Source organism: Salmo trutta, unplaced genomic scaffold (assembly GCF_901001165.1).
Source record: "Salmo trutta unplaced genomic scaffold, fSalTru1.1, whole genome shotgun sequence".
Classification (NCBI taxonomy): Eukaryota; Metazoa; Chordata; class Actinopteri; order Salmoniformes; family Salmonidae; genus Salmo; species Salmo trutta.
In genome coordinates this window covers 261,033-398,682 of record NW_021822543.1, presented here as the reverse complement: position 1 = coordinate 398,682, position 137,650 = coordinate 261,033, and the positions used below count along the sequence as shown (strand labels likewise).

The following is a 137,650-nucleotide window of genomic DNA, read 5'->3' as shown; positions in this document are numbered from 1 at the left end:
CTCCCTCCTCTCCTTCCCCCCTCCCCTCCTCCCTCCTCTCCCCTCCCGTCAAGACGCACTGAGGTGGAAACATAGCCCATGTCCCAGATGGCATTCTATTCCCTACTTGCAAAACTAGTGCACTATAGAGGGAATAGGGTCACAAGTAGTGCACTATATAGGGAATAGGGTCTAAAGTAGTGCACTATATAGGGAATAGGGTCTAAAGTAGTGCACTATATAGGGAATAGTGTCTAAAGTAGTGCACTATATAGGGAATATGGTGTAAAGTAGTGCACTATATAGGGAATAGGGTCTAAAGTAGTGCACTATATAGGGAATAGGGTCTAAAGTAGTGCACTATATAGGGAATATGGTCTAAAGTAGTGCACTATATAGGGAATATGGTGTAAAGTAGTGCACTATATAGGGAACATGGTGCTCTTTGGGAGACAGCCTAATGGGGGAAGGGAGGGTCTACATTACACAGCTGAATGGAATACTAGTGTGGTTGTTGTTGAGGCCTGTCCAGTCCCACACCGTCTAAAACCAATGAGGGTCCCCAACATTATTTCACAATCACACCACAAAGGACCCTAAACCATCCTCTGACTCTGACACCAAAACGCCCAATAAAAACCAAAATCAGAGACATTTTTACTGCAAGCCAGGAATCTAGATGAAACAAACGAATGAATGAATTAAACTGACTTGTTGTTGATGTGAAGCCTAGACAGGTCAAACCCACAACCAGAAAGCCAAGGCATATTTTCCCAGAATTATTCTCCTGACCACAAAGATCTCAAACATCTTCAATTAAAACTGAAGGGGGGGGGGGGGTTTTAGACAGAGGGTAAGAGACCCACCCGCCTATACAGAGCTAAGGGAAACACTGGGTCAAAAGGTCAAAGCCCTCACCAGCTCGCGGTAATTTCCTAGTTCCCGGTAGTTTGGTTGTTCCCGGTAACTCCCGAGCTCTCTGTAGTTTCCTTCTGGTCGGCTGGACTCCTCCGTCCTCTCCGTCCTCTCCTCTCGTCTCTGCCGGTACGAGTCCCTGTCTCCTCGATCTCCTCGTCGGTAGCTGTCTCGGCTGCCTGTATTAACCAGGTTTCCCCCAGCATTTCCTCCGCCGCCAAACGTCCGAGTTCCCTTCAGAAGAGGTCGAGAGGTTGGTTTCCCCGACAGACAGACAAAGTCTCTTCCTGGACTAAACAACTGTTTGAAATGGAGAATGTAGACCTAATCTGTGTCTGGGAAACTGGCCCTTAATATACAACAAGCCAGTAGGAACAGGACCAACTCACACAGTGGGACACGGACAGAGCCTAACAGACACGGGTGATCCAGTTACTATAGCGACGACAACAGGGGTAAAACCACACACACACACACACACACACACACACACACACACACACACACACACACACACACACACACACACACACACCTCTTTGTTCTTGGCGACCTCAGCGATGGCTGCTAACCTCTGCTTCTCAAACTCTTCGTTCTCGTCAGCTGTTTTCACCACACTGGTGCTGACCAGGGTTTTCCTGGTGTCCAGCTCTCTAGAGTCCACCTCTTCATTCCTCACACACTTCTGAGGAGCACAGAGAGAACAGAATTTCATCACTGATTGGTTAGTCAACGGAGAGAGAATCAGTCTGATTGGTTAGTCAACAGAGAGAGAATCAGTCTGATTGGTTAGTCAACAGAGAGAGAGAATCAGTCTGATTGGTTAGTCAACAGAGAGAGAATCAGTCTGATTGGTTAGTCAACAGAGAGAGAATCAGTCTGATTGGTTAGTCAACAGAGAGAGAATCAGTCTGATTGGTTAGTCAACAGAGAGAGAATCAGTCTGATTGGTTAGTCAACAGAGAGAGAGAATCAGTCTGATTGGTTAGTCAACAGAGAGAGAGAATCAGTCTGATTGGTTAGTCAACAGAGAGAGAATCAGTCTGATTGGTTAGTCAACAGAGAGAATCAGTCTGATTGGTTAGTCAACAGAGAGAGAATCAGTCTGATTGGTTAGTCAACAGAGAGAATCAGTCTGATTGGTTAGTCAACAGAGAGAATCAGTCTGATTGGTTAGTCAACAGAGAGAATCAGTCTGATTGGTTAGTCAACAGAGAGAATCAGTCTGATTGGTTAGTCAACAGAGAGAATCAGTCTGATTGGTTAGTCAACAGAGAGAATCAGTCTGATTGGTTAGTCAACAGAGAGAATCAGTCTGATTGGTTAGTCAACAAAGAGAATCAGTCTGATTGGTTAGTCAACAGAGAGAATCAGTCTGATTGGTTAGTCAACAGAGAGAGAATCAGTCTGGTTGGTTAGTCAACGGAGAGAGAATCAGTCTGATTGGTTAGTCAACAGAGAGAGAATCAGTCTGATTGGTTAGTCAACAGAGAGAGAATCAGTCTGATTGGTTAATCAACAGAGAGAGAATCAGTCTGATTGGCTGTGTGTGGAACTAGTTAAATATTGGCAGGTCATACCTGTCCGAAGGGCACAAAGGGAGGGGCTCCACCTTCCCTTCCGATGTTACTCCTGCTGTGTTTGGCCAAGCTCTGGAGGTCAAAGGTGAGAAGAGGAGGGGAATTTAGAAAGCCCTTTAGTACATATATCTATACATTCTTAATTCCATTCCTTTATTTAGATTTGTGTGTATTGGGTATATGTTGTGAATTTAGATTTGTGTGTATTGTGTATATGTTGTGAATTTAGATTTGTGTGTATTGGGTATATGTTGTGAATTTAGATTTGTGTGTATTGGGTATATGTTGTGAATTTAGATTTGTGTGTATTGGGTATATGTTGTGAATTTAGATTTGTGTGTATTGGGTAGTTGTGAATTTGTTAGATATTACTGCACTGTTGGAGCTAGAAACACAAGCATTTCACTACACTCACATTAACATCTGCTAACCATGTGTATGTGACCAATAACATCTGCTAAACACGTGTATGTGACCAATAACATCTGCTAATCACGTGTATGTGACCAATAACATCTGCTAAACACGTGTATGTGACCAATAACATCTGCTAAACACGTGTATGTGACCAATAACATCTGCTAATCACGTGTATGTGACCAATAACATCTGCTAAACCACGTTGTATGTGACCATAACATCTGCTATCACGTGTATGTGACCAATAACATTGCTAATCACGTGTATGTGACCAATAACATCTGCTAACACGTGTATGTGACCAATAACATCTGCTAATCACGTGTATGTGACCAATAACATCTGCTAATCACGTGTATTTGGACCAATAACATCTGCTAACACGTGTATGTGACCAATAACATCTGCTAATCACGTGTATGTGACCAATAACATCTGCTAAACACGTGTATGTGACCAATAACATCTGCTAATCACGTGTATGTGACCAATAACATCTGCTAAACACGTGTATGTGACCAATAACATCTGCTAAACACGTGTATGTGACCAATAACATCTGCTAATCACATGTATGTGACCAATAACATCTGCTAATCACGTGTATGTGACCAATAACATCTGCTAAACACGTGTATGTGACCAATAACATCTGCTAAACACGTGTATGTGACCAATAACATCTGCTAAACACGTGTATGTGACCAATAACATCTGCTAATCACGTGTATGTGACCAATAACATCTGCTAAACACGTGTGTGACCAATAACATCTGCTAAACACGTGTATGTGACCAATAACATCTGCTAAACACGTGTATGTGACCAATAACATCTGCTAAACACGTGTATGTGACCAATAACATCTGCTAAACACGTGTATGTGACCAATAACATCTGCTAAACACGTGTATGTGACCAATAACATCTGCTAAACACGTGTATGTGACCAATAACATCTGCTAAACACGTGTATGTGACCCAATAACATCTGCTAAACACGTGTATGTGACCAATAACATCTGCTAAACACGTGTATGTGACCAATAACATCTGCTAAACACGTGTATGTGACCAATAACATCTGCTAAACACGTGTATGTGACCAATAACATCTGCTAACACGTGTATGTGACCAATAACATCTGCTAATCACGTGTATGTGACCAATAACATCTGCTAAACACGTGTATGTGACCAATAACATCTGCTAAACACGTGTATGTGACCAATAACATCTGTTAATCACATGTATGTGACCAATAACATCTGCTAAACACATGTATGTGACCAATAACATCTGCTAAACACGTGTATGTGACCAATAACATCTGTTAATCACGTGTATGTGACCAATAACATCTGCTAAACACGTGTATGTGACCAATAACATCTGTTAATCACATGTATGTGACCAATAACATCTGCTAAACACATGTATGTGACCAATAACATCTGTTAATCACGTGTATGTGACCAATAACATCTGTTAATCACGTGTATGTGACCAATAACATCTGCTAAACACGTGTATGTGACCAATAACATCTGTTAATCACGTGTATGTGACCAATAACATCTGCTAAACACGTGTATGTGACCAATAACATCTGCTAAACACGTGTATGTGACCAATAACATCTGCTAAACACGTGTATGTGACCAATAACATCTGCTAAACACGTGTATGTGACCAATAACATCTGCTAAACACGTGTATGTGACCAATAACATCTGCTAATCACGTGTATGTGACCAATAACATCTGCTAAACACGTGTATGTGACCAATAACATTTGCTAAACACGTGTATGTGACCAATAACATCTGCTAAACACGTGTATGTGACCAATAACATCTGCTAACCACGTGTATGTGACCAATACAATAAGATTAGATTTTTTTGTTTTAACCTTTTATTTTAGTAACAAAATATTTAAGAGTACAGATCATTGTATGGGACAATATACAAACGTTTTTGAGAAAGATAATATATATATTTTTTTAAATGTAATTGAATAAATGTGTTTATTGGTCTCTTTTCATTTTGATAACAGATAAAATGTAATGAATTGAAGGTTATTTGCTGACGTAAAAATCTAAAAACGCCCTTTAGAACGCCCTGTAGAGCGCCCTGTAGAACGCCCTGTAGAACGCCCTGTAGAACGCCCTGTAGAACGCCCTGTAGAGCGCCCTGTAGAACGCCCTGTAGAACGCCCTGTAGAACGCCCTGTAGAACGCCCTGTAGAGCGCCCTGTAGAACGCCCTGTAGAACGCCCTGTAGAACGCCCTTTAGAACGCCCTTTAGAGCGCCCTTTAGAGCGCCCTGTAGAACGCCCTGTAGTACGCCCTTTAGTACGCCCTTTAGAGCGCCCTTTAGAACGCCCTTTAGAACGCCCTTTAGAGCGCCCTTTAGAGCGCCCTTTAGTACGCCCTTTAGAACGCCCTTTAGAGCGCCCTTTAGTGCGCCCTTTAGAGCGCCCTTTAGTGCGCCCTTTAGAGCGCCCTGTAGAGCGCCCTGTAGAACGCCCTTTAGAGCGCCCTTTAGAGCGCCCTTTAGAGCGCCCTTTAGAGCGCCCTTTAGAGCGCCCTTTAGAACGCCCTTTAGAGCGCCCTGTAGAGCGCCCTGTAGAACGCCCTGTAGAACGCCCTTTAGAACGCCCTTTAGAACGCCCTTTAGTACGCCCTTTAGTGCGCCCTTTAGTACGCCCTTTAGTGCGCCCTTTAGTACGCCCTTTAGAACGCCCTTTAGTACGCCCTTTAGTACGCCCTTTAGTGCGCCCTTTAGTACGCCCTTTAGTACGCCCTTTAGTACGCCCTTTAGTGCGCCCTTTAGTACGCCCTTTAGAACGCCCTTTAGTACGCCCTTTAGAACACCCTTTAGTACGCCCTTTAGTACGCCCTTTAGAACACCCTTTAGTACGCCCTTTAGTACGCCCTTTAGAACACCCTTTAGTACGCCCTTTAGAACACCCTTTAGTACACCCTTTAGAACACCCTTTAGTACGCCCTTTAGAACGCCCTTTAGAGCGCCCTTTAGAACGCCCTTCAGTACGCCCTTCAGTACGCCCTTTAAAGCGCCCTTTAGAACGCCCTTTAGTACGCCCTTTAGTACGCCCTTTAGTGCGCCCTTTAGAACGCCCTTTAGAACGCCCTTTAGAACGCCCTTTAGAACGCCCTTTAGTGCGCCCTTTAGTGCGCCCTTCAGTACGCCCTTCAGTACGCCCTTTAAAGCGCCCTTTAGAACGCCCTTCAGTACGCCCTTTAGTACGCCCTTTAGAACGCCCTTTAGAACGCCCTTTAGAGCGCCCTTTAGTGCGCCCTTTAGAACGCCCTTTAGTGCGCCCTTTAGAGCGCCCTTTAGTGCGCCCTTTAGAACGCCCTTTAGTACGCCCTTCAGTACGCCCTTCAGTACGCCCTTTAGAGCGCCCTTTAGAACGCCCTTTAGAACGCCCTTTAGTACGCCCTTTAGAACGCCCTTTAGAACGCCCTTCAGTACGCCCTTTAGAGCGCCCTTTAGAACGCCCTTTAGAACGCCCTTCAGTACGCCCTTTAGAACGCCCTTTAGAACGCCCTTCAGTACGCCCTTCAGTACGCCCTTCAGTACGCCCTTTAGAACGCCCTTCAGTACGCCCTTCAGTACGCCCTTTAGAACGCCCTTTAGAACGCCCTTTAGTGCGCCCTTTAGTGCGCCCTTTAGTGCGCCCTTCAGTACGCCCTTCAGTACGCCCTTCAGTACGCCCTTTAGAACGCCCTTTAGAACGCCCTTTAAAGCGCCCTTTAAAGCGCCCTTTAGAACGCCCTTCAGTACGCCCTTTAGTACGCCCTTTAGAACGCCCTTTAGAACGCCCTTTAGAGCGCCCTTTAGAACGCCCTTTAGAACGCCCTTCAGTACGCCCTTCAGTACGCCCTTCAGTACGCCCTTTAGAACGCCCTTTAGAACGCCCTTCAGTACGCCCTTCAGTACGCCCTTCAGTACGCCCTTTAGAACGCCCTTCAGTACGCCCTTCAGTACGCCCTTCAGTACGCCCTTTAGAACGCCCTTCAGTACGCCCTTTAGTGCGCCCTTCAGTACGCCCTTTAGTACGCCCTTTAGAACGCCCTTCAGTACGCCCTTCAGTACGCCCTTCAGTACGCCCTTTAGAACGCCCTTCAGTACGCCCTTCAGTACGCCCTTTAGAACGCCCTTTAGAACGCCCTTTAGAACGCCCTTTAGAACGCCCTTTAGAACACCCTTTAGAACGCCCTTTAGAACGCCCTTTAGAACGCCCTTTAGAACGCCCTTTAGAACGCCCTTCAGAACGCCCTTTAGAACGCCCTTCAGAACACCCTTTAGAACGCCCTTCAGGACAGCCTTTTTCATGGTCCTTTGAACCAGATAGGATGAACAGCTGTCCAGTAACAGCGTAATAAATACTATCATTTGAGGCGCAGGCTCTCTATTTCCCCGTATACTATAAAGAGTCTAGTGCACTACTTTTGAAGTGCATGCCCTATGTAGGGAATAAGGAACTGTTTGGAACACAGCCACAGAGACGGTCTGCTGTAAAACGAAGGGTAAAACTCCTCCTCACCCTTTGCAGTTCCCATTTCTCCATCATGTGGTCGACCTCCCCTCCGAGGACGGATATCTTGGAGTCGTCCAGAAGCAGAATGCCATTCTTCACCTGGACCGTACCAAGGATCTTCACCTTGGTTCCTGGAGGGGTGTCCAGGCTAAAAAAACACAATACAGGGGGTGAATTAGGGAGGCCAGAGGACAGCTCCACAGAGAACCCATTTTGTATTATATGGAGAGCTCTAAGTAGATCAAATCAATTCAGAGCTTAAGGAAGCTTAAACCAATGCCAAAACAAACAAACAAACAAACAAACAAGGAGATTATAATAAACATGGAACATGTTTACAGTTACATTTAATACAGATTGGCTACAGCGAAGGAATGGAAGCACAGATCATATGTTAACCTAATATTGGACAGGACAACAACAACAGGGAGATTGATAAACAATAGATTTCTACCTCTGTAACGACGACATAAACAACAGACAGAACAAACAGTGTATTGATATGAAAGCAGTTTTGGCCCAGCTTTAATTAGAAAAGAAAATCACAAATCATCCCGATTCATTTTCCCTCCTAAAACACTTCATCCAGCCGGCTATGCCTGTGGTGGCTACTGTCCAACAGGGCTAGCCATGCCAAAAGAACAGCTTAGCTTACGTTACCCACAAACCTCTGCCCTCCGTCCTGTCCGACCATGCCCTATCCAGACCACTCACTAAATGACACGCTGCGTTGCAGCAGGGTGGTGAGACTAGCGAGACTAGGGATTGTGTCCTAAAATAGCACAGTTGTGTCATTTAGTGGTCTGGATAGGGCATGGCCTGTGGTCAAAAGTAGTGCACTATATAGAGAATAGGGAGCCAAATTGGGACATACCCTAGGAATAATCCCGTCCCCGGTCCAGGCCGATTCTCATTTTAAATTAACAGCCCTGTTCTGATCACCACCAGCTCTGAGCCCCCGGTCCGCGTCCCAAACGGGATCCTATTCCCTATGTAGTGCACTACTTTTGCCCAGGGCCCTATAGGGAATAAGGTACCATTTGGAATTCAGCCCCTAGTTCTCTCATTAAAAAGCACAGGGACTTAGAGGGATGTCCAGCTGCTGATGCAGCAATTAGGGATTTCACTTCCAGCCCAATGACCCTGTAGGTCTCAAACGGCAGCCTTTCCCCCTATATAGGACATCATGTTTGACACGAGACCCCCCCCCCCCCCCCCAATAGGGCAAGTAGTAGTGCACTACACAGGCAATAGGAAGCCATTTGGGACAGCATGGCGCTAGCTGGGGCTGGAGCAGGGTCCTCTCTCAGGGTACTGCTTCATAACGACACTGTGGAACGGAGCTGTACGCAGTTACAAACTAACCTCTTTCTGTTTCCTTCTATCCATCCTCTCATCCATCTCCTTCTGTTTCCTTTTCTCCCTCCCTCTCCCTCCCTCCCTCCCCCCCTCTCCCTCCCTCCCTCCCTCCCTCCCTCCCCTCCCCTCCCTCCCTCCCTCCCTCCCTCCCTCCCCCCCTCTCCCTCCCTCCCTCCCTCCCTCTCCACTCTCCCTCCCTCCCTCCCTCTCCCTCCACCCCCCTCTCCCTCCCTCCCTCCCTCCCTCTCCACTCTCCCTCCCTCCCTCCCCCTCCCTCCCCCCCCTCTCCCTCCCTCTCCCTCCCTCCCTCCCTCCCTCCCCTCCCTCCCTCCCTCCCTCCCTCCCTCCCTCCACTATCAGAGCTAGCTGATGTCAACAGAACAGACACTAGTTAGTGTTGTCATTATAAAAGGGTTGTACTGTTCTCTCCTCATGGATAGATTCTGGGCAAGCTCTCCTCTCCGTCCCAAATGGGACCCTATTCCCTTTGTAGTGCACTGCTTTTTGTTGTTGACCAGAGTCCATAGATAATAGGGAAGCATGTGGGACTCAGCGCTCCTCTCCGGCCACTCCACCTGTAGGGGCTGGCTGGTAGCCACGGCAGCCGTCGCCGCGGACGCTGCTTGGATGGAGTTGTAATTAAGGAAACGGATTGGTAGCGGATCAGCCACCGACCAGTGGAAATTGCGAGGGAGGAGAAGAAAGCGAGAGATGGAGACCGGGGGAGGGAGGGAGGGAAGGGGAGGGAGGGAGTTCAGAAAGTCACCAACATCTCTCTGTGCTTCCATTCCAAAAGTAAGATGAGTATTTTGGTTGAATATTAGGATCCAGCTACGATACTGGCTGATTGGTAGACAGGACTGAAGCAGCATCAGTCTACAGGTCTATATAGTCAACAGGAAGTGATTGGTAGACAGGACTGAAGCAGCATCAGTCTACAGGTCTATATAGTAAACAGGAAGTGATTTGTAGACAGGAGTGAAGCAGCATCAGTCTACAGGTCTATATAGTCAACAGGAAGTGACTTGTAGACAGGACTGAAGCAGCATCAGTCTACAGGTCTATATAGTCAACAGGAAGTGATTTGTAGACAGGAGTGAAGCAGCATCAGTCTACAGGTCTATATAGTCAACAGGAGGTGATTGGTAGACAGGAGTGAAGCAGCATCAGTCTACAGGTCTATATAGTCAACAGGAGGTGATTTGAACTGTATCCACTTCTAAATGATAATTCATAATGGATAACAACAATGTGTCACCAAGTCCATACGAATGACTGACAGTTGCTTTCTTCAGTCATTTTTATACTTTTACATGAGGTACACATTCAGAGTACTAACATATTTTGGGGGAAATCAACTGAAAGGTCATAAAATGGCATTTCCTTACAAAATAAATATAAAACAGCCCTGTCTAACAAGGTGGGGGGGGAGGAATCTACTAAGCTATATGGAATTGTTTTATAAAGGTCATAAAATGGCATTTCTTTACTAAGCTACATGGAATTATTTTAAAAGGTCATACCAAGGATCATTTAGCTATTTGATTTAGAATTTTAAGACCCCCCTTGAAGTATAAAAAAGATATGTTTTTGATGAAAAATTGTATTTGGCCTTACGGCTATTAGACAATAGAAAGGCATTGAATAACAGATTCACGACATGGAACAGATAAACCCCCCCAAAAAATCATAAGGAAGTTTGTCCTATATCTGAGAGATATAAGAAAGATCAGGAAACTATTTATATTTTCTGGGACATGTATTTTACCTCTTATTGTTGGCACTAAACTATCTCCATATATCTTCCCATTCATTTTTTAAACTCGTTTCCCGGGGTCCTTCAAACGAGTCGTGAGGCTTGTTGGTGTCCGAGAGCAAAACAACCCACAAGTACATGTTCCTGAGAGTCTCACCTTTCCACAGGGGGGTCATATTAATGTGTAGCCCAAACTGTTCGGACAGAAGTTGGCAGATCGGCGGAACCGACTTCAGAAAAGTCCCGAGTGGCTTGTGGGGGTCGTAGAGCAAAAAACGGAGAAAACCACGGTGTTCCTGAGAGTCTCATCTGTAGGCCAAACCATCTCATCTGTACGCCAAACCATCTCATCTGTACGCCAAACCATCTCATCTGTACGCCAAACCATCTCATCTGTACGCCAAACCATCTCATCTGTAGGCCAAACCATCTCATCTGTACGCCAAACCATCTCATCTGTACGCCAAACCATCTCATCTGTACGCCAAACCATCTCATCTGTACGCCAAACCATCTCATCTGTAGGCCAAACCATCTCATCTGTAGGCCAAACCATCTCATCTGTAGGCCAAACCATCTCATCTGTACGCCAAACCATCTCATCTGTACGCCAAACCATCTCATCTGTACGCCAAACCATCTCATCTGTACGCCAAACCATCTCATCTGTAGGCCAAACCATCTCATCTGTACGCCAAACCATCTCATCTGTACGCCAAACCATCTCATCTGTACGCCAAACCATCTCATCTGTACGCCAAACCATCTCATCTGTAGGCCAAACCATCTCATCTGTAGGCCAAACCATCTCATCTGTAGGCCAAACCATCTCATCTGTACGCCAAACCATCTCATCTGTACGCCAAACCATCTCATCTGTACGCCAAACCATCTCATCTGTACGCCAAACCATCTCATCTGTACGCCAAACCATCTCATCTGTACGCCAAACCATCTCATCTGTACGCCAAACCATCTCATCTGTACGCCAAACCATTCGGACGCTACAGACGTGTTTCGTGACAAGACTGATTTTCGGGATGTCTCTCATAGTCTGACAAACACCGCTCTAGCTCTGCCACCCGCAGACGTGCGACATCATCGACTGATACGATGGATTGAGACGCATCCAAAAAGCAACAAAAAAAACATCTCCAGCATAAACTGACAGATTTTGATTGGGGGAGTTTTATATAGGGGGTTATAGGGGGGTTAAAGAGGACGGATTCGCTGTGATATTGTATGCAGTGATGGGGGAGTTTTATATAGGGGGTTATAGGGGGGTTAAAGAGGAAGGATTCGCTGTGATATTGTATGCAGTGATGGGGTAGTTTTATATAGGGGGTTATAGGGGGGTTAAAGAGGAAGGATTCGCTGTGATATTGTATGTAGTGATGGGGGAGTTTTATATAGGGGGTTATAGGGGGGTTAAAGAGGAAGGATTCACTGTGATATTGTATGCAGTGATGGGGGAGTTTTATATAGGGGGTTATAGGGGGTTAAAGAGGAAGGATTCGCTGTGATATTGTATGCAGTGATGGGGGAGTTTTATATAGGGGGTTATAGGGGGGTTAAAGAGGACGGATTCGCTGTGATATTGTATGCAGTGATGGGGGAGTTTTATATAGGGGGTTATAGGGGGGTTAAAGAGGACGGATTCGCTGTGATATTGTATGCAGTGATGGGGGAGTTTTATATAGGGGGTTATAGGGGGGTTAAAGAGGACGGATTCGCTGTGATATTGTATGCAGTGATGGGGGAGTTTTATATAGGGGGTTATAGGGGGGTTAAAGAGGACGGATTCGCTGTGATATTGTATGCAGTGATGGGGGAGTTTTATATAGGGGGTTATAGGGGGGTTAAAGAGGAAGGATTCACTGTGATATTGTATGCAGTGATGGGGGAGTTTTATATAGGGGGTTATAGGGGGGTTAAAGAGGACGGATTCGCTGTGATATTGTATGCAGTGATGGGGGAGTTTTATATAGGGGGTTATAGGGGGTTAAAGGAGAAGGATTCACTGTGATATTGTATGCAGTGTTCATACCTTCATACCACATACACACCTGAATAACCACGCAGCTAAGAAACACAGAGAAGGGCCTCCTCCTGCTCTGATACATCCCTTCTCTCAACCAATTAACACGGTTGGAAGAAACCATTGTTTATTTGTTTTTTTAAAGAAGAAGTGAACGCCAATCAAGTGGCTGGCTTCATTCTAAAGCCTCCGTGATCTGAAGCCTCCTTTGTACTTCTGAAAAAGGAAGACGTGTTATTTCATCAGCCTGTTAGATCGAGGCTTGCATCCCAAATGGCCTTCTATTCCTTCCATAGGGCACTACTTTAGACAAGGACCCGTAGGGAGACACATAGGGAGACCCATAGGGAGGACCCATAGGGAGACCCATAGGGAGACCCATAGGGAGACCCATAGGGAGGACCCATAGGGAGACCCATAGGGAGGACCCATAGGGAGGACCCATAGGGAGGACCCATAGGGAGACCCATAGGGAGGACCCATAGGGAGGACCCATAGGGAGACCCATAGGGAGGACCCATAGGGAGACCCATAGGGAGGCCCATAGGGAGGCCCATAGGGAGACCCATAGGGAGGCCCATAGGGAGACCCATAGGGAGACCCATAGGGAGACCCATAGGGAGGACCCATAGGGAGGACCCATAGGGAGGACCCATAGGGAGACCCATAGGGAGGACCCATAGGGAGGACCCATAGGGAGACCCACAGGGAGGACCCATAGGGAGACCCACAGGGAGACCCACAGGGAGACCCATAGGGAGGACCCATAGGGAGGACCCACAGGGAGACCCATAGGGAGACCCATAGGGAGGACCCATAGGGAGACCCATAGAGACCCATAGGGAGACCCATAGGGAGACCCATAGGGAGGACCCATAGGGAGACCCATAGGGAGGACCCATAGGGAGGACCCATAGGGAGACCCATAGGGAGACCACAACCCTGACGTTGCAAGCTCCATGCTCTACCAACTGAGCCACACGGGACTGCCAGGCCAATTATTCCAATCTAGGAGTAATTCATTGATAACCAGATATTCCATGATGGAAGGCCCTATCTAGGAGTAATTAATTGATGACCAGATATTCCATGATGGAAGGCCCCATCTAGGAGTAATTAATTGATGACCAGATATTCAGATGGAAGGCCCTATCTAGGAGTAATTAATTGATGACCAGATATTCCATGATGGAAGGCCCTATCTAGGAGTAATTCATTGATGACCAGATATTCCATGATGGAAGGCCCTATCTAGGAGTAATTCATTGATGACCAGATATTCAGATGAAGGCCCTATCTAGGAGTAATGTTGTCTAAAAACCAATTTTTGCTTAGTCATTATGGGGTAATGCGTGTCGATTGATCAGGGGAAAAATGTTTTTTTAATCCATTTTAGAATAAGGCTGTAACGTAACAAAATGTGGAAAAAGTCAAGAGGTCTGAATACTTTCTGATTGCACTGTACATATATTTGTTTGTTTTCCTCCGTTCCTGGCACCGTACTGTACTTTTTCTTGGCGGTAAATTCCTCGTACGCTGGAATGCAGGAGTTTTCAGCAGTCCAGAAAACCAAATGATTTACTAGGTGTTGGCTCTGTGCCTTTTGGAGAAGAAGCGGGTAGCCTTTTGATGCTAACGCGCTACTATGTTCCAACTGGAGTGATGGTGATGACCCGAGAGAGAGTTTCAGTAGCTCATCTTGTTCCTATGGCCGTACGCATCAAATATCTCAGAGTAGCAGTGCTGATCTAGGGTCAGGTCACCCCTGTCTATTTACTCTTATTCATGGTGATTTAAAAGACAAAACTCATCTGAACTCAGCACCCCTACTCTAAGAAGACTGATACAAAATTACCTCTGAGCTTAGCCTGGTCTTTAAAAAGTAGCTGATCTCCACCTGATCAATCAAACAGATTCGCCTGGTGTTTAAAAAGTAGTTGTTCTCTACCTGATCTGGGACAGGTTTTTGAACCAGTAGTTGTTCTCTACCTGATCTGGGACAGGTGTTTGAACCAGTAGTTGTTCTCTACCTGATCTGGGACAGGTGTTTGAACCAGTAGTTGTTCTCTACCTGATCTGGGACAGGTGTTTGAACCAGTAGTTGTTCTCTACCTGATCTGGGACAGGTGTTTGAACCAGTAGTTGTTCTCTACCTGATCTGGGACAGGTGTTTGAACCAATAGTTGTTCTCTACCTGATCTGGGACAGGTGTTTGAACCAATAGTTGTTCTCTACCTGATCTGGGACAGGTGTTTGAACCAGTAGTTGTTCTCTACCTGATCTGGGACAGGTTATTGAACCAGTAGTTGTTCTCTACCTGATCTGAGACAGGTGTTTGAACCAGTAGTTGTTCTCTACCTGATCTGGGACAGGTGTTTGAACCAGTAGTTGTTCTCTACCTGATCTGGGACAGGTTATTGAACCAGTAGTTGTTCTCTACCTGATCTGGGACAGGTGTTTGAACCAGTAGTTGTTCTCTACCTGATCTGAGACAGGTGTTTGAACCAGTAGTTGTTCTCTACCTGATCTGGGACAGGTGTTTGAACCAGTAGTTGTTCTCTACCTGATCTGGGACAGGTGTTTGAACTCGAGGCCCACAGCGTTGGTGTGTCCGTCTGTCATCTGCAGCCGCAGCATCCTGGGGGCTCCCTGAGACTCCTCATTGTCCTTGGGAGCCGACGCGTTCCTCACCTTCTGAACCTGCAGCACACACGGACCCTCCAACTGATGGTGGGAATGGGTAGGGCAAGACGAAAGACAACGGTCCTGTTAATTAGGGCACACTGTTAGCAAAAAATATTTTACAGCCAGAGAGTGAGTTAAAGGTCCGTATTCATTAGGCACCAAACGGATCAAAACAGACAAAGCGAGAGGGGACCTGAACTTGTCCAATAAGAAATGTAATCTTTTTGTTTTTACGGTGCAAAACATTTGTTTTGCTACGGTGTGTCCTAACGCCAGGGTTTGTTGCAGTAAAGATATCAGCCTTGTAAGCACTAACTGACAAACAACCTCACCAGATGGTCCCAGCTTCAATAACTGCTCCTCTGGGATGAATAAAGTGTATTGAATTGAGCTACCCTCGCCATCTCCTCGCTCAAATTGACCTTACTGCTTTTACAGTTGAAGTGGGAAGTTTACATACACTGAGGTTGGAGTCATTAAAACTCATTATTTCAACCACTCCACACATTTCTTGTTAACAAACTATAGTTTTGGCAAGTCGGTTAGGACATCTACTTTGTGCATGACACAAGTCATTTTACAACAATTGTTTACAGGCAGATTATTTCAATTATAATTCACTGTATCACAATTCCAGTGGGTCAGAAGTTCACATACACTAAGTTGACTGTGCCTTTAAACAGCTTGGAAAATGCTGTCATATTTTTGAAGCTTCTGATAGGCTAATTGACATCATTTGACTCAATTGGAGGTGAACCTGTGGATGTATTTCAAGGCCTACCTTCAAACTCAGTGCCTCTTTGCTTGACATCATGGGAAAATCAAAAGATAGCCAAGACCTCGGAAAAATAATTGTAGACCTGCACAAGTCTGGTTCATCCTTGGGAGCAATTTCCAAAACGCCTAAAGATACCACGTTAATCTGTACAAACAATAGTACGCAAGTATAAACACCATGGGACCACGCAGCCATCATACCGCTCAGGAAGGAGACGCGTTCTGTCTCCTAGAGATGAACGTACTTTGGTGCGAAAAGTGCAAACCAATCCCAGAACAACAACAAAGGACCTTGTGAAAATTCTGGAGCAAACAGGTACAAAAGTATCTATATCCACAGTAAAACGAGTCCTATATCGACATAACCTGAAAGGCCGCTCAGCAAGGAAGAAGCCACTGCTCCAAAACCGCCATAAAAAAGCCAGACTACGGTTTGCAACTGCACATAGGGACAAAGATTGTACTTTTTGGAGAAATGACCTCTGGTCTGATGAAATCAAAAATAGAGCAGTTTGGCCATAATGACCATCCTTTTGTTTGGAGGAAAAAGGGGGAGGCTTGCAAGCCGAAGAACACCATCCCAACCGTGAAGCACGGGGGTGGCAGCATCATGTTGTGGGGGTGCTTTGCTGCAGGAGGGACTGGTGCACTTCACAAAATAGATGGCATCATGAGGTAGGAAAATGATGTGGATATATTGAAGCAACATCTCAAGACATCAGTCAGGAAGTTAAAGCTTGATCGCAAAGGGGTCTTCCAAATGGACAATGACCCCAAGCATATTTCCAAAGTTGTGGCAAAATGGCTTAAGGACAGCAAAGTAAAGGTATTGGAGTGGCTATCACAAAGTCCTGACCTCAATCATATAGAAAATCTGTGAGCAGAACTGACAAAGCATGTGGGAGCAAGGAGGCCTACAAACCTGACTCAGTTACACCAGCTCTGTCAGGAGGAATGGGCCAAAATTCACCCAACTTATTGTGGGAAGCTTGCGGAAGGCTACCCGAAACGTTTGACCCAAGTTAAACAATTTAAATGCAATGCTACCAAATACTAATTGAGTGTATGTACACTTCTGACCCACTGGGAATGTGATGAAAGAAATAAAAGCTGAAATAAATCATTCTCTCTACTATTATTCATTTCACATTCTTAAAATAAAGTGGTGATCCTAACTGACCTAGACAGGGAATTTTTGCTAGGATTAAATGTCAGGAATTGTGAAAAACGGAGTTTGCAATGTATTTGGCTAAGGTGTATGTGAACTTCCGACTTCAACTGTAAGTACCTGCCCTTCCTTAATGCTTAAGTACTGGACCTTCCTTAATGCTTAAGTAACAGACCTTCCTTAATAATGCTTAAGTAACAGACCTTCCTTAATAATGCTTATGTACCGGGTCTTCCTTAATGCTTATGTACCGGGTCTTCCTTAATGCTTATGTACCCGACCTTCCTTAATGCTTATGTACCTGACCTTCCTTAACTTCTTTGGGATAGGGGGCAGTATTTTCACGGACGGATAAAAAACGTACCTGATTTAATCTGGTTACTACTCCTGCCCAGAAACTAGAATATGCATATAATTAGTTGATTTGGATAGAAAACACTCTAAAGTTTCTAAAACTGTTTGAATGGTTTTTGTGAGTATAACAGAACTCATATGGCAGGCCAAAACCTGAGAAGATTACAAACAGGAAGTGCCCTGTCTGACAATTTGTTGTCCTTCTGTTGCATCTCTATCAACATTACAGCATCTGTGCTGTAACGTGACACTTTCTAAGGCTTCCATTGGCTCTCTAAAGCCGCCAGAAAGTGGAATGGGGTGTCTGCTGTCTCTGGGCAAAGTACAGCAGCTCTGTTTGTGAGTGGTCAGCCTGGGGACAGTGAGACTGGAGATGTGCGTTCACAAGACTTCTCAATTTTTCTCTTTCAGCCTTTGAATGAATACAACGTTGCCCGGTTGGAATATTATCGTTATTTTATGAGAAAAATAGCATAAAAATGTATTTTAAACAGCGTTTGACATGCTTCTAAGTACAGTAATGGAATATTTTGACATTTTTTGTCACGAAATGCGCTCGCGCGTCACCCTTCGGATAGTGACCTGAACGCACGAACAAAACAGCAGTATTTGGATATAACTATGGATTATTTGGAACCAAAACAACATGTTGTTGTTGTTGAAGTAGAAGTCCTGGGAGTGCATTCTGACGAAGAACAGCAAAGGTAATCCAATTTTTCTAATAGTAATTCTGAGTTTAGTGAGCCCCAAACTTGGTGGGTGTCAAATTAGCTAGCCTGTGATGGCCGAGCTATGTACTCAGAATATTGCAAAATGTGCTTTCGCCGAAAAGCTATTTTAAAATCGGACATAGCGATTGCATAAAGGAGTTCTGTAATTATCATGAGTAATTTAGTAAATTCACCGGAAGTTTTCGGTGGGTATGCTAGTTCTGAACATCACATGCTAATGTAAAAAGCTGGTTTTTGATATAAATATGAACTTGATTGAACAAAACATGCATGTATTGTATAACATAATGTCCTAGGAGTGTCATCTGATGAAGATCATCAAAGGTTAGTGCTGCATTTAGCTGTGGTTTGGGTTTATGTGACATATATGCTTGCTTGGAAAATGGCTGTGTGATTATTTGTGTCTATGTACTCTCCAAACATAATCTAATGTTTTGCTTTCGCTGTAAAGCCTTTTTGAAATCGGACGTGGTTAGATTAACGAGAGTCTTATCTTTAAAATGGTGTAAAATAGTTGATTGTTTGAGAAAATCTAATTGCGGTATTTTAGTTGGTTTTTGTATTTGGCGCCGTGCGATGCCATTGGCTGTTGGCTAGGGGTTCCGCAGGCGGAACGTCTGTCCTCAACAGGTCAATGCTTATGTACCGTTAAACAGTGTGTTTGTTCTTCAGTTCCATGCTGTAAACAGAGAAGCGGCAACTAAAGGACCATAAAGAAATACAACTAGTCAGATGGGTCTTCTTTTAACGAACGGCTCTGGTTCTGGTTCCCTCCTTTACATTCAACTGGAGGTTTACACGTTCCAATTAAAATAGTTTCTCTCCAAGAGCTGGCATTCTACGCCATATTCAATCACCTCTTTGTAAATGCAGTACATATTAATTGCAGTCTAGTGATAACCTACTCTGGGAAAAGAGCCAGGCAAAAAAAAATGTTATAACTTAATGCAGACAGACTGAGAAATTCTGAATTACCAGTATTGATGGCGCTTCCCCTGTTAGACTAATGCAGAGTGAGAGTTGTACTTACCTGAAAGGAGTGCAATATCTTATACAGAGCTTTAGGAGGACCGTGGGTTATTAGCTCTCTGAGCTTTAGGAGGACCGTGGGTTATTAGCTCTCTGAGCTTTAGGAGGACCGTGGGTTATTAGCTCTCTGAGCTTTAGGAGGACCGTGGGTTATTAGCTCTCTGAGCTTTAGGAGGACCGTGGGTTATTAGCTCTCTGAGCTTTAGGACGACCGTGGGTTATTAGCTCTCTGAGCTTTAGGAGGACCGTGGGTTATTAGCTCTCTGAGCTGTAGGAGGACCGTGGGTTATTAGCTCTCTGAGCTGTAGGAGGACCGTGGGTTATTAGCTCTCTGAGCTGTAGGAGGACCGTGGGTTATTAGCTCTGAGCTTTAGGAGGACCGTGGGTTATTAGCTCTCTGAGCTTTAGGAGGACCGTGGGTTATTAGCTCTCTGAGCTATAGGAGGTCCGTGGGTTATTAGCTCTCTGAGCTGTAGGAGGACCGTGGGTTATTAGCTCTCTGAGCTTTAGGAGGACCGTGGGTTATTCGCTCTCTGAGCTTTAGGAGGACCGTGAGTTATTAGCTCTCTGAGCTTTAGGAGGACCGTGGGTTATTAGCTCTCTGAGCTTTAGGAGGACCGTGGGTTATTCGCTCTCTGAGCTTTAGGAGGACCGTGGGTTATTAGCTCTCTGAGCTGTAGGAGGACCGTGGGTTATTAGCTCTCTGAGCTTTAGGAGGACCGTGGGTTATTAGCTCTCTGAGCTGTAGGAGGACCGTGGGTTATTAGCTCTCTGAGCTGTAGGAGGACCGTGGGTTATTAGCTCTCTGAGCTGTAGGAGGACCGTGGGTTATTAGCTCTCTGAGCTTTAGGAGGACTGTGGGTTATTTGCAAACATACAAATTAATTAATTAATTATCTCCTTCGTCATCATCTGTGGCATTTTCTCAGTTGAACTCAATGCATCTCCCCATGGCTGAAGGAAGGAATGAAGGCATTTTAAAGCTGGTGTGACAGAGACATCTAGTGGCCCTTGGAAGTAGTGCAGTTCTGTATTTCTGAAATGTGCACAGGACAGTGTAACCAACAGGGTATCAAACCCGGGTCAGGTGCATGTTGTTTTCAAGGCTGAGATAAATAGCCCACTGAGCTAAGGCCTCGGAATTAGCTTCCTAAGTTGCCATGTGTCTTCAGCATGGTTACTCACCATAGCAGTCTAGCTTGACTAACCTCCATCCACCGAATATTACAGTCGTGTTTGTTCTAACTTTGTTTTTGTTCTGTATTGAATCATTATGATAGAAACTGTCAAAGATCCTCTGACCCTTTGGCGTACACACATCTGTGCTAATACACACACAACGCCTCACCTTCTCCACCCGGCCACTGTTGATGTCTGCAGGGAGAAACTTCCTGCCAATAGGCCTCAGGTCACTCTGTAGAGATAGTCACAGAGACAGGGGGGGGGATAAGCAATACTTTCCCAACCAACATATTAGGCTGACAATGAGATTACCTGTAAACCTCGAGAAACATCATTGAAAGCAATGTAGAGAAACCTGTTTTGAAAGCACTGGCAAATATTGCCTGCATCCTGATTCTCCACACGTCTCCCAAAGTAGGCATGATCACACTCCCAGTCATGGACTTCAACAACTATTGGATTGGTGTTGGTCTGATTAATCAGGTTGTAATATACAATGAATTGGTATAGACGGCCAGACGTGTGCAAATGTTCCTTACAAGCCAGAATGTTTAATACAATTACATTTGAACTTCCTCTCCCCGTTTGTCCCTTCCTCTGCTCGAAACTTTAGACAAAATATACACAGGAAGGTCTTGTTTACCTGACATTGTAGAGAGCCGGTAGGTATGTGGTTTGGTACTGAGGTAAAGTGAGTTTTATATTGGATATTTGGATTTCAATCTTCAAAAAAAAGATTCAGAATGTACCATTTTCATTGTCATGGCATGCTTGGTTCAATAGCTATTGACGAGAGACTCTGGGCTTTGAGCACACTAAAAAGTCACTTAAACAATACTTTCCTGTGGATATTTTGTCTCAAATTTAGAGCAGCGGAAGGACAAACCACACAAACAACCGGTAGAGTAAGTTAACATGCAATTTTAATCAACATTCTGGCTTGTAAAGGAACATTTACAAACATTGTGCACACAAATGTCTCAGGCTGTATATACCAATTAAATGTGTATTACAGCCCGATTATTCAGACTAGATTGTCGTAAGTATTTGGCCGGAGGGACAGGGGAGTGTTCAACTACAAACAAGGGTGGAGAATTGGAATGCAGCCATATTAGGTTGACTTTGATTTACTGACATACCGGCAAAACATTCAATAAGCAATATTCAAAGCAATGTAGAGGAATCCGTTTTGTGGGTCTGACACAAACCTGTTTTTGTAAAGCTTGATTGATTTTGAAATGAGGTGGACTGTAAGCACTTGACAAACAGTCTCTTTTTTCTACTCCAGGGGTCAGTTAAATGTACATCTACACAGGTGATGGGAAAACGGTTTTTTTCTGTATACTAGAAGAGAGATGTGAGAATACTAGCTACTTACATTAAGTGCAATGCGAATAATGTAATTAGCTGTGGGTTTCTCAGAAGTGCGTTTCAACTCCTCTATTCCTTCGTCTGTAAGGTACCTGTGTAGGAGGTAAACCAAAAGAAAGGGCGTAACCTGTGTACTGTGGTTAAACAACAACACTCCACATAGCTACAGTGGACAAACACATTGACATTTAAAAAGCTAGCCAGCCAACTCGCATATCACTCCAGTGTACTGAACTAACGTAGCTAACAACTGACTAGCAGATCAACTTTGAAGATATATTAATAGCTAGCTAGCTACAGCACAGTAATGTAGAGCTAGCTACACCTGTGGTCACGGAGTTGTTTACTAAGCTAGCTAGCTACAGTACAGAATGTAGAGCTAGCTAGCTACAGTAGTTATGTAGAGCTAGCTAGCTACAGTACAGTTATGTAGAGCTAGCTACACCTGTGGTCACGGAGTTGTTTACTAAGCTAGCTAGCTACAGTACAGTAATGTAGAGCTAGCTAGCTACAATAGTTATGTAGAGCTAGCTAGCTACAGTAGTTATGTAAAGCTAGCTAGCTACAGTTATGTAGAGCTAGCTACACCTGTGGTCACGGAGTTGTTTACTAAGCTAGCTAGCTACAGTAGTTATGTAGAGCTAGCTAGCTACAGTAGTTATGTAGAGCTAGCTAGCTACAGTACAGTTATGTAGAGCTAGCTAGCTACAGTACAGTTATGTAGAGCTAGCTAGCTACTGTACAGTTATGTAGAGCTAGCTAGCTACAGTAGTTATGTAGAGCTAGCTAGCTACAGTACAGTAATGTAGAGCTAGCTAGCTACAGTACAGTTATGTAGAGCTAGCTACAGTACAGTTATGTAGAGCTAGCTAGCTACAGTACAGTTATGTAGAGCTAGCTACAGTACAGTTATGTAGAGCTAGCTAGCTACAGTAGTTATGTAGAGCTAGCTAGCTACAGTACAGTAATGTAGAGCTAGCTAGCTACAGTACAGTTATGTAGAGCTAGCTAGCTACAGTACAGTAATGTAGCGCTAGCTAGCTACAGTACAGTTATGTAGAGCTAGCTAGCTACAGTACAGTTATGTAGAGCTAGCTAGCTACAGTAATGTAGAGCTAGCTAGCTACACCGGTGGTCACTGAGTTGTTTACTAAGCTAGCTAGCTACAGTAGTTATGTAGAGTTAGCTAGCTACAGTACAGTTATGTAGAGCTAGCTAGCTACAGTAATGTAGAGCTAGCTACACCTGTGGTCACGGAGTTGTTTACTAAGCTAGCTAGCTACAGTAGTTATGTAGAGCTAGCTAGCTACAGTACAGTCATGTAGAGCTAGCTAGCTACAGTACAGTCATGTAGAGCCAGCTAGCTACAGTACAGTTATGTAGAGCTAGCTAGCTACAGTACAGTTATGTAGAGCTAGCTAGCTACAGTACAGTTATGTAGAGCTAGCTAACTACAGTAATGTAGAGCTAGCTAGCTACAGTACAGTTATGTAGAGCTAGCTAGCTACAGTATAGTTATGTAGAGCTAGCTAGCTACAGTATAGTTATGTAGAGCTAGCTAGCTACAGTAATGTAGAGCTAGCTAGCTACACGGGTGGTCACGGAGTTGTTTACTAAGCTAGCTAGCTACAGTACAGTAATGTAGAGCTAGCTAGCTACAGTAATGTAGAGCTAGCTAGCTACACCGGTGGTCACGGAGTTGTTTACTAAGCTAGGTAGCTACTTAGCTTCAAATGAGCATACATGGCCTTGTTAGTTAGCGTACCAAAGCTATACATGCTAAAAATAATTGACAGCAATTTGCTAGACCAAATGACACACTTCGCAACATCAACTGCCAAAATAATCATTACTAGCTACTGTTACCAGTTCGTACGCCAGGTATGTAATACCATAGCTAGTTACACATATCTGGCGTACAAACATTTCAGCTACATTAGCACAGGCATCATAGTATGTGAGATCCTAAATCTAACATTAGGTGTTAATTTAGCTAACGTTAACTAGAAAAGCCAAAGCTATGCTAGCAAAGTGAACGTGTAATGTAGCTAGCTAGCTAACACATTAGCCACAAGCTACCCACCAGCCTTCTTTGGTGAGGGCTAAGTTGATTTCAGCCATTTTCTTTAAAATGAAGTATCAAATGCAAATATAGTCGATGAACTATTACATTTGTGGATTATCCATTGTTTTTATCTTTAATAATTAATCCGATAATCAATGGGTTTAGCCGGGATATTTTAGCGTGTGCCGACTAAAACAAATGACCTCGCGTTGGGAGAGACGTCCAAGTTCAATCTGGTAGTTGGCGGCAGAGAGGACGGAAGAAAAACAGCAGCCTCAGTGGCAAAGACGAGCACTACATGTACGGTGCTTCTACCAACCCAATGATCTACTCCACTCAGTGGCAAAGACAAGCACTACATGTACGGTGCTTCTACCAACCCAATGATCTACTACACTCAGTGGCAAAGACAAGCACTACATGTACGGTGCTTCTACCAACCCAATGATCTACTACACTCAGTGGCAAAGACAAGCACTACATGTACGGTGCTTCTACCAACCCAATGATCTACTACACTCAGTGGCAAAGACAAGCACTACATGTACGGTGCTTCTACCAACCCAATGATCTACTACACTCAGTGGCAAAGACAAGCACTACATGTACGGTGCTTCTACCAACCCAATGATCTACTACACTCAGTGAAATTGGATAATATTAGTTTCAATGTTTCAATTTCAAAATTGTTTTCCCCCTTGCAACTGCAGACCAGGCATACACTCTTAGAACGGTTATGAGCGCAAGCAAATGAAGAAACTGTCTTGGCACTGTCAGCGACTGGTTTTAATGTCTGTGCTCACTGACAGCGAAGAGGTCTGGGGTTGAGTCCCGGTCAGTCTGTACCCAGAATTAGCTACAACGTTCTTCTGCATCATTTAGGTGAACACCTTGCATAGCCTAGTTTAGGAAGTCTAACAGCTGGGCCTATATAACGAAAGAGAAGTTCAGAATAGGGGGTAAAAATGCAGTAGAATGCAAATCACTGGGGAAGCCAAGCCAGAAAAAAGACAGATTACAACCTATGTGTTGTGATAATTTCGTTGTTTGCTCTATAACCTGTTAGTTCATATGCCTTTATAACCTGTTAGTTCATATGCCTTACCTCTATAACCTGTTAATCCATATGCCTTACCTCTATAACCTGTTAGTTCATATGCCTTGCCTCTATAACCTGTTAGTTCATATGCCTTGCCTCTATAACCTGTTAGTTCATATGCCTTACCTCTATAACCTGTTAGTTCATATGCCTTGCCTCTATAACCTGTTAGTTCATATGCCTTGCCTTTATAACATGTTAGTTCATATGCCTTACCTCTATAATGTGTTAGTTCATATGCCTTGCCCTTATAACCTGTTAGTTCATATGCCTTGCCTCTATAACCTGTTAGTCCATATGCCTTGCCTCTATAACCTGTTAGTTCATATGCCTTGCCTCTATAACCTGTTAGTTCATATGCCTCTATAACCTGTTAGTGCATATGCCTTGCCTTTATAACCTGTTAGTTCATATGCCTTGCCTCTATAACCTGTTAGTTATAGATTATTTCGATATATAAAAAATGGGGGGTGTTTAGGGATGGGAGTAATGAATGATGCATAGGGGCTTCTTCTCATTTATAGGCTAAGCATTTGTGTCTGATAGGCTACCACTACAAAAATGGTGGCTCTTTGACCAGTCAATTTTGTAAAAATATCAAATATAAAAATATAAAAATATATGAAATTACCAAATTAGTCGTCAAATTGCTTAACATATGACGAAAGTGAAGACTCACGATGTGCTTTTCAAAACAGCCCGCCTAAAATATATAAAAATAATAATTTACAATATAACTGTCTTACACATATGTTTTTATAAACAATAAAACACTTAAATTAAAACAAAAACATGTATTGTGTCATTATTTTACATTTCCAAGTGTTTTTCCTGGTAGTTAAGGTGGGGGACAGGAAAGACACAATTTTTGTATAATGACTCATCATATATAGACTGAGGCTTGTGGTTAGACCTGTAATAGGTTACTATAATGGACTATAAAATTGCTGTCTCAGACAGGGCTTTACCCGAACACATGCTCCCTGCCCTGTGGCTATGCAAGGTGTCAATCACAGGGGTTCGGGGGCAGCCGGTGAGCCAGACAGCCTTCTCAACTCAATCCTTGCATTAGGCTACATTCACAAAGTAGGAAGTGTAGGAAGTGTATGGAAGTGTATGGAAGTGTATGGAAGTGTAGGAAGTGTAGGAAGTGTATGGAAGTGTAGGAAGTGTATGGAAGTGTATGGAAGTGTAGGAAGTGTAGGAAGTGTATGGAAGTGTATGGAAGTGTAGGAAGTGTATGGAAGTGTATGGAAGTGTATGGAAGTGTAGGAAGTGTAGGAAGTGTATGGAAGTGTATGGAAGTGTAGGAAGTGTATGGAAGTGTATGGAAGTGTAGGAAGTGTATGGAAGTGTAGGAAGTGTATGGAAGTGTAGGAAGTGTATGGAAGTGTAGGAAGTGTATGGAAGTGTATGGAAGTGTATGGAAGTGTAGGAAGTGTATGGAAGTGTAGGAAGTGTATGGAAGTGTAGGAAGTGTATGGAAGTGTAGGAAGTGTAGGAAGTGTAGGCCTACATAAAACACCATGCCACTACGCACAGATTTGTGAATGAACCTTCCGTTTGGACATAGAGGCTAGGCCTAGCTGTGGACTCTCTATAACATGCAAGGTGTTGGCATACGCAGGGAACTGAGGATATAACATCTTAGCGCATTTGAAGGGCAGCCTGACAGGGATTGATGTATGCAACACCATGTCTTCACATTCAGCGACAGTACCAAGAGGATAAACTCCATGTGTTCACATTCAGCGACAGTACCAAGAGGATAAACTCCATGTGTTCACATTCAGCGACAGTACCAAGAGGATAAACTCCATGTGTTCACATTCAGCGACAGTACCAAGAGGATAAACTCCATGTGTTCACATTCAGCGACAGTACCAAGAGGATAAACTCCATGTGTTCACATTGAGCGACAGTACCAAGAGGATAAACTCCATGTGTTCACATTCAGCGACAGTACCAAGAGGATAAACTCCATGTGTTCACATTCAGCGACAGTACCAAGAGGATAAACTCAATGTCTTCACATTCAGCGACAGTACCAAGAGGATAAACTCCATGTGTTCACATTCAGCGACAGTACCAAGAGGATAAACTCCATGTGTTCACATTCAGCGACAGTACCAAGAGGATAAACTCAATGTCTTCACATTCAGCGACAGTACCAAGAGGATAAACTCCATGTGTTCACATTCAGCGACAGTACCAAGAGGATAAACTCCATGTGTTCACATTCAGCGACAGTACCAAGAGGATAAACTCCATGTGTTCACATTCAGCGACAGTACCAAGAGGATAAACTCCATGTGTTCACATTCAGCGACAGTACCAAGAGGATAAACTCAATGTGTTCACATTCAGCGACAGTACCAAGAGGATAAACTCCATGTGTTCACATTCAGCGACAGTACCAAGAGGATAAACTCCATGTGTTCACATTCATTCAAAATATTCACAAAAATGTAACCTTTAATTAAAGTAAAACAATTGAAAGAAAAAATAAAATCTTATCATAAAACAAATATTTTTCTCAAATGTATGTGTGCCACAATTATTGGCACCCCTTCATTCAATACTTAGTGCAACCTCCCTTTGCCAAGATAACAGAGTCTCTGAGTCTTCTCCTATAATACATAATGAGGTTGGAGAACACAAGGATCTGAGACCATTCCTCCATACAGAATCTCTCCAGATCCTTCAGATTCCCAGGTCCAAGCTTGTGGACTCTCCTCTTCAGCTCATCCCACAGGTTTTCTATGGGGTTTAGGTCAAGGGGTCTGGGATGGCCATGGCAAAACCTTGATTCTGAGGTGTTGATTTTGAGGTGTTCTTTGGATCATTGTCCTGCTGGAAGATCCAACCACGGCCCAGTTTAAGCTTCCTAGCAGAGGCAGTCAGGTTTTGATTGAATATCTGCTGGTACTTGATGGAGTCCATGATACCATGTATCCTAACAAGTTGTCCAGGATACAAAATACATTTTCAACAAACATCATAATCCAAGTGCTTAACATTGGTAATAAACAGTGTCCCGTTTCACACCTTTCAACATATTCACACCTGTTTTTGTGATGTGCCTCTGGCATTCAGAAGATAGCAACAGTGTTTTAAAGTTTTAAGTTCCTCGGCGTACATATCACTGACAATCTGAAATGTTCCACACACACAGACAGTGCGGTGAAGAAGGTGCAACAGCGCCTCTTCAACCTCAGGAGGCTGAAGTAAAAACCCTTACAAGCTTTTACAGATGCACCAGCGAGAGCATCCTGTCAGGCTGCATCGCCGCCTGGTACGGCAACTGCACTGCCCTCAACCGCAAGGCTCTCCAGAGGGTGGTGCGGTCTGCCCTACGCATTACCGGGGGCAAACTACCTGCCCTCCAAGACACCTACAGCACCCGATGTCACAGGAAGGCCAAAAAGATCATCAAGGACAACAACCACCCGAGCCACTGCCTGTTCACCCCGCTATCGTCCAGAAGCGAGGTCAGTACAGGTGCATCAAAGCTGGGACCGAGAGACTGGAAAACAGCTTCTATCTCAAGGCCATCAGACTGTTAAACAGCCATCACTAGCACAGAGGCTGCTGCTCTATATACACAGAGTAGAAATCACTGGCCACTTTAATAAATGGATCACTAGTCACTTTATATAATGTTTACATATCTTACATTACTCATCTCATATGTTTATAGTGTATTCTATACTATCTAGTGTATCTCAGTCTATGCTGCTCTGACATCACTCATCCATATATTTATATATTCTTGTTCCATTCTTTACTTAGATTTGTGTGTATTGGGTAGTTGTGAATTTGTTAGATATTACTGCACTAGAAGCACAAGCATTTCTCTACACCCGCAATAACATCTGCTCACCACGTGTATGTGACCAATAACATTTGATTTGATTTGATTTGGAACAGTATACAAATAGTTTTGCCTTTGCAACATCACAGTTTATTGCAGACAGACTTTCTACAAGGGGTCTTCACACCGCACTGTCTAAAACACAAAGCAGAGGGCCAGCATGATGGCTCTTTAACCAGGTCCTGGTATAGTTTCAGGGGTCTAAAGCAGAGGGCCAGCACGGTGGCTCTTTAACCAGGTCCTGGTATAGTTTCAGGGGTCTAAAGCAGAGGGCCAGCATGATGGCTCTTTAACCAGGTCCTGGTACACTTTCAGGGGTCTAAAGCAGAGGGCCAGCACGGTGGCTCTTTAACCAGGTCCTGGTATAGTTTCAGGGGTCTAAAGCAGAGGGCCAGCATGATGGCTCTTTAACCAGGTCCTGGTACACTTTCAGGGGTCTAAAGCAGAGGGCCAGCACGGTGGCTCTTTAACCAGGTCCTGGTATAGTTTCAGGGGTCAAACCCAGGAAATATGGGGAGGAGGGACATTGATGTTACTCATCATGAAGTTTAATATGTTTGTGGGCACTAGGGTAGCCCTTTATGTCTGTGCTGATAATGTTCATAAGGCTATAGTTCCTCCCACACTCCTCTGCGCTGACAGGGAATGTTTTCACACTGTTCATAAGCGGATTTAGGTTCTTGGGCTCACTGTTAGGGCCCAATCCCGTTCAGTGATTGGTCTGGGAACAAGTTTAAAAGCCTTTACACAGAAGTCTTACTTCTGCTTCACCATGGCAGATGTTGGGGTTTGATGGCCCTTTAGTCTGATCCAGAATGCTGAAGTCTTTGATTTTATTTCATCCTCCAAAAGGCAAGCGTTTCTCCAAGTTGTTAATGAGTCTTGGTAGAAACTGACCCGCATTGATTGACTTGAGCTTTGCTTTTGGTTTTAAGGTTATTGACCGATACTCGCCACTCTTTTTTGCGCTTCTAAAGCCTTAGCATACTTCTCTCCTGAACTTTCCTTGAAGGAACTTATCACTCTGTGTGATTTAGAAGGTATCGGTCTGTGTGATTTAGAACATATCGGTCTGTGTGATTTAGAAGGTATCGGTCTGTGTGATTTAGAAGGTATCGGTCTGTGTGATTTAGAACGTATCGGTCTGTGTGATTTAGAACCGATCGGTCTGTGTGATTTAGAACGTATCGGTCTGTGTGATTTAGAACCGATCGGTCTGTGTGATTTAGAACGTATCGTCTGTGTGATTTAGAACCCATCGGTCTGTGTGATTTAGAACGTATCGGTCTGTGTGATTTAGAACGTATCGGTCTGTGTGATTTAGAACGTATCGGTCTGTGTGATTTAGAAGGTATCGGTCTGTGTGATTTAGAAGGTATCGGTCTGTGTGATTTAGAACGTATCGGTCTGTGTGATTTAGAACGTATCGGTCTGTGTGATTTAGAACGGATCAGTCTGTGTGATTTAGAAGGTATCGGTCTGTGTGATTTAGAAGGTATCGGTCTGTGTGATTTAGAAGGTATCGGTCTGTGTGATTTAGAAGGTATCGGTCTGTGTGATTTAGAAGGTATCGGTCTGTGTGATTTAGAAGGTATCGGTCTGTGTGATTTAGAAGGTATCAGTCTGTGTGATTTAGAAGGTCTGTGTGATTTAGAAGGTATCGGTCTGTGTGATTTAGAAGGTATCGGTCTGTGTGATTTAGAACCCATCGCTCTGTGTGATTTAGAAGGTATCGGTCTGTGTGATTTAGAAGGTATCAGTCTGTGTGATTTAGAAGGTATCGGTCTGTGTGATTTAGAACCTATCGGTCTGTGTGATTTAGAAGGTATCGGTCTGTGTGATTTAGAAGGTATCGGTCTGTGTGATTTAGAACGTATCGGTCTGTGTGATTTAGAACGTATCGGTCTGTGTGATTTAGAACGTATCGGTCTGTGTGATTTAGAACCTATCGGTCTGTGTGATTTAGAAGGTATCGGTCTGTGTGATTTAGAAGGTATCGGTCTGTGTGATTTAGAACGTATCGGTCTGTGTGATTTAGAAGGTATCGGTCTGTGTGATTTAGAAGGTATCGGTCTGTGTGATTTAGAACGTATCGGTCTGTGTGATTTAGAAGGTATCGGTCTGTGTGATTTAGAAGGTATCGGTCTGTGTGATTTAGAAGGTATCAGTCTGTGTGATTTAGAAGGTCTGTGTGATTTAGAAGGTATCGGTCTGTGTGATTTAGAAGGTATCGGTCTGTGTGATTTAGAACCCATCGCTCTGTGTGATTTAGAAGGTATCGGTCTGTGTGATTTAGAAGGTATCAGTCTGTGTGATTTAGAAGGTATCGGTCTGTGTGATTTAGAAGGTATCGGTCTGTGTGATTTAGAAGGTATCGGTCTGTGTGATGTAGCAGCTCTGCTCTGAGGAGAGTTCTAGAGTGATTGTGATGCTTAGATCAAGCAGTGTATCATGCATAAGGCTGCGGTCTAATCACCCTCTGTAGGTTTGTATCTCTTTGTTGGTTCTCCTCTCATCTGCACAGGCATTTTAGAAGAGCTGCACAAGTGCACCCGGCGACGTACAGACAGAACAAAAAACGACTGGCGACCCAGCGCACATCCAACACCCTGACGGTTTCGGAAGAAGTTGTGAGCCTACTTGGGCTGCTGCGTCCCTGAGTTCAACGTTCATTTTTTGTTTGACGTACTATGTAGACAGTGTAGCTTCTTCATAAAACGCTTTGGAATGGTTGACAGCGTTGACCTCATCAACTGTATCTGATACAGCCCTAGTTCAAGTCTGTGGTTAATACAACTACCGTGTAAAACAAGTCTGTGGTTTATACATTACCATGTAAAACAAGTCTATGGTTCATACATTACCATGTAAAACAAGTCTGTGGTTTATACATTACCATGTAAAACAAGTCTGTGGTTCATACATTACCACGTAAAACAAGTCTATGGTTCATACAACTACCGTGTAAAACAAGTCTATGGTTTATACATTACCATGTAAAACAAGTCTGTGGTTCCATACATTACCATGTAAAACAAGTTTGTGGTTTATACATTACCATGTAAAACAAGTCTGTGGTTCCATACATTACCATGTAAAACAAGTCTGTGGTTCATACATTACCACGTAAAACAAGTCTATGGTTCATACAACTACCGTGTAAAACAAGTCTATGGTTTATACATTACCATGTAAAACAAGTCTGTGGTTCCATACATTACCATGTAAAACAAGTTTGTGGTTTATACATTACCATGTAAAACAAGTCTGTGGTTCCATACATTACCATGTAAAACAAGTCTGTGGTTCATACATTACCACGTAAAACAAGTCTATGGTTCATACAACTACCGTGTAAAACAAGTCTATGGTTTATACATTACCATGTAAAACAAGTCTGTGGTTCCATACATTACCATGTAAAACAAGTTTGTGGTTTATACATTACCATGTAAAACAAGTCTGTGGTTCCATACATTACCATGTAAAACAAGTCTGTGGTTTATACATTACCATGTAAAACAAGTCTATGGTTCCATACATTACCATGTAAAACAAGTCTATGGTTTATACATTACCACGTAAAACAAGTCTATGGTTTATACATTACCATGTAAAACAAGTCTATGGTTTATACATTACCATGTAAAACAAGTCTATGGTTTATACATTACCATGTAAAACAGTCTGTGGTTCCATACATTACCATGTAAAACAAGTTTGTGGTTTATACATTACCATGTAAAACAAGTCTGTGGTTCCATACATTATGGAGAACTTGAGAAATGTAAAATAATATTATATTATTCAGTTTGAAGGAGTGTAGGCATATTAGATCATTGGATTGATAAGCATTGCAACTTGGTCTAAGAGCATTTCGTATTATTCTGTACGTATATCCGAGACACTCCATTTAGTTTGATATGTTACATTTGGTATGGTTACATAAGACAGAGAGTTACAAAAACTAAAGGAAGGTGGTTGTTCAGGGTAGATGGGTGGGCGTATAACGTGAACAACTAGCAACTCAAAGGTAGTGAGTTCGAATCTCATCATGGACAACTTTAGCTAATTAGCAACTTTACAACTTCTTACTACATTTGAGCTACTTTGCATCTACTAACCCCTTTAGCTAACCCTTCCCCCCTCACAGAACTAGAATGAGATTCACTTATCATGATCTCTCTCTCTCTCTCTCTCTCTCTCTCTCTCTCTCTCTCTCTCTCTCTCTCTCTCTCTCTCTTTCTCTCTTTCTCTCTCTCTCTCCTCTGATAGACATGAACTTGCAACCCTAACCTTTTAACCTAACTCCAAAATGTATCCCTAACCCCTAGCCTAGCTAGCGAGCTAGCTAATGTTAGCCACCTAGCCACCTAGCTAGAATTCATAACATATAATATGAATTGTAGTTCGTAACATATATGAAATGGGTGATGGACATCCACAAATTAATACATACCTTACAAAACGTAACATATCATACTAAATAGAATGTCTCGGATTTACGTACAGAATAATACGAAATTCTCTGAGACCAGGTTGATGCACCATGTACATTTACCATATGAATATTTTGGATAAAAAAATGTCACATAAAACAGTACTCTTTGGGTCTGTCTGGTTACAACTTTTAGAGGGGATCAGTGCCTAATTTAAGCCTGATCCTGCCAGAACAGGATCCGGCACCTCTCCGTTTTGGACTATTTCTTTCCGGAACTTATTTGGCCTGATACGGTACTTATAGTGGCATAAAAAAAAAATCTAACTTTTTGCAATGTAAAAATTTGAATAAAAGAAATCAAATTTCATTCAAGTTGTGTATTCTTTCATTCTTCTGCACCCCCGTAATGTGAAAAAGTAGATTTTTTCACCCCGGCCTGATATTCTAACAGTTGATTCGGGTTGGGCCGCCCCGTGTTTATGGCTTCAGCAACAGGGTTGGGTAGGTTACTTCTTAAATGTAATCCGTTACAGTTACAAGTGTCATGACGTTGGCCTCTGAGTACAGGGAGGACAGTTGACCCCCTCCCCTTTGTACCATCCCCCAACCTTGCACCCCCACCCAGGCCCTGTGTGAAAGGGTTGTAAAAATTCTAAGAGGAGAATCTCCTACCACATGTTTCATAGAGAGACAAAGGAAATTCTTCCAACTCATAGAATTGGAGAACCAAACGACATGTGTGTTCTGGAGAAGATATGGAAGATTGGTGAAGACTCCAGCTACGAACTGGTCCGCTTGGTACAATTTTGTGGTACTCAGAAGAGACAATATAGCCATATTACCATAAAACTGTTTATATAATAGCCTCAGCGATGAGACTTGCATCATAATGGTTGTATAAAATGTATTAATAAGGATAAAGCTATTTGTAATATATTGAGATGCTATGTACTGATGTTAATGTGATAGAATTGTATTTCTTTACCAAGCTTCACTCAGCCATCGGCACGCCCCCCAAGGGACACAGACAGGACCAGGCGTCATTTGACAAGCCTGTTCTAGGGTCATCTATAAAAAACCCCACCCTGATTTACTTTCTTAAGACCAGGCCTCCACTCCATGGCGAGTTGGCCAATAGGTTTGACCATCCAAGTACTCTACTGAAAGTGAACTATACCACGTGGTTAACTTTTACTATCGAGACCGACAGAATAAGAACAAGTCTTTGATATTAATTATTAGTCTGCAGCTAAGTAAATTATATCATCGAACGCGAAGACCAACGAAACATCCATTCTATGACGACATTAATGAATGTCGCTCTGAAAGATCCATTCTAACTGAGAGAGAGAGAGAGAGAGAGAGAACGCGGACAGAACTCCCCAACCTTAACAGAACTCTCCAACAAGAATCCCGACAACACATGAGCGTAAATATATATTGATTGCAATTGTTCCCGAATGAGTGAGCCTTCAATTGTCAATTGTTAATATTAATGAACTCTGTGTAACTTCTCAGCTGACCGTTTATGACCCATTGTCTAACAGACCAGCCATGCTTGTTAGCCATTAGGGCACATTACTATACCAATCCTTTGTGACGATAATTACTGTTTGTATGTTTAGTAAATAAATGATTTTAAGACAATTGATGTATGGATGATTTTAGTAAAGACTGGGTTCGTGCAGATACAACAATTAACGACGTTTGGAATGAGACTGGACGAGAGGTAAAATACGCCATTCAAACCAGAAGATAATCGGCCTATATTATAATATAGGTTAAGTTATATTAGGAAAATTATAACTTTGTAATCTGAATATTTTTCTTGGTGCCCCGATCTCCTAGTTAATTACAATTAAATGATTAATCAGTTTAATCGCGTGATAATAATTACAGGGAGTTAATTGATAAACCTATCTTCAGTTTAATGGTACCCAAAGACACGACACAAGTTACCTGTCCAAAATTTTAATCAGTAAAGTAACTGTTTGGATTACCCAAACTCGGTAATGTAATCTGATTACATTCAGTTACTTTTAAAAGATTACTTTCCCCTTAAGAGACATCAGAAGAAGACAGAATGTATGTTACCAATTGAACGACATCTATTGCAGGATAAACCCATGTTAAAGTTTACATAGCTGGCCATACATGGATGTTCATTTTTACTTTATGGGTTAGTTATGTAGGCTTCTTCTAACCCTTTGCTTTCTACTACATATAATAATATGATTAAATTATATCTTTACATTAATATATATAATGGATGTAGCAACTACAGATTGTCCCTTTAAGTCTATCAGACGTGTGCGAGTTTGAGCGTGTCTGTCCATTAGGCCTTTGGATGTATTTTATCAGCCTGAATTAGATTGAGCAATAAAAGCCCCACTTTTATTCCATAGGCTGGGGATCGGCACTGTGCATCTGTTGCAAGAGCGCATTTTTTCACTGGCTGTCCACTGGTTTCAAAAACAATGATTGATAGTGATAAGGGAATTATATGTTTAAAAGGTAATGATTAAAGAATTCCACCCTGAAACGTAACTAATTAGTAATTAGTAGTTTATGTAGCATGTTTAATGAATAATTAAAGTACTAAACATAAGTCCAATAAGGTTCAGAAGAGACCTGTGAGGGATAGAAATGTGTTTGTGTGTGTGTGTGTGTGTGTGTGTGTGTGTGTGTGTGTGTGTGTGTGTGAGAAAATACGGAGAGCAATTCAACTGTGTTTGACCCGACCTGGCTAGAACTCTGAGAAACCTATGATAGGACAGGGAGTTCTAGAACTCTGAGAAACCTATGATAGGACAGGGAGTTCTAGAACTCTGAGAAACCTATGATAGGACAGGGAGTTCTAGAACTCTGAGAAACCTATGATAGGACAGGGAGTTCTTCTCAAGGTTCCTCTAATCTCGGGGGAAAGGAAGTGACAGCGCTGGGTAGAGATAAACAGTGGTGAGAACTCTGGGGAAGGATACATCCCACCTACTGTTCGTGTGTATGTATGTGCGTAGGATACCTACTGTTTGTGAGGATGTATGTGCGTAAGTAAGGAGTGAACTATAAAATGGATGTCTTTGTATTATGGACTTCAGAACGTTCTCTGAATAAACTGTACGAACCTTTTGCAGAAGCTGAGTTTTTGACTAATTATTATTAACCCAGTGTCTTACAAACCTTGGGGATTAGTCGAAGCTTATTGATTGTTAGTTATTATCATTGGGATTGTACATTCTCATGACAGATAGGCAGCTTAAACTTCTTGAATTCAACCTTTAATTGGGTTCAAATATACATTTAGATTTGTGAACAGCCGTCCACAACAACCACAATCCGTAAGGCACAAATAGCTAATTGAGAGAGCAGCAGTGTGATTCACATCAATGCTCTATGTAGATATCAATAATAAGTGATATCCGTATCGCCGTAGAATACACCACTGCTGTCATCCTTACCTCCAAGCGTTTATTCAAGTTGGATCATCTTTAGATGCCGACAGCAGTCGCACCTTTGGAAGACATAGTTTGGACCGTAGCCTATAAAAGCCCATTCCTGCTCTTTTCCCCGCGATCCATCAAACACATTTGGTGTGTCATTATAGTGGTCTCTGATTGGTGGTCGTCATTTGGTGTGTCATCACAGTGGTCTCTGATTGGTGGTCGTCATTTGGTGTGTCATCATAGTGGTGGTCTCTGATTGGTGGTCATCATTTGGTGTGTCATCACAGTGGTCTCTGATTGGTGGTCGTCATTTGGTGTGTCATCATAGTGGTGGTCTCTGATTGGTGGTCGTCATTTGGTGTGTCATCATAGTGGTGATCTCTGATTGGTGGTCGTCATTTGGTGTGTCATCATAGTGGTGGTCTCTGATTGGTGGTCGTCATTTGGTGTGTCATCATAGTGGTGGTCTCTGATTGGTGGTCAGACTCGCTCAGGTGGAACAAACTTAAAGTTGCGTTTTTTTTCAATGCTGATTTGAACGTCATTGAGAAAACATTTACATTTACGTCATTTAGCAGACGCTCTTATCCAGAGCGACTTACAAATTGGTGCATTAACCTTATGATATCCAGTGGAACAACCACTTTACAATAGTAAAACATCCTTTCTGAATTTAAAAGTAATCCTCTAAGTAATCATCTCGTTTTTCAAAAGTAATCTGTAATCTGATTACAATATTTTTTGCTCCCCTACCATGGTAACTAACCTGTTTGAGACCAACGCCTGGCGGTGGTTGTGTGAGAAGCACGCCTGTATCTCTCACAGAACTATAATGAGATTCACTTATCATGATCTCTCTCCCGCTCTCTTCTCTGATAGACATGAACCTGCAACTCTCATTTCTCCAGCGTTGCACTTAATACTTTGTTTACTTATAGAATCATAGCCGTGCGACGGGTTCTGGAGGAGCCGCAGCACCCCTGATAAAGTGAAAGAATTACTGCTGTCTGTTCAGAAAGAAATGAAATAATTCAGAATAGCCTAATACACCAAGATAAGGCCTATAATTTAGATCAATGGCTTCTTCTTATTTTTTTAAACAGCCTAGCTGTGTATGTAGCCCAATAACAAAGCATAGCCTACAGTCCAGCACATTCTCACACTCAATTTACAGTCGGGAACGCGCCGCAAATCTGTCGGCGAACAAACAGCATGTAGACAAAACAGGCCTTTTTGCAATATTTCAAATATATTCGCTGGAAAACACAGGTTGGAAAGAAAATGACTCCTGCTGAAAAGACACAACTCGTATCTATCTGCTGTAGGCTACCAACATATTTAATCAACTTCCAAATATATTTTTACAAAGTTAAACAAGAGAGAGAACGTTTTTTGGCACCAAGGCATCGGCCATCACCAGCTAGTGAGCAGCGCGTCATTGGGTCAGTCAGGGAAACTGGAAAGCATTTTCAGGACTATAATTTCCTCCTCATATTGTAGCCTACAATATGTACACTCTAAAAAGAAAATGTTCCTGGAGTTTCCTTTAGGGGCCCTTCAAATTGAAACTATGAGGGAACCTCTGTCATAATCTTCGTCTTCTGAGGAGTAAGAAATATCGGACCAATACGCAGCGCGGTAAGTGTCCATACTTAAACTTTTGTTTTTTAAACGTGAACACTAAACAAAACAAGAAAACGAACGACAGTCCTGTAAAGCTACACAGCTACACAAAGAAACAACTACCCAGAAAACCCATGGAAAAACACCCCTACTAAATAGGACCTTCAATTAGAGGCAACGAGAAACAGTTGCCTCCAATTGAAGGTCAACCCAATAAACTAAACATAGAAATAGAAGAACTAGAACAAACATAGAAATATATTAACATAGAACATAACCCCCAAAAAAAACGAAACACACAAAACAAACACACGTCCTGCCACATCCTGACCAACGACAATAACAAAATGACCCCTTTGCTGGTCAGGACGTGACAACCTCTATAAATTCTTCGAAGAACCCTTTAAAAGTAGACCGTCATTGTAAATCAGAATTTGTTCTTAACTGATTTGCCAAGTTAAATAAATGTTAAATAAAATAAATATGAAAAGAGTTATTCAAAGAACCCGTTTTAATGGATCCTTGAAGGACCTTTTGGGGTTAATATTTGAACTATTCTTTTATTAATAATAATAATATGCATAACAATAACACAATATTTTAGTTATCGGTGTTTATGATTTTAATATGAGGTAAACTCCCAGCAGAGCCCTAAGTCCATTGGGTATATCCTCTGGCCTGTTGATGTTAATGTGGTGATGTTCTCTGTATCCATAGGCAGAATAATTTTGACACAGACAGACACCGACACAGAGACAGACACAGACACAAAAGTGAGCAGTTCAGTCATCTGCACCCAATACAGCTAGCCTTCAACATATTCTCATAGCCGACATATTCTGACCTCTTTATTGATTGATTGATATCCATTGAATTGTGTCCATTTTCTGTTTTTAGAAAGATTTGCACCAATATAAACAGATAGATGGTATGATTATTACGTTCTCCCCTCGGGTGTAGCTCGTCTGAGGAGGAGACGTAAATGCCTGGGCCTAAACACACCAGGTAACACGGATGAAAGGGGAAGAAATGTGGGGTGCAATGGGCGATAAATAAATCAGACCACAACCAGAACTCAATGTTAACCCTCAGGGGATGTTTAGTAAATTATTTAAATAAAACAATATAACACACCCATAAATAAATCAGTAAGAAACAAAACAACAACAAGGGAAGGTAAGAGAAGGGAATGTTTGGGATCGGGGTCCAAGTAATAAAAATAAACAAAAAGTCCCTCCTCTTCTACACACCTAAACCTTCCTAACACATTCTAAACCCTAACCCACTGTCCTACCTGGTTCCAAGAAAAATACAAGGGTGACACCCGCCCGGCTAACCTAGTGTATAAAACAATGGGTTATCTACGTGAGAATGTACACCCATGGGCAGATCTACCTTTTCTCTTCTCCAGGACCTAGGTAGGGTGGAGCGCCTCAGAAGGACAGGCTGAAACACAAACAAAGAAATTAACACAAATAATCAAACAAAAAACAAGTGTCCTCTCTCTCTCTCTCTCTCTCTCTCTCTCTCTCTCTCTCTCTCTCTCTCTCTCTCTCTCTCTCTCTCTCTCTCTCTCTCTCTCTCTCTCTCTCTCTCTCTCTCTCTCTCTCTCTCTCTCTCTCTCTCTCTCTCTCTCTCTCTCTCTCTCTCTCTCTCTCTCTCTCTCTCTCTCTCTCTCTCTCTCTCTCTCTCTCTCTCTCTCTCTCTCTCTCTCTCTCTCTCTCTCTCTCTCTCTCTCTCTCTCTCTCTCTCTCTCTCTCTCTCTCTCTCTCTCTCTCTCTCTCTTCTCACACGGCAAACAGATATCCTCTCTGTAATCAGCTACAGCCACGCCCACCATCGTTAGCCGCAACTCGGTACACCTGTAATGCTCAGGACAAACACACTAACAGGGGAAAATGGGGAACAAGAAAAACGTAACACGTAACAATGATCATAAAACCAAATCAATGTAGATGATATATAAGGGACCAACCTTTCCTTAAACTGAGGAGATCTTTACATTTTTTCAGTTAAATGCCTTCACCTGCTGTCCTTTCAAATTCAAATCCAAATGTTTCAGTTGGGCAGTTAGGTTCCTGCAAGAACCCCCACGATCTAAGGAGGTTCCACGATGAACCCCACCTCCTATGGGGGGGGTTCTTGGAGGAACCTTTTGGGGGCCAATTTTCAGTGCCAAGAACCCTAAGGTTCTTTGAAGAACTTTGAGGATCTTAGAGGTAACCCTTGTTGAACCCCAAATGTTTAGAGTGTATCCACACACTTAGGCTATTGATGGATTCAAGACACAGGTCGTTTTTATTGATCTCAGATTGTCAGTTTGTCAGTGTCAAAGTAGCCTGACATTTCGATCATTTGTTTAGTATTAAAAAAAGATTGTGACAAAGTCTCCAGTCATGTAAAATGATATAGAATTGCATGAAATGCTTTTATAAAAGGCCTATTTTTTTCTCGGGACCATAGGCTACAATTTCTTTTTTGCCATGTTTGCAACTTCTATAAGTGCCTCTACTCTACTGCTCTAGGCCACTACGCAAATGCAATTATATACCTTTACTGCTTTATTATAATTTATTATAATGTATTTGTTTTACCTCAGAGTTCCCCGTTTTGTTCCGGCACTTCCCGGAACACTGGAGGAGAAGAATCATTCACTCATGAATTCTGAACTATCGCCTACCCCCAAAAAACGAATGTCCTGTTCTTTGACAAAAGATTACTGATACACAAATCACTGATTCTTGATATCCTTGTATGGTTTGGTGGTGAAGTGTTTGATTTGGGGTTTAGCCTCCGGTCCAGTGGTTTGAGTGACTGATGGTTTTAGGCTGGATTAACCGGTCTCTGTGAATCCCGCACGGCTGCACTAGACAGACACGGTGAACATATCTGGCTACAACAGCAAACTAGTTCTGTTACACTCTAATTTACATTAACATTTTAGTCATTTAGCAGAAGCGCTTATATCATAGGAAGAACTGTTCAACACAATCTCACATTGAATTCATGCATAAATGTACATAATGTATTTCAACAAATTTCGTGCGTTTTTGTGCGGTTTAATTTGTGAGAAAATACACGAATTTATGTGCTACTTAATTCGTGTGAAAAGACACATTTTACCAGTAGGCTACACACAATACTTTCTGAAGAGAATTTGCGAGAAAAGACACACATTTACGTGCGATTTAATTTGTGGGAAAATGTGTTTTAATTATAGCAATGCTGTTTTCTATGCTTGATTTCGCTTAATACTTAAGGATAGTGGTGAACTTGCCGTCAGAAAGGCCTTTTTGTCGTGAGATTGTGTCGAACTGTTTTATCCTATATCCAGTCATTTCATATCCACGAGGAATTCAGTTAGTTATGGCCTATAGGTTTGAGAGTGAGTAAGCAGATTTGAATGAGACCTAATGCTGTGCCGTTATAATGCGTTATAATAGTGTCATTTCAATTGGCACCACAGGGTAGCGACAAGCAACTAACTAGTGGTCTGCCCGGGGACTGATTTCTTAATCCCGCTCCCACCCGCACCCACAGCTTTTCATAGCGCACCCGCTGGTTTTATGTCCCGACTCCAACCCGCTACCGCCAGAACTGGTCCCGAACCCAACCGCAGTCCCGCAATGTTATTTTAGACGTGTGTGACGAAGCTCACTTGCCAGCCATGGTCCCAGCATTTTTGCGCCCTGTATAGGCAATATCAAATGCGCAAAAAATAACTTAAGAAATAGGTTAAAATACGAGAGTTTTTCACGTGGCACATTAATTTAGGCTATCTGTATTACTGGACTATATCAGCCACTATGGTAGATTATTATAGTAGGCTATCTGTATTATTTATTTATTTTACCGTTATTTTACCAGGTAAGTTGACTGAAAACACATTCTCATTTACAGCAACGACCTGGGGAATAGTTTCAGGGGAGAGGAGGGGGGATGAATGAGCCTGTAAACTGGTGATGATTAGGTGGCCATGATGGTATGAGGGCCAGATTGGGAATTTAACCAGGACACCAGGGTTAACACCCCTACTGTTATGATAAGTACCATGGAATCTTTAATGACCTCAGAGAGTCAGGACACCCGTTTAACATCCCATCTGAAAGACTGCACCCTACACAGGGCAGTGTCCCCAATCACTGCCTTGGGGTATTGGGATATTTTTTAGACCAGAGGAAAGAGTGCCTCCTACTGGCCCTCCAATACCACTTCCAGCAGCATCTGGTCTCCCATCCAGGGACTGACCAGGACCAACCCTGCTTAGCATCAGAAGCAAGCCAGCAGTTGGATGCAGGGTGGTATGCTGCTGGTGACTGGACTATATCAGCCACTATGGTAGATTATTATAGTAGGCTATCTGTATTACTGGACTATATCAGCCACTATGGTAGATTATTATAGTAGGCTATCTGTATTACTGGACTATATCAGACACTATGGTAGATTATTATAGTAGACTATCTGTATTACTGGACTATATCAGCCACTATGGTAGATTATTATAGTAGGCTATCTGTATTACTGGACTATATCAGCCACTATGGTAGATTATTATAGTAGACTATCTGTATTACTGGACTATATCAGCCACTATGGTAGATTATTATAGTAGACAATCTGTATTACTGGACTATATCAGCCACTATGGTAGATTATTATAGTAGGCTATCTGTATTACTGGACTATATCAGCCACTATGGTAGATTATTATAGTAGACTATCTGTATTACTGGACTATATCAGCCACTATGGTAGATGATTATAGTAGGCTATCTGTATTACTGGACTATATCAGCCACTATGGTAGATTATTATAGTAGACTATCTGTATTACTGGACTATATCAGCCACTATGATAGATGATTATAGTAGGCTATCTGTATTACTGGACTATATCAGCCACTATGGTAGATTATTATAGTAGACTATCTGTATTACTGGACTATATCAGCCACTATGGTAGATGATTATAGTAGACTATCTGTATTACTGGACTCTGTCAGCCACTATGGTAGATTATTATAGTAGGCTATCTGTATTATTGGACTATATCAGCCACTATGGTAGATTATTATAGTAGGCTATCTGTATTACTGGACTATATCAGCCACTATGGTAGATTATTATAGTAGGCTATCTGTATTACTGGACTATATCATCCACTATGATAAATATTATATAAGGCTATCTGTATTACTGTCAGCCACTATGGTAGATGATTATACTAGGCTATCTGTATTACTGGACTCTGTCAGCCAATATGATAGATGTAGTTTGAAGAGATCAGAGTTGGAGAGATGGAGAACTTGTCTTGAGCTATTTTTATATCCTACCTTTTAGGAATGGGAGGATACTCAGACGGAGAAATATAGGCGGCCAATATTTATTTATAGGCAATTTTGTAAACTATAGCCTAATCATAGGCCTATTTAGGAAGTATATTTCCTTAGAAAGGTAACTGCCCCTTGCTTCTCCATCCATCCATAGGCTATAGCCTACTCTATTCAATTGAGACCACACGTGCACCTGATCTCGCAGCCAGTGGTGATTTTAGCATGTAAATAAATCTTGGTGTGGCAAACTCTAAAACATTTTTTTAGATGCATGCCAGCAAAGCCACAACACAACACTAAACAATACATTAATTGGACTATAACGGTGACAAACGGTGCCCACAAACTGTTAGGGCCTAGATAAAGCTGTCCCAACAGCAGAGCTTTCTTTGCAGCACCATGGAGCGAATCCTTACCACGGCTACACCTGGCTATCAGCAGAGCCTTGTCTGGCAGCGAAACAATTAATTCAGCCTAGTTTTTCTGCCTTTTAAAAACATAGCTGATATGGCTGACTTGCTTAAACAAATGTGGTTTCTACTGACAAGTGAGATGTATGGCATAAGGGAACGATGAGCAGATAAGAGGCAATCCGTAATTTCGATTAAGACATTAATGAGCGAGCTACAGTAAGACTGACATAGTCAATATAACTACTGTGTTTAGCACTTCTGAAAAGTACTGTGACAGAATGCAGAACATGGGCTGCTCTTACAGTATTTTCCCTTTACACCAAGTCAGAACCGTAGGATAAATAAAGGGGGCATATAAGCAGACAATGAAAGCTCTTACAATATTAGATGATGACATTTCTCAAAAACAGGTTATAGGCTACATGTGCAGCACTACCAAGTCAGAACAGTAATGTTAGGCGAAATTAAGAGGGGAAAATAGACCAAATTATTAGGGTGAGGCACATGGGCTACTAACAGTTTACAACACAACATACACTTAGTATTAATTTCTTAGCTACAGTATATATATCTTCCTGGCATATTACATAATTTATGCAGCAGCATTCAATACATTTTTGGACTCACCTTGGCTTGTGATGTGCTCACTTGAACAGGAAGGTGGCGCGGCAGTCCCTTCTGAGCAAATTTTGTCATCGAACTTTGTCATCAAAGTCTGGCATTCTCTGGATTTAAAACAAACAGCCACTCCATTGAATAGCAGGCTACTGGTTTCTTTGCAATGCTTGCAGTTAGCCACTGATTCCTTCCAAACGACTCATTGTTGAATTTGCGATTTCCAACTTGTTGTGTAATTTTTAAGTCCAATGGCCGATGAACACCGATACGTTTTATTTATAATTTCTCTTCATTATTTATTTTCATATGACAAGGACTAAAAAGGATTTGCCAGTAGATTGTCGACTTGATTCATGATGATGACTGCTAGCTAAGACTTTGAAAGTAAGATGTTGACATGATCAGTCCAATCAAAACTACTGTACATATAACGTGATTTGACGTCATTTTATCTGTGGCCAATGACCTTCAGCCTTCTTGGAAGGCCACTAGTAATATAACTCTGTGGCAGGACCCAAAGGGCTGACATTTTGGATGTCTACCCTTTATTAAAGGACACAAACTTGGCGATGACGTAATGTTCCCATGAGTGACAGAACACTGAGCCAATCACTGCGCAATGCTCCTATTTTTTGCTGGCTCCTCCCACCACCACAGAAAGCACTGAGCTAGGCTGAAACACCTGCATTTTGGAGCTCAAGAAAACAAAAGAGAGAACGTGTGTATGTGACTTTATTAACTCAATGATATATTTACTTGTTTACATTGTTTGCAAACTGATATGTGACACATATTAATGCCAAAATAACATGCAAAACAGGCAAGCCCCCGCCCCCCCCCCCCAAAAAAAATATATTTTGCTAAAAATGTGGGGCTCAGCCCCACCTGCCCTGAATGACAGATCGCCACTGCTTGCAGGTATGGCTACTGAACTTGAAGCATGAAGGACGATGACAGCTACTCTTGCTATACGTTTTGCATATAGGATATACCTTTTTAGGAGGACGGTTTGCAGGCAGAGACAAATAAATGCATAATCAAATAGCCTTTTCCTTTTCCCTTTTCAATTATGATTGAATCTTTTGATTAAATTTCATCTCACGTTGGTTGAGCACCAATCCATTTCTTTCCATTATCAATATGTATTTTACAGACACTGTAGTAAACTACAGTCTAATCATATTTAAGTTAATTTCATATTTAAATGAACTGCCATGTTATTGTCCGCCATGTAGGCAGCCTACTCCATTCCAATGAGACCAGACATACATGTACAACATACATGTAAGGGGCACTTGAACTCGCAAGCTCAACTAGGAGAGGAGAGGTAAACTACTGACGTTGAATTCTGAGTGTGTGAATAATGCGAAAAGAGTCAAAGATGTGATTTGAATAGAATAGGTAAAATTAGGCTAACGCATACAAAGCAGAAAGACGACCGTTTCCAAATAATCTCAGGGACAACAAAAATATTTTCAGCCCAAAATTGTGTGTCTGTCCGACCGCGCCTCAGTGATCTCTGTCGGTACCGGCTACAGGCAATACAGCCCTCTACAAGCAACCACTAAATAACTGTACTAAATAACTGTACTAAATAACTGAACTAAATAACTGTACAATATCCAAAGAGAAGTTTGAAGATTCCCACAGACTACACACAGTAAGATTTGGCCAAGTGTCTGTGTATCTTAGACACATGAAAGAGTTGGATTCAGGGAAAATGTTTTAGTCTACAAGGTCATTTTAAAACTGTCAACATTTTTGTTAAAAGAGTCTTTGTAGATTAATAATCAACATGATTTTTTTTCTTCTCCCGCGTCGTTTTTATCACGTCGCTCATCTCTTGAATGGAATTGAGTGACATGACGAACGGCCAATCGTCTGTCTCAAAATTAAAGGCGTTTCATTTGTCGGCAACAACAATTGGCTAGAATGTAACCACGTCACACTGACAGCTTCCGGTGGCGCGGTTTTCGGACTGAAAAAAAAAATTACAGTCAGAAGTTTCAACTGTAAAAATATCAACTCGCTTTAACGTTGTCTGATAGCTTAACTAACGTTGTCAACATCGTTTTGCAAATATTTCAACAATTTTATTCAAGAAAAACTACAGTTACCAACACGTTTTCTTTTCTATACGTCTTGGAAGGCAAACTACCTGAAAAGCCACAAATTGGATTAAGGAAATCCGACCGTGACAGTTAGCCATCTCGTTAGCATCTCTGAGGGGTCTCTTGTCACATTGGCTGTTTGCACCCGATATCAGGTTTATTAAGTAACTTTTCCCCAATAATCGCTTTTTGTTAACTAACCGTATTGCATGTTTCGCCGTTTTTTGGTCGGGTACAGTAGTGACAGTGAGTAGCCCAGCTAGCTAGCTAAACTACCGTAGTTATCATGGAGAACCATTGGAATAATCTTCCATCCAGTGGACGAGACAAACAGCGAAAGAAGGGATTCACCGCCGGACAAGGGGGGTCGTCTGGATGCGAGGATGGAGAACGTAAACCGAAGTTTGTAAGTAGGCTCCTTTTCTAAAACTCCGTCACTGAAAGTGTCACTGACTCGACACAGTTTACCTCAAGTGACACAACTCGCCCTGGATTGTAATGTAGCTCTCAGGGCTAGTTAAGGTAACGTTTGACAGTGCATTTTGCCCACCCTCCACTATGCGATGATTCAGGCTAGGTAGTTAAATACTTGTTCCCGTAAACCTGCTAATTGACATTCCAGTACAATGCCATGTACTGATTGTTTTGAGAGGCAATATGTCTTGTCTGCACTCACATTGTGCTAAATCCCAGTTTTATTTCCACTGATGATGGTAACGTTGACATGAATCATTTTACATGGATTTGCTCTGTGCCAAATGCTGCAAAGCCCACTCTCTCTCTTCAAAAAGAAAGGGCCATTTGTCTTTCCTTTTCTAATGGTCGTCTGTAATATATCATACAGTCAACATAGCTACAGATTGTATACCTGAGATTTGTGGTATACATTACTGGACGTTACAGGTTACCTATACAACACGTTGTTTGTATTTCAGCAAACTAAGACAGGCATGCAACGCTAGAGGACAAACATAACTACACGTAAAGAATGTAAAAAATGTTAAGTGTCGATGCACAGCCAATCAGAGGTTCGTTTCAAAACTCTAGTCTGTGGAGGAGTTGAGGTACTAGACTAAGGGTGTGGTATCTGACTAATGTTAAAATAACAATGTAGCATAAAAGTCAGTACAGGACGTAGAAGTATTGTTGATATCCCAGATAGAGGCCTTACAGTCCAGCATTACATTATGGTGGTTGTATTTGCTTTGCCTCAGACAAGCTGGGCTGTATGAACAGGTAAAATTAGCCAGGGGATAAGTAGCTAGGTGTAATTCCACTGCCTCTGTACTCTACTGACTGATAATGTCTGCTCTGGTCTGTCTTTCTCCACACCACGTGGACAAACAAGGTTTGACCTCTCCTTGGGCTGACCGGTCTAAAGTAGTGTTCTGTATAGGGAATAGGAGGCCATTTGAGACTCTGTATTGTAGGTCTGTTCCTGCCACCAGGCATCAGTCTACTCTTTCAGATGTTCCACTTCTAGAATTAGAGTCTAATGATGATTCTAATTCAATGGTTCCGACTTCCACGCTCTCCTTTTCCATTGCTACAGCTTTATTTGTTATTTTCAGCAAACAACGTTTCAGTTTATTCTGCAGACAGGTTTTAATTTTTATTATTATAATTTTTTTTTTTAAAACACTTTCATTTATTTGCATTGTCACCTGTGCCAGTATTGAAGAGAAGCATTGATGCTTGTCTGAGGAACTTCTTTCGCGTTAGATAAATGGTTCTTTCCTCTTTAGGCGGCAGATCACGGCCGACCAAATGTTAATGACATTTTATGAGTGACATAAAACTAATGGAGAAACTCCTCTCTGTCTCTCTCTCTCTTCTCTGACTTTTTAATTCTAATTCAATGCAAATACGCAGGCTTGAGCAACCGACTGCAGAAGTTGGAAATAAGGCCTTTGTTCCAAACGGCACCCTATTCCCTATGTAGTGCACTACTTTAGACCAGAGCCCTATAGAACCCTATTCACTATATAGTGCACTACTTTAGACCAGAGCCTTATGGAAATAGGGGTCCATTTGGATGTATATTCTGAGCTCCCTCCGTCAGCCAGAGGTTATGTTACCTTTTCAAATGGAATTGCTGCCTGTCTATTACACTGCTGCCCTAGATGAACGTTTTATTCATTATGAGTGTCTTCTCCTGAGGTCCCTAGGTCCTCTTCCAATCTGTTAAGTACCGTGGTAATGTGACACTCACACAAACACACTCGTTTAGCTCAATCTGGGCCGTAAAATGTATTTTTTTTTTTTCAAGGTTTCAGAGGTTTGGAGGGAGGGATTGACACAGGGAGTGTGGAACAGGAAATCAGCTCAACAGATGGAGGGAATAAAACATACAATAATAATACCCAGGGAATGTCAACTGTGGTGTTGCCGTGGTTATGTCATGCTGGAGGAATCTGTAGTGTGGACTTCCTCGTTGGCAGTAGCCTCTCTCTCTTTCTATTTCCTGGTTCTCTGTCTTTCCATCAGAATGTTCCAGAGACAGTATAGTGAGTCAGAACATATTTGCACTGTAGCAGTGAACTGTGGGTACTGAATTCTAATTGTAGTTCTGCACCACCGACATGTTTATTCTCAGCAACGCTTTGACCTAGTTACCTCCTGCAGTAGACTAGTGTCTGGTTGTTTAAACAGCACTTTGACCTAGTTACCTCCTGCCGTAGACTAGTGTCTGGTTGTTTAAACAGCACCTTGACCTAGTTACCTCCTGCCGTAGACTAGTGTCTGGTTGTTTAAACAGCACCTTGACCTAGTTACCTCCTGCCGTAGACTAGTGTCTGGTTGTTTAAACAGCACCTTGACCTAGTTACCTCCTGCCGTAGACTAGTGTCTGGTTGTTTAAACAGCACTTTGACCTAGTTACCTCCTGCCGTAGACTAGTGTCTGGTTGTTTAAACAGCACTTTGACCTAGTTACCTCCTGCCGTAGACTAGTGTCTGGTTGTTTAAACAGCACTTTGACCTAGTTACCTCCTGCCGTAGACTAGTGTCTGGTTGTTTAAACAGCACCTTGACCTCGTTACCTCCTGCCGTAGACTAGTGTCTGGTTGTTTAAACAGCACTTTGACCTAGTTACCTCCTGCCGTAGACTAGTGTCTGGTTGTTTAAACAGCACTTTGACCTAGTTACCTCCTGCCGTAGACTAGTGTCTGGTTGTTTAAACAGCACCTTGACCTCGTTACCTCCTGCCGTAGACTAGTGTCTGGTAGTTTAAACAGCACCTTGACCTAGTTACCTCCTGCCGTAGACTAGTGTCTGGTTGTTTAAACAGTACTCTGACCTCGTTACCTCCTGCCGTAGACTAGTGTCTGGTTGTTTAAACAGCACTTTGACCTAGTTACCTCCTGCCGTAGACTAGTGTCTGGTTGTTTAAACAGCACTTTGACCTAGTTACCTCCTGCCGTAGACTAGTGTCTGGTTGTTTAAACAGCACCTTGACCTCGTTACCTCCTGCCGTAGACTAGTGTCTGGTTGTTTAAACAGCACCCTGACCTAGTTACCTCCTGCCGTAGACTAGTGTCTGGTCCAGAGGGTGAACATCAAGATGCCTCACACTACAGGACGTAGGCTCCTGCCCTGTGGGCCGCTCTGACTCAGACAACAATACTTACTTCCTAGCTACTGCCGTCCCTCCTTGTGTGGTTCTGTCTGTCTGTCTGTCTCTGTGTGTGGTTCTGTTGTCTGTGTCTGTTTGTGTGTGGTTCTGTCTGTCTGTGTGTGGTTCTGTTGTCTGTGTGTGTGGTTCTGTTGTCTGTGTGTGTGGTTCTGTTGTCTGTGTGTGTGGTTCTGTTGTCTGTGTGTGTGGTTCTGTGTGTGTGGTTCTCTGTGTCCCACTAGGTGTTTTGCAGTCCCCCCCTGTAGTGTAGCTGCTGGCTGTGACTGACTGACCGTGGTAATGTCATTAGTCGGATTGGTCCCACATTTAGCCTGCTGAACCTGAGCCAGGACTCCAGGTCCCTGGCTGTCTGTTGGTAACAGTGTGGGGTCTGACTCTCTCTCTCTCTCTGTCTGTTGGTAACAGTGTGGGGTCTGAGTCTCTCTCTCTCTCTCTGTCTGTTGGTAACAGTGTGGGGTCTGAGTCTCTCTCTCTCTGTCTGTTGGTAACAGTGTGGGGTCTGAGTCTCTCTCTCTGTCTGTTGGTAACAGTGTGGGGTCTGAGTCTCTCTCTCTGTCTGTTGGTAACAGTGTGGGGTCTGAGTCTCTCTCTCTCTGTCTGTTGGTAACAGTGTGGGGTCTGAGTGTCTCTCTCTCTCTCTGTCTGTTGGTAACAGTGTGGGGTCTGAGTGTCTCTCTCTCTCTCTCTCTCTGTCTGTTGGTAACAGTGTGGGGTCTGAGTCTCTCTCTCTCTCTGTCTGTTGGTAACAGTGTGGGGTCTGAGTGTCTCTCTCTCTGTCTGTTGGTAACAGTGTGGGGTCTGAGTCTCTCTCTCTCTGTCTGTTGGTAACAGTGTGGGGTCTGAGTCTCTCTCTCTCTCTCTGTTGGTAACAGTGTGGGGTCTGAGTCTCTCTCTCTCTGTCTGTTGGTAACAGTGTGGGGTCTGAGTCTCTCTCTCTCTGTCTGTTGGTAACAGTGTGGGGTCTGAGTCTCTCTCTCTCTCTGTCTGTTGGTAACAGTGTGGGGTCTGAGTCTCTCTCTCTCTCTGTCTGTTGGTAACAGTGTGGGGTCTGAGTCTCTCTCTCTCTGTCTGTTGGTAACAGTGTGGGGTCTGAGTCTCTCTCTCTGTCTGTTGGTAACAGTGTGGGGTGTGTGTGTCTCTCTCTCTGTCTGTTGGTAACAGTGTGGGGTCTGAGTCTCTCTCTCTCTCTGTCTGTTGGTAACAGTGTGGGGTCTGAGTCTCTCTCTCTCTCTGTCTGTTGGTAACAGTGTGGGGTCTGAGTGTCTCTCTCTCTGTCTGTTGGTAACAGTGTGGGGTCTGAGTCTCTCTCTCTCTGTCTGTGGTAACAGTGTGGGGTCTGAGTCTCTCTCTCTCTGTCTGTTGGTAACAGTGTGGGGTCTGAGTCTCTCTCTCTCTCTGTCTGTTGGTAACAGTGTGGGGTCTGAGTCTCTCTCTCTCTGTCTGTTGGTAACAGTGTGGGGTCTGAGTCTCTCTCTCTCTGTCTGTTGGTAACAGTGTGGGGTCTGAGTCTCTCTCTCTCTGTCTGTTGGTAACAGTGTGGGGTCTGAGTCTCTCTCTCTCTCTCTCTGTCTGTTGGTAACAGTGTGGGGTCTGAGTCTCTCTCTCTCTCTCTCTCTCTCTGTCTGTTGGTAACAGTGTGGGGTCTGAGTCTCGATGACCATTAGATGTTTTGACTGTTCCAGTTCTCTTGTTTGTTATTTTGACTACTCAAATGAGATGTTTTTATTCAAGCACAAGGCCCTCACTGGAAAAATACATTTTATCTAAATACCGAAAGATTGCAACAATGCCTCGTTTCTCATAACCATTACACATAACCAATCCTAATTCCTAAATTTCCTCAAATATATTCAGTCAAGAGAAAAAAAGCAAGTGCCATTTAAGATTCATTTATTGAAACTGTAAAATCAGCTGGTTAGGTCATGGGAACACAATAATCTGTAATATCAGCTGGTTATATTATATCATGGAACACAATAATCTGTAATATCAGCTGGTTATATTATATCATGTAACACAATAATCTGTAATATCAGCTGGTTATATTATATCATGGAACACAATAATCTGTAATATCAGCTGGTTATATTATATCATGGAACACAATAATCTGTAATATCAGCTGGTTATATTATATCATGGAACACAATTATCTATAATATCAGCTGGTTATATTATGTCATGGAACACAATAATCTGTAATATCAGCTGGTTATATTATATCATGGAACACAATCTGTGGCAGTGGCTTGTAGAGGCCTGTGGCTGTGCAATGGCAGTGGCTTGTTTAAATTAGGTAAGAGAATATCACGTTACCATTGGTGTATTAAAATGGCAGTTAGGCTGATGTCATCCTATCCCCATAATAATCCCGCCTCTTGAATCCAAGTGTTTGACACGGGGGGCGGGGACCAGGAACTTCCTGATTTAACTTTATCGATGTAGAATCAACAGTCCTTTTTTTCAAACTTTGGTCGTCGTACTTTGATCTGGTTTTATCCAATTTCATGAACGAAGTGATTTTGACTGTTGGTAACTTTCTCTAAATTCCTGTGTAATTTCCCAGAGGCTGAGATCGATACACAGCCTCTCTGTGGGATGTGAGAGAACCGCTCGGTCAATTAACCACTAGTTCACCCTGAAATCAGAACAAGATTTAATCAAGCTGAATGAGGGATAGTAAACAGCTATGATTTAACAGAGAATAGGTCCTAGATGGAGCCCTGTTCCCTATATAGGGCACTACTTTCATAGCGCCCTGTTCCCTATATAGGGCACTGCTTTCATAGCGCCCTGTTCCCTATATAGGGCACTGCTTTTATACCGCCCTGTTCCCTCTATAGGGCACTGCTTTTATACCGCCCTGTTCCCTATATAGGGCACTGCTTTTATACCGCCCTGTTCCCTATATAGGGCACTGCTCTTATACCGCCCTGTTCCCTATATAGGGCACATTTTTTATTTTATTTAATTTTTTAAATTAAAACCAGTTAAAAATATGTACATATTTAATTATTTACAGGAGCTCTCTGCTACTGGGGCGCCATGGTAACTACAGATACGACTGAGAATGTGTGATTTGACATTACGGTCAGGTGATGAACACTAACAACCACACTGATACGAGTGAAACTTAACAAGAGTAAACAAAACAGTCTTCAAAGCTGCCATCAATGAGTCACCATCGTCACATTGCTTCGTCCTGTGCATCTCAGTCTGTAATGCCTCAGGCAGACACTCATTTTGTGTCCCAAATGGCTCCCTTTTCCCTTTTCCCTTTTTTTATTTTTTATAGCGCACTACTTTCGACCGCACCCCTACACACCCTGGTCAAAAGTAGCGCACTATGTAAGGAGTAGGGTGCCATTTGGAACACCGACTCCGTCAATTTGAGGAGTCAACTGACGTTCGAGAGGAATGGGAGGGATGCAGGGGAGAGGCGGCGGCGGAGGGATGCAGGGGAGAGGCGGCGGCGGAGGGATGTAGGGGAGAGGCGGAGGGATGCAGGGGAGAGGCGGCGGCGGAGGGATGCAGGGGAGAGGCGGCGGCGGAGGGATGCAGGGGAGAGGCGGCGGCGGAGGGATGCAGGGGAGAGGAGGCGGAGGGATGCAGGGGAGAGGCGGCGGCGGCGTCAGAGTGATGCAGGGGAGAGGCGGCGGCGGAGGGATGCAGGGGAGAGGCGGCGTCGGAGGGATGCAGAGGAGAGGCGGCGGCGGCGGAGGGATGCAGAGGAGAGGCGGCGGCGGAGGGATGCAGGGGAGAGGTGGCGGCGGAGGGATGTAGGGGAGAGGCGGCGGAGGGCTCCTAGTGAGGGCGACTGGCTACTCTGAACTGTGTGGTGAGCTTCCTGGCGCCCAGAGCTGCTGAGGCGTCAACTGGGTGATAGACACACTGTGGAGAAGTCCAGTAGATACAAGACTCAGGCTGGTTCCCAGAGTAGCCCTCTCTACATGATCGTCACCACACTCTTCATTAATCATCTTCCTCGTCATGATGTATTGCCGCTGGTTTGTATTTTAAGTTGTATTTATCATCGGTGTCTTTTTCAATATCAGTTTTCTACATTTTTTCAAATGGCCTCCCGGTTGTAAATGTAAGTCTTCTACGTTATAGCAACGTCTGGTTCAGCTGTGTTGAGGGGAGCTGCCTGCCAGCTAAGACCTCTCTGTTACAGCTTCATCCTGATTCTGCCGCTGTCAGGTCATTTCAGTTGACTTGGATGATCCTTAGCAATTACATACCCCTGGCCTACTGGCAATTACATACCCCTGGCCTACTCGCAATTACATACCCCTGGCCTACTCGCAATTACATACCCCTGGCCTACTCGCAATTACATACCCCTGGCCTACTGGCAATTACATACCCCTGGCCTACTCGCAATTACATACCCCTGGCCTACTCGCAATTACATACCCCTGGCCTACTGGCAATTACATACCCCTGGGCTACTGGCAATTACATACCCCTGGGCTACTGGCAATTACATACCCCTGGCCTACTCGCAATTACATACCCCTGGGCTACTGGCAATTACATACCCCTGGGCTACTGGCAATTACATACCCCTTGCCTACTGGCAATTACATACCCCTGGGCTACTGGCAATTACATACCCCTGGCCTACTCGCAATTACATGCTACTGGCAATTACATACCCCTGGACTACTGGCAATTACATACCCCTGGACTACTGGCAATTACATGCTACTGGCCTACTCGCAATTACATGCTACTGGCAATTACATACCCCTGGACTACTGGCAATTACATACCCCTGGACTACTGGCAATTACATGCTACTGGCCTACTCGCAATTACATGCTACTGGCAATTACATACCCCTGGGCTACTGGCAATTACATGCTACTGGCAATTACATACCCCTGGACTACTGGCAATTACATGCTACTGGCAATTACATACCCCTGGACTACTGGCAATTACATACCCCTGGCCTACTGGCAATTACATACCCCTGGCCTACTCGCAATTACATGCTACTGGCAATTACATACCCCTAGGCTACTGGCAATTACATACCCCTGGGCTACTGGCAATTACATAACCCTGGGCTACTGGCAATTACATACCCCTGGACTACTGGCAATTACATAACCCTGGACTACTGGCAATTACATAACCCTGGACTACTGGCAATTACATACCCCTGGCCTACTCGCAATTACATGCTACTGGCAATTACATACCCCTGGCCTACTGGCAATTACATACCCCTGGACTACTGGCAATTACATGCTACTGGCCTACTCGCAATTACATGCTACTGGCAATTACATACCCCTGGGCTACTGGCAATTACATACCCCTGGGCTACTGGCAATTACATGCTACTGGCAATTACATACCCCTGGACTACTGGCAATTACATGCTACTGGCAATTACATACCCCTGGACTACTGGCAATTACATGCTACTGGCAATTACATACCCCTGGACTACTGGCAATTACATGCTACTGGCAATTACATACCCCTGGACTACTGGCAATTACATACCCCTGGCCTACTGGCAATTACATAACCCTGGGCTACTGGCAATTACATAACCCTGGGCTACTGGCAATTACATAACCCTGGGCTACTGGCAATTACATACCCCTGGACTACTGGCAATTACATAACCCTGGACTACTGGCAATTACATAACCCTGGACTACTGGCAATTACATACCCCTGGACTACTGGCAATTACATAACCCTGGACTACTGGCAATTACATAACCCTGGACTACTGGCAATTACATAACCCTGGGCTACTGGCAATTACATAACCCTGGGCTACTGGCAATTACATAACCCTGGGCTACTGGCAATTACATAACCCTGGGCTACTGGCAATTACATAACCCTGGGCTACTGGCAATTACATACCCCTGGACTACTGGCAATTACATACCCCTGGACTACTGGCAATTACATACCCCTGGACTACTGGCAATTACATACCCCTGGACTACTGGCAATTACATACCCCTGGGCTACTGGCAATTACATACCCCTGGGCTACTGGCAATTACATACCCCTGGACTACTGGCAATTACATGCTACTGGCAATTACATACCCCTGGACTACTGGCAATTACATGCTACTGGCAATTACATACCCCTGGACTACTGGCAATTACATACCCCTGGCCTACTGGCAATTACATAACCCTGGCAATTACATAACCCTGGGCTACTGGCAATTACATAACCCTGGGCTACTGGCAATTACATAACCCTGGGCTACTGGCAATTACATACCCCTGGACTACTGGCAATTACATAACCCTGGACTACTGGCAATTACATAACCCTGGACTACTGGCAATTACATACCCCTGGACTACTGGCAATTACATAACCCTGGACTACTGGCAATTACATAACCCTGGGCTACTGGCAATTACATAACCCTGGGCTACTGGCAATTACATAACCCTGGGCTACTGGCAATTACATAACCCTGGGCTACTGGCAATTACATAACCCTGGGCTACTGGCAATTACATAACCCTGGGCTACTGGCAATTACATACCCCTGGACTACTGGCAATTACATACCCCTGGACTACTGGCAATTACATACCCCTGGACTACTGGCAATTACATACCCCTGGACTACTGGCAATTACATACCCCTGGACTACTGACAATTACATACCCCTGGACTACTGGCAATTACATACCCCTGGACTACTGGCAATGACATAACCCTGGGCTACTGGCAATTACATAACCCTGGGCTACTGGCAATTACATACCCCTGGGCTACTGGCAATTACATACCCCTGGGCTACTGGCAATTACATACCCCTGGGCTACTGGCAATTACATTCTACTGGCAATTACATACCCCTGAAGCGCTGTGATTTGACCACTAGGTGGTACTATAACACCACAGAATAACAAGGAAACCAGTTTCTCTATTAGAAGTAGTGACATCAAAAGCTGCAGCTTTCAGAGAACTTCATACTGTATTTATTCTGGGGCTCCTTTTCAATATACAACCCCCCCCCCCCCAAAATAAAAACATGTTTTACAAAAATTATCACAAAGAAGAAGACAGAATGTGTTTTTTTTTAATGTCTAATGGTGTTCTTGGATCTGTCGGTAAGAGTTCCATTTCTGAAAGGAGAATTAGTAGAGAAAATATCACCTCAGCCCGTCCCCCGTCCGTCTCCCCCCCGTTCCCGTCCCCCGTCCCTGTCCCCCCCGTTACAAGTAATGACTGTTACTGATGTGTCTTGAGCTGTGAAAATGCCCTGCAGTCTTTAATTACAGTAATGGCTGTTTGCCATAATTCTGTTTTTCACACAAATAAATGCTGAAGGGTTGTGCCACTATTAACTGCTGAGGGGTAAAAACACTATAATTAAATAGAAACCCGGTACAGTGCATATTTCAGAGAGACATTTCGCTGCACCTGCGATAACCTCTGCAAATCTGTGTACGTGACCAATAAACTTTTGATTTGACACACACACACACAGTCCCTTCACACACACCTTTCCTTGATTAATAAAGCCATCGTAATAAAACCAAACTCAAGCTGCCGTCGACCGTGTCAGAAATCCCCATAATGCTGTTGACCAGATTAGGATGAAATGCGGAGAGCAGGTGTTCATATTTGTCACTGACATCCTGCTGTACCCTTCAGAAGGCGTTGTCCTGGGTAGAACAATCTCCACTCCCATCTGGCTTGGCCCCTCTCTCTCTCTCTGTGTGTGTGTGTGTGTGTGTGTGTGTGTGTGTGTGTGTGTGGGATCTATCCAGTGGAGAAAACAGAACATGGTGGGGTCAACTGTAATGACAAGCATTACCGCTAATTACTACCAGCTGATTGAGTCTTTAGTCCTCAGATGTGCTGAATAGCAGCTCTCAGGTGTGTGTGTGTGTGTGTGCAGGAGAGAGACAGAAAGGAACATCTGAGCATTCAAGCAGAATAAATGGAGGTCAGTTAGTGGAGGGCTGGTAACATCTATAGGGGGGTCAGTTAGTGGAGGGCTGGTAACATCTATAGAGACTATAGGGGGGTCAGTTAGTGGAGGGCTGGTAACATCTATAGAGACTATAGGGGGGTCAGTTAGTGGCAGGGGGGTCAGTTAGTGGCAGGGCTGGTAACATCTATAGAGACTATAGGGGGGGTCAGTTAGTGGCAGGGCTGGTAACATCTATAGAGACTATAGGGGGTCAGTTAGTGGCAGGGCTGGTAACATCTATAGAGACTATAGGGGGGTCAGTTAGTGGAGGGCTGGTAACATCTATAGAGACTATAGGGGGGGTCAGTTAGTGGAGGGCTGGTAACATCTATAGAGACTATAGGGGGGTCAGTTAGTGGGAGGGCTGGTAACATCTATAGAGACTATAGGGGGGTCAGTTAGTGGCAGGGCTGGTAACATCTATAGAGACTATAGGGGGGTCAGTTAGTGGCAGGGCTGGTAACATCTATAGAGACTATAGGGGGGGTCAGTTAGTGGAGGGCTGGTAACATCTATAGAGACTATAGGGGGGTCAGTTAGTGGCAGGGCTGGTAACATCTATAGAGACTATAGGGGGGGTCAGTTAGTGGAGGGCTGGTAACATCTATAGGGGGGGGGTCAGTTAGTGGCAGGGCTGGTAACATCTATAGAGACTATAGGGGGGGTCAGTTAGTAGCAGGGCTGGTAACATCTATAGAGACTATAGGGGGGGTCAGTTAGTGGAGGGCTGGTAACATCTATAGAGACTATAGGGGGGTCAGTTAGTGGAGGGCTGGTAACATCTATAGAGACTATAGGGGGGGGGGTCAGTTAGTGGCAGGGCTGGTAACATCTATAGAGACTATAGGGGGGTCAGTTAGTGGAGGGCTGGTAACATCTATAGAGACTATAGGGGGGTCAGTTAGTGGAGGGCTGGTAACATCTATAGAGACTATAGGGGGGGGGTCAGTTAGTGGCAGGGCTGGTAACATCTATAGAGACTATAGGGGGGTCAGTTAGTGGAGGGCTGGTAACATCTATAGAGATTATAGGGGGGTCAGTTAGTGGCAGGGCTGGTAACATCTATAGGGGGGGTCAGTTAGTGGCAGGGCTGGTAACATCTATAGAGACTATAGGGGGGGGTCAGTTAGTGGAGGGCTGGTAACATCTATAGAGACTATAGGGGGGTCAGTTAGTGGCAGGGCTGGTAACATCTATAGAGACTATAGGGAGTCAGTTAGTGGCAGGGCTGGTAACATCTATAGAGACTATAGGGGGGGTCAGTTAGTAGCAGGGCTGGTAACATCTATAGAGACTATAGGGGGGTCAGTTAGTGGCAGGGCTGGTAACATCTATAGAGACTATAGGGGGGTCAGTTAGTGGAGGGCTGGTAACATCTATAGAGACTATAGGGGGGTCAGTTAGTGGCAGGGCTGGTAACATCTATAGAGACTATAGGGGGGTCAGTTAGTGCAGGGCTGGTAACATCTATAGAGACTATAGGGAGCCAGTGTTTCTTCCTGATTGGTAGGCAGTGCAGCAGCAGTGTGCTTCATGAACAGAACCGTTTTTGTGGAGAGGTAATTATAGGATCTGCCAGTAGTGGCTCTGGTTGATCACAACATGTCTCACTCTACTAACAGTGCAGTTAACACTGAGACCCAACATGTCTCACTCTACTAACAGTGCAGTTAACACTGAGACCCAACATGTCTCACTCTACTAACAGTGCAGTTAACACTGAGACACAACATGTCTCACTCTACTAACAGTGCAGTTAACACTGAGACCCAACATGTCTCACTCTACTAACAGTGCAGTTAACACTGAGACACAACATGTCTCACTCTACTAACAGTGCAGTTAACACTGAGACACAACATGTCTCACTCTACTAACAGTGCAGTTAACACTGAGACCCAACATGTCTCACTCTACTAACAGTGCAGTTAACACTGAGACACAACATGTCTCACTCTACTAACAGTGCAGTTAACACTGAGACACAACATGTCTCACTCTACTAACAGTGCAGTTAACACTGAGACACAACATGTCTCACTCTACTAACAGTGCAGTTAACACTGAGACACAACATGTCTCACTCTACTAACAGTGCAGTTAACACTGAGACACAACATGTCTCACTCTACTAACAGTGCAGTTAACACTGAGACACAACATGTCTCACTCTACTAACAGTGCAGTTAACACTGAGACACAACATGTCTCACTCTACTAACAGTGCAGTTAACACTGAGACACAACATGTCTCACTCTACTAACAGTGCAGTTAACACTGAGACACAACATGTCTCACTCTACTAACAGTGCAGTTAACACTGAGACACAACATGTCTCACTCTACTAACAGTGCAGTTAACACTGAGACACAACATGTCTCACTCTACTAACAGTGCAGTTAACACTGAGACACAACATGTCTCACTCTACTAACAGTGCAGTTAACACTGAGACCCTTTTTAAAATGGACAAAAAACAGCCAATTTTTCACCCAAACTTATGAAACAATGAAAAAGCTTCAGGAGAGGTTTTATCGAAGAGGGGGAGTAGTACCTGGAACTCGACGCACTGCTGTGCACCGGGGAGTAGTACGCTGTTAGCCTTTTTTTCCCAAAATGTTTTTTTTTATATATATATTTTAATTTTTTATAAAAGTACCTGTCAGATGAACTGTTTTATTTATTACTGCAGTTCTGAATTGTTTTGGACTTGTTTTTGTGAGCTGCTTTCTAAAGCAGTATTATTGATCCTCTCGATATGCCAGTTCACTGTTATTTCTGGTTGAGTTTTTTACAATCCCCTCTGTTTCACACAGTCTACTATCTTTGGGAGTGGAGTCCTTCTGACACAAAATGGAAATGGTTCTCATCACTTGTTGGTTTGCTGCAGTGGTAGGTAACTTTAGGTGACTGTGTGTGTTTTGTATTCCAAATGTCACCCTATTCCCTATTTAGTGCACTCGTTTTGACCCGGGCGCATAAGGAATAGGAAACCGTTTGGGATACAGCCTCACCTGTGTGATGAGTAGAGTAGACGGCAGTAGACAGCAGGAGCCTTGGCCTCTCCTTCACTTCACTGTGAGGTGGACGTGTGTGTGTGTGTGTGTGAGGAGCCAGCGTTCATGACTGGCATGTTGAAAACTACTCTGCTGCACGCCACGCCACCCACCCGCTGAAAAGATCGTTTCCTTCCTGTTTCCACGGCAACGACAGAACACAACGCGTCAACAGGTTAGGTAGCAACAGCAAATGGCAGTCGGAATTATTAGATTTTAGGTTTTTTCACCATAAAACTTTTAGATGATCGAAGAGACTAGATTGGACTTGCCAGGGGGACTAGGTTGGAGGTGCCAGGGGGGGGCTAGGTTGGAGGTGCCAGGGGGAGGGACTAGGTTGGAGGTGCCAGGGGGAGGGACTAGGTTGGAGGTGCCAGGGGGAGGGACTAGGTTGGAGGTGCCAGGGGGGGACTAGGTTGGAGGTGCCAGGGGGAGGGACTAGGTTGGAGGTGCCAGGGGGAGGGACTAGGTTGGAGGTGCCAGGGGGAGGGACTAGGTTGGAGGTGCCAGGGGGAGGGACTAGGTTGGAGGTGCCAGGGGGAGGGACTAGGTTGGAGGTGCCAGGGGGAGGGACTAGGTTGGAGGTGCCGGGGGGGACTAGGTTGGAGGTGCCGGGGGGGACTAGGTTGGAGGTGCCAGGGGGAGGGACTAGGTTGGAGGTGCCAGGGGGAGGGACTAGGTTGGAGGTGCCAGGGGGACTCCAACCTAGTCTGGGGGTGCAGTGGGACTAGGTTGGAGGTGCCAGGGGGAGGGACTAGGTTGGAGGTGCCAGGGGGAGGGACTAGGTTGGAGGTGCCAGGGGGACTCCAACCTAGTCTGGGGGTGCAGTGGGACTAGGTTGGAGGTGCCAGGGGGAGGGACTAGGTTGGAGGTGCCAGGGGGACTCCAACCTAGTCTGGGGGTGCAGTGGGACTAGGTTGGAGGTGCCAGGGGGAGGGACTAGGTTGGAGGTGCCAGGGGGACTAGGTTGGGGGTGCAGGGGGACTAGGCTGAGAGGCCAGGGGGGACTAGGCTGGAGGTGCCGAGGGACTAGGTCAGAGGTGCCGGGGGGACTAGGGCGGAGGTGCCGGGGGGGACTAGGGCGGAGGTGCCAGGGGGACTAGGTTGGAGGTGCCAGGGGGGGACTAGGTTGGAGGTGCCAGGGGGGGACTAGGTTGGAGTTGCCAGGGGGAGGGACTAGGTTGGAGGTGCCAGGGGGAGGGACTAGGTTGGAGGTGCCGGGGGGAGGGACTAGGTTGGAGGTGCCGGGGGGAGGGACTAGGTTGGAGGTGCCAGGGGGAGGGACTAGGTTGGAGGTGCCAGGGGGAGGGACTAGGTTGGAGGTGCCAGGGGGAGGGACTAGGTTGGAGGTGCCAGGGGGAGGGACTAGGTTGGAGGTGCCAGGGGGAGGGACTAGGTTGGAGGTGCCAGGGGGAGGGACTAGGTTGGAGGTGCCAGGGGGAGGGACTAGGTTGGAGGTGCCGGGAGGGACTAGGTTGGAGGTGCCGGGGGGGACTAGGTTGGAGGTGCCAGGGGGAGGGACTAGGTTGGAGGTGCCAGGGGGAGGGACTAGGTTGGAGGTGCCAGGGGGACTCCAACCTAGTCTGGGGGTGCAGTGGGACTAGGTTGGAGGTGCCAGGGGGAGGGACTAGGTTGGAGGTGCCAGGGGGAGGGACTAGGTTGGAGGTGCCAGGGGGACTCCAACCTAGTCTGGGGGTGCAGTGGGACTAGGTTGGAGGTGCCAGGGGGAGGGACTAGGTTGGAGGTGCCAGGGGGACTCCAACCTAGTCTGGGGGTGCAGTGGGACTAGGTTGGAGGTGCCAGGGGGAGGGACTAGGTTGGAGGTGCCAGGGGGAGGGACTAGGTTGGAGGTGCCAGGGGGACTCCAACCTAGTCTGGGGGTGCAGTGGGACTAGGTTGGAGGTGCCAGGGGGAGGGACTAGGTTGGAGGTGCCAGGGGGACTAGGTTGGGGGTGCAGGGGGACTAGGCTGAGAGGCCAGGGGGGACTAGGCTGAGAGGCCAGGGGGGACTAGGCTGGAGGTGCCGGGGGGACTAGGGCGGAGGTGCCGGGGGGGACTAGGGCGGAGGTGCCGGTGGGGACTAGGTCGGAGGTGCCGGTGGGGACTAGGTCGGAGGTGCCGGTGGGGACTAGGTCGGAGGTGCCGGTGGGGACTAGGTCGGAGGTGCCGGTGGGGACTAGGTCGGAGGTGCCGGTGGGGACTAGGTCGGAGGTGCCGGGGGGGACTAGGTCGGAGGTGCCAGGGGGGACTGAAACCCAGTTAGGAAGCAGGGTGTTGTCTTTAGTAGCTCTATGAACACACCTTCTCAGGTCAGGGTAACTTGAAGTGGACAGCTGGTTTGATTCAACACTGCAAATCAAATCTAGTGTATTTCCCTAAACCTTGGATGACGTGAGAAGGATGTCTCTCTGTTCAGCCACAAGGATAATAATACCAGCCATTTAATGTCCCATCTTGATATTATGGTATGGCAGGACAGGATTCCACCTGCCTGGCTGCCTGGCTGCCTGGCTGCCTGGCTGCCTGGCTGCCTGGCTGCCTGGCTGCCTGGCTGCCTGGCTGCCTCGCTGGCTGTGACTACGTCCTAATTGACTCCCTGTTCCCTTTGTAGTGCACTGCTTTTTGACCATGGTCCCAGAGGGTCTCACTATAGGGAATAGGGTTTGGGACACCCCTTGGCTGCTAGCCTCAGTGGCTGTCACCTGTGTGATGCAGTGATTGCTATTCAGACCAGGGTCCTGCTTCTGGCTCACCGCCCAGCCCCTGACCTTGCTTGGAACCCCGTGGAGACTAGCTGTCAGCCCAATCATTTCACCTCTCTGGCTATGTCCCACATGGCACCCTGTTCCCTAGATAGTGCACTACTTTTGACCAGGTGGCCCCCCCCGTAGGGTAGTGCACTATAAAGGGAATAGGGTGCCGTTTGTGATGCGGTCGTGCTGTCAGCCCAGTCATTTCACCTCCTCACGGACGGACGGACGGACGGACGGACGGACGGACGGACGGACGGACGGACGGACGGACAGCCTGCCGCTCTGCTCCTCACACACACTAGTGATGGGGGTGAAAAATCACTACAGTTACATATCAGGACCATCTACCGTATCGTTTTGACAATATCGCAGTATTATTGTCTGTACCTGCACCAATAACTCCAGCATGTTTTTCCTCCATAGCTTGGTCTCTTTCTTCTTTTTAAACAGGGAGACAATTTGGCTTTCAGACCTTTTATTTCCATGACTGATCAAAATGTGTCTTCTCATGTCTCTGTCTTGTCCCTCTGCATTGTCTCGTCATGTCTCTCTCTTGTCCCTCTGCATTCTCTCTCTTGTCCCTCTGCATTGTCTCTGTCTTGTCCCTCTGCATTGTCTGTCTTGTCCCTCTGCATTGGCTCTCTCTTGTCCCTCTGCATTGTCTCTCTCTTGTCCCTCTGCATTGTCTCTCTCTTGTCCCTCTGCATTGTCTCTGTCTTGTCCCTCTGCATTGTCTCTCTCTTGTCCCTCTGCATTGTCTCGTCATGTCTCTCTCTTGTCCCTCTGCATTGTCTCGTCATGTCTCTCTCTTGTCCCTCTGCATTGTCTCTCTCTTGTCCCTCTGCATTGTCTCTCTCTTGTCCCTCTGCATTGTCTCTGTCTTGTCCCACTGCATTGTCTCTGTCTTGTCCCTCTGCATTGTCTCTGTCTTGTCCCTCTGCATTGTCTCTGTCTTGTCCCTCTGCATTGTCTCTCTCTTGTCCCTCTGCATTGTCTCTCTCTTGTCCCTCTGCATTGTCTCTCTCTTGTCCCTCTGCATTGTCTCTCTCTTGTCCCTCTGCATTGTCTCTGTCTTGTCCCTCTGCAGCAGACATATGGTGAACAATATGTTCAGAACGTTCAATCTCTATAAAATCACAGTATCCAATCACAATGCCATAATTCCCAGCACCTCCCTCCAAAAACCTCTACGAGTGGCGGGATTGGACAGAGGTCAGAGGTCCTGATCACCTTATCCCACTAATATTACATTCTGGAGGAGATGCACAGCCGCTGCAGGGAGGAGGAGGAGGAGGAGGAGAGGGAAGGGCGTTGGTGAGATGATGGATAAGATGTTGTGTTTGTGTTCTGTGTTCTTCCTGTTTTATTGATTAGGATGTTGTTGTTGTGTTCTTCCTGTTTTATTGATTAGGATGTTGTTGTTGTGTTCTTCCTGTTTTATTGATTAGGATGTTGTTGTTGTGTTCTTCCTGTTTTATTGATTAGGATGTTGTTGTGTTCTTCCTGTTTTATTGATTAGGATGTTGTTGTGTTCTTCCTGTTTTATTGATTAGGATGTTGTTGTTCTTCCTGTTTTATTGATTAGGATGTTGTGTTCTTCCTGTTTTATTGATTAGGATGTTGTTGTTGTTCTTCCTGTTTTATTGATTAGGATGTTGTTGTTGTTGTTCTTCCTGTTTTATTGATTAGGATGTTGTTGTTGTTGTTCTTCCTGTTTTATTGATTAGGATGTTGTTGTTGTTCTGTGTTCTTCCTGTTTTATTGATTAGGATGTTGTTGTGTTCTTCCTGTTTTATTGATTAGGATGTTGTTGTGTTCTTCCTGTTTTATTGATTAGGATGTTGTTGTTGTTCTTCCTGTTTTATTGATTAGGATGTTGTTGTTGTTGTTCTTCCTGTTTTATTGATTAGGATGTTGTTGTGTGTGTGGCTTCATATTCCACAGTCTTTTATCTCAACTCGTCTCCCTCAAAATGGCTCCTCATTTACAGCCGTGACACACAACCTCATTTACTCTGATTCCACAATCACAGTTGTTTTGTTTTTAAAGAGAGTATTACTGTCGTCTGTCCAGCTCTCCTTTCACATAACTACCCAGAGATGTTTTCAAATAGCACCCTACTCACTATGTAGTGCACTACTTCAGCCCGGAGCACCAGGGAATAAATAGGATGCCATTTGGGATGCGTCCTGTGTTGGATGGCAGCCCTGTCCTGTCACTCAGGTCCACCATACAGGCGTCCCAAGGATAAGACAACAATTCACCTGGTGGTCGGCGCTGCTTGGTGGAGCCGAATGGACTACAATGATTAGGGGCCTCCACCTCCATGGAGTTGTAGGCAACACGGATAAATGGAACCCTATTCCCTATATAGTTCTATGGGACTCTGGTCAAAAGTAGTGCACTATATAGGGAATAGGGTTCCATTTGGGACGTAGACAGATTGATTTTAATGGGTTTGAATTACAAGGGGGGGGGGGCAGGCTGGGCCCAGAGGACTAAATCTGTTTGGTTTACCGCCATTCACACGTCTCGTTCTCACTGACCTTCATGGTCATAGTGCTAAGTTCTCTCTCTCATGTTCACTCTCTCTTTCTAGCTCCGTCTCTATCTTCACCCCTCTGTTTCTCCCCTCGCTCTCTGCCGCTCTCTGCCGCTCTCGCTCTCTGCCGCTCTCGCTCTCGCTCTCTGCCGCTCTCGCTCTCTGCCGCTCTCGCTCTCGCTCTCTGCCGCTCTCGCTCTCTGCCGCTCTCGCTCTCTGCCGCTCTCGCTCTCTGCCGCTCTGCCTCTCTGCCTCTCTGCCTCTCTGCCGCTCTCGCTCTCGCTCTCGCTCTCTCTGCCTCTCTGCCTCTCTGCCTCTCTGCCTCTCTGCCTCTCTGCCTCTCTGCCTCTCTGCCTCTCGCGCTCTCTGCCTCTCGCGCTCTCTGCCTCTCTCGCGCTCTCTGCCTCTCTCTGCCTCTCTCGCGCTCTCTGCCTCTCTCGCGCTCTCTGCCTCTCTCGCGCTCTCTGCCTCTCTCGCGCTCTCTGCCTCTCTCGCGCTCTCTGCCTCTCTCGCGCTCTCTGCCTCTCTCGCGCTCTCTGCCTCTCTCGCGCTCTCTGCCTCTCTCGCGCTCTCTGCCTCTCTCGCGCTCTCTGCCTCTCTCGCGCTCTCTGCCTCTCTCGCGCTCTCTGCCTCTCTCGCGCTCTCTGCCTCTCTCGCGCTCTCTGCCTCTCTCGCGCTCTCTGCCTCTCTCGCGCTCTCTGCCTCTCTCGCGCTCTCTGCCTCTCTCGCGCTCTCTGCCTCTCTCGCGCTCTCTGCCTCTCTCGCGCTCTCTGCCTCTCTCGCGCTCTCTGCCGCTCGCTGCCGCTCTCGCTCGCTGCCGCTCTCGCTCGCTGCCGCTCTCGCTCGCTGCCGCTCTCGCTCGCTGCCGCTCTCGCTCGCTGCCGCTCTGCCTCTCTCGCTCTCTGCCTCTCTGCCTCTCTAGCTCTCTGCCCTCTCTCGCTCTCTGCCTCTCTGCCTCTCTGCCTCTCTCGCTCTCTGCCTCTCTGCCTCTCTCGCTCTCTGCCTCTCTCGCTCTCTGCCTCTCTCGCTCTCTGCCTCTCTGCCTCTCTCGCTCTCTGCCTCTCTGCCTCTCTCGCGCTCTCTCTCTCGCCTTCTGCCTCTGCCTCTCTCGCTCTCTCTCGCCTTCTGCCTCTGCCTCTCTCTGCCTCTCTCTGCCTCTCTCTGCCTCTCTCTGCCTCTCTCTGCCTCTCTCTGCCTCTCTCTGCCTCTCTCTGCCTCTCTCTGCCTCTCTCTGCCTCTCTCTCTCTCTCTCTCTCTCTCTCTCTCTCTCTCTCTCTCTCTCTCTCTCTCTGTCTCTGTCTCTGTCTCTCTCTGTCTCTGTCTCTCTCTCTGCCTCTCTCTCGCTCTCTCTGCCTCTGCCTCTCTCGCTCTCTCTCTCTGCCTCTTCCTCGCTCTCTCTCTCGCTCTCCTCTCTCTCGCTCTCCCTCTCGCTCTGCCTCCTCTCTCGCTCTGCCCCTCTCCTCTCCTCGCTCCCTCTGCCCTCTCTCTCGCTCTCTCTCGCTCTCTCCTCGCCTCCTCTCTCCCTCCCTCTCTCCGCTCTCTCTCTCTCTCCCTCTCCTCCCTCTCGCTCTCCTCCTCCCTCCTCTGCTCTCTCTCGCCTCGCTCTCTCTCTCCTGCTCTCTCTCGCTCTCTCCCCCCTCTCGCTCCTCTCTCTCTCTCTCCTCCCTTCTCGCTCTCTCTCTCTCTCTCCCTCCCTCTCTCTCCCTAATTTTTCATTAGTTGTGATCCAATACTTAATTATCTTTGTTCTGACCCGACACCTGATTAGTTGGCTGTTATGGAGGATGGTCGTCGTGGACAGCCAGTCAGTAATTGAAAGATACAGTTTGTTTATGTTTTGAATTAAAAGGAATGTACTGATAACCGTGAAGTGAAAATGAGTCCATTGCTGTGAACAAAATGTTTCCAGGTGTGATGGCCGTTCTTTTCCAATTGAAAGGGGGAGGAGGGATTACTCATTACCCTTAACCACCCGCCTCAACACCGTTGGGATAGGCCAGGCTCCCGCCTCAACACTGTTGGGATAGGCCAGGCTCCCGCCTCAACACTGTTGGGATAGGTCAGGCTCCCGCCTCAACACCGTTGGGATAGGTCAGGCTCCCGCCTCAACACCGTTGGGATAGGCCAGGCTCCCGCCTCAACACTGTTGGGATAGGTCAGGCTCCCGCCTCAACACCGTCGGGATAGGTCAGGCTCCCGCCTCAACACCGTGGGGATAGGTCAGGCTCCCGCCTCAACACCGTGGGGATAGGCCAGGCTCCCGCCTCAACACCGTTGGGATAGGTCAGGCTCCCGCCTCAACACCGTTGGGATAGGTCAGGCTCCCGCCTCAACACCGTCGGGATAGGCCAGGCTCCCGCCTCAACACCGTTGGGATAGGTCAGGCTCCCGCCTCAACACCGTTGGGATAGGTCAGGCTCCCGCCTCAACACCGTGGGGATAGGCCAGGCTCCCGCCTCAACACCGTTGGGATAGGCCAGGCTCCCGCCTCAACACCGTGGGGATAGGCCAGGCTCCCGCCTCAACACCGTGAGGATAGGTCAGGCTCCCGCCTCAACACCGTGGGGATAGGCCAGGCTCCCGCCTCAACACCGTTGGGATAGGTCAGGCTCCCGCCTCAACACCGTTGGGATAGGTCAGGCTCCCGCCTCAACACCGTTGGGATAGGTCAGGCTCCCGCCTCAACACCGTTGGGATAGGTCAGGCTCCCGCCTCAACACCGTCGGGATAGGTCAGGCTCCCGCCTCAACACCGTCGGGATAGGTCAGGCTCCCGCCTCAACACCGTTGGGGTAGGCCAGGCTCCCGCCTCAACACTGGCAAAGAGTGGGAGACTTTGTTGTTTCTGAAAGACTTTTACACAGCTTATGACCCAAATAGCACCCTATTCCCTATATAGTGCACTACTTTTAACCAGAGTCCTATGGCACCCTATTCCCTATATAGTGCACTACTTTAGACCAGAGTCCTATGGCACCCGGTTCCCTATATAGTGCACTCCTTTAGACCAGAGTCCTATGGCACCCTGTTCCCTATATAGTGCACTACTTTAGACCAGAGTCCTATGGCACCCGGTTCCCTATATAGTGCACTACTTTAGACCAGAGTCCTATGGCACCCTGTTCCCTATATAGTGCACTACTTTAGACCAGAGTCCTATGGCACCCGGTTCCCTATATAGTGCACTACTTTAGACCAGAGCCCTATAGAACCCTATTCCCTATATAGTGCACTACTTTAGACCAGAGTCCTATGGCACCCGGTTCCCTATATAGTGCACTACTTTAGACCAGAGTCCATATGGGATCCAACCACCAGGTTAAATCCCAGGGAACAGATCTAGTCCTCCTTATCCATCTCTAAGTTATTTTGGTTGACAGAACTGATGGAGGTTTTCATGACAACGATGATCTTTGACTGTGACAGAAATGACCTTTTTTTCAGAATGAATCATTCATATTACATTGGGCTTGTGTGACCTGAGTCTATATCCAGTCCATTGCTAGATGGGATGGCGGGGAAGGCAAGCGTCAACAAGTGGGAACCTATTGTTGTGTATTTAATACATGTATTAGTTTGTTTGTTATATCACTTACTCAAATGTATTCTGTTCCTGACTCTTTCAGTTGAATAGAAGAAGTGTTAGAAAAAGAATAATGAATCTTAATCGACCAGGACTACATTTAGTTGTAATTGGTGGGGAAAAACAGAGGAAGTAGATGTGTATAGAATCCTCAATGTGTCGGACTGCTGAAGTAGAGACTAGTGTGTTCTGTCAGGTGGGGAGTGGAACTGTGTGTGTGTTTGTGTCAGGTGGGATATTTTGTGGGGGAATGGAAGTGAGAGAGTGTGCCATGTTTATTTATGTTGAGTGATTTGCTGTAATGGGGCCTCGACTTCTCGCATTATGAGAACTGGCTTCGCCATCTAAATCCTCTCACAGTGCAAATATAATGTGATTTAAAGAGGAAGTATGTCATGAATGCAGCAGCGAGCTTTGATGAGATGGCAGCCCAAGGGGGGTGTGTGTGTGCAGGGTTTTTCCTGCGTCAAAAAGGGGCTTAGGTTGGGGGGGCGTGGCGGGGGGGCTTGGCAGGCGGCACGGTCGGCCCTTTGGCGTAGCTGAATTTTAGAGGCCATCATCTTGGAGGAAACACTGGCTTATAGCCACAACAGTTGAAGCGTTGGAGCCAAATTCGTAGGAAGTCAAATTCAACATGCCACATTGGCTTCAGAAACAGCCAGAAGCTTCTGTTGACCACAGAGAGAGTTTGATTCTATCTGTTCTCCTCTACCTTGCCTGGCTGGAAAAGTACCGGGATGTTGTCTCGGATTTTGAATCTGAATTTAGAGAACAACGTTTTAAAACTGAATCTGAATTCGTGTAAGTTGAATATATGAAACTTTGATAAACTAGAAATGATGGTTTGTAAACTTAATATCTACCATATTAAAACTTAATATATAATTTCAAAATTGAATGCATTATTCATTCAATTCAGGCTCAAAGCATGAAATGCAAGTTCAGTTTATGAATTCAAAGATTAAATTTGTCCATTAGAAATAAATAATATATAAAAGCTGAAATATTAACTTTTTGGGCAACCTGACCAAATTCACATAGAAATGTGAGTTATAGATCTGTCAGTCTCATAGAAAGCTAGTCTAAGAAGCGGTAGATCTGTTCTATGTGCACTATTTCTATGCTTCTTGTTAAGCTTAGTTTTTGTGTCTTGTACTTCCGGTTTCATACACCGCCTTCAAACAGCTGAAAATACATTATTTTTTGTCTTTATGGAGAAGATTTCACAGCCCTTTTTTTTTTAGATGATACAATGATTCTCTACACTATACTTGTTTGTTTTTGTCACAACTCAAATTAGGCAAACTACTAGAATTTGATAAACCAGGAAATGGTGGAGCGATGTCTGCATAGTGCATCTTTACAATAAAAAAACAAGGAAAATACAACAATACTTTATTGTCAGCTCACAATTCATGACATCACTGGATTAGGTTTGACATCGATATGTTGAATCATTTCTGCTTGGACATGTTAGATGATACAACTTACTTATTGAATAGCCTACCAGTAGTCAGTAGTCTATTACACAGTCTAAAGCATTATGAATGACTTTTATAAGGTGATTTCTAATTATTCCTATTGCATGACGCCACAACGAAAATATTGGTGCCACCAAATCGTGGGCCCGGTGCCAACAAATCATGGTCCCGGTTGCCACCAAATCATCAGCTGCTGATCTAATCATGGGCCCGGTGCCACCATATCATGGGCCCGGTGCCACCATATCATGGGCCCGGTGCCACCATATCATGGGCCCGGTGCCTCCAAATCATGGGCCCGGTGCCTCCAAATCATGGGGCCGGTGCCTCCAAATCATGGGGCCGGTGCCTCCAAATCATGGGGCCGGTGCCTCCAAATCATGGGGCCGGTGCCTCCAAATCATGGGGCCGGTGCCTCCAAATCATGGGCCCGGTGCCTCCAAATCATGGGGCCGGTGCCACCAGGGGAACATGTTCGTCTAGAGCCCTGTCGAGGGGTGTGGTTTTTAATCAGCTGCTGATTGGCTGTTGGGAAGAGAGTCATGCGTGTTAGGATGTTATGCAGATCAATCTGTTGGTCGGACAAGGCTATGTATGTTTGTTAATGTAATGTCAGCGTTGTGAACGGAGTGCCACATGGCGGTGGGGTTATGGTATGGGGCAGGCATAAGCTACGGACAATGAACACTTAGCATTTTATCAATGGCAATTTGAATACACAGATATATATATATATATATATATATATCTATATCTATATCTATATCTATATCCAGCAACTTCGCACAGCCATTAAAGAGGAATGGGACGACATCACACAGGCCACAATCAACATCAACTCTATGTGAAGGAGATGTGTCACGCTGCATGAGGCAAATGGTGGTCACACCAGATACTGACTGGTTTTCATGAGGTAAATGGTGGTCACACCAGATACTGACTGGTTTTCATGAGGTAAATGGTGGTCACACCAGATACTGACTGGTTTTCATGAGGCAAATGGTGGTCACACCAGATACTGACTGGTTTTCATGAGGCAAATGGTGGTCACACCAGATACTGACTGGTTTTCATGAGGCAAATGGTGGTCACACCAGATACTGACTGGTTTTCATGAGGCAAATGGTGGTCACACCAGATACTGACTGGTTTTCATGAGGTAAATGGTGGTCACACCAGATACTGACTGGTTTTCATGAGGTAAATGGTGGTCACACCAGATACTGACTGGTTTTCATGAGGTAAATGGTGGTCACACCAGATACTGACTGGTTTTCATGAGGTAAATGGTGGTCACACCAGATACTGACTGGTTTTCATGAGGTAAATGGTGGTCACACCAGATACTGACTGGTTTTCATGAGGTAAATGGTGGTCACACCAGATACTGACTGGTTTTCATGAGGTAAATGGTGGTTACACCAGATACTGACTGGTTTTCATGAGGTAAATGGTGGTCACACCAGATACTGACTGGTTTTCATGAGGCAAATGGTGGTCACACCAGATACTGACTGGTTTTCATGAGGTAAATGGTGGTCAGACCAGATACTGACTGGTTTTCATGAGGCAAATGGTGGTCACACCAGATACTGACTGGTTTTCATGAGGTAAATGGTGGTCACACCAGATACTGACTGGTTTTCATGAGGTAAATGGTGGTCACACCAGATACTGACTGGTTTTCATGAGGTAAATGGTGGTTACACCAGATACTGACAGGTTTTCATGAGGTAAATGGTGTTCACACCAGATACTGACTGGTTTTCATGAGGTAAATGGTGGTCACACCAGATACTGACTGGTTTTCATGAGGTAAATGGTGGTCACACCAGATACTGACTGGTTTTCATGAGGTAAATGGTGGTCACACCAGATACTGACTGGTTTTCATGAGGCAAATGGTGGTCACACCAGATACTGACTGGTTTTCATGAGGTAAATGGTGGTCACACCAGATACTGACTGGTTTTCATGAGGTAAATGGTGGTCACACCAGATACTGACTGGTTTTCATGAGGTAAATGGTGGTTACACCAGATACTGACTGGTTTTCATGAGGTAAATGGTGGTCACACCAGATACTGACTGGTTTTCATGAGGTAAATGGTGGTCACACCAGATACTGACTGGTTTTCATGAGGCAAATGGTGGTCACACCAGATACTGACTGGTTTTCATGAGGTAAATGGTGGTCACACCAGATACTGACTGGTTTTCATGAGGCAAATGGTGGTCACACCAGATACTGACTGGTTTTCATGAGGTAAATGGTGGTCACACCAGATACTGACTGGTTTTCATGAGGTAAATGGTGGTCACACCAGATACTGACTGGTTTTCATGAGGTAAATGGTGGTCACACCAGATACTGACTGGTTTTCATGAGGTAAATGGTGTTCACACCAGATACTGACTGGTTTTCATGAGGTAAATGGTGGTCACACCAGATACTGACTGGTTTTCATGAGGTAAATGGTGGTCACACCAGATACTGACTGGTTTTCATGAGGTAAATGGTGGTTACACCAGATACTGACTGGTTTTCATGAGGCAAATGGTGGTCACACCAGATACTGACTGGTTTTCATGAGGTAAATGGTGGTCACACCAGATACTGACTGGTTTTCATGAGGTAAATGGTGGTCACACCAGATACTGACTGGTTTTCATGAGGTAAATGGTGGTTACACCAGATACTGACTGGTTTTCATGAGGTAAATGGTGGTCACACCAGATACTGACTGGTTTTCTGATCCATCCCCCCCTACCTTTTTTAAAAGTATCTGTGACCAACAGATGCATATCTGTATTCTCAGTCAGGTGAAATCCATAGATTAGGGCCTAATGAATTTATTTCAATTGACTGATTTCCTTATGAACTGCAACTCAGTAAAATCTTGGACGTTGTTGATGTTGTGTTTTTATACAGTGCATTTATAGCCTAATAGCATACCTGAATGACATGGCCCATAGGCTATATGCATGGGCAAATATGATGTTACAGCATACCTGAACGACATGGCCCAATATGATGTTACAGCATACCTGAATGACATGGCCCAATATGATGTTACAGCATACCTGAATGACATGGCCCAATATGATGCTACAGCATACCTGAATGACATGGCCCAAATGATGTTACAGCATATCTTAATGACATGGCCCAATATGATGTTACAGCATATCTTAATGACATGGCCCAATATGATGTTTTAGGGCTCATTTGTGGAGATGGAAATGAGATGTTAGATGGTGTCAGCATTGTTTTATTGTTTTCATTCATTTTGGAGTAGAATGTTATTTTAAAAAGGCACCAGAATGAAGCTTCTCAGACCCCCCACTGCTACACATTCTTCCAGAGGAAATACACACACACACACACACACACACACTGCTGCATACTACCCCCTTAATGAGAGTCCAACCATCTCCCTGCACTTCTCTGGAGGGGACACAAACAACAATATGACCTACCAACCAATACTTTAGGCCGTTAACGCAACCTACCTCGCCAATGTTTTCAGCCAATAACGCGGCCTACCTCGTCAATGGTTTCAGCCAATTAGCGCGACCTACCTCGTCAATGGTTTCAGCCAATAACGCGGCCTACCTCGTCAATGGTTTCAGCCTATAACACAACCTACCTCGCCTATGGTTTCAGCCAATAACGTGGCCTACCTCGCCAAGGGTTTCAGCCTATAACGTGACCTACCTCGCCAAGGGTTTCAGCCTATAACGTGACCTACCTCGCCAAGGGTTTCAGCCTATAACGTGACCTACCTCGCCAAGGGTTTCAGCCTATAACGTGACCTACCTCGCCAAGGGTTTCAGCCTATAACGTGACCTACCTCGCCAAGGGTTTCAGCCTATAACGTGACCTACCTCGCCAAGGGTTTCAGCCGTTAACGTGGCCTACCTCGCCAAGGGTTTCAGCCGTTAACGTGGCCTACCTCGCCAATGGGTTATGCCTCTCTCTATCTGCAGTCTGGTTTTCTGTCTTTTTTTCCTCTGAGGCCCGCTGTGTTACACCTTTAGGATGTGTCCCAAATGGTGCTCTACCTATAGGGCTCTGGTCAAAAAGTAGTGCACTATATATAGAGAATAGGCTGCCGTTTGGGACCGTGTTCCACCGTTTTGTTTTCTCTGGTCTCCTAGTTAATTGGATACCTGCGTTTCGCTGGCTGTTGTTATTTCATCTAACTTCTCTCTCTGTTTCCCTCTCTCTTGTTTCTTGGAAGTTCAGCAGGTTTAATATAATTTGGACTGATGATCAGGCCGCTGAAGCGTCGGTCCTGCTAGCTACCTGCAATGTGGATTGTTATTCCCCCCCATGCGCTCTCAAAGCTGAACTAACTGGGGAAAAAGCTCTGTTCGTTCTGTCACAGTGGGGGACAGAAGTAGTTGCAATGTGGACATTTCTGAGTAAGTGATTGGTGGATATTGTTCGGGCTGTCATAATTTGAACGTATAATGTGTAACCCATGGTTACGGAAGAGAATGAAAATAAAATAACCAGTCACACAACCGTTAAGTTATTATTATTAAATGTATTTGTTTGGAGTGAACAGCTTACTGAAGACGAGGCAGCTGGGTATTCGTGTGGTTGAGTCCGTTTCTGCAGTGACATTGGAGTCTTAACAACGTGACGGAACAAACAAGGCGCTGTAGGAAACAAGTCTTCGGTTGCCTAGGCGACATTGGAGTCTTAACAACGTGACGGAACAAACAAGGCGCTGTAGGAAACAAGTCTTCGGTTGCCTAGGCGACATTGGAGTCTTAACAACGTGACGGAACAAACAAGGCGCTGTAGGACACAAGTCTTCGGTTGCCTAGGCAACATTGGAGTCTTAACAACGTGACGGAACAAACAAGGCGCTGTAGGAAACAAGTCTTCGGTTGCCTAGGCGACATTGGAGTCTTAACAACGTGACGGAACAAACAAGGCGCTGTAGGAAACAAGTCTTCGGTTGCCTAGGCGACATTGGAGTCTTAACAACGTGACGGAACAAACAAGGCGCTGTAGGAAACAAGTCTTCGGTTGCCTAGGCGACGCCCCCTTTCCCTTTTTTAGCAGCAGCCCACATGGAAATGTAATGAATATTTAATTGTATTTAAATGTTTCGCTATTCGAAAGGGTTATTAAGATGACGGCGGCCATTTTGTCTGGCCAATTACCATCATCCAAAACCCCCCGTGACCGTCACACCCCGAGATATTGTTGCCTGAAGGATCTTGTTTTCACGACACCAGAATCGAGAGACTACGATATAGCCTGGCGAAATACACACGTGACTCTGGGTGACAACGTGAGGCTGTTTCTAACAACATCAGGACGGTTTTGCTCGAGGAATCTAATCCGCTTCATGTTTTGTTTCCTTCCTTCCTTCCTAGGATGTCGATACTGGTGTTGAGACAACACTTCGTCAGAGCTTTAGGGATCTTATGGATATCAGGCAGTTTGTTAGTCTCCCTCCTCTCCTTCTCTCAGTCCTTGGGTCTGTTAAGTGTCTTGTTGGCCAGGACTGGAGGTCTTGCAGATGGTGAGGCTGGTGGCGGTGGGCCTTGGAGAGGCTGGTTGGAGACCTTGAGTCTCTGATGGAGAGTGGAGTCTGCATCCCAAATGGCTTCCTGTTTCATTTCCTACATAGTGCACTACTTTTGACCAGGGCCCACAGTCATTTAAGACGCAGCCAGAGACCTGGATGAGACTGGCGTCTCTGGGTAAAGTCTGTCAGCCATGGAACAGGCACTGGCAGCATCACTGTGGGAAGTTCATTAATTTCTGGCGTTGACATGGACACCACTCTATAGCGTTTCACGGTAAACCAAACTTGTACTTTTTACATATTATCATTTGTTTTACATTCGGTACTAGGATTTGTTACTTTTGGGACTAGTGTCAAATGTGTCTCACGGCTCAAGCCTGTCTGTCAGCCCCGCCCCTTATAACACCTGTCTCTAGCCCCGCCCCTTATTATAGCGCCTGTCTGTCAGCCCCGCCCCTTATTATAGCGCCTGTCTGTCAGCCCCGCCCCTTATTGTAGCGCCTGTCTGTCAGCCCCGCCCCTTATTATAGCGCCTGTCTGTCAGCCCCGCCCCTTATTATAGCGCCCGTCTGTCAGCCCCGCCCCTTATTATAGCGCCTGTCTGTCAGCCCCGCCCCTTATTATAGCGCCTGTCTGTCAGCCCCGCCCCTTATTGTAGCGCCTGTCTGTCAGCCCCGCCCCTTATTATAGTGCCTGTCTGTCAGCCCGTCCCTTATAACACCTGTCTCTAGCCCCGCCCCTTATTATAGCGCCTGTCTGTCAGCCCCGCCCCTTATTGTAGCGCCTGTCTGTCAGCCCCGCCCCTTATTATAGCACCTGTCTGTCAGCCCCGCCCCTTATTATAGCGCCTGTCTGTCAGCCCCGCCCCTTATTGTAGCGCCTGTCTGTCAGCCCCGCCCCTTATTATAGCGCCTGTCTGTCAGCCCCGCCCCTTATTGTAGCGCCTGTCTGTCAGCCCCGCCCCTTATTATAGCGCCTGTCTGTCAGCCCCGCCCCTTATTATAGCGCCCGTCTGTCAGCCCCGCCCCTTATTATAGCGCCTGTCTGTCAGCCCCGCCCCTTATTATAGCGCCTGTCTGTCAGCCCCGCCCCTTATTATAGCGCCCGTCTGTCAGCCCCGCCCCTTATTATAGCGCCTGTCTGTCAGCCCCGTCCCTTATAACACCTGTCTCTAGCCCCGCCCCTTATTATAGCGCCTTTTTTCAGCCCCGCCCCTTATTATAGTGCCTGTCTGTCAGCCCCGCCCCTTATTATAGCGCCTTTTTCAGCCCCGCCCCTTATTATATTGCCTGTCTGTCAACCCCGCCCCTTATTATAATGCCTGTCAGCCCCGCCCCTTATTATAACACCTGTCTGTCAGCCCGCCCCTTATTATAGCGCCTGTCTGTCAGCCCCGCCCCTTATTATAACACCTGTCTCTAGCCCCACCCCTTATTATAACACCTGTCTATCAGCCCCGCCACTTATTATAGCGCCTGTCTGTCAGCCCCGCCCCTTATTATAGCGCCTGTCTGTCAGCCCCGCCCCTTATTATAGCGCCTGTCTGTCAGCCCCGCCCCTTATTATAGCGCCTGTCTGTCAGCCCCGCCCCTTATTATAGCGCTTGTCTGTCATTCCCTGGGGTGTAGGTCCCACCAGCCCCTGGGGTGTAGGTCCCACCAGCCCCTGGGGTGTAGGTCCCACCAGCCCCTGGGGTGTAGGTCCCACCAGCCCCTGGGGTGTAGGTCCCACCAGCCCCTGGGGTGTAGGTCCCACCAGCCCCTGGGGTGTAGGTCCCACCAGCCCCTGGGGTGTAGGTCCCACCAGCCCCTGGGGTATAGGTCCCACCAGCCCCTGGGGTGTAGGTCCCACCAGCCCCTGGGGTATAGGTCCCACCAGCCCCTGGGGTATAGGTCCCACCAGCCCCTGGGGTGTAGGTCCCACCAGCCCCTGGGGTGTAGGTCCCACCAGCCCCTGGGGTGTAGGTCCCACCAGCCCCTGGGGTATAGGTCCCACCAGCCCCTGGGGTGTAGGTCCCACCAGCCCCTGGGGTGTAGGTCCCACCAGCCCCTGGGGTATAGGTCCCACCAGCCCCTGGGGTATAGGGTGGCATTTTGAAGTTGACTCATAACTTAGTGTTTTCATTAGTTGATTCGAGATTCACCAGAGTTCTTTGCGTGTCTGCGGAGTAATGAGGGCCTGTGGGTGTCTCTCTCTCGCTCTCTCTGCTGCGTCTCTCTCCCTCTCTGCTGCGTCTCTCTCCCTCTCTGCTGCGTCTCTCTCTCTCTCTCTGCTGCGTCTCTCTCTCTCTCTGCTGCGTGTCTCTCTCTCTCTGCTGCGTGTCTCTCTCTCTCTGCTGCGTGTCTCTCTCTCTGCTGCGTGTCTCTCTCTCTGCTGCGTCTCTGTCTCTCTGCTGCGTCTCTGTCTCTCTGCTGCGTCTCTCTCTCTGCTGCGTCTCCCTCTCTGCTGCGTCTCCCTCTCTGCTGCGTCTCTCTCTCTCTGCTGCGTCTCTCTCTCTGCTGCGTCTCTCTCTCTGCTGCGTCTCTCTCTCTGCGCGTCTACCTCTCTGCTGCGTCTCCCTCTCTGCTGCGTCTCTCTCTCTCTGCTGCGTCTCTCTCTCTGCTGCGTCTCTCTCTCTCTGCTGATTCTTTCTCTCTGCGCGTCTCCCTCTCTGCTGCGTCTCCCTCTCTGCTGCGTCTCCCTCTCTGCTGCGTCTCTCTCTCTGCTGCGTCTCTCTCTCTGCTGCGTCTCCCTGGTGTTGGAGATGTCAGACATACCCATCGTATCATTATGTATTGAATGAATAACTTAGTTATGCTGATGCTACGTGACTCCTGGAGCTCTGTGATACTGTATCATAGCGTTGCTATGACAGCCACGTTAGCTTTTTTTGAAGTATTTAATGAGATTTGATGAGAAAGATTAAAGTATTGTCTTGGGGCTAAGCCAAGTTCACAACTGTTCAACATCTAACCGTAGTGGTTAATTAGGTATGTACAACACGATAGTTTGAAACGGATTAGCATTCAATCAGTACATTTCTCCCTATACGTTGGAATACAGGCGTTACTACAGACCCGGGTTCATTACCCGGGCTGTGCCACAGCTGGGCGTGGCCGGGAGTGCCGTAGGGCGGCGTATAATTTGGCCCAGCGTCGTCCGGGTTATTAAACATTTTAAGACTCCAACCATCTGCCTCCTGTGTATTTATGTATTGTTTACCTTTAACTAGGCAAGTCAGTTAAGAACAAATTCTTATTTACAATGACGGCCTACCAGGGAACAGCGGGTTAACTGCCTTGTTCAGGGGCGGAATGACAGACTTTTACCTTGTCAGCTCGGGGATTCAATCTAGCAACCTTTCGGTTAATGGCCCAACGCTCTAACCACTAGACTACCTGCCTCCCCCCTCTAACCACTAGGCTACCTGCCTCCCCCCTCTAACCACTAGGCTACCTGCCTCCCCCCTCTAACCGCTAGGCTACCTGCCTCCCCCCTCTAACCACTAGGCTACCTGCCTCCCCCCTCTAACCACTAGGCTACCTGCCTCCCCCCTCTAACCGCTAGGCTACCTGCCTCCCCCCTCTAACCGCTAGGCTACCTGCCTCCCCCCTCTAACCACTAGGCTACCTGCCTCCCCCCTCTAACCACTAGGCTACCTGCCTCCCCCCTCTAACCGCTAGGCTACCTGCCTCCCCCCTCTAACCGCTAGGCTACCTGCCTCCCCCCTCTAACCGCTAGGCTACCTGCCTCCCCCCTCTAACCGCTAGGCTACCTGCCCCCCCCCTCTAACCGCTAGGCTACCTGCCTCCCCCCTCTAACCGCTAGGCTACCTGCCCCTCCCCTCTCTAACCGCTAGGCTACCTGCCTCCCCCCTCTAACCACTAGGCTACCTGCCCCTCCCCCCTCTAACCGCTAGGCTACCTGCCTCCCCCCTCTAACCGCTAGGCTACCTGCCCCCCCCTCTAACCACTAGGCTACCTGCCTCCCCCCTCTAACCACTAGGCTACCTGCCTCCCCCCTCTAACCGCTAGGCTACCTGCCTCCCCCTCTAACCACTAGGCTACCTGCCTCCCCCCTCTAACCACTAGGCTACCTGCCTCCCCCCTTTAACCACTAGGCTACCTGCTCTAACCACTAGGCTACCTGCCTCCCCCCTCTAACCACTAGGCTACTTGCCCCCCCCCTCTAACCACTAGGCTACCTGCCTCCCCCCTCTAACCACTAGGCTACTTGCCCCCCCCTCTAACCACTAGGCTACCTGCCTCCCCCCTCTAACCACTAGGCTACCTGCCTCCCCCCTCTAACCACTAGGCTACCTGCCTCCCCCCTCTAACCGCTAGGCTCCCTGCCTCCCCCCTCTAACCACTAGGCTACCTGCCCCCCCCCCCCCCCCCCCCCCCTCTAACCGCTAGGCTCCCTGCCCCATGGTGAGGGTGAGGGTTTTGGCCGGTTGGACTTTACTTGGCTCATCACTCCTGGTTGGGGGCCTGGTGCCTGCAGGCTGCCCCCCCCCGGTCGCCATTTGAACGCCGTTTCCTCTGACACATTGGTGCGGCTGGCTTCTGGGTGAAGCTGGCGGGTGTTTAAGGAGCGCGGTTAGCTGGATCATGTTTCGGAGGACCCATGACTCCACCTCCGCCTCTCCCGAGCCCGTTAGGGAATTGCAGTGATGAGCAAATAGTGAAAATTGGGGAGAAGAAGGAGGTAAAATAAATGGTCTCTCCTGTCCCTCTAGTGGCTAACAGGTGGCACTTCTGGAACTGCTACCTTCAATTATTACTGTCAAACTAATCAAGCTGTCATAACGCTGGTCTTTTTTCCCTACTTTACTAAACGAAGGTCATTTCCAATTTGCGGAGTGCTTCCCTCATCGATCCAGCCACTACATGTTTATAATGAACCACGTCAATTTGCTTTGACTTCCCTTAATGAAGTAAGACTGATGGTGGGGGGGGTTGCCTGGTCGAGCCAGACTCCAGTAACCACCGCTGTGTGTGTGTGTGTGTGTGTGTGTGTCAGAGCGTGTGTGTACTGTGTACCCGGGGGGGGTTAAGGAAGGAAGGTAGGGAAGGTCGCAAAAAATGTACATTTTGTAGTTTGACCGACTATATTGTGCTCCATCTGGTGTTTCCTGCTGAAGCGTTCGGAACAGGAAACGCAGGTCGACTGCTAAATAACCCATTACCTCTCAGGGAGGAATCGACTCAGCGCAGTAGAAGCCATGGGGAAGGTTAGAGAAAGGTTGTGGTCGGTGTTGAAGGTGTTTCTGGTGCAGAGTTGACAACAAAATATCAGCATCCCAAATGGCACCCTATGCACTTCTTTCCACCAGGGTTCTCGTCAAAAGTAGTTGACTGTCGGGAATAGGGTGCAATTTGGTGCAGAGCATCTGTGTTTCCTGTGCTCTGGGGGCGGAGTCTGTGTTTCCTGTGCTCTGGGGGCGGAGTCTGTGTTTCCCGTGCTCTGGGGGCGGAGTCTGTGTTTCCCGTGCTCTGGGGGCGGAGTCTGTGTTTCCCGTGCTCTGGGGGCGGAGTCTGTGTTTTCCGTGCTCTGGGGGCGGAGTCTGTGTTTCCCGTGCTCTGGGGGCGGAGTCTGTGTTTCCCGTGCTCTGGGGGCGGAGTCTGGGTTTCCCGTGCTCTGGGCGCAGAGTCTGGGTTTCCCGTGCTCTGGGGGCGGAGTCTGGGTTTCCCGTGCTCTGGGGGCGGAGTCTGGGTTTCCCGTGCTCTGGGCGCAGAGTCTGGGTTTCCCGTGCTCTGGGGGCGGAGTCTGTGTTTCCCGTGCTCTGGGGGCGGAGTCTGGGTTTCCCGTGCTCTGGGGGCGGAGTCTGGGTTTCCCGTGCTCTGGGGGCGGAGTCTGGGTTTCCCGTGCTCTGGGGGCGGAGTCTGTGTTTCCCGTGCTCTGGGGGCGGAGTCTGTGTTTCCCGTGCTCTGGGGGCGGAGTCTGGGTTTCCCGTGCTCTGGGCGCAGAGTCTGGGTTTCCCGTGCTCTGGGGGCGGAGTCTGGGTTTCCCGTGCTCTGGGGGCGGAGTCTGGGTTTCCCGTGCTCTGGGGGCGGAGTCTGGGTTTCCCGTGCTCTGGGGGCGGAGTCTGGGTTTCCCGTGCTCTGGGGGCGGAGTCTGGGTTTCCCGTGCTCTGGGGGCGGAGTCTGGGTTTCCCGTGCTCTGGGGGCGGAGTCTGTTTTTCCCGTGCTCTGGGGGCGGAGTGGCTAACAACAACGCGTCCAAATGGTGGACAGTTGGGAGGAGTGCTGTCTGTCTGAGTCTGAAATGGCAGACTATTCCTTATATAGTACAGTACTTTTGACCGGAGCCTACCATGGAGCCCTGGTCATTAGTAGTGCACTGTACATATGTGTGTGTGTGTGTGTATGTTTGTGTGTGTGTGTATATATATAATTGTTTGTGTGTGTGTGTGTGTGTGTCTTAACGTCAACAGTGAAGATGCTGGCCTTCTAGGCAGAGTTGCAAAGAAAAATCCATATCTCAGACAGGTCAATAAAAGATTAAGATGGGCAAAAGAACGCAGAAACTGGACAGAGGAACTCTGCCTAGAAGACCAGCATCCCGGAGTCGCCTCTTCACTGTTGACGTTGAGACTAGTGTTTTGCGGGTACTATTTAATGAAGCTGCCAGTTGAGGACTTGTGAGGCGTCTGTTTCTCAAACTAGACACTCTAATGTACTTGTCCTCTTGCTCAGTTGTGCACCGGGGGCCTCCCACTCCTCTTTCTATTCTGGTTAGAGACAGTTTGCGCTGTTCTGTGAAGGGAGTAGTTACACAGCGTTGTACGAGATCTTCAGTTTCTTGGCAATTTCTCGCATGGAATAGCCTTCATTGCTCAGAACAAGAATAGACTGACGAGTTTCAGAAGAAAGTGCTTTGTTTCTGGCCATTTTGAGCCTGTAATCGAACCCACAAATGCTGATGCTCCAGATACTCAACTAGTCTAAAGAAGACCAGTTTTATTGCTTCTTTAATCAGCACGACAGTTTTCAGCTGTGCTAACATAATTGCAAAAGGGTTTTCTAATCAATTAGCCTTTTAAAATGATAAACTTGGATTAGCTAACACAACGTGCCATTGGAAAACTGGAGTGATGGTTGCTGATAATGGGCCTCTGTACGCCTATGTAGATAATCCATGAAAAATCTGCCGTTTCCAGCTACAATAGTAATTTACAACATTAATAATGTCTACACTGTATTTTTGATCAACTTGATGTTATTTTAACGGACAACATTTTTTATGCTTTTCTTTCAAAAACAAGGACATTTCTAAGTGACCCCGGACTTTTGAACGTGTGTGTGTGTGTGTGTGTGTGTGTGTGTGTGTGTGTGTGTGTGTGTGGAATAGGTATGGTGCCATTTTGGACGCAGTTGCTATATCCATTTTTTTTTATGTTTATTTTTAATGATATGAACCCATTGATTGTTGAAGAATATAACATATAAATGTCTATTGAGCTTAGTTCAACCATTGCACCCCACTAAATGTATTGTGTAAATGATTTTAAACTGTATATATAACTGCCTTAATGTTGCTGGACCCCAGGAAGAGAAGCTCATGGGGATCCTTATACAAACCCCCCCAATCAGAACCTAAAATACAAGCTTGTTTTACTCCAATGTTTGTAAACAAACAAAAAATATATAAAAATAAACACTTTATAGGTCGTTATCTATAAAACGTCTTGATCATCCAACTGGGAATTTCAACTCGGGAACTCCGTCCTCTTTCTGGAACTCCGGCCTCTTTCTGGAACTCCGGCCTCTTTCGGGAACGCCGGCCTCTTTCTGGAACGCCGGCCTCTTTCTGGAACGCCGGCCTCTTTCTGGAACGCCGGCCTCTTTCTGGAACGCCGGCCTCTTTCGGGAACGCCGGCCTCTTTCGGGAACGCCGGCCTCTTTCGGGAACGCCGGCCTCTTTCGGGAACGCCGGCCTCTTTCGGGAACGCCGACTTACAGACCTGTAGAAAACTGACGTCATGATTTGACCTCGTATTTTTTCAGAGTTCTTAGTTTTCTTGAAAGCACCGTTTTTAAAAAAAGTCATGGTATACTTCGCCAGCTCATATCTATGTGAAGTTGGATTCCGCGTTCTCGTCTGCTTTTAAAACCAAATATCGGTACAGGTTAGAATGTGACAGCAGAGATGAGGTGCGCGTTGTCGACCACGCCCCCTGACGTGCGTCAAGCCACACCCATCTCATTAATGCTGGTGAGATCAGACACATTGTCAGACTAATTTGCATTTGACTGTCGTCATAGCCCCACATTAACAGTATGTGATGGTGAGTTGAGGAGACAATCAGAAATACCGTTAGAATGTTTTTCAATTGAATGCCATCGCCCCAAATGTAAAACAACTAGACTTGGGTTGTTAATTATGTAATTGTTTTCACATGGTTGGGGTCGTGAGGATTTTCAGATATCAAAATGGGGTTGTGGGCCAAAACACTTGGGGATCCCCTGGCCCACATCAAATAACTGCATGTTCAAGGTATCTGTCGTTCTGCCCCTGAACAAGGCAGTTAACCCGCTGCTCCCTGGGCAACGAAGACGTGGATGTGGATTAAGGCAGCCCCCCCCCCCCCCCCCCCCTCACCTCTCTGATTCAGAGGGGTTGGGTTAAATGACGAAGACACATTTCAGTTGAACGCTTTCAGTTTTTACAACTGACTAAGTATCCCCCCCTTTCCCCTGTCAGATATCAAAATGGGGATGTAGGCCAAAACTGACTAGGTATCCCCCCCCATTCCCCTGTCAGATATCAGAATGGGGATGTAGGCAAAAACTGACTAGGTATCCCCCCCTTTCCCCTGTCAGATATCATAATGGGGATGTCGGCCAAAACTGACTAGGTATCCCCCCCTTTCCCCTGTCAGATATCATAATGGGGATGTAGGCCAAAACTGACTATGTATCCCCCCCTTTCCCCTGTCAGATATCATAATGGGGATGTCGGCCAAAACTGACTAGGTATCCCCCCCTTTCCCCTGTCAGATATCATAATGGGGATGTTGGCCAAAACTGACTAGGTATCCCCCCCTTTCCCCTGTCAGATATCATAATGGGGATGTCGGCCAAAACTGACTAGGTATCCCCCCCTTCCCCTGTCAGATATCAAAATGGGGATGTAGGCCAAAACTGACTAGGTATCCCCCCCTTTCCCCTGTCAGATATCATAATGGGGATGTCGGCCAAAACTGACTAGGTATCCCCCCTTTCCCCTGTCAGATATCAAAATGGGGATGTCGGCCAAAACACGTTGGGAACGACCTGACCTACAGCAAATAACTGCATGCTTTTCATGGCCACTAAACATACATTGATCATGTAATTTCAGATATGTCAGGGCAGCCTCACGATCTCTCAATATTGGTCACCATTAATTGGATATTTGAGTAATGTCAAATATAAAGGGAAGGAAACCTGACCAGTATGAAATGTTTTAGGTGTTGATATCACGGATGGATGGTCAGACATCCATAGGTTTGTCTAGAAATTTGAGAGTGGGGTTCCAATTCATATTCTTTCAACTGCTGATTGGCTCCCTTCAAGCTTTCTCTATGATCTGATTGGCCTCTCGTGTGGAATAGGAGAGTAACCAAAATGAATTTGGAATATTTCCAGACGACTTTGAAAGCTGCCCAGTTGGACATTCTGTCTCGCCAGTAGTTTAACTTTCTAATTATGGACCAACTTTGGGACCATGAAAAGCTTTGATGACGCTGTGTAATATAGTTGACTACAAAAAGCTGTCAGAACTTGAAGCGAATGCTTACACATTTAGTTTCGCGTGATGGTTATTTACGTCTAGCAATTCTGAAAACCCCCGTGTCGAGTCGATCGTTGACAAAAACGACATTGAATGCATAATTGCTGTCAAAACTTGCCTTGGGTTTTTTTTTGTGGTTCTGAAGTAGGGCCCTGCTTGGGCGGAGCTACGGTAAGCTTCCCAAACAGCACCCTATTCTGTTCAAAAGTAGTGCACTATGTAGGGGAGTCGGGTGCCGTTGAGGACACGTCCACTGCGTTGTGCTGCAGTGTGTCTTTTGCAAATTGTCAGGTTGTGGGTGTTCTGAAGCAGAGTTAGGAATTACTCCTTCCCTTTTTTAGGTTCAATAATTATGCATCCAATTATCCTGTCATATGTATATATGCGCATATTTCTTCCTCAACTCGCTGGGCTAATCGTTGAATTGATCTGAGGGAGAGAAATATTACATTTGGGTACTCGGCTGCCTCTCTTGCCTGGCTGGCAGACACAGTTTTATCTATCTATCCCTCCCCACTCCTTTCGTCTCTCTCTCTCTCTCTCTCTTTAGTTTGTGAGAGGTAGTTTGTTTCCAAATGGAAAGTTGTAAAATGTTAATCCTAGAAACTCATTAGCGCTCTGTGTTGACAGGTTGACATGTTTTATGCTCTGCCTTGTGGATGTTATGGTAATTATAGACCTGATGTATTGATTGATGCTTCTGGTTCCTCCTGCGTAGCTACACTCCTCTGCTGTAGCGCTGGGTGACCATAGTAACCTTTTTCCTTGTCAATATTTTCATGCACAGATGGAAATTGTTGATTGGTTCCAGTCTTTTTTTTTTTTTTACCACGTCCATGTGGTCGTCTTTAAAAAACCCACCTCCGTCTGGAATTGTTGAGTTAATGTGTTGATGGTCTTGGATAGGACGTCCTCGTCTCTGCATGTGTTGATGGTCTTGGATAGGACGTCCTCGTCTCTGCATGTGTTGATGGTCTTGGATAGGACGTCCTCGTCTCTGCGCGTGTTGATGGTCTTGGATAGGACGTCCTCATCTCTGCGTATGTTGATGGTCTTGGATAGGACGTCCTCGTCTCTGCGTGTGTTGATGGTCTTGGATAGGACGTCCTCGTCTCTGCGTGTGTTGATGGTCTTGGATAGGACGTCCTCGTCTCTGCGTGTGTTGATGGTCTTGGATAGGACGTCCTCGTCTCTGCGTGTGTTGATGGTCTTGGATAGGACGTCCTCGTCTCTGCGTGTGTTGTTGGTCTTGGATAGGACGTCCTCGTCTCTGCGTGTGTTGATGGTCTTGGATAGGACGTCCTCGTCTCTGCGTGTGTTGATGGTCTTGGATAGGACGTCCTCGTCTCTGCGTGTGTTGATGGTCTTGGATAGGACGTCCTCGTCTCTGCGTGTGTTGATGGTCTTGGATAGGACGTCCTCGTCTCTGCGTGTGTTGATGGTCTTGGATAGGACGTCCTCGTCTCTGCATGTGTTGATGGTCTTGGATAGGACGTCCTCGTCTCTACGTGTGTTGATGGTCTTGGATAGGACGTCCTCGTCTCATGCCAGACGGCACTCAAACTGAGATGACGTGAAACTGAAGAACCAGGGGTTAAATCAAACAGGATTTAACAGTGGAATAGAGTTTTGTATACCAGTTAGTTTTGCTTATGTTCTTTCTGTACCAGAATCCATTTCCCTTGCCTCAATTAAGTGCATTGTATTTTGAGTAAAAGCCAAGGGGGGCTGAACATTGGAACAATAGGATTAGTCTTTTAGATTGCCTGATTTTTGTATACAGCACACCAGAGCCTTACTTTACAGAGGCTAGGTCTCTGTAGCAGACTAGCCTAGTCTGAGCCCTTAGCACAGTCCTGACAATTGGCGTTAAGGAGTTTGAATTCCGTCTGTGTTCTCTTTCCCCGCGAGGAGAATATGAGTCTAGCGTTTACACTCTGCAGGCCCAGTGAGAAATCAGGGTTTAACCTAGCGGAGAATGTCCTCTATACTCACAGGCTCACAGCAGCCAGGTAATGGAGCTCTACATTTCCATGTCCTATTAATCTTACTGGCGGCCCAAACTGGGTTCAAGATGAATGCTCTGGAGCCTGGTGGATGTTTCTCTCATTTTTACTTTTACTATTTTTCTCTTAACAGCTTTATGTCAACTTTTTTTTTTTTCTAATGCTTTTTGTAAACAACTTGGTCCTCCTAATTACAGGTGTTCTCCAGGGCTCGGTTCTAGGCCCTCCTGTTCTCTCTCTGGTGTTCCCCAGGGCTCGGTTCTAGGCTCTCCTGTTCTCTCTCTGGTGTTCTCCAGGGCTCGGTTCTAGGCTCTCTTCCTCTCTCTGTAAACTCACTCGCTTGGTTCTGTCATATGATATCCTCACATGGTCTCTATGACTCATCTACCTGAGGAGGGACATCATATTAACTCAGCACCGTGCTGATAATGACCTGAGGAGTGACATCATATTAACTCAGCACCGTGCTGATAATGACCTGAGGAGTGACATCATATTAACTCAGCACCGTGCTGATAATGACCTGAGGAGTGACATCATATTAACTCAGCACCGTGCTGATAATGACCTGAGGAGTGACATCATATTAACTCAGCACCGTGCTGATAATGACCTGAGGAGTGACATCATATTAACTCAGCACCGTGCTGATAATGACCTCAGGAGTGACATCATATTAACTCAGCACCGTGCTGATAATGACCTGAGGAGTGACATCATATTAACTCAGCACCGTGCTGATAATGACCTGAGGAGTGACGACATATTAACTCAGCACCGTGCTGATAATGACCTCAGGAGTGACATCATATTAACTCAGCACCGTGCTGATAATGACCTCAGGAGTGACATCATATTAACTCAGCACCGTGCTGATAATGACCTGAGGAGTGACATCATATTAACTCAGCACCGTGCTGATAATGACCTGAGGAGTGACATCATATTAACTCAGCACCGTGCTGATAATGACCTCAGGAGTGACATCATATTAACTCAGCACCGTGCTGATAATGACCTGAGGAGTGACATCATATTAACTCAGCACCGTGCTGATAATGACCTGAGGAGTGACATCATATTAACTCAGCACCGTGCTGATAATGACCTGAGGAGTGACATCATATTAACTCAGCAACATGCTGTCTTTTTAACTGTTGTCCTCACCTTGATTTTGTTGGTCTAAAAACTGAAATTAATTCGCTACATTTCTGACTTTTTGATTTATTGATTTGAGTTTTCTTTCATTTTGATTTGATTGCTCTAAAAACTGAAGTGATATGCACTTTTAACTTCTTGATTGATTATCTTGAATTTAGATATTTATTTTGTATTTAGTTTTTTTCTTCAGTGTATATAATTGTTTCATATCCTGATATGTGTTTATTTTTCTCCCCCCCCCCACCTCTAGCATTTACACGTTAAAAACATTAAGGATGATGTGGTAAGACTACTACTTATTTCTCTCTTTCAGAATTCAGTCTCGTCTCCTGTTTGCCTCCCTCTTCCCACTCTCTGTCACCTTGTCTGTTCTATTGTACATAACCCTCGTTCTTTTCCTGCTCTTTCTTTACTAATGGCATGTTTGTTCAGTTTCCAGACTACAGTAGTGATGCTCCCATAACAGACCAACATCGGAGGCTCATGTACGAACCCACATTTCTCTCTCTCTCTGTCTCTCTCTCTGTCTCTCTCTCTGTCTCTCTCTCTGTCTCTCTCTCTCTCTCTCTGTCTCTCTCTCTGTCTCTCTCTCTGTCTCTCTCTCTCTCTCTGTCTCTCTCTCTCTCTCTCTCTGTCTCTCTCTCTCTCTGTCTCTCTCTCTCTCTGTCTCTCTCTCTGTCTCTCTCTCTGTCTCTCTCTCTGTCTCTCTCTCTGTCTCTCTCTCTCCACTAACAACATGTTGTGTGTACCAACTAAGTAGTGTTTCTACAGTATGTCTCAGGTAACAAGCAGTATGCTTCCTGACACTCTGCAGTGCAATCTTCCCTGCCTGTCTGCGTCTCTCCCTGCCTGTCTGCGTCTCTCCCTGCCTGTCTGCGTCTCTCCCCGCCCGCCTGTCTGCGTCTCTCCCCGCCCGCCTGTCTGCTTCTCTCCCCGCCCGCCTGTCTGCTTCTCTCCCCGCCCGCCTGTCTGCTTCTCTCCCCGCCCGCCTGTCTGCGTCTCTCCCCGCCCGCCTGTCTGCTTCTCTCCCCGCCCGCCTGTCTGCTTCTCTCCCCGCCCGCCTGTCTGCTTCTCTCCCCGCCCGCCTGTCTGCTTCTCTCCCCGCCCGCCTGTCTGCTTCTCTCCCCGCCCGCCTGTCTGCTTCTCTCCCCGCCCGCCTGTCTGCGTCTCTCCCCGCCCGCCTGTCTGCGTCTCTCCCCGCCCGCCTGTCTGCGTCTCTCCCCGCCCGCCTGTCTGCGTCTCTCCCCGCCCGCCTGTCTGCGTCTCTCCCCGCCCGCCTGTCTGCGTCTCTCCCCGCCCGCCTGTCTGCGTCTCTCCCCGCCCGCCTGTCTGCGTCTCTCCCCGCCCGCCTGTCTGCGTCTCTCCCCCCCGCCTGTCTGCGTCTCTCCCCGCCCGCCTGTCTGCGTCTCTCCCCGCCCGCCTGTCTGCGTCTCTCCCCGCCCGCCTGTCTGCGTCTCTCCCCGCCCGCCTGTCTGCGTCTCTCCCCGCCCGCCTGTCTGCGTCTCTCCCCGCCCGCCTGTCTGCGTCTCTCCCCGCCCGCCTGTCTGCGTCTCTCCCCGCCCGCCTGTCTGCGTCTCTCCCCGCCCGCCTGTCTGCGTCTCTCCCCGCCCGCCTGTCTGCGTCTCTCCCCGCCTGTCTGTCTGCGTCTCTCCCCGCCTGTCTGCCTGCGTCTCTCCCCGCCTGTCTGTCTGCGTCTCTCCCCGCCTGTCTGTCTGCGTCTCTCCCCGCCTGTCTGCCTGCGTCTCTCCCCGCCAGTCTGCCTGCGTCTCTCCCCGCCCGCCTGTCTGCGTCTCTCCCCGCCCGCCTGTCTGCGTCTCTCCCCGCCCGCCTGTCTGCGTCTCTCCCCGCCCGTCTGCGTCTCTCCCCGCCTGTCTGTCTGCGTCTCTCCCCGCCTGTCTGCCTGCGTCTCTCCCCGCCTGTCTGCCTGCGTCTCTCCCCGCCTGTCTGCCTGCGTCTCTCCCCGCCTGTCTGCCTGCGTCTCTCCCCGCCTGTCTGCCTGCGTCTCTCCCCGCCTGTCTGCCTGCGTCTCTCCCCCCCTGCCTGCCTGCGTCTCTCCCCCGCCTGTCTGCCTGCGTCTCTCCCCGCCTGTCTGCCTGCGTCTCTCCCCGCCTGTCTGCCTGCGTCTCTCCCCGCCTGTCTGCCTGCGTCTCTCCCCGCCTGTCTGCCTGCGTCTCTCCCCGCCTGTCTGCCTGCGTCTCTCCCCGCCTGTCTGCCTGCGTCTCTCCCCGCCCGTCTGCCTGCGTCTCTCCCCGCCTGTCTGCCTGCGTCTCTCCCCGCCTGTCTGCCTGCGTCTCTCCCCGCCTGTCTGCCTGCGTCTCTCCCCGCCTGTCTGCCTGCGTCTCTCCCCGCCTGTCTGCCTGCGTCTCTCCCCGCCTGTCTGCCTGCGTCTCTCCCCGCCCGCCTGTCTGCGTCTCTCCCCGCCCGCCTGTCTGCGTCTCTCCCCGCCTGTCTGCGTCTCTCCCCGCCCGTCTGCGTCTCTCCCTGTCTGTTTGAATGAGCCCTGACTGCTATGTTATTTCCATTGACAAGCATCTAACAGAGTGCATGTGGTGTCAGTCAGGGTTTGTGATATGCAGATCAGTTTGAGTGTGAAGCCTGTCATTGGAGTGGATCCTTGTCATGTCCTGTTCTGCTGGAGGGGAAGCATGACTTATAGAATTAGGTGGTCGGCGGTCGCAGTGCTGAGCGGTGGTTTATGAGTTCAAATGGCACCTTATTCCCTATGTAGTGCCCTACTTTTGACCCTAGGCTCATAGTAAGGCTCTGGTGAAAAGTAGTGCACTACAGTATTCAGGTAATAGGGAGCCATTTGGGAAGCACCTGAGGAAAGCTAAATGATTGTACATGAACAGCTGTTCTTGACAGTGAAGACCATTTAAAACCATACAGATCTCAATTCCCCGTGTTGCCTAATAGAATTTGTTGAGGACAGATTCAACAGTTTGTCTGAATGTTCTGCTTCTATCCTGGCTCTCTGTCTGACCCTCTTCCCTGTTAGGTCTATAATGTTCCACAGGACTGCTATTTAATAGCATCTTGACCGTAGATACATGTATTGTTGATCCGTAGTACCCAACAACGTCTTTCTGCACAACACAATGCAGCAGGTGGTGCTTAGCCAGCCCAGCCAATCCACTGGCAGGTGGTGCTGAGCCAGCCCTATCCAATCCACTGGCAGGTGGTGCTGAGCCAGCCCTATCCAATCCACTGACAGGTGGTGCTGAGCCAGCCCTATCCAATCCACTGACAGGTGGTGCTGAGCCAGCCCTATCCAATCCACTGACAGGTGGTGCTGAGCCAGCCCAGCCAATCCACTGGCAGGTGGTGCTGAGCCAGCCCAGCCAATCCACTGACAGGTGGTGCTGAGCCAGCCCTATCCAATCCACTGGCAGGTGGTGCTGAGCCAGCCCTATCCAATCCACTGACAGGTGGTGCTGAGCCAGCCCTATCCAATCCACTGACAGGTGGTGCTGAGCCAGCCCTATCCAATCCACTGACAGGTGGTGCTGAGCCAGCCCAGCCAATCCACTGACAGGTGGTGCTGAGCCAGCCCTATCCAATCCACTGACAGGTGGTGCTGAGCCAGCCCAGCCAATCCACTGGCAGGTGGTGCTGAGCCAGCCCTATCCAATCCACTGACAGGTGGTGCTGAGCCAGCCCAGCCAATCCACTGACAGGTGGTGCTGAGCCAGCCCTATCCAATCCACTGGCAGGTGGTGCTGAGCCAGCCCTATCCAATCCACTGGCAGGTGGTGCTGAGCCAGCCCAGCCAATCCACTGGCAGGTGGTGCTGAGCCAGCCCAGCCAATCCACTGGCAGGTGGTGCTGAGCCAGCCCTATCCAATCCACTGACAGGTGGTGCTGAGCCAGCCCTATCCAATCCACTGGCAGGTGGTGCTGAGCCAGCCCTATCCAATCCACTGACAGTCCTCTGGCTGCGACGACGCCATCATGGCCGGCCTTGAAATGCTACTGGAATTTCATTTAGCAACAGTTTCCACTCCCTCCCTCCCTCCCTCCCTCCCTCCCTCCCTCCCTCCCTCCCTCCCTCCCTCCCTCCATCCCTCCCTCCCTCCCTCCCTCCCTCCCTCCCTCAATTTAGTTATTTCCCTTCCTTCCTCCCTCCCTCCCTCCCTTCCTCCCTCCCTTCCTTCCTTCCTTCCTCCCTCCCTCCTGCTTCTCTTATTAGACCCTCTTTCATAAAAAATGTTCCTTCTCAATTTGTTTGCCTCTGTCCTTCTCCCTGCCCCTCCTCTTTCCCTCCTTCCCTTCCTCAATAACAATGTTTCAACCAAGCGAAATCCTTTGATTTCTCTCCTCCCCTCTCCTAAAACCCTCTTGCTCTAAACATTTTTTTTCTCCAAATCCGTGTAATTTTCTGTCCTCTTTGCTATTCTTTCCATCTTTTATCCTATCTTGTGAATCGATTGGCGTGACGACGATCTGTGTCTGTTTGTGCCGAGGGGGGGAAACCGAATCGTCTAATCAGAGGCAGTGATCTCGGCATGTTTCCTGCAGAGCGAACAACGCTGCTAAACCCCAGCTCAAACACTAGCGCTTGATTCCAAACAAACACAACACACACTGACGATGAACAGGACGATAAAGAGAACAGAGACTGTTAATAATGGAGGCCTTTTGTACAGTCAATAGAGATGCTTGACTCCAATCAAACACACTGACGATAAACAGAAACAGAACAGAGACTGTTAATAATGAAGTCCTTTTGTACAGTCAATAGAGATGCTTGACTCCAATCAAACACACTGACGATAAACAGAAACAGAACAGAGACTGTTAATAATGAAGTCCTTTTGTACAGTCAATAGAGATGCTTGACTCCAATCAAACACACACTGAGGATGAACAGAAACAGAACAGAGACTGTTAATAATGGAGGCCTTTTGTACAGTCAGTAGAGATGCTTGACTCCAAACAAACACACACTGACGATAAACAGGAGGATAAACAGAACGAGAACAGAGACTGTTAATAATGGAGGCCTTTTGTACAGTCAATAGAGATGCTTGACTCCAAACAAACACACACTGACGATAAACAGGAGGATAAACAGAACGAGAACAGAGACTGTTAATAATGGAGGCCTTTTGTACAGTCAATAGAGATGCTTGACTCCAAACACACACTGAGGATGAACAGAAACAGAACAGAGACTGTTAATAATGAAGTCCTTTTGTACAGTCAATAGAGATGCTTGACTCCAAAACAAACACACACTGAGGATGAACAGAAACAGAACAGAGACTGTTAATAGTGGAGGCCTTGTGTACAGCCAATAGAGATGCTGATGATGTACAGAGAGAAGAGGGAAAAACACATTCTAAAGTGTTAAAATCCTGCCAGCCATCCATACTTAGTGGGTCACTAAGTGTTATAGTGTATTATTATGGGGGTCACTAAGTGTTAGTGTGTTATTATGGGGGTCACTAAGTGTTATAGTGTATTATTATGGGGGTCACTAAGTGTAATGGTGTATTATTATGGGGGTCAGTAAGTGTTATAGTCTATTATGGGGGTCACTAAGTGTTATAGTGTATTATTATGGGGGTCACTAAGTGTTATAGTGTGTTATTATGGGGTCACTAAGTGTTATAGTCTATTATTATGGGGGTCACTAAGTGTTATAGTGTGTTATTATGGGGGTCACTAAGTGTTAGTCTATTATTATGGGGGTCACTAAGTGTAATGGTGTGGTATTATGGGGGTCACTAAGTGTTATGGTGTATTATTATGGGGGTCACTAAGTGTTATAGTGTATTATTATGGGGGTCACTAAGTGTTATAGTCTATTATTATGGGGGTCACTAAGTGTAATGGTGTGTTATTATGGGGGTCACTAAGTGTTATAGTGTATTATTATGGGGGTCACTAAATGTTATAGTCTATTATTATGGGGGGCACTAAGTGTTATAGTCTATTATTATGGGGGTCACTAAGTGTAATGGTGTGTTATTATGGGGGTCACTAAGTGTAATGGTGTGTTATTATGGGGGTCACTAAGTGTTATAGTGTGTTATTATGGGGGTCACTAAGTGTTATAGTCTATTATTATGGGAGTCACTAAGTGTTATAGTGTTATTATGGGGTCACTAAGTGTTATAGTGTATTATTATGGGGGTCACTAAGTGTTATAGTGTGTTATTATGGGGGTCACTAAGTGTTATAGTGTATTATTATGGGGTCACTAAGTGTTATAGTCTATTATTATGGGGGTCACTAAGTGTTATAGTGTGTTATTATGGGGGTCACTAAGTGTTATAGTGTATTATTATGGGGTCACTAAGTGTTATAGTGTGTTATTATGGGGGTCACTAAGTGTTATAGTGTATTATTATGGGGGTCACTAAGTGTTATAGTGTGTTATTATGGGGGTCACTAAGTGTTATAGTGTATTATTATGGGGGTCACTAAGTGTTATAGTGTGTTATTATGGGGGTCACTAAGTGTAATGGTGTGTTATTATGGGGGTCACTAAGTGTTAGTGTATTATTATGGGGGTCACTAAGTGTTATAGTGTATTATACTGTCAGTATAGGATACACTGGTTTAGGGGTTATGGCTGCTGTCTGTCTTGTAGGGTATTTGAGTGACACACACACACACACACACACACGTCACAGGGCACAGCGTTGAGTGCTCTCTAGCGGAGACAGACGGGGTGAATGATAGTGTTGAGCTTCAGGGATGTTGTACTTGGTACCACTGATGAAGGGAGTCTGTCTGTCTGTCTGTCTGTCTGTCTGTCTGTCTGTCTGTCTGTCTGTCTGTCTGTCTGTCTGTCTGTCTGTCTGTCTGTCTCTCTGTCTCTCTGTCTCTCTGTCTCTCTGTCTCTCTGTCTCTCTGACTCTCTGACTCTCTGACTGACTGACTGACTGACTGACTGACTGACTGACTGACTGACTCTGACTCTGACTGACTGACTACCCCAAGTCTGATACATCTGTCGTTGGTCAGCCAGCATCAGGCCCTGCATGCTGCTTCTGCTCTAATGATAAGGCTGAAAACCAACCATTTCACCCTCCTCTCTTTCTCTCTGTCTAATATCTCAATCAGGGTGGGAAATTAACGCCAGCCTCCAGCCAAATGCTGGTCCATTTTCTCATTGGCTGGTAGAATGTCTATATACTTAGCAAGACACATTGTTGAGTGGTCCCACAGTTCAAATCAAAGTCCCACACGCTAAAAAACCAACAGTGTGTTTTAACATGACAAAACATGTGCATGCGTTTTCTGTTATTTGTCTATATTAGAAATTGGGGCTGGTGGAGGTGGGGGGGCTGGTGGAGGTGGGGGGCCTGGTGGAGGTGGGGGGCCTGGTGGAGGTGGGGGGCTAGAGGAGGGGGGGCCTGGTGGTGGAGGGGGGCCTGGTGGAGGGGGGTCCTGGTGGAGGGGGTCTGGTAATTTGGGCGTCCACCAGCCACTGTTAGTTTCCCACCCTGATCTCAGTCTCTGCTCCTCTCTGGCTGCAGCAACAGTGATAAAACAAACATCTGTTTAATGTAATAATCCTGTTAGATAAATCATGATTTACATCTCAGATGTTTCCCTCTTGTTTCTCCTCCAGCAGTAACAGAATGAATCTAGTCTGCCTGTACAGTCAGTCTGGTTGTTGTTTCTCCTCCAGCAGTTACCAGAATGAATCTAGTCTGCCTGTACAGTCAGTCTGGTTGTTGTTCCTCCTCCAGCAGTAACCAGAATGAATCTAGTCTGCCTGTACAGTCAGTCTGGTTGTTTGGCTCGTGCTCCAGTTTCAGAACATGAGATATTATGTAGGTAACATACTGTATGTGAATATTAATACTTTCTCCGTTATAACCAAGGACCACAGTAAGGTCAGGACCACAGTAAGGTCAGGGACTCCAGGACTACAGTAAGGTCAGGGACTCCAGGACCACAGTAAGGTCAGGGACTCCAGGACCACAGTAAGGTCAGGGACTTCAGGACCACAGTAAGGTCAGGGACTCCAGGACCACAGTAAGGTCAGGGACTCCAGGACCACAGTAAGGTCAGGGACTCCAGGACCACAGTAAGGTCAGGGACTCCAGGACCACAGTAAGGTCAGGGACTCCAGGACCACAGTAAGGTCAGGGACTCCAGGACCACAGTAAGGTCAGGGACTCCAGGACCACAGTAAGGTCAGGGACTCCAGGACCACAGTAAGGTCAGGGACTCCAGGACCACAGTAAGGTCAGGGACTCCAGGACCACAGTAAGGTCAGGGACTCCAGGACCACAGTAAGGTCAGGGACTCCAGGACCACAGTAAGGTCAGGGACTCCAGGACCACAGTAAGGTCAGGGACTCCAGGACCACAGTAAGGTCAGGGACTCCAGGACCAGTATGAAAACAGCTCTGACATTGTGCTGTCCTGGTTTAATGCAGAGTTACTTTACTGCCACTTACATGTTTTTTCCTTATTTTATATGTTTTTAGTCCCTCTAATCCATTTCAGGCTCTCTATTCATTTTTCTTTAGGCGATGTTTCCCCTGTGTTGTTCCATGTTGATGTATGTCAGTTTGTCACAGCTTCACTAACACCTGTCGTTAACCATCAGGCCTGTCTTAACCTTCAGCCTTGATGTGTCTAACAGCTTCGTCTGTCAGTAGGTCCGTGACCTTGTTTTATGACAACATTTTGGTCTTTATTGACTTGCCTGTCCTGTCCCTGTCGGTGTGCTCCCCAGCTGGACAGGTTTGCCAGTATCCGTATCCCGGGCAGTAAGAAAGAACGTCCTCACCTCCCCCACGTCAAACACTCCTCCTCGTCTGAATGGTCCTCCTCCGCTGACTTTGAGGACCTGTCCTCCAAGATCACCTCAGAGAAGGAGATACTGGGCCTCTTCGAGAAGATGATGGTAGGTGATGGATGGATAAGGTGTCTGTCTGTCTGTGTCTGTCTCTCTCTCTCTCTTTCTCTCTCTCTCTGTCTGTGTCTCTCTGTGTCTCTCTCTCTCTGTGTCTCTCTCTCTCTGTGTCTCTCTCTCTCTGTGTCTCTCTCTCTCTGTGTCTCTCTCTGTCTGTGTCTCTCTCTGTCTGTGTCTCTCTCTGTCTGTGTCTCTCTCTGTCTGTGTCTCTCTCTGTCTGTCTCTCTCTGTCTGTGTCTCTCTCTGTCTGTGTCTCTCTCTGTCTGTGTCTCTCTGTCTGTGTCTCTCTCTGTCTGTGTCTCTCTCTGTCTGTGTCTCTCTCTGTCTATGTCTCTCTCTCTGTGTCTCTCTCTCTCTCTGTCTGTGTCTCTCTCTCTCTGTCTGTGTCTCTCTCTCTCTCTGTCTGTGTCTCTCTCTCTCTGTCTGTGTCTCTCTCTCTCTGTCTGTGTCTCTCTCTCTCTCTGTCTGTGTCTCTCTCTCTCTCTGTCTGTGTCTCTCTCTCTCTCTGTCTGTGTCTCTCTCTCTCTGTCTGTGTCTCTCTCTCTCTGTCTGTGTCTCTCTCTCTCTGTCTGTGTCTCTCTCTGTCTCTGTCTCTGTCTGTCTCTCTCTGTCTCTGTCTCTCTCTGTCTCTCTCTGTCTCTCTCTGTCTCTCTCTGTCTCTCTCTGTCTCTCTGTCTCTCTGTCTCTCTCTCTTTGTGTCTCTCTCTCTTTGTGTCTCTCTCTCTTTGTGTCTCTCTCTCTTTGTGTCTCTCTCTCTTTGTGTCTCTGTGTCTCTGTGTCTCTGTCTCTCTGTCTCTCTGTGTCTCTGTGTCTCTGTGTCTCTGTGTCTCTGTGTGTGTGTAGTTGAGAATATGATGGTATGTTATCGTGCTGCAGGGCATTTTCTCAGAGTCAGACATACTGACAGTTTCACATTGAAAATACATACCGGTACATCCTCTGTTCTGACCGCCCTCAGGGAGGTGTTATGGGGGATACAGGCTGGAGTCAATAGTGGAACACAGTCTGTCAGTTTTTTTTTAAAATGGGATCCATTGTAATTCCACAGGTCACAGTTTTCACTACGGGATGAGAGGACATTTAGGATTGTGGTATTTCAACATGGCAGCACGTTTTACATCAGCTTGTTATTAAACGCTTGTATGCTTCGCTACGTCTCTGAAGCTTCCTGCTCCTGCAGACAGACACATTTCCATTTTCTGTGCAAGGTGTCTTGCATTGTGGTTTTTATACCTTTCCTCTCTTCAAAAGGAGAGACATTTCATTCAAAAGAACATCCAATTATAGTGACAACATCTCTTGGTCTGGTCCTCCATTTTGTTTCTGTACTCCAATAAACCTCCCGTGATAAAGTTTTCAAAAAACCCCAAACTGGGGTCTTTGCAGCGTCGTGGTCATGCTGACAGTTACATTTGTTAGTCAGGGAAACGACAAAGGTGTTCATTCTACAGACTCGGTTACGGTGCCTTCGACATTTCCACTTTGAAAAGTAGAGAATATCCCATCAGCCCATCCAATGGGCAGAACCCCTCTTCATCCATTTTGTTGTCTTCAAAAGAACATCCAATTATAAAGTTTCATAAAGATGTCAGTTTCTCCCTGACCTCTTGACCTCTCACCTAGTGTTCCTGTGGGGTGGGGGGGGGGGGGGTTATTTAAAACGCTCGTCTCCCTCGGCAACGGAACTGTTGGCGCTGCGTTCCAAATGGAATCCTATTTCCTGTAAGTTTTTAGTGTTCTATGACCCATAGGGCTCTGGTCACAAGTAGGGCACTACGTAGGGAATAGGGTGCCATTGGAGTGAAATCCTGAAAGATAATGTCACCCAGGATGACCTGGTTTGTGTGGTGGCTCTGTCTGCTGCTGCCTTTTGAAGATTGACTTGCTCAAATGGGATGGGTCCTAAATAGCAACTTTTAATATCGCGCACTACTTTAGACTTTTTGAGAAGTCTAAAGTAGGGAATAGGGTGCCATTTGGGAAGCACCCTTGGTGGCTCAACCTAGAAACACAACCCAACCAAGCTGCACTGCTTCTTGACACAATGTCCGCTTAACCTGGAAGCCAGCCGCACCAAGGCGCCCGGCCCGCCACAGGAGGCGCCCGACCCGCCACAGGAGGCGCTAGATCACGATGGGACAAGGACGTCCCTGCCGGTAGGGACTCACACAGCTCTGCCGCGGAGAGGTGACGGGGACAACGCCGATAGTTGATGTCCTGCCCGTTCCTCCACATGACTGTAATGAGAAGGAACAGAAGAAGGTTACATGACTGTGATCTGGTTTAAAAAGCCCACAGGTTTCAGTGGAAGCAGAGCACTTGAATCCCTCAGACAGTGTTGGCTAAATGAAGGCTGGAGGCCGTTTTGCCAGTGAAGAGATGCACCTATTGATTCCATAAGGAGAGGCTTTCAAGGCCAGTTACAGAACAGCCCACTTTCCATTGACTGGTCAGTTGCTTCCTGTAAAGAGGCCAAGCTGACCTCTCCCCACAGCGACACCGTCGTGGAGGATAACTTTCATCTTTAGACACACCACACACGCACACACCACGCACCACGCACCACGCACCACGCACCACGCACCACGCACCACGCACCACACACACCACGCACGCACACACCGCACCACGCACCACGCACCACGCACCACACACACACCACGCACCACACACCACACACCACACACACCGCACGCACACACCGCACGCACACACCGCACGCACACACCGCACGCACGCACCACACACCACACGCACACACCACACGCACGCACCACGCACCACGCACCACGCACCACACACCACACACCACACACCACACTACACACACACACTACACACACCACGCACTACACACTACACACTACACACCACACACCACACACCACACACTACACACCACACACCACACACTACACACTACACACCACACACTACACACCCACACACTACACACACTACACACTACACACTACACACCACACACTACACACCACACACTACACACCACACACTACACACCACACACTACACACCACACACTACACACTACACACCCACACACCACACACACACACACTACACACACACACACACACACTACACACACACCACACACACCACACACACCACACACACCACACACACCACACACCACACACCACACACCACACACCACACACCACACACACACTACACACACACCACACACACTACACACTACACACCACGCACCACACACCACACACCACACACCACACACACACACACACTACACACACACCACACACACCACACACCACACACTACACACTACACACCACACACTACACACTACACACTACACACTACACACTACACACCACACACTACACACCCACACACCCACACACCCACACACCCACACACCACACACCACACACCACACACTACACACACACACACACTACACACACACACTACACACACTACACACACACACTACACACACTACACACTACACACTACACACCACACACTACACACTACACACTACACACTACACACTACACACCACACACCACACACCACACACTACACACCACACACCACACACTACACACCCACACACCCACACACCCACACACCACACACACACCACACACCACACCCACACACCACACACCACACACACACTACACACACACACTACACACACACCACACACACCACACACTACACACACACCACACACACACACACTACACACTACACACTACACACCACACAATACACACTACACACCCACACACCACACACCCACACACCACACACACACACACACACACACACACACACACACCACACACCTACACACCTACACACCTACACACCTACACACCTACACACACTACACACCTACACACCTACACACACCTACACACACCTACACACACACACTACACACCTACACACACACACTACACACCTACACACACCACACACGTCTTCAGAGCTCCGGGTTCTCTCACCTCGCTAGCTGACATGGATATAGTTTAATCCTTCGTCTCTTTCTCACCTCTACCTCTCCTCCTCCTCCTCCTCCTCCTCCTCTACCTCTCCTCCTCTACCTCTCCTCCTCCTCCTCCTCCTCCTCCTCCTCCTCCTCCTCCTCCTCCTTCCTCTCTTCCTAATCTATCCAATCCCAGCCTAGTGCTATCTATTAGAGAATGATTGGACCGTTGCCCATGGAGACCAGACATTACACAGGAGGAAGCGCCATAACAATTCTGATGACACGCTGTTGAAAGAGAGCTGGACTGTGTGTGTGTGTGTGTGTGTGTGTGTGTGTGTGTGTGACACTGTGTGTGTGTGTGACAAGGTTATTATAGTAAACAAAAACAAAAGATAATGGAAAAAATATAAATAAATTAACAAACAAACAACTGAAACCATCTTTGACTCCAAAACGAAACAAAAATAAAAAACCATAATGAATTCTGTTTCCGTTCTAGTTGTCAATGAGGTGTTCATGCATTTTATTTTCCTAATCAGGTTTAAGTTTCTGAATCTGACGGGTCACGTCGAGGTTGATGTTTATAATTTAAACAGGGAGACTCAGCGAGCAGCGCTGCAGATATTGACTAGTAAGGATAAAGCGTTGTAGTGTAGAGGAGTGAAGTCCAGGGAGGTGAATCGGTAGATTTCCAACTGCAAGGCTCAGATCAACATGGCAGTGTTGTCGTTGTTTATCAAATATTTTCTTTATAATGTCGGAAATAAACGTGTTTCTAACCCCTTTTATATCACACACTCACATATTGAAATCATCATTTATACGTTTTACAATTAATTAGAGAGCCTGAAATATCATATTTATGTGGAAACGTTTACTGTACACATCACAGCAAATTGGTCCCTGTTTGTCGTGTCTTTGGTCACGTTCTCCTGGGACAAACAAAAACAGCCTGATGATTGGTGGACAATAGAGCCTCAAACAAAAACAGCCTGTTGATTGGTTGACCGTAGAGCCTCAAACAAAAACAGCCTGTTGATTGGTTGACAATAGAGCCTCAAACAAAAACAGCCTGAGGATTGGTTGACTATAGAGCCTCAAACAAAAACAGCCTGATGATTGGTTGACTATAGAGCCTCAAACAAAAACAGCCTGATGATTGGTTGACTATAGAGCCTCAAACAAAAACAGCCTGATGATTGGTGGACAATAGAGCCTCAAACAAAAACAGCCTGATGATTGGTGGACAATAGAGCCTCAAACAAAAACAGCCTGATGATTGGTGGACAATAGAGCCTCAAACAAAAACAGCCTGATGATTGGTGGACAATAGAGCCTCAAACAAAAACAGCCTGATGATTGGTGGACAATAGAGCCTCAAACAAAAACAGCCTGATGATTGGTGGACAATAGAGCCTCAAACAAAAACAGCCTGATGATTGGTGGACAATAGAGCCTCAAACAAAAACAGCCTGTTGATTGGTGGACAATAGAGCCTCAAACAAAAACAGCCTGATGATTGGTGGACAATAGAGCTTCCCACAATGCAGGCGATGGCTGCAAGATGATGGATGAAACCTTGCGGTCGATTGTAGTCAACTTCATGACCATTGATCACATGATTTCTGTTAAAGTTTCATGCAGTCGACATTTAGGCGCAAGTCAGGACGTTTTGGATCCCCAGAATGCAACACACTTTGACAGGCGGTAACAAAAGTGAAACCGCGCGACCGTGTCCATTGAGATGAGCACTCTGCTATAACGTCTCTGCTGTAACGCCTCTCTCACACAGAGTCTCTGCTGTAACGTATCTCTCACACAGAGTCTCTGCCGTAACGTATCTCTCACACAGAGTCTCTGCCGTAACGTATCTCTCACACAGAGTCTCTGCCGTAACGTATCTCTCACACAGAGTCTCTGCCGTAACGTATCTCTCACACAGAGTCTCTGCCGTAACGTATCTCTCACACACAGTCTCTGCCGTAACGCCTCTCTCACACAGTCTCTGCCGTAACGTATCTCTCACACAGAGTCTCTGCCGTAACGTATCTCTCACACAGAGTCTCTGCCGTAACGTATCTCTCACACAGAGTCTCTGCCGTAACGTGGAAGCTACGTTACCAAAATAGCAGGAGGTTTATCCTCGTGCTTCAGCGCTCCTGGTTGTTGTGGAAGTTTACCCACTACTACTACTGCTGTCTACATCAACTCTCTGTCTACCTGTATGTGTTACCGCAGGATTTTTCATTTTTCACGCAGAAAATGAAAGATGAAACACAGAAAAATATCTTGCTGCATTTTGTAAACGCAGAGAGATAATTGTTCACCTGTCTGATTCACGCCTGCCTGACTGGACTCATCCATTGTGGAGACCTGTCTCAGTGGACTCATCCATTGTGGAGGCCTGTCTCAGTGGACTCATCCATTGTGGAGGCCTGTCTCAGTGGACTCATCCATTGTGGAGGCCCTGATTACACATAGAAGTAGGTCTATAGACTAGCTGGCCTGATTACACATAGAAGTAGGTCTATAGGCTACCTGGCCCTGATTACACATAGAAGTAGGTCTATAGACTACCTGGCCCTGATTACACATAGAAGTAGGTCTATAGGCTACCTGGCCCTGATTACACATAGAAGTAGGTCTATAGGCTACCTGGCCCTGATTACACATAGAAGTAGGTCTATAGGCTACCTGGCCCTGATTACACATAGAAGTAGGTCTATAAATGTGTCCATTTGGGGATCTGATTTGTATTTCTGATGGTCTTAACTCACCATCACTGTGGAGCTCCTCAAAGTAGTTTTTTCTTCATCTCAAAACAGCAAGTAAACAGAGTCTGTTTTTAAATATATTGAGAATGACAATATATCCTCAACATAGCTCATTTAAAATACCTTTCCAGCTCACTGTCTTTCCATAACCACTCAGAGTGAAAGGGAGAAAACGTAATGCTCTGATCCGGTGGAAACTATAGAATAATTCTACCTGATTACTTGTTATCCATTACCCAAATGGTCTACAGCGATGTCTGTCTGTATGGAGCTCACTTGAGGGAGAAACTCTTGAAGGGCCCAGAATATTCTATACAATGTAGCAAGTTAGCTAGTATGAGCTTCAGACCAGACACAAGTTAATAGTTGATAATGTTTCAAGGAGCTTCAGACCAGACACAAGATAATAGTTGATGTTTCAAGGAGCTTCAGACCCGACACAAGTTAATAGTTGATAATGTTTCAAGTTCCTTGCAGTCAGGCCATGTGTAGCCATTGTGATTCATAGGATATTTATTTTTTATCAGGATATTTTCTACCTGCAGGCTGCAATGTTTTCATCTGTAGGGTTTATGTCGGCTATTTCTACGTATTCGGCAGTAGAAGTTCCTTCTAGATTTGTTATTTGGATATGATTTTGATCGATCACATGACATTGATTTTGAGATATGAAGACTTTTTATTATAAATGAAATAAAATGGTTCCATGAAAATGATGATATTAAGATCATAACTGGCACGCAGATCAGTAGAAATGGTCGGATAACTTGGATAACACTCCAAATGGAAAAGGTTGTCGACCGCTGGTGTAGTAGCCTGTTACCGGCAACTACAGGAGCCTAATGGCAGAATCTGTGAAGGCCTGCAGCAGCGGAGGAGGGGGGTCAGGGACATGTTTTTCCTTCTGGTTAGGCTATATTGATCTCTGGCTCCCTCTTGAGTCATTTGTGTCAATTTCGTGTAAGTGCTTAAAGCATCAGACATGCTCAGTATCAATATACAGTTGACACACAGGGTACGTCTATATATGGAAAAATACACGTTTAAACATTTCGACCAATCGATTGGTCTAAAGATCAGATGACTCTAGGTCGACCAAGATTTTTTGTTGTTGTTGTTGGGGACTGCCCTAAGTTGCACGCCCCTGATCAATCTGAAGCAAAAACGCACTGACATTCACTATGAAACGCAAGCAAAATGGTTTTAAAACTACAATTTTTTGTTGTTGTTGATGGTCTGCATTTAAAAAATGCTAATTTCTGAAACTGTACAACCCATAAATGGTTTCTAGCCTCTCACACACAGGCTTAATTCCGTCCGTGAAACTGAAACTAAATAATATAAAAATAAAATATAAATGTTTGTAATTTCGGAAATTGTCCATTAATATATCTGCATAATAGTTTCACAGTATAACATAGTGTTGTGCTTGGCTGTGAAATGTGCCTATTAATTTCTCCCTCTGGACCGGCAGCTGTTGTCAAAATGGGGAAGCTGTTTTGAATGTGGCCGTGTTATCTCCAGTGGAAATTGGGTCAAGTGGCCAATGTAGAAATCGCTGGGTCATTACACTGTTTGCTCAGTTTCAGTTGGTGAGAAAACGAGCACTAGAAGGTGCAGGGAATCATTGTACCATCTGAATCAGGAAAAATAGTGTTTTTACTGCTGACCAACAGGGAATCATTGTACCATCTGAATCAGGAAAAATAGTGTTTTTACTGCTGACCAACAGGGAATCATTGTACCGTCTGAATCAGGAAAAATAGTGTTTTTACTGCTGACCAACAGGGAATCATTGTACCGTCTGAATCAGGAAAAATAGTGTTTTTACTGCTGACCAACAGGGAATCATTGTACCGTCTGAATCAGGAAAAATAGTGTTTTTACTGCTGACCAACAGGGAATCATTGTACCATCTGAATCAGGAAAAATAGTGTTTTTACTGCTGACCAACAGGGAATCATTGTACCATCTGAATCAGGAAAAATAGTGTTTTTACTGCTGACCAACAGTGAAAGGCTCAAGCGTGAGTCTCCACCATGTTACGGGGAAATGGGATGGGGGGGGGAGTCTCCATGTTATGAGGAAATGGGATGCATGTGTTGGGGGGGGGGGGATTTGTTTTGAACACAAGCTAGTGCTGTTGCAGTTCACCTAGCTTCTACATATAGGAGACATTCTAGGTGCAGCACTTTAAACTAAATAATTACTTCTAAAAACATCAGTGTATCTGAAAAATGACACTTAACTGAATTTCAAATATATATATTTTTTTAAATGAATAGAAATAACAACCAATATTTAACCTCTCTGGGGTATTTGGGACGTGACCGTCCCACCTGCGGGACACACTATTCAACAGCCAGTGAAATAGCAGGGCGCCAAATTCAAAACAACAAAAATCTCATAATTCAAATATACAACTATTATATCCCATTTTAAAGATACACTTCTCCTTAACCCAACCACATTGTCCGATTTCAAAAAGGCTTTACGGCAAAAGCATTGCATTAGATTACGTTAGGACATCACCTTGACAAGAAAAACAACACTGCCATTTTCCAAGCAAGGAGAGGCGTCACAAAAACCAGAAATACAGCTAAAATTAATCACTAACCTTTGATCTTTATCAGATGGCACTCATAGGACTTCATGTTACACAATACATGTATGTTTTGCTTGATAAAGTTCATATTTATATCCAAAAAACCCATTTTACATTGGCGTGTAATGTTCAGAAATGTTTTGCCTCCCAAAACTTCCGGTGAATGAGCACATCAATTTACTGAAATCATCATAAACGTTAATAAAATATTAAACTGTAATTCAAAGATTTATAGATGCACCTCTCCTTAATGCAACCGCTGTGTCAGATTTAAAAAAAACTTTACAGCGAAAGCACACTTTGCAATAATCTGAGTACAGTGTTCAGACACTTAACCAAACCCGCCATTTTGTGGAGTCAATAAAACTCAGAAATAATATTCATATATATTCACTTACCTTTGATCTTCATCAGAATGCCAGGTCCACAATAAATGTTTGTTTTGTTCGATAAAGTCCATCATTTATGTCTAAAAACCTCCTTTTTGTTCGCGCGTTCAGTCCACTACTCCAAATGCAGGAAGCGCGCAAAAATGTCACGACGAAAAGTCAAAAAAAGTTATATTTATGTTCGTAGAACTATGTCAAACGATGTATAGCATCAATCTTTAGGATGTTTTTAACATAAATCTTCAGTACTATTCCAACCGGACAATTCCAATGAATTCAGAAAAGAAAAGGAACACAGCTCACACTCACGTGAGCGCGCGCCTCTGAGCTCATGTCATTTCCTCACTCATCTGACACCAGGCCCTCTTGTTCGCTTCAAATTCACAGTAGAAGCCTGAACAATGTTCTAAAGACTGTTGACATCTAGTAAAAGCCTTAGGAAGTGCAAAATGAACCCTAAGTCACTGTATAGGCAATAGGCAATCACTTGAAAAAACTACAACCCTCAGATTTCCCACTTCCTGGTTGGATTTTTCTCAGGTTTTTGCCTGCCATATGAGTTCTGTTGTACTCACAGACATCATTCAAGCAGTTTTAGAAACTTCAGAGTGTTTTCTATCCAAATCTAATAATATGCATATCCTAGCTTCTGAGCCTGAGTAGCAGGCAGTTTAATTTGGGCACGCCTTTCATCCGGACGTCAAAATACTGCCCCCTACCCTACAGAAGCTAAAACATCTGTCTCCAACTCTCTCCATCCATGTTGGCTTCATCAAAATGACCACACTTTACCATCCACGTGGAACATTTCAAACTGTATTTTTCACTTCAATCACTCAAAGTAACATAGGGTCCCAAATGGCAACCTATTCCCTATATAGTGCACTACTTTAGATCAAAGCCCCATAATCTCTGGTCAAAGCTAGTGCACTATTTGGGGAATAGAGCTTTTTTAAGATTCAATCTGTATCTCTGTAACGTCTCTGGGCTGTTGTCTCTCTCTGTAACGTCTCTGGGCTGTTGTCTCTCTGTAACGTCTCTGGGCTGTTGTCTCTCTGTAACGTCTCTGGGCTGTTGTCTCTCTGTAACGTCTCTGGGCTGTTGTCTCTCTCTGTAACGTCTCTGGGCTGTTGTCTCTCTCTGTAACGTCTCTGGGCTGTTGTCTCTCTCTGTAACGTCTCTGGGCTGTTGTCTCTCTGTAACGTCTCTGGGCTGTTGTCTCTCTCTGTAACGTCTCTGGGCTGTTGTCTCTCTCTGTAACGTCTCTGGGCTGTTGTCTCTCTCTGTAACGTCTCTGGGCTGTTGTCTCTCTGTAACGTCTCTGGGCTGTTGTCTGTCTCTCTGTAACGTCTCTGGGCTGTTGTCTGTCTCTCTGTAACGTCTCTGGGCTGTTGTCTCTCTCTCTGTAACGTCTCTGGGCTGTTGTCTCTCTCTCTGTAACCTCTCTGGGCTGTTGTCTCTCTCTCTGTAACCTCTCTGGGCTGTTGTCTCTCTCTCTGTAACCTCTCTGGGCTGTTGTCTCTCTCTCTGTAACCTCTCTGGGCTGTTGTCTCTCTCTCTGTAACCTCTCTGGGCTGTTGTCTCTCTCTCTGTAACCTCTCTGGGCTGTTGTCTCTCTCTCTGTAACCTCTCTGGGCAGTTGTCTCTCTCTCTGTAACCTCTCTGGGCTGTTGTCTCTCTCTCTGTAACGTCTCTGTTGCCTGTATCTACCACTGTCAATGTCACCTTTCCATGCAGCCAAGGCCTCAAGAGAACAGGCCATCACACAGTCAGGACGTTACAACACTGGGTCCCATCCCAAATGGCACCCTATTCCCTACATAGTGCACTACTTTAGACCCTAGTCCCTATATAGTGCACTACTTTAGACCAGAGCCCTATGGCACCCTATTCCCTACATAGTGCACTACTTTAGACCCTAGTCCCTACATAGTGCACTACTTTAGACCCTATTCCCTATATAGTGCACTACTTTAGACCCTATTCCCTATATAGTGCACTACTTCAGACCTGAGCCCTATGGGGCGCTATATAGGGAACACGCTGCCATTTTGGGATGCAGTATGGATCTCTCTTCTCTTTTCACGCTGGCTGTTTCCATAAAGTCCAATCACGTTTCCATTTTATACGGAATGACTTTCTTTTGACTTCCTGAAGGATGGGACAAATGGAACAACAAGTGGTCTGTCTGTCAGACGGACACCCACAGAGATCCTGTTAAATAAGGATTTCATATGGAATTCTACGGTTATACCTCCGCGATGCTCTTTTTGAAAAGATAAAGGCAATTAATGATATGGCCTTTTAATTCGGATTTACAGCTCGTTCATTAACTACACTCAGGTGTTAGGTTTTAATCCAATATGCTTTTTAAAGTGGGAAGATGAATGAAATGTCAAGACAATTTTGTTGAACCTTTTTTAAAAGCCTGTGGATTTCCCAGTAATAACTGAGAGGTTTTTCTAGTTAAAGAGATCAACATGGAGATGTTTACACCAGATGTACAGGGTGGATCCTACTCAGGGCTCTAACATGGAGATGTTTACCCCAGATGTACAGGGTGGATCCTACTCAGGGCTCTAACATGGAGATGTTTACACCAGATGTACAGGGTGGATCCTACTCAGGGCTCTAACATGGAGATGTTTACACCAGATGTACAGGGTGGATCCTACTCAGGGCTCTAACGTGGAGATGTTTACACCAGATGTACAGGGTGGATCCTACTCAGGGCTCTAACGTGGAGATGTTTACACCAGATGTACAGGGTGGATCCTACTCAGGGCTCTAACACGGAGATGTTTACACCAGATGTACAGGGTGGATCCTACTCAGGGCTCTAACGTGGAGATGTTTACACCAGATGTACAGGGTGGATCCTACTCAGGGCTCTAACATGGAGATGTTTACACCAGATGTACAGGGTGGATCCTACTCAGGGCTCTAACACGGAGATGTTAACACCAGATGTACAGGGTGGATCCTACTCAGGACTCTAACACGGAGATGTTTACACCAGATGTACAGGGTGGATCCTACTCAGGGCTCTAACACGGAGATGTTTACACCAGATGTACAGGGTGGATCCTACTCAGGGCTCTAACATGGAGATGTTTACACCAGATGTACAGGGTGGATCCTACTCAGGGCTCTAACACGGAGATGTTTACACCAGATGTACAGGGTGGATCCTACTCAGGGCTCTAACACGGAGATGTTTACACCAGATGTACAGGGTGGATCCTACTCAGGACTCTAACATGGAGATGTTTACACCAGATGTACAGGGTGGATCCTACTCAGGGCTCTAACATTACCTTTAATGTTTCACCAGTTCAGCTCTGTTACTGGGAGACCACTGCTCAGAGTGGGCTTCAACTATTAAACCTGCCTAACGTATATTTATCTCTCCCTCTCTCTACACCTCCCTCTCTCTCTACACCTCTCTCTCTACACCTCTCTCTCTACACCTCTCTCTCTACACCTCTCTCTCTCTCTCCCAGGAGGATATGAACCTGAATGAGGACAAGAAGGCTCCTCTGAGAGAGAAAGATCTGACCACCAAGAGAGAGATGGTTATCCAGTACATCGTTACAGCCTCCAAAACAGTAGGTGGAGAATTACTGTTCATAATGTGGTGGGGAACTGAGGCTTGTAGTGGCGTGGGGCTGGGGGACAGTGGCGTGGGGCTGGGGGACAGTGGCGTGGGGCTGGGGGACAGTGGCGTGGGGCTGGGGGACAGTGGCGTGGGGCTGGGGGACAGTGGCGTGGGGCTGGGGGACAGTGGGGCTGGGGGACAGTGGGGCGGGGCTGGGGGACAGTGGCGCGGGGCTGGGGGACAGTGGGGCGGGGCTGGGGGACAGTGGCGCGGGGCTGGGGGGACAGTGGCGCGGGGCTGGGGGGACAGTGGCGCGGGGCTGGGGGACAGTGGCGCGGGGCTGGGGGACAGTGACGCGGGGCTGGGGGGACAGTGACGCGGGGCTGGGGGGACAGTGACGTGGGGCTGGGTTGGACAGTGGCGTGGGGCTGGGTTGGACAGTGGCGTGGGGCTGGGTTGGACAGTGGCGTGGGGCTGGGTTGGACAGTGGCGTGGGGCTGGGGGGACAGTGGCGTGGGGCTGGGGGGACAGTGGCGTGGGGCTGGGGGGACAGTGTGTGTGTGTGTGTGGGGGGGGGCTAGGGACTGTGTGTGTGTGTGTGTGTGTGTGGGGGGGGGGGGGCTAGGGACAGTGTGTGTGTGTGGGGGTGGCTAGGGACAGTGTGTGTGTGGGGGGGGACTAGGGACTGTGTGTGTGTGTGTGTGTGTGTGTGTGTGTGTGTGTGGGGGGGGGGGCTAGGGACAGTGTGTGTGGGACACCAGTACCTCTTAACCCTGTCACTTCTAACTGAGCCCGCGTGATTTCTACCTTAATATCACTATGGGATGGTGTCTCTGCTCTGTGTGGTTCAGGCCTGGCTCATACCAGGGCATCAGACTGGCCAGGTTAGGGAGGCCAGGATGCCTCTTAGCTGGGGTCAATTAGCACCCTATTCCCTATATAGCATCTAGTCGGCACTTATGAACTGTAACTGCAGTCGGTCCTCCGTGTTAAATATCCCCTGTTGGCCTGTTACACCATCACAGGGTTGTAACATAATTCCACTACCGCTACCTATTCTACCATTACCTAATGTAACATTACCAAATGTAACCATTACCTATTCTACCATTACCTATTCTACCATTACCTAATGTAACCATGACCTATTCTACCATTACCCAATGTAACCATGACCTATTCTACCATTACCTAATGTAACCATGACCTATTCTACCATTACCTAATGTAACCATGACCTATTCTACCATTACCTAATGTAACCATGACCTATTCTACCATTACCTAATGTAACCATTACCTATTCTACCATTACCTAATGTAACCATTACCTATTCTACCATTACCTAGTGTAACCATTACCTATTCTACCATTACCTAGTGTAACCATTACCTATTCTACCATTACCTAATGTAACCATGACCTATTCTACCATTACCTAATGTAACCATTACCTATTCTACCATTACCTAATGTAACCATTACCTATTCTACCATTACCTAATGTAACCATTACCTATTCTACCATTACCTAATGTAACCATTACCTATTCTACCATTACCTAATGTAACCATTACCTATTCTAACCATTGCCTATTCTACCATTACCTAATGTAACCATTGCCTATTCTACCATTACCTAATGTAACCATTGCCTATTCTACCATTACCTAATGTAACCATTACCTATTCTACCATTACCTAATGTAACCATTACCTATTCTACCATTACCTAATGTAACCATTACCTATTCTACCATTACCTAATGTAACCATTACCTATTCTACCATTACCTAATGTAACCATTACCTAATGTAACCATTGCCTAATGTAACCATTACCTATTCTACCATTACCTAATGTAATCATTACCTATTCTACCATTACCTAATGTAACCATTACCTATTCTATCTCTATTACTACCTGATCTACTGCTACCTAATCTACCATTACCTAATCTATCCCCTAGCTAATCTACCCGTTACCTAATCTAACCACTAACCTTTACCTAATCTACCATTACCTAATCTATCCCCTAGCTAATCTACCCGTTACCTAATCTCCCACTACCTACCTAATCTACCATTACCTAATCTATCCCCTAGCTAATCTACCCGTTACCTAATCTCCCACTACCTACCTAATCCTGCTTTTGGCTGGCTTTGCTTTAGTTGTTTTTATCTTGTTTGTTCGCTCTCCTTCTCCCTCTCTCTCCTCTCCCTCTCAATCTCTCCCTCTTTCTCTCTCGTCTCTCACACACATCTGGCATATGAAACCACCAGTTAGTGTTAAATTATAGAGCGCTTGGCACACCATCCTTGGAGGATGTGATAATGTTGGAGTGCTGGAAGATATTGGATGATTCATTGTTGTTCATGTGTCTGTTGCTCTCTGGATTGTCGTCGTGTCTGGAGTTTCAATGAGCTTCAACCTGTTTGGTATTTTTCCTCTTCTCCCTCATGCACCCTATTCCCTATAGCGTGCACTACTTCTGACCAGGGCTCAGGGTGCCATTTGGGACTCGCCCGTAGAGAGCAGACCAACAGTACCTTGAGGAGCCGTGATAAAACTGTCAAGGTCCAGAAAATGATTGAATCTGTAAAGAAAACGGTAGCACCTGGCTTCCAAACAATTTTAGTTTTCTTCAAAAATATAAAAGGGACCATTTTCTACATTGATTTCAATTAAAAATCCCCCCCCCTGGGGGACTGGAACCTTTTTACAGGGACTAGTGGTGTATTAAAAAGTCAAGGTGCTTTGATAAGGCAGATTATTAAACATATATGGACCAGGACTTAACGTGGTCCCTGGAGCGCGGAGAACAGAGTGCGTTGTGGCGATCGATATGTATACCGTAGCTAGTATTTTAGAATAAAGTAACAAACACTTTGGTTAAAAAAGAAAGGGAAACTTTTATTGTACTTCAGGGCGGGTCTCTACGGGGTGTGTGTGTGTGTCTGTGTCTGTGTCTGTGTGTGTGTGTGTGTGTGTGTGTGTGTGTGTGTGTGTGTGTGTTTGTGTGAGAGAGGAGGGCATATATCTCCTTGTTGTAAAGTGTGACGATAGCTTTGTGCTGTTATTCCGGTGGAATAACAGGCATATTCTGGCCTTATTTTCTCCTCATCTGTCTCAAACCGTGGCTATGGCACTCTATTCAATATGTAGTACACTACTTTTGACCTGGCCCATAGGGAATAGGGTGCCATTTGGGACTCGCACTGTGATGTATAGAGAGGTGATACCTCACGGGGAAACTGCTGCATCCAATCACAACCAACCAGCACCAGACGAAATAACAGCAAGCAAAATAGAAAATGGTTACCTTCCATATGGCACCCTATTCCCTTTAGATGCACTACTTTAGACCAGGGCTCTGGCTGCCATTGGGGACGCAGACAATAAGGAAGGAATGATGCCTCGCTTTACAGCACATGGCATCGTCAGAAAAACAAAACAACATTTTACATTTTTGTCATTTAGCAGACACTCTTATCCAGAGTAACTTACAAGAGCAGTTAGGGTTATGTGCCTTGCTCAAGGGCACAAAGACAGATTGGAACTCTATTACCTGGATAGGGCACTAAGGTGAAACGTAGGCCACTATATAGGGAGTAGGGCGCCGTTATAGCCTATAGTTGTCTGGTCGATTCATAGCGGCAAACATGTAATGTAAACCTCCAACCACCATTAACTACCAGACAGGTGTATATAATGTTGGTTTCTCTGTTCTGTAGCTGGTCTTCTTCTCCTGTTAACTACCAGACAGGTGTATATAATGTTGGTTTCTCTGTTCTGTAGCTGGTCTTCTCCTCCTGTTAACTACCAGACAGGTGTATTTAATGTTGGTTTCTCTGTTCTGTAGCTGGTCTTCTTCTCCTGTTAACTACCAGACAGGTGTATATAATGTTGGTTTCTCTGTTCTGTAGCTGGTCTTCTCCTCCTGTTAACTACCAGACAGGTGTATATAATGTTGGTTTCTCTGTTCTGTAGCTGGTCTTCTTCTCCTGTTAACCACCAGACAGGTGTATATAATGTTGGTTTCTCTGTTCTGTAGCTGGTCTTCTTCTTCTCCTGTTAACTACCAGACAGGTGTATATAATGTTGGTTTCTCTGTTCTGTAGCTGGTCTTCTTCTTCTCCTGTTAACTACCAGACAGGTGTATATAATGTTGGTTTCTCTGTTCTGTAGCTGGTCTTCTCCTCCTGTTAACTACCAGACAGGTGTATATAATGTTGGTTTCTCTGTTCTGTAGCTGGTCTTCTCCTCCTGTTAACTACCAGACAGGTGTATATAATGTTGGTTTCTCTGTTCTGTAGCTGGTCTTCTTCTTCTCCTGTTAACTACCAGACAGGTGTATATAATGTTGGTTTCTCTGTTCTGTAGCTGGTCTTCTTCTTCTCCTGTTAACTACCAGACAGGTGTATATAATGTTGGTTTCTCTGTTCTGTAGCTGGTCTTCTTCTCCTGTTAACTACCAGACAGGTGTATATAATGTTGGTTTCTCTGTTCTGTAGCTGGTCTTCTTCTTCTCCTGTTAACTACCAGACAGGTGTATATAATGTTGGTTTCTCTGTTCTGTAGCTGGTCTTCTCCTCCTGTTAACTACCAGACAGGTGTATATAATGTTGGTTTCTCTGTTCTGTAGCTGGTCTTCTTCTCCTGTTAACTACCAGACAGGTGTATATAATGTTGGTTTCTCTGTTCTGTAGCTGGTCTTCTCCTCCTGTTAACTACCAGACAGGTGTATATAATGTTGGTTTCTCTGTTCTGTAGCTGGTCTTCTTCTTCTCCTGTTAACTACCAGACAGGTGTATATAATGTTGGTTTCTCTGTTCTGTAGCTGGTCTTCTTCTTCTCCTGTTAACTACCAGACAGGTGTATATAATGTTGGTTTCTCTGTTCTGTAGCTGGTCTTCTTCTCCTGTTAACTACCAGACAGGTGTATATAATGTTGGTTTCTCTGTTCTGTAGCTGGTCTTCTCCTCCTGTTAACTACCAGACAGGTGTATATAATGTTGGTTTCTCTGTTCTGTAGCTGGTCTTCTCCTCCTGTCCTCTTTATCAGCTGATGTTAATGGAGCTATTCAATTGAATGATATCAGAGTCATCGTGTGATTGGAAGGTTATCTCTAGGTACGCGCACACACACACACACTCTTTATCAGTAGTCTATGCTGTAGAAGGGATATGTGATTGTGTCTCAATGTAATCAAGGTATGAAATGATAATTTTCACATACAATCTCTTTTTGTGCCTTAGTTGTGGTCAGCGTACAAATGATTATAATTATGTTCCAGCCGATAAAACTCGGGCCTGTGGCTGAATCTAGTTACTCACCGCTGGTCTAGAAAGACCTTAACTGTGGCTGAATCTAGTTACTCACCGCTGGTCTAGAAAGACCTTAACTGTGGCTGAATCTAGATATTCACCGCTGGTCTAGAAAGACCTTAACTGTGGCTGAATCTTATTTACATTTTAAGTTTTCAATTTACGAAAGTTATTCTTGAAATGTATAATAGTAGAGTTTTTAAATGGTTCAGTGTGTCATCAGTATTCCTCATGTCAGTCATTGCAGACCTTAGAGAGCTCTTTATAAAACCTGTCTACATCAACTCGCTCATTTCCGCTAACGTTTTTTTTGTCAGGTTTTGTATCGAATTGCAAGATAATGAGCTTTTTAATAAAAAGCAACATGTTCTCTTGCACCCCGTGGCAAAAAAAGAATGTGTAGAATTGCAGGAAGTAAGCTTTTTAAAACGGAAAAATGTTCTCTCCGCCAACGAGGGGTGTGAACAGTTTTGTGCTGGAAGGAGGATGTGAGTGAATGAGTTTGGGGAACCGCTGTCGTAACGGATGTTTCTCGTCATATTACAAAAAGCCGTACTAGTTTTTAAACAAAATGAGGAGAGAACGTTGAAGTGTTTTGTTTTTCAATGTTTCTGTCCTATTTATTTTCCTTTTCTCCTCTGAAGGGTTCTGCAGGGTTCTGAAGGGTTCTGAAGGGTTCTGCAGGGTTCTGCAGGGTTCTGCAGGGTTCTGAAGGGTTCTGCAGGGTTCTGAAGGGTTCTGCAGGGTTCTGCAGGGTTCTGAAGGGTTCTGCAGGGTGTTTGTTAAGGAAAGCCATGGTAACGTTGTCTTGACTCTGCATGCAGTCAGTCTAGCCTTGAGCCAAGATTTACTTGTCTGCTATTCTGAAACAGCTTTTGACAATTGCCCAGAGCACTCTCTAGTCTTTTGGTTGCTTCCTAAATGGCATCCTATGCCCTATATAGTGCACTACTTTAGGCCAGGACCCATAGGGTTCTAATCAAATGTAGTGCACTACTTTAGGCCAGGACCCATAGGGCTCTAATCAAACGTAGTGCACTACTTTAGGCCAAGACCCATAGGGCTCTAATGAAACGTAGTGCACTACTTTAGACCAGGACCCATAGGGCTCTAATCAAACGTAGTGCACTACTTTAGGCCAAGACCCATAGGGCTCTAATCAAACGTAGTGCACTACTTTAGACCAGGACCCATAGGGCTCTAATCAAACGTAGTGCACTACTTTAGACCAGGACCCATAGGGCTCTAATCAAACGTAGTGCACTACTTTAGACCAGGACCCATAGGGCTCTAATCAAACGTAGTGCACTACTTTAGACCAGGACCCATTGGGCTCTAATCAAACGTAGTGCACTACTTTAGACCAGGACCCATAGGGCTCTAATCAAACGTAGTGCACTACTTTAGACCAGGACCCATAGGGCTCTAATCAAACGTAGTGCACTACTTTAGACCAGGACCCATAGGGCTCTAATCAAACGTAGTGCACTACTTTAGACCAGGACCCATAGGGCTCTAATCAAACGTAGTGCACTACTTTAGACCAGGACCCATAGGGCTCTAATCAAACGTAGTGCACTACTTTAGACCAGGACCCATAGGGCTCTAATCAAACGTAGTGCACTACTTTAGACCAGGACCCATAGGGCTCTAATCAAACGTAGTGCACTACTTTAGACCAGGACCCATAGGGCTCTAATCAAACGTAGTGCACTACTTTAGACCAGGACCCATAGGGCTCTAATCAAACGTAGTGCACTACTTTAGACCAGGACCCATAGGGCTCTAATCAAACGTAGTGCACTACTTTAGACCAGGACCCATAGGGCTCTAATCAAACGTAGTGCACTACTTTAGACCAGGACCCATAGGGCTCTAATCAAACGTAGTGCACTACTTTAGACCAGGACCCATAGGGCTCTAATCAAACGTAGTGCACTACGTATGGAATAAAGAGTTATTGTGGGTTTGGGTTGTATCGGTATCGGACGTTGGATGAATATCTCCACTTTAAATTAAGATTCAACACCACTGCTGACCAGGGGAGGTTTCCTCTCAGAAAGTCCGCCTGTGGCGCCTTATCTCTGCGTTACCATGGAGACCGCTCTGTTTACAAATGTACGTTTTAAAATCGACTAATTGCTGTGTGCGGGAGACGGCTTGCTAATCAGTTAAAAAACAAACCAAAAAAAAAACCGTCTGCTTTTATCATATTTTTCTTGACACTTATTTATTGGGGTGGGTTTTCCACATAATAGTCGAGCAGAGGCTTTGTGTGAAGCGACAGCAATTATATGTGCTGACCAGTTAGATTTCCTGTCACATGTTGTTTACAGCAGACCGTACGCTGTCTGTCAACAGGTCTGTTTATACTGCAGTCTGTACTCACCCTGCTGGCAGTACTAAAGCCTTCCTGCATAGAGAAAGGTGCTGGATCATTGTCTCAGAGAGTTGATTATGAATGGAGTGGCCTCAGCCTGCCTTTTAATACCCCATGATCACAGAAACAGAACAGAGAGAGAGAGATTCATTAAACAAGAGAAACGGAGGGGGGAGAGAGAGAGAGAGAGAGAGAGATGGTCCAATCCAAGGACAGTAGCACCATTTAGATAGTGTCTGTATTCATCAGTCACATTAAGAGCACCTTCTCTTCACACAGAGAGAGAGAGAAAAAGGTTTGAAGCCGAGCAGACTAATTTAAAGGTTGTATGAACAACCATGACTGAGTTACCTGCCTCAGCGAGATCCTCCTCCTTCATTAGCCTAAACCTTAAATAAGGTTTCCTTCTTCTCTCTGTCTCCGTGTGGGGCGATACGATTCGTTACAGAGACACTGAGAGTGCTGATTACAGAGGGACACTTTGAGAGAGCTGATTACAGAGGGACACTTTGAGAGAGCTGATTACAGAGGGACACTTTGAGAGAGCTGATTACAGAGGGACACTTTGAGAGACCTGATTACAGAGGGACACTTTGAGAGACCTGATTACAGAGGGACACTTTGAGAGACCTGATTACAGAGGGACACTTTGAGAGTGCCGATGACAGAGGGACACTTTGAGAGACCTGATTACAGAGGGACACTTTGAGAGACCTGATTACAGAGGGACACTTTGAGAGTGCCGATGACAGAGGGACACTTTGAGAGTGCCGGATAAAAAGAACATTGAGTTGATCACTTCCTGTTGGTCTGGATGTTTTTGTCTCCACTCGGATAAATTGGACTCCGTTCTGTTCTCTCCTCGGACACCATCCGTATCTCGCCGATGTGTCTGCTTAGATTCTGGAGGTCTTAATTGGTCCACGACACTTCACCTAAATAAGATGCTTGAAAGGTAGTGAAGACATGGAGCCTCATGAACAAGTCGGCAGCGTGGTGTATAAAACTCCCCCTTTTCCCCCATTTTGATTGTTTATCCTATGAGGCTATAAAGCGGGCCAACTCAGATCTCCTCCGAGCCCTTCGGCTGCTGCTTTCCCTTCTCCCCCCTCTCATCAGGGAGGGGTTTTTATACCTGGGTATCCAGCTCAGTCTAATGAATGATCAGGTAAAGCAGGAACCCAGCAGTACTGTTGGACCTCCACCCTCGTAATACCCTTAACATCAAGTCATCTGATTTGGTTTAGAAACGTCTCCTATCGTCTCACAGTGGACTGGCTGTGTCCCAAACGGCACCCTATGCTCTGCATAGTGGACCACTTTTCACCGTAACTTTGTGGTCCCTGGTGGAAAGGGGTACGCCGCGTAGGCATCAGAGTGGTAGTTGGGAGGATTGTAGACTTGCTCAGCCCTTATCATTCCTCCTCCTAACTCCACTCTGGCAGTCGGTGAACGGGCTGGAGGTTAGAGCAGTGGTGTGTAGCGTGTCCATAGACGTGGAGCAGGAGGACACGCGTGTGCAATATCCGCCGCCCCGCTCCCTCGCTGAGAAGGGGACTGCTCTCATCCGGAGCAGAATAATTCACAATGAAGGAACTGTGGCGTTCCAGATTGGATCTCTGTCTCTCTCTCTCTCCCTCTCTCTCTCTCTCCCTCCCTCCCTCTCCCTCTCTATCTCACTGTCTCACTTTCTCCCTCACCCACTCCTCCCTCTCTTTCACTGTCTCACTACCTCTTTCTCCCTCACCCACTCCCTCTCTCTCCCTCTCTATCTCACTGTCTCACTTTCTCCCTCACCCACTCCCTCCCTCTCTCTCCCTCTCTATCTCACTGTCTCACTTCCTCTTTCTCCCTCACCCTCTTTTCCCTCTCTCTGTCTCCCTCTATTCCTCTTTCTCCCTCACCCACTCTTTCCCTCTTTCCCCATCTCTCTCACTCCATCTATTCATCTCTCTCTCTGTCTATTCCTCTCTCTCTGTCTCCCTCTCCCTCTTTCCCCATCTCTGTCTCTGTCTATTCCTCTCTCTCTCTGTCTCCCTCACCCTCTTTCCCCATCTCTGTCTCTGTCTATTCCTCTCTCTCTCTCTCTGTCTCCCTCTCCCTCTTTCCCCATCTCTGTCTCTGTCTATTCCTCTCTCTCTCTCTCTGTCTCCCTCTCCCTCTTTCCCCATCTCTGTCTCTGTCTATTCCTCTCTCTCTCTCTCTGTCTCCCTCTCCCTCTTTCCCCATCTCTGTCTTTGTCTATTCCTCTCTCTCGTTTTCCAACATGTACTGTCCACTGTGTGTTATCTAGCGTGTCTCTCAGAGATCTGCCAGAGCTGATGAAGATGAATAGAGTGAACAGTGAAAGGATGGAAGGATCACTGTTGTGGAGAGTCTACTGTGAGGGAGTGGACTGGGCAAATAGCACGCAATTACCCACAGTGCCTTCAGAAAGTATTCACATTTTGTTTTGTTACAAGGTTGGATTAAAATGGATTTAATTATTCTTTTTTTGTTGTTGTTGTCAACGATCTACACAAAATACTCAGAAGATAAAGTCTAACATTTGTAAATAAATATAATATAACAAATAAAATATATCTTGATTATATAAGTATTTATATAAGTATTCAACCCCGAGTCAATACATGTTAGAATCACCTATTATAGCAGTCTTTCTGGGTATGTCTCTAAGAGCTTTCCACACCTGGATTGTATTGTATTTGCACATTATTCTTTAAAATAAATTATTCTAGCTCTGTCAAGTTGATTGTTGATCATTGCTAGATAGTAATTTTCAAGTCTTGCCATAGATTTTCAAGACGTTTTCAGTCTAAACTGTAACTCGGCCACTCAGGAACATTCAATGTCTTCTTGGTAAACAACTCCAGTGTAGATTTGACCTTGTGTTTTAAGTTATTGTCCTGCTGAAAGGTGAATTCATCTCACAGTGTCTGTTGTAAAGCAGACTGAACCAGGTTTTCCTCTGAGTTTCCCTGTGTTTAGCTCTATTACCTTTATTTTTATCCTAAAAAAACTCCCTAGTTCTTGCCGATGACAAGCATACCCATAACATGATGCAGCCACCACCATGCTTGAAAATATGAAGTGGTATTCAGTGATGTGTTGTTCGATTTACTGCAAATAAATCTTTGTATTCAGGACATAAGTACATTTTATTTTTACTTTAGCGCCTTATTGCAAACAGGATACATGTTTTTTTTGTATTTGTATTCTGTACAGACTTCCTTTTCACTCTGTCATTTAGGATACTATTTTGGAGTAACTACAATGTTGTTGATCCATCCTCAGTTTTCTCCTATCACAGCCACTAAATGCTGTAACTGTTTTAAAGTTACCAATGGGCCTCATAGTGAAATCCCTGAGCAGTTTTCTTCCTCTTCGGCAACTGAGTTAGGAAGGAGGCTTGTATCTTCATAGTGTCTGGGACATAGCCCGTCACGTTGTCCAACCATACCAGATTTCTAATACTCCCTTCTACCCCTCTCCAACCTTGGGCCAAGGCTGACACTATGGAAACTCCAACCTTGGTCCAAGGCTAACACTATGGAAACTCCAACCTTGGTCCAAGGCTGACACTATGGAAACTCCAACCTTGGTCCAAGGCTGACACTATGGAAACTCCAACCTTGGGCCAAGGCTGACACTATGGAAACTCCAACCTTGGGCCAAGGCTGACACTATGGAAACTCCAACCTTGGGCCAAGGCTGACACTATGGAAACTCCAACCTTGGTCCAAGGCTGACACTATGGAAACTCCAACCTTGGTCCAAGGCTGACACTATGGAAACTCCAACCTTGGGCCAAGGCTGACACTATGGAAACTCCAACCTTGGGCCAAGGCTGACACTATGGAAACTCCAACCTTGGTCCAAGGCTGACACTATGGAAACTCCAACCTTGGTCCAAGGCTGACACTATGGAAACTCCAACCATGGTCCAAGGCTGACACTATGGAAACTCCAACCTTGGTCCAAGGCTGACACTATGGAAACTCCAACCTTGGTCCAAGGCTGACACTATGGAAACTCCAACCTTGGTCCAAGGCTGACGCTATGGAAACTCCAACCTTGGGCCAAGGCTGACACTATGGAAACTCCAACCTTGGTCCAAGGCTGACACTATGGAAACAGATGGAAACTCGAACCCAATGGCCCCACTGTATACTTCTGGGGTTGGCATGAACTCTGTATTGCAACTTGCATGAGGTAAAACTAATTTTTTTCCCAGAACTGACTGACTGGCTAACTTTAGCGTTGTTAAGGAGTCTTTCTCCCTCTTGGCTTCATTTAGTTGTGAGCAGTCATGTTTTCCCCGTAACATTACCGACTTCCCCTTCTTCACAAAACCCGTCCCAATTATACAGTGAGCTGCAGAACAGTGAATCCTCTGACTCGGGCATATCCCAGAATTAATTGGCCACAGTTTTTTAGTGTGTTTCTGTCTTTTTTAGAAACAGAGAGCTACCAAAACTATTTAACTTCTGATCAACAGCTCTAACAGAAGGAAGACTGGAGCCAAGTGCCGTCAGGGGATTTGTTGGCCTCGTGGAAAGTTTCTGTCCCCTCTGGCTCCTGTTGTGGCTGTGCTGCACTGGGTCATTTCCCCGGGCTCTGGGCGAGGCGTGCCACCTACAACTTTTTTGAGGGGTTTTTACTCAGTGTTTTCAGTTCGTTCTTTCTTGTATTTCTTTCTTCCCATGTAATTACTGCGGGGCTTTGTGCCTGTACCTAGTGGGACTCTGGGTGTTCAGGGCATCCTAAATGTCCTACGCCCCTCCCTCCTTCCCTCCCCAGTCGTAGTGGCCACGTCTGGCTCGCCTCTCTGAGAACACTGTTTTCCAAATGGAGCCCTATTCCCTATATAGTGCACTACTTTAGACCAGGGCCCTATGGCACCCTATTCCCTATATAGTGCACTACTTTAGAGCAGAACCCTATGGCATAGGGAATAGGGTTCCATAGGGTTCTGGTCTAAAGTAGTGCACTATATAGGGAATTAGGGTGCCATTTGGAACTCCTTCCCTACCTACTCTGTCACTTTGTCCTTTATTTGAGTTTATTAAATAGGATGTGAACAGAGTGATTCCCGAAGCCATCCTAATTCTTATCAGTCTGTCTTTCCACTGCTGTGATTATCTGTTTCAATAGAAATCTATGGTTCGCTTTTAAGTGTGTACTCTTGTCTTTGTTGTAACTAGCCTACCTGGGAGACTCGTTCCTCGCCTCGTCTGTTTATAATGCCCTGCTATAAAGGAAGTCTACCTGAGAGACTCGTTCCTCGTCTGTTTATAATGCCCTGCTATAAAGGAAGTCAACCTGGGAGACTCGTTCCTCGCCTCGTCTGTTTATAATGCCCTGCTATAAAGGAAGTCTACCTGGGAGACTCGTTCCTCGTCTGTTTATAATGCCCTGCTATAAAGGAAGTCAACCTGAGAGACTCGTTCCTCGTCTGTTTATAATGCCCTGCTATAAAGGAAGTCTACCTGAGAGACTCGTTCCTCGCCTCGTCTGTTTATAATGCTCTGCTATAAAGGAAGTCTACCTGAGAGACTCGTTCCTCGTCTGTTTATAATGCCCTGCTATAAAGGAAGTCTACCTGAGAGACTCGTTCCTCGTCTGTTTATAATGCCCTGCTATAAAGGAAGTCTACCTGAGAGACTCGTTCCTCGTCTGTTTATAATGCTCTGCTATAAAGGAAGTCTACCTGAGAGACTCGTTCCTCGTCTGTTTATAATGCTCTGCTATAAAGGAAGTCTACCTGGGAGACTCGTTCCTCGTCTGTTTATCATGCCCTGCTATAAAGGAAGTCTACCTGAGAGACTCGTTCCTCGCCTCGTCTGTTTATAATGCTCTGCTATAAAGGAAGTCTACCTGGGAGACTCGTTCCTCGTCTGTTTATAATGCTCTGCTATAAAGGAAGTCTACCTGAGAGACTCGTTCCTCGTCTGTTTATAATGCCCTGCTATAAAGGAAGTCTACCTGGGAGACTCGTTCCTCGTCTGTTTATAATGCTCTGCTATAAAGGAAGTCTACCTGAGAGACTCGTTCCTCGCCTCGTCTGTTTATAATGCTCTGCTATAAAGGAAGTCTACCTGGGAGACTCGTTCCTCGTCTGTTTATAATGCCCTGCTATAAAGGAAGTCTACCTGAGAGACTCGTTCCTCGCCTCGTCTGTTTATAATGCTCTGCTATAAAGGAAGTCTACCTGGGAGACTCGTTCCTCGTCTGTTTATAATGCTCTGCTATAAAGGAAGTCTACCTGAGAGACTCGTTCCTCGTCTGTTTATAATGCCCTGCTATAAAGGAAGTCTACCTGAGAGACTCGTTCCTCGTCTGTTTATAATGCTCTGCTATAAAGGAAGTCTACCTGGGAGACTCGTTCCTCGCCTCGTCTGTTTATAATGCTCTGCTATAAAGGAAGTCTACCTGAGAGACTCGTTCCTCGTCTGTTTATAATGCTCTGCTATAAAGGAAGTCTACCTGAGAGACTCGTTCCTCGCCTCGTCTGTTTATAATGCTCTGCTATAAAGGAAGTCTACCTGGGAGACTCGTTCCTCGTCTGTTTATAATGCCCTGCTATAAAGGAAGTCTACCTGAGAGACTCGTTCCTCGCCTCGTCTGTTTATAATGCTCTGCTATAAAGGAAGTCTACCTGGGAGACTCGTTCCTCGTCTGTTTATAATGCCCTGCTATAAAGGAAGTCTACCTGAGAGACTCGTTCCTCGTCTGTTTATAATGCTCTGCTATAAAGGAAGTCTACCTGGGAGACTCGTTCCTCGCCTCGTCTGTTTATAATGCTCTGCTATAAAGGAAGTCTACCTGAGAGACTCGTTCCTCGTCTGTTTATAATGCTCTGCTATAAAGGAAGTCTACCTGAGAGACTCGTTCCTCGCCTCGTCTGTTTATAATGCTCTGCTATAAAGGAAGTCTACCTGGGAGACTCGTTCCTCGTCTGTTTATAATGCTCTGCTATAAAGGAAGTCTACCTGAGAGACTCGTTCCTCGTCTGTTTATAATGCCCTGCTATAAAGGAAGTCTACCTGGGAGACTCGTTCCTCGCCTCGTCTGTTTATAATGCTCTGCTATAAAGGAAGTCTACCTGGGAGACTCGTTCCTCGTCTGTTTATAATGCTCTGCTATAAAGGAAGTCTACCTGGGAGACTCGTTCCTCGCCTCGTCTGTTTATAATGCTCTGCTATAAAGGAAGTCTACCTGAGAGACTCGTTCCTCGCCTCGTCTGTTTATAATGCTCTGCTATAAAGGAAGTCTACCTGGGAGACTCGTTCCTCGTCTGTTTATAATGCCCTGCTATAAAGGAAGTCTACCTGAGAGACTCGTTCCTCGCCTCGTCTGTTTATAATGCTCTGCTATAAAGGAAGTCTACCTGGGAGACTCGTTCCTCGTCTGTTTATAATGCTCTGCTATAAAGGAAGTCTACCTGAGAGACTCGTTCCTCGTCTGTTTATAATGCCCTGCTATAAAGGAAGTCTACCTGAGAGACTCGTTCCTCGTCTGTTTATAATGCTCTGCTATAAAGGAAGTCTACCTGGGAGACTCGTTCCTCGCCTCGTCTGTTTATAATGCTCTGCTATAAAGGAAGTCTACCTGAGAGACTCGTTCCTCGTCTGTTTATGATGCTCTGCTATAAAGGAAGTCTACCTGAGAGACTCGTTCCTCGCCTCGTCTGTTTATAATGCTCTGCTATAAAGGAAGTCTACCTGAGAGACTCGTTCCTCGCCTCGTCTGTTTATAATGCTCTGCTATAAAGGAAGTCTACCTGAGAGACTCGTTCCTCGTCTGTTTATAATGCCCTGCTATAAAGGAAGTCTACCTGAGAGACTCGTTCCTCGTCTGTTTATAATGCCCTGCTATAAAGGAAGTCTACCTGGGAGACTCGTTCCTCGCCTCGTCTGTTTATAATGCTCTGCTATAAAGGAAGTCTACCTGAGAGACTCGTTCCTTGTCTGTTTATAATGCCCTGCTATAAAGGAAGTCTACCTGGGAGACTCGTTCCTCGTCTGTTTATAATGCCCTGCTATAAAGGAAGTCTACCTGGGAGACTCGTTCCTCGCCTCGTCTGTTTATAATGCTCTGCTATAAAGGAAGTCTACCTGAGAGACTCGTTCCTCGTCTGTTTATAATGCCCTGCTATAAAGGAAGTCTACCTGAGAGACTCGTTCCTCGTCTGTTTATAATAGCAGAGGGCTGTGAGGCCTCTACAAGCCTGCTGAAAAGACAAACCGGTAGGTCTATAGTACTATGACAGTCCTGTAATAAGACTGTACACAGCAGAAGATTCTGGGTGCTTCTGAAATGCCACTCTGTTCCCCATTTAATAGTGGACCATTTTGGACTAGGGCTCTGGTCAAAAGTACTGCACTGTATAGGGGAATGGCTTCCATTTGGGACGCGTTCTTTCACTGCGCCCTGCGGGAGACGACGGGGGTCATTGTTGTCCTCGGACATTAATTCCCTGAACCAGCGGGACTCTGACGGGTCGCCTTCGGACGGCAGCCAAGTAATCAAAACCGCATTTACTTGACTAAACCTTCTCACCTGAAAACCTACGAGGTGTCCCCAAAAAGTCATTATGCCCGAAGAGAGAGAGGGTGACCCATCGAACGGCAGGATAGTTGGGAACCAATGACCAATAAAATAACATTCTCTCTGAGGTGAGCATCAGCCAAAGGCCTCTGGCTGCATTCCAAATGGTAAACTATTCCTGTAGTGATCTCCTGTATGCTTTGAGTGAAAGTAGTGTACAATTTAAGGGGGGATAGAGTGCCATTTGGGACTAAACTTGCGATGTGTTGTTGTGGTCATTGGGAAGCCCATTTTCATTTTGATAGCTTTGTGTCTGTCTTAAGGGCTTTCTGAGGTAACTGATCCCTGTAGACTAAAGGGGACTTGGGAGATTGTAATACTCTCTCCACTGCTACAGCCTGCATGGCCTTTGTCCTGTCTGTCTGTAGCTGGCTGCAATAGCATCACAAGTCAAGTTAAGTCTGGCCTGTCGCGTTGAAAGTCCACACTGGATTTCCACTGACATACGTTTTACAGAGATACGTCTATAGAGAGAGGTCTCTCTTTATAGTGATACTGACGACATAGATTGCGCTGTCCTACTTGATTAGAGTCTAAGATATTGGTTGATTTTATTTATATTCGATTGCTTGTCTTTATTTGATCATTTTTTTGGTGGACCGATGGGTTAGCCCTGTTTTATTAGCATGGCTATGTTATTGTGTGCGTTGCTGTTTGGTATCCTAACAAAAGGGAAGGCCTGTCAGATGCCTGTTGAAAGATTTAGCGTGTGGTGATGTCACCCCCTGGCAACGCCATAGAGAGGGGAAGAGCATGTATCAATTATTTGTGTCGACTGAGAATTACATTATACCTTTCTCATTCACCTCTTCCTTGGACTCTTCTCCTCCTGCTTTGAGCAATTCGTCTCTGTCTGTCTGTCTCTCTGTCTGTCTCTGTCTGCCTGTCTGTCTCTGTCTGCCTCTCTGACTGTGTCTCTGTCTCTCTGTCTCTCTGACTGTGTCTCTGCCTCAGTGTCTGCGTATCTCTGTCTCTCTGTCTCTCTCTGTCTCTCTCTCTGTCTCTCTGTCTCTCTCTGTCTCTCTCTCTGTCTCTGCCTGTCTGTCTCTGCCTGTCTGTCTCTGCCTGTCTGCCTGTCTGACTGTGTCTCTGTCTGACTGTGTCTCTGTCTCTGTCTCAGTGTCTGTGTGCCTGCCTGTCTCTGTCTCTCTGTCTGCTTGTTTCTGTCTCTCCTACAAAGATGTATTTCTCAAACTGTTGACCTTTTGTTGTTATGTTTTGGGAAGGCTTTAAAGATATGACAGATGAAATGACCACTGGCTCTACTCTAAGACTGCAGCCAGGAGTTTTCTGTACGGCAGCAGCAGAGTTGGAGGTAAAACCTTGCTGCCATGCCTCAGGAGGAAAACTCCAGTCAGCTGCCATGCCTCAGGAGGAAAACTCCAGTCAGCTGCCATGCCTCAGGAGGAAAACTCCAGGCAGCTGCCATGCCTCAGGAGGAAAACTCCAGGCAGCTGCCATGCCTCAGGAGGAAAACTCCAGTCAGCTGCCATGCCTCATAATAACACCCCAACAAGCTTCCCATTACTCCCCCCTCACTCCTCACTTCAAGGTGTTTGTATGTCCTAGCCATAATAACACCCCAACAAGCTTCCCATTACTCCCCCCTCACTCCTCACTTCAAGGTGTTTGTATGTCCTAGCCATAATAACACCCCAACAAGCTTCCCATTACTCCCCCCTCACTCCTCACTTCAAGGTGTTTGTATGTCCTAGCCATAATAAACCCCAACAAGCTTCCCATTACTCCCCCCTCACTCCTCACTTCAAGGTGTTTGTATGTCCTAGCCATAATAAACCCCCAACAAGCTTCCCATTACTCCCCCCTCACTCCTCACTTCAAGGTGTTTGTATGTCCTAGCCATAATAAACCCCCAACAAGCTTCCCATTACTCCCCCCTCACTCCTCACTTCAAGGTGTTTGTATGTCCTAGCCATAATAAACCCCAACAAGCTTCCCATTACTCCCCCCTCACTCCTCACTTCAAGGTGTTTGTATGTCCTAGCCATAATAACACCCCAACAAGCTTCCCATTACTCCCCCCTCACTCCTCACTTCAAGGTGTTTGTATGTCCTAGCCATAATAAACCCCAACAAGCTTCCCATTACTCCCCCCTCACTCCTCACTTCAAGGTGTTTGGCTGGTGTCCTTCTCAAAGTCCTCCGGTACGCCTCTTCAAGGGTAGCTAGTCTGGCGTCCGTGTCCGTGTTGCTGAAAGTATCTCTGGCCTCAGGGTAGTCTGTGTTTTTAGGAGGGCTTTTACTGAGTGTTGACCTGCCTTTGGAACCGATTGGGACGTTGGAGACACCTGAGGGACTCTGGGAACTGGGTCGCTGGCTAGCTGCTGGAGGGGCTCAGACCATTCCAGCTCTCCTCTCCTCAGCTCCATTTCCTCCTGTATAAACACCCACCATCCTCTCCAGCCCCTCCTGGAATAACACCCACCATTCTCCTGGAATAACACCCACCATTCTCCTGGAATAACACCCACCATCCTCCTGGAATAACACCCACCATCCTCCTGGAATAACACCCACCATCCTCCTGGAATAGCACCCTCCATCCTCTCTATCTCCTCCTGGAATAACACCCACCATTCTCCTGGAATAACACCAACCATCCTCCTGGAATAGCACCCTCCATCCTCTCTATCTCCTCCTGGAATAACACCCACCATTCTCCTGGAATAACACCAACCATCCTCCTGGAATAGCACCCTCCATCCTCTCTATCTCCTCCTGGAATAACACCCAGCTCCTCCTGGAATAGCACCCACCATCCTCTCCATCTCCTCCTGGAATAACACCCACCATCTCCTCCTGGAATAACACCCACCATATCCTCCTGGAATAACACCCACCATCTCCTGGAATAGCACCCACCATCCTCCTGGAATAGCACCCACCATCCTCCTGGAATAGCACCCACCCACCATCCTCCTGGAATAGCACCCACCCACCATCCTCCTGGAATAGCACCCACCCACCATCCTCCTGGAATAGCACCCACCCACCATCCTTCTGGAATAGCACCCACCCACCATCCTCCTGGAATAGCACCCACCCACCATCCTCCTGGAATAGCACCCACCCACCATCCTCCTGGAATAGCACCCACCCACCATCCTCCTGGAATAGCACCCACCCACCATCCTCCTGGAATAGCACCCACCATCCTCTCCATCTCCTCCTGGAAGAAAAAACACTATTAACCGCCTCATCTTAAATGTCAGCTTCATTACAGATTCTGTGTCAATATATGTACGGATTCCCCCGGTTGGTGGATATGTCTCCTGTCCTGCCCTGCGCCTGATCCCAGAGCCGTATTAAAACGCTCCATCACAGCCACACTAAAACAGGTTTAGATCGCTGAATAATCTGTTAATGCCACCAGATAGAGGCGTCTGTTACCACAGCCTTCCAGGCAACCTCCTATTTTATGCAACTACTTGACATTTTATGGTACGCTAAGTGCTACCACCGTTCTCTTTGTGAAGTAAGTTAGCTTCTGAATCTTGAGCTGTCTAAAAGTTCAGGGGACCCTGATTTTTTTTAGGATGACGTGTGAGGGGCGACGCACGTCTGAAGGTGTACAGGCAATGGGTTCTGCTTCCTGCAGAAGGGGTTTAAATCACATGGATTAGAACCTGGTAATTGAGGACTGAACGTCCTGCATTATCTCTCCCCCCCCCCCCGTCTTAAAACCAGAGAAATACTGACCTTCTTAACAGCTAAAGCTTTTATTATCCCCTAATTCAAACACTTTCAGTGTAATGTCTTTGCCATTAAAAGTTTTAAAGGTATTTAAAATTAAAAGGTATTTAGAGTTCTTTCCTTCTCCTCCCCTACTGTCTCTCTCTCTCTCTCTCTCTCTCTCTCTCTCTCTCTCTCTCTCTCTCTCTTCTCTCTCCTCTCTCCCTCTCTCCTCTCTCTCTCGTTCCTTCGCTCAGTCACTCACGATTAGCCACAAGCACACGTAACGAACACCCAAACACGCTCGACATCTCAGCTCGTTGGAGCCTACGGCTGGGTGTTTCAGTCAGCGATGTGAAACTTTGACGACGTCCCAAATAGCACCCTATTCCCTATATAGTCCACTACATTAGAAACACATAGGTCTCTGGGCTAAAGTAGTGCACTATATAGGGAATAGGGTGCCATAGGGCTCTGGTCAAAAGTAGTGCACTATATAGGGAATATGGTTCCATAGGGCCCTGGTCTAAAGTAGTGCACTATATAGGGAATAGGGTTCCATAGGGCTCTGGTCTAAAGTAGTGCACTATATAGGGAATAGGGTTCCATTTGGGATGTAGGAAAGGTGATCTTCATTATAAGGCTGAACAGGACAACATGATAGTCTAATGAAGACAGAGACACACACACACACACACACACACACACACACACACACACACACATGCATGCACACAGAGACAGACACACACAAACACTTACTTTTTTTTATTTAACCAGGCAATTCAATTAAGAACAAATTCTTATTTCCAATGACTGCCTGGCAAAAGGCATCCTGTGGGGACTGGGATTAAACAATGATGTGTGATACAACAGACAACAGACAGACACTGGTAACAGCACCAATACAATAAAACATGCTTCCTTACCAAAGGCAATGCAAACTAATGATCTGGGGTGACAACTAGAAACAACTACTAGTCTCAACTACCTGTTCATCTCTTTGTCCTCCCCCAGGGACACCAGGTGGTGTAGGTTGGCGTGGAGGGAATTCCAACACCAGGTGGTGTAGGTTGGCGTGGAGGGAATTCCAACACCAGGTGGTGTAGGTTGGCGTGGAGGGAATTCCAACACCAGGTGGTGTAGGTTGGCGTGGAGGGAATTCCAACACCAGGTGGTGTAGGTTGGCGTGGAGGGAATTCCAACACCAGGTGGTGTAGGTTGGCGTGGAGGGAATTCCAACACCAGGTGGTGTAGGTTAACGTGGAGGGAATTTCAACACCAGGTGGTGTAGTTGTAGGTTGGCGTGGAGGGAATTCCAACACCAGGTGGTGTAGTTGTAGGTTGGCGTGGAGGGAATTCCAACACCAGGTGGGGGTAGTTGTAGGTTGGCGTGGAGGGAATTCCAACACCAGGTGGTGGTAGGGTTGGCGTGAGGGGAATTTCAAAACCAGGTGGTGTAGTTGTAGGTTGGCGGGAGGGAATTCCACACCAGGTGGTGTAGTTGTAGGTTTGGCGTGGAGGGAATTCCAACACCAGGTGGTGTAGTTGTAGGTTGGCGTGGAGGGAATTTCAAACACCAGGTGGTGAAGTTGTAGGTTGGCGTGGAGGGAATTCCAACACCCAGGTGGTGTAGGTTGCGTGGAGGGAATTTCAACACCAGGTGGTGTAGTTGTAGGTTGGCGGGGAGGAATTCCAACACCAGGTGGTGTTAGTTGTAGGTTGGCGTGGAGGGAATTCCAAACACCAGGTGGTGTAGTTGTAGGTTGGCGTGGAGGGAAATTCCAACACCAGGTGGTGTTAGTTGTAGGTTGGCGTGGAGGGAATTCAACACCAGGTGGTGTTATGTGTAGGTTGGCGTGGAGGGAATATCCAAACACCAGGTGGTGTAGTTGTAGGTTGGCGTGGAGGGAATTCCAACACCAGTGGTGTAGTTGTAGGTTGCGTGGAGGGAATTCCAACACCAGGTGGTGTAGTTGTAGGTGGCGTTGGAGGGAATTCCAACACCAGGTGTGTAGGTTGGCGTGGAGGGAATTCCAACACCAGGTGTGTAGGTTGGCGTGGAGGGAATTCCAACACCAGGTGGTGTAGGTTGGCGTGGAGGGAATTCCAACACCAGGTGGTGTAGGTTGGCGTGGAGGGAATTCCAACACCAGGTGGTGTAGGTTGGCGTGGAGGGAATTCCACACCAGGTGGTGTAGGTTGGCGTGGAGGGAATTCCAACACCAGGTGGTGTAGGTTGGCGTGGAGGGAATTCCAACACCAGGTGGTGTAGGTTGGCGTGGAGGGAATTCAACACCAGGTGGTGTAAGGTTGGCGTGGAGGGAATTCCAACACCAGGTGGTGTAGGTTGGCGTGGAGGGAATTCCAACACCAGGTGTGTAGTGTAAGGTTGGCGTGGAGGGAATTCCACACCAGGTGGTGTAGTTGTAGGTTGGCGTGGAGGGAATTCCAACACCAGGTGGTGTAGTTGTAGGTTGGCGTGGAGGGAATTCCAACACCAGGTGGTGTAGGTTGGCGTGGAGGGAATTTCAACACCAGGTGGTGTAGTTGTAGGTTGGCGTGGAGGGAATTCCAACACCAGGTGGTGTAGTTGGCGTGGAGGGAATTTCAACACCAGGTGGTGTAGTTGTAGGTTGGCGTGGAGGGAATTCCAACACCAGGTGGTGTAGGTTGGCGTGGAGGGAATTTCAACACCAGGTGGTGAAGTTGTAGGTTGGCGTGGAGGGAATTCCAACACCAGGTGGTGTAGGTTGGCGTGGAGGGAATTTCAACACCAGTGGTGTATTGTAGGTTGGCGTGGAGGGAATTCCAACACCAGGTGGTGTAGTTGTAGGTTGGCGTGGAGGGAATTCCAACACAGGTGGTGTAGTTTGTAGGTTGGCGTGGAGGAATTTCAACACCAGGTGGTGAAGTTGTAGGTTGGCGTGGAGGGAATTCCAACACCAGGTGGTGTAGTTGTAGGTTGGCGTGGAGGGAATTCCAACACCAGGTGGTGTAGTTGTAGGTTGGCGTGGAGGGAATTCCAACACCAGGTGGTGTAGTTGTAGGTTGGCGTGGAGGGAATTCCAACACCAGGTGGTGTTAGTTGTAGGTTGGCGTGGAGGGAATTCCAACACCAGGTGGTGTAGTTGTAGGTTGGCGTGGAGGGAATTCCAACACCAGGTGGTGTAGTTGTAGGTTGGCGTGGAGGGAATTCCAACACCAGGTGGTGTTAGTTGTAGGTTGGCGTGGAGGGAATTCCAACACCAGGTGGTGTAGTTGTAGGTTGGCGTGGAGGGAATTCCAACACCAGGTGTGTAGTTGTAGGTTGGCGTGGAGGGAATTCCAACACCAGGTGGTGAAGTTGTAGGTTGGCGTGGAGGGAATTCCAACACCAGGTGGTGTTAGTTGTAGGTTGGCGTGGAGGGAATTCCAACACCAGGTGGTGTTAGTTGTAGGTTGGCGTGGAGGGAATTCCAACACCAGGTGGTGTAGTTGTAGGTTGGCGTGGAGGGAATTCCAACACCAGGTGGTGTAGTTGTAGGTTGGCGTGGAGGGAATTCCAACACCAGGTGGTGTAGTTGTAGGTTGGCGTGGAGGGAAATCCAACAACAGGTGGTGTAGTTGTAGGTTGGCGTGGAGGGAATTCCAACACCAGGTGGTGTAGTTGTAGGTTGGCGTGGAGGGAATTCCAACACCAGGTGGTGTAGTTGTAGGTTGGCGTGGAGGGAATTCCAACACCAGGTGGTGTTAGTTGTAGGTTGGCGTGGAGGGAATTCCAACACCAGGTGGTGTTAGTTGTAGGTTGGCGTGGAGGGAATTCCAACACCAGGTGGTGTTAGTTGTAGGTTGGCGTGGAGGGAATTCCAACACCAGGTGGTGTTAGTTGTAGGTTGGCGTGGAGGGAATTCCAACACCAGGTGGGTGTAGTTGTAGGTTGGCGTGGAGGGAATTCCAACACCAGGTGGTGTAGTTGTAGGTTGGGCGGGGAGGGAATTCCAACACCAGGTGGTGTAGTTGTAGGTTGGCGTGGAGGGAATTCCAACACCAGGTGGTGTTAGTTGTAGGTTGGCGTGGAGGGAATTCCAACACCAGGTGGTGTTAGTTGTAGGTTGGCGTGGAGGGAATTCCAACACCAGGTGGTGTAGTTATAGGTTGGCGTGGAGGGAATTCCAACACCAGGTGGTGTAGTTGTAGGTTGGCGTGGAGGGAAATCCAACAACAGGTGGTGTAGTTGTAGGTTGGCGTGGAGGGAATTCCAACACCAGGTGGTGAAGTTGTAGGTTGGCGTGGAGGGAATTCCAACACCAGGTGGTGTAGTTTGTAGGTTGGCGTGGGAGGGAATTCCAACACCAGGGTGTGTAGTTGTAGGTTAGCGTGGAGGGAATTCCAACACCAGGTGGTGTAGTTGTAGGTTGGCGTGGAGGGAATTCCAACCACCGGTGGTGGTAGTTGTAGGTTGGCGTGGAGGGAATTCCAACACCAGGTGGTGTTAGTTTGTAGGTTGGCGTGGAGGGAATTCCAACACCAGGTGGTGTAGGTTGGCGTGGAGGGAATTCCAACACCAGGTGGTGAAGTTGTAGGTTGGCGTGGAGGGAATTCCAACACCAGGTGGTGAAGTTGTAGGTTGGCGTGGAGGGAATTCCAACACCAGGTGGTGTAGTTGTAGGTTAGCGTGGAGGGAATTCCAACACCAGGTGGTGTAGTTGTAGGTTGGCGTGGAGGGAATTCCAACACCAGGTGGTGTAGTGTAGGTTGGCGTGGAGGGAATTCCAACAACAGTGGTGTTAGTTGTAGGTTGGCGTGGAGGGAATTCCAACACCAGGTGGTGTAGGTTGGCGTGGAGGGAATTCCAACACCAGGTGGTGTAGGTTGGCGTGGAGGGAATTCCAACACCAGGTGGTGTAGTTGTAGGTTAGAGAGAGAAAAGAGCCTTCAGTGTAGAGCACCATAGTCCAGTA

At 46.2% G+C, this 137,650-nt stretch overlaps 2 protein-coding genes and 1 long non-coding RNA gene across 14 annotated transcripts in view; 2 read left to right on the top strand and 1 right to left on the bottom strand.

Moving 5' to 3' along the window:
* Positions 1–24,319, bottom strand: part of tdrd3 (tudor domain containing 3) — a 44,155-nt gene extending 19,836 nt beyond the window's left edge. For 7 of the 11 annotated variants that reach the window (XR_003873819.1, XR_003873820.1, XR_003873821.1 and 4 more), the window contains exons 1-8: positions 23,997–24,319; positions 21,921–22,005; positions 20,709–20,774; positions 15,180–15,382; positions 7,470–7,611; positions 2,475–2,546; positions 1,430–1,579; positions 898–1,128 (exon numbers count right to left, since the gene is read on the bottom strand). Coding sequence is in view for 6 of the 11 variants with exons in the window: in XM_029744105.1 (XP_029599965.1) it covers positions 898–1,128; positions 1,430–1,579; positions 2,475–2,546; positions 7,470–7,611; positions 15,180–15,382; positions 20,709–20,774; positions 21,921–22,005; positions 23,997–24,034 (987 nt within the window). In the remaining 5 variants the exon portion in view is untranslated. Of the gene's footprint in view, positions 1–897; positions 1,129–1,429; positions 1,580–2,474; positions 2,547–7,469; positions 7,612–14,605; positions 14,888–15,179; positions 15,383–20,708; positions 20,775–21,920; positions 22,006–23,996 lie in introns of those variants that run through there. The other 4 variants (XR_003873822.1, XM_029744111.1, XM_029744110.1 and 1 more) reach the window with 2 other exon arrangements.
* Positions 24,320–46,626: 22,307 nt separating this feature from the next.
* Positions 46,627–113,068, top strand: diaph3 (diaphanous-related formin 3). The gene is made up of 4 exons (XM_029744120.1): positions 46,627–47,342; positions 90,700–90,732; positions 99,153–99,323; positions 112,598–113,068. Exons 1-4 carry the CDS (start codon positions 47,223–47,225, stop codon positions 113,066–113,068), a joined length of 795 nt encoding a protein of 264 aa, XP_029599980.1. The 5' UTR covers positions 46,627–47,222.
* Positions 113,069–133,990: 20,922 nt separating this feature from the next.
* LOC115182578 (uncharacterized) lies at positions 133,991–137,650 on the top strand. 2 transcript variants are annotated; one of them, XR_003873824.1, is made up of 2 exons: positions 133,991–134,007; positions 137,561–137,650. It is a non-coding gene; the product is annotated as an uncharacterized LOC115182578 (long non-coding RNA). The 2 variants fall into 2 exon arrangements; XR_003873825.1 differs by lacking the exon at positions 133,991–134,007 and adding an exon at positions 137,475–137,486.

Bases quoted from the DNA above. Each gene is read 5' to 3' on its own strand.
- diaph3 (XM_029744120.1), top strand. From the start codon at position 47,223: ATGGAGAACCATTGGAATAATCTTCCATCCAGTGGACGAGACAAACAG. The intron at 90,733-99,152 runs GTAAGACTACTA...TGTGCTCCCCAG, and splicing joins AAAACATTAAGGATGATGTG to CTGGACAGGTTTGCCAGTAT. The intron at 99,324-112,597 runs GTAGGTGATGGA...TCTCTCTCCCAG, and splicing joins GCCTCTTCGAGAAGATGATG to GAGGATATGAACCTGAATGA.